The sequence below is a fragment of the Chelon labrosus genome (genome assembly GCF_963514085.1).
Source record: "Chelon labrosus genome assembly, chromosome: 10".
Taxonomy (NCBI): Eukaryota; Metazoa; Chordata; class Actinopteri; order Mugiliformes; family Mugilidae; genus Chelon; species Chelon labrosus.
In genome coordinates, this window is record NC_140360.1 from 13,696,532 (window position 1) to 13,840,710 (window position 144,179).

The following is a 144,179-nucleotide window of genomic DNA, read 5'->3' on the forward strand; positions in this document are numbered from 1 at the left end:
CGACTGATGCTATCACGCAGACTTGGGTGCGACTACAAAGAAGGGCTCAAAAACATTCATCATTCGCATGCAAAAAATGCACACACGTCGACATGATCAGGCAGCGCTTGCCGCAGCAATCACTGCTTAGTTTCAAGGTCAATCAACTGTTTCACAGACAGAATTTACCGGTATAACAGACAAACACACAGACACCTACGAACTCCCTCACAAACACAAGGCCCTCAGTGCAGCGCCAGTGGCGTCGCTCAGAATAGCATCAAACAGAGTGGAGCGTCTCTTTCTTTGGCAGCGTGCATGTGTGGACCTGCCTGCTTTAGTCAGCTTATTTCACCATATTAACCCTCGTATATCACACTGTCACTGCAGAGAAAACAAGCGAAGTGGAGATGGAAACACAAGGAAGCTTTGTCTCAGATACGGCAGGCCGCGCTGCATCGCAGATATAGTTACAATGTTAAGGGAATTAAGCTCAAGAGTATTTTTTTTGATTATTTTAATTAGACAATTAGGTCATGTTTACATAAAAACAGAATGGAACCTATTATTTAACTTAACACATGTGAATAAAAGTGTCATAGTGTGATAATCTTAACCAATGTTATTAAGGTGCCCAATATTAATATTGTTAATAATTATGAAACAAATTAACATATTTTTATAAATGTTTTCGCTTTATAGGTGCTATGTTGCTGCGTTTCAGCTTTCAAAGCAGTAGTTTTTCATAAGCAGCTTGACCCCATATCAATTAAATCATCTGTGAATTGAGAAATAAGTTATCTTTTTAACCTTTTTCGGTCACATGTCATAGCTCTTTGCTTTCCTTACGGTTTACAGTGCACAGTTTGGAGCGTGGGAAGGGCTCCCTCCTATGTATGTTGTTAGTAATTGCACTAAAAAGGAACACAACTTTTAAATCCTCAGTTTAAGCTACTAATGCAGCTATTATTTTACACCATTGTAATATGAATGTGATGCAAATATTACATTAATGTGGTTATATCAAATAGATTTATTATAATAAACATAATTACGTCTTGGTCTTAGAGGATATTTTGATACTTTCATTTAAACAAACACTGTCAAATCCTCATAAATACCTGTTATATTTATCTTTTGCTTTACCCCTTTTGTTGCAATACATCTCAGCAGTCTGGCGTAGTATATGTCACAATGAAAAGTGTCCCAAGAGCTTCTTAACTTCTGCAACTACTGGCTGTTTCTGTTAGCCACGCTAGCGGGGCAACATCTGTCAGCCCGCCACTTTGGCCCAGACTGAAATATCTATTTTGTGGATTGCCCTGGAGCAGACACTCCCGTCCTCCAGATGATGAATCCTTGTGACTTTTGTTGATCCCCTGACTATTTCCCCAGAAAGAACAGGAGGTTCGAATTTGTGATGTTGAGAAAAATGTTTCCAAAACTAATGGATGCATACGCGTCGCCCTCAGGGCAAACTGTAATGACTTGCCATCAGTCTCAGCTGTGGGTTGGTGAGCAAAATATAAATTGTTAGCATGATGAGATGTTAAACTGAGATAGTAAACATGATTACAGCATCAACACTGTCATTCTGAGCGGTGAGCATTTGACATTACATGTGCAGTTGTGTCCGGGCTCTTGACTGCAGTTGAACATTAGCAAGTGTTCATCTAGATTTATGTAACAGAACTGATGCATACAAAGCCTTAAAGAAGTACAGCAAAGTTGTACATTATCTAAACCTTTAAATTTAAAATTAGCCATAAAAATAAAAATGCTTTATCGATACAAGTTCTGGAAGTGTGCCCCAGAAATTACACAAACCCCAGGCCCTCCAGCTAAGGTAACAAACTATTTCTCTCTGATGGAGTGCTTTGCTGATCTCCACGAAAATCCCTGGAGGCTTATGATCGTCTCTTACAAACGCACAGGAAAATACCTCCAGCGGCCTGTTTTGCCCACTCATCAGCACCCCCTCTCCTCCAGGCCCTCGCCCCACCCTTGCATCCTCGTCCCCTTACCTCATCCCCCTTCCTTTGCCGCAGCTCTTTCTTTCATTCATTCCTTCCCTTTGTACTGTGAGATGCAGAGAGGAAGAGAGGGAAGTGGGGGTTGAAGGGAAGGAGAGGGACCTTTTGTTGGCTTTCAGGTGGTTTCACATGAAAAGCCAGAGTACACACCTAGGTTGCCGCCACCGGCGACCCACGGCGTCTCACTTGCTTCCGCTGAGTATACCTGAGTTAGCCTTCAATTGTCTCCCTGCAACTCAGGCATGCTCAGATACAGACAAAGGCACAGTGAGCGCATGCATCTGTGGGAAATGTGAAGAAATACAAACATCTATCAACTTTTTTTTATCTGTGGCTTAGATTTGAGAGGGAAGGGTAGATGTTGGATTTGCAGGAGCTTGGTGGAGAAGAGGTGTTCTGAAGTGTGGGGTGGGGCAGTGGATCTGGGTGAGGAGGTGAGCTGGTATGGAGTGTGTGTGTTGGGGGGGTTGATTGCGCGGCTACTTTCTCTGTTCTCTCCTGAATGGACTCTTCTTGCTGCAAGCAGCTCAGGTAGCCTTGTGTGTGTGTGTGTGTGTGTGTGTTTTATTCCCAGGTAGCCCACGGTGAGTGCTCTCAAGTTAGTGTCAGGTGTCAGGTAGCTACTTGTCTTTGTGTCTTCAAGGCTGCCGTTGCTTGGATAGTGTTTACAGCCCAGAGAGCACGGTGGAGAGGGGGAGGGAGCCCTGGCTTTGATCTGATTCAGACTGTTTGATAGCGTGTGTGTGAGTGAGAGATTGAATGCTAGAAGAAGTGAGAGATATAGAGAGAGAATAAAAGAGCACAAAAGCTGCTTGAGTGGCAAGTAGAGTATGAATGTTTACACCCATGCTCACATCCGTGTGTGTGAGTGTTTGGGCCGATTACTCATCGCACAGCCGGGCCGAGCCTTTCTGGAGCCATCAGGAGAGTTTGATTCTACCTTCTATCTGGAATGTGTTAATTGTACATTAGTGACTCACAGAGCCCATTAATCACTGAAGTGCAACACGAACCGGCCATAGAGCAGAGACTCACGTCATGTCTTCTGACAGATTTATCACACACTGAACGTGGGAGATACAGATGGAAGCTGGACTTGCTAATGTGAATGCTTAATGATGAGTTGTCAAGATGGTACTGGCACCAAGTGGAAGCCTTGTGCTGCGCTGCGAATTTGAGTTCTAACTCAGGATACTTCTCAACTAGTTATTAACTCTACACATGCGAGAGCAAAAGGTGATGGAGATGCTACGGGAGCGGCAATGTACTGGCAGGAAGTGACTGGGAAGGAAAAAGCGTGGAAACAGACACTGGCGAGCACATAGCTCCCGTGTGAAAGGTGCGACTCTACAAAATAATAGGCTGTTTTCATGTGTGCGGTTAAACTGCAGTGTGTTTTGGCCCAAATGTCTGGAAACCTTCCAGAAAGGAACTAAATGTCTCTTGGGGCTTTTGTTACCTGCATTTACACTGTGGTTTCAAGCCCTGTGAAGTTTAATGTCATTTTGCATGCCCCAATGTAAAACAACGACAACCTTAACAAAACTGTCTCTGCAGCTACATGTCGTTGCACAGTGAAGAAAAATACAAGCTTCAATTGCAGGTTTAAAAAAAAAAAAAAAACAGGATATAAAGGATATAAAGGATATTGGAGGATATTGTAGGATATAAAGGATATTACAGGATATTTCCCTTCAGCTTGTCTCCGTTCATAAGTCATCACATAAATAATGTGTTAACTTAGTGTCATCACACATTATCGGCCTAGTCACATAATACAACTGAGCATCACCAGACAACACCATTAGCACCAGCTCTCTGACTCAACCTTAATACATTCTGACCCTGTTCACAGATTGCATTAACATACTGTACATCTTGGGTGATCCAATCACAAATGGACAGTTGAGCGGCAGCTGAGTGCATGCAGGAATGCACTAAAACCTGATTGTCCTGACCGCATTCTAAGGTGGTCTGGGTAAGCGGAAGAACGTATTTGCAAAAAGCCCACACATAAATAAATTGTGTGAGCGATTCGGTCTGCGTCTAACACGTCAAATAATCAACTTCGTCCGTATTATTTATCTTTCTTCCTCTTCTTGTTTTAGTTTCCAGCGCACTAGGAGTCGGGAAGGGCCATCCTGCCTCTTGCCAGTTGAAAAAACAAGGTTGCAAACAGGAACGATGTAAATATTTATTTGCACACAGAGCGGAGAAGGTGAGATCCGGTCATAAGTGATCACTCAAGACACGTGAATGCGTGTTGTGAAAAGAGGATGTGAAAAAAATGACATTACTAGCCTGGAAGTCAGTCCAGTTTTTCCTGCCCAGAAAGATTTATGGTCTGGAAACACACTGTTGGGAACTGATTATGCTCTGGCAAAGATCTGCTGGGCCAATCAAATCATTTAAATGGGCTTAATGCAGGGATGGACAGAAGAGTGACAGCCATGTAGTCACCCACGTCATCTGAGCGCCATGGAGTTGGCTCTGATTGGTGGTTGTGAGCTTAGTAAGGTTAAAAAAAATGGTAAAATCTAATGATGACCTTCAAGTAGAGCTTCCAACAGAGTATAACTGTGCTTACACTGCACATATACTTAGGGTGACCAGATGTCCCGCTTTGTGCGGGACAGTCACGCATTTTCATTACTTTTCACACATCCCGCAAATTGAGACGTTGTCCCGCATTGTTATTGACAGTCAGACTCCATGCGTGTTTTATAATCTGGCATTTATCAAATAGCTGTTTGGAGAAAGCAGTGAGGGCTGTCATCAGGGGTCGGGGCGGGCTGTTTGATCATGTCAATCAAACTGAGACGCGGACGCAGGTTAAGGGCGCGCCCACCAACAACAAACAATACAAATCAGATCAGAACGGCATGCAGTGCGAGACATGGAGGGAAGCACAACCCGTACGACTGAGAAGAGGAAATGCAGCTATAATAAAGACTGTTAAACTATCTATCCCTGGGTGAAACCAGTGCAAGGCGAGTCTGGTAAAGTTTGCTGTGAAGTTTGCTTGAGTCATTTTTCCGTTTCACACGGAGGTGAATACGACGTGAAACGACACAGACAATGCGAGACAAAACGTGTTGCTCAACTTGGGAACTTGGGAAAGTTGCATTTAAATAAGTTTTTATATATATATATTATAAAATATATTTGTTAAGTTTTTATTTGCAGGCTGTTATGTGCTACTGAATCAATCAGATGGCAAAGCATAGTAATGCTATAAGCAAAGGGGCAGAATAGAAATGTTAATTTTTTCTGTTAGTTCTTTTAGGGTACCATGATGCACTGGTATCTCACATTGTCCCACACTGTCCCACACAAACGTAGCCTTTGTCCCACATCTGGTGAATTGGGATCTGGTCACCCTACATATACTGTATGTGCATCTTAAATTAAATTAAAACAAAGACAACTGGAATTGTTGAGTTTCCTTAAAGATGTTTCACCACTCAGGCTACTTTAGTTTTTTTTTTTTTAAATTTGTTTAAGATGCACCGCAGCTTGTAGATCTAAATATGTTCACAGACAATGACCTTGGCAGCTGATTTTAAAGAATCCCCTCTCCCACTAGGGTGAACAATTCAGTATCAACTGAAATCTGAATTACACTGCCTCACATTGAACTTGGCACAAATCCATCAGCGCTGTCAGAACAGGTGCAATTTGAACAAATACGTAGCCTATTTTTGTAACAGTAAGGAGCACCGTGCGTGCTTGTCTGCACATTTGCGATTCAAGGGAAGGATAAAAATGAGATAAAAGATAAGAAAGGGCCGTAAAAGACAGTCAGAAAGAGAGACAGATGCAGGCAGGAGACCAGACATGCAGGTTTTTACAGTGTGTGTGTTTTAGGGCTCCCCCGGGGCCAGACAATTAAAGAGCATTTAAAAAGATGACAGAGCTCAGTGCACAGGAAGGGGAGAGGTGGGGTGCCCAGGGAGTGGAGAAGTTTGCAGGTGTATGAATAGCATGTGCGTGATTTTTTGTTTTGTTTTTTGTGTATGTACAGTACGTACAAATGAGCGTGCCCATGGGAATTTGCGTGCTCTACGTGGGTGCACTGTGTGAATGTGGAAGGTGTGCCTGTGAATAGTCTGTATAAATGCCTATGCGCAGTTGAGGTATTGAAGAAAAGATCACATAAAACATCACATGGTGGCAGATCACGCAACATTTTTAAACCGACAAAAGACGGACGGAGCCACAACAGACACTGCACTACAAAGAAGAAGAAAAGAGAGAAGAGAGAGAGGGAGCATGGGAGTGAGAGAGAGAAAGAGTGAGAGCATGCAAGAGAGAGAGAGAGAGACATTGTGAAGAACAGCTCTGAAAGAGGTTTTGTGGGGCCGTAACAAAGGCCCCTCAGAAAACACAGTGGCATAGGAATGTTAATTAATTAATGAGAAACTATTCAGCCTACAGAGGATGGTGGAGAAAGAAAGACAGAGTAGAAAGACGAAGAGACAGACAGGCTGGAGGGGTAGATAAACTCCAGCCCGCGTGCAAATACTTTTATCTGTGTGGTTTTAGATTTTAAACAGAAAGTCGTGCTCTCACTCCAGCATAATGAACGGCCTCTCTGGGGAGTTTGCGTGTCATAAATTGACATGTTGCACCCTCGCGCTTGTGCCTTGTGAGCATGTGTGCATTTGAATGCGCATAACATACTGCCGCTGTCAAAGCCTCACTTCCTCGAGCCTCAGCTTTCCAAGAACTAAGAAAACAGCCGCGTTTTCCACGCTGACTACCATGCATTTTTGAGTTAATCCACCAACATTTGAAAAGAATTCGTAAGTCTGAGAGTCCGATGTTTTTATCAGCTCATGGAGGAACGTATAAACCGACTAGTAAAACACAAAAATCACCAATAACTGGAAAGATTATGAATAATTGACTTGAAAACTGTTTTATTGGAGCATTAATACTTTGTGGAATAATTAATGGCTTCTCTTCCCTCTTAACGTTTTTTTTCCAGCTGCTCAGAGATACGCCTGAATTTTAACAAAAGGACAGACCTAAGAAAGAGCTGCTGTGAATAGTAAGCCAGTTATCCTTTCTTTGATTTGTCATAATTACAGAACGCCTCATTCGGCCGTTACGCAACATCCTGTACTTACAGGTGCACAGTGTGTAAAACCTTGTTGTGCAACATCTCAAACGGACTTGTCTATATGCTGTTCTTATTTTCTAACTTTCCAGCCCCTTGTCTGCACTAACTTGCGCTCAGTGGAAAAGGGTTTGATCTTAAGATACAAGAAGAATTATGCGTTGTAATAAAAAGAAAGCGAGATTATTGCCGAGATTCTGTGGAAAAACTGTGAGCGAGCACGGACAGACTGTGAAATAAAGATAGGCTTTAGCCCGGGGCAGCTGACACTTCTTCACAAATCCACACTCTTCTCTCTATAGACTGGAGTGTGTGTATGTGAAATGGATACGCGAGTTCCTTTGCACCGGTCACTCATAATCTGTTATTTATCTATTGGCATCCGTGTGCGTGTGTGCCTGCATGCGTGCGCTGCAGCGCGTGTGATAGCGACATTCCAGGAGCAGAAACCTGAGAAGGTGTGACTTACGAGACACTGGATTCAGCTCTTTCTGGGGACTGAGGGGTGCTGAAGTGTCAGAATTCCAATTTCCTCCAAACAGTCACTCCCAGTCACACACTCTGACCCTCTGCGTCTCTCTCACACAGCCAAGCACACTCTGCCGCCTTCATTCTTATCCTCCAGAGCTTGCTTTTTTCCTCCTCTCTCATTCAGCTGTAAACACTGTCTCTCATTTTCACTCACTTCCATTCATAAAGCCCAACAAGGAGATGTCTTGTCTCACAACACTGTACTGCACTGCCACCACCTTAACCTTCCCCCCTTTTTTTTTTGCTTTCTCCGAGCTAAACACTTTCTCTTCAGATTGAGCTCCTGGGCTCAGTCAAACAAGGGGGAAAGGAAGAGAGGGAGAAAGAGAGGGAAGAGTTTGAGAATTGCGGGCCCCTCCCACTTTCCGGAGATGCTCCAGCCCATCCCTAAATTGTGGGCCAATGAGGGTGGCTCATTCACAACTCATGCGCTCCTTCTACAATAGGTAAGGAGAGAGAGACAGAGAGAGCAAGAGATATATACAAGGAGAGAAAGGGAGAGAGGGGGAGTAAAAGTGAGTGTGTTTGGGGGAGAAAGACGGTGAAAAGGAAAGGCCAGAGTGTGAGGGAGGACAGGAAAGAGGGGAAAGAAGCTACAGGAACCTCGAGCCCCTGGGAATGAAGTAGTGTATAGATAGGCAGATATAGTGAGATGAGGAGGTAGAGCTTGTGACAGGACAGATTTAGAGAGTGGACAACCTGCACGGGAGAAAAAGGCAGTAAGAGCTTTTGAAGAGAGACAAGAGTGTTTGGTGAAGAAGAAACACCTCATTTCTAACAGCAGCCTCTTGAGACATCACAGAGAGACAAGACAGAAAAGCCCACAGGTCTAGATGCAGGCAGGTGGACAGTCAGACATGCTGCTTGTGCTTCTGGTTCTCTGCGTGGCTGGAGGAGTTTGGGGGTATGGACGGATCCAGGACAGACAGGGGCCAGCAACACCCCTGTGCCCATCTCCGTGCCAGTGTGAAGAAGATGGGATCTTTATCATGGTGGACTGCTCAGAGATGGGACTATCGACTGTACCAACGAGCCTCAGCCCTCTCACCACGTACCTGTGAGTAATTATGTTACTGTGAGGGCAGTTAAGGACTTTCTGGCTGTGCTATCATGTCCTGTTTCACTTAACCTTTCCAACCCCTCCACATACGGGCCTCTCGCTGTGTCCTGAGCGTTTCCTTGACCCCAATAATCCTTTTCTTGTGTTTCCACTTTGTATCTCACCCTGAGTCCTCCCCTACATCTCCAAGACCTCCTCACGTCTCCTCTCAGTCATCGCGGTTGCGTGCCGACCCGTTTCAAAATGTTTGAAAAATGAATTAATGCCTCGAAATTGTAGCTGGTATTTCAGAGATTTGTAAAAATAGAGCAACAGTTGGTTGGATGTGTGACCAGGAAACACTGGCATGGTCCACATGTAGATAAAAATGGACAGGGCCAAGTGGGAACATGTGTACGCAAGAGAGGGAGAGGGAGCGTGTGTGTGTGCTGGCCACTATGGCAAAATAACTGGACCACTTTCAGTGTCAGGTTTCTGAGCACCAACTGGAGACGCGCCACGAGAGTGTGTGTGCACACATGCGTAGGCAATGCTTTTGTGTATGTATGTACGTAAGTGTGCTTGCGTTTGTGTACATGTGAGTGCGTATATGTGTGTGTGTGCGTGTGTGCTAGCTGCAGGCACTTGACCCAACCGTGTATATGTGTGTGTGTGTGTGTGTGTGAATGAGGAAATGTTTGAACACATATCCAAATGTAAGAAATATTTTGCCGCTGCTCTGTATCACACTGTTCTATGATAAAAACATGATGGCTATGATATGGAAAAAGTCATTTGATTCTCTTTTTATTTTTTTTGATTGACTGCTTTGAAGGACTTTGAAGGTTTATATCACTTTTGTGATTTGTGAGTATGCGTCTGAACGGCTGGCTTCAGGCTGCAAATACAATTAAAAACTTAATAACCAGGCATTTTAAGGAGACGCTTAAGAATTATTACATTAAATACTTGATCTGGGCCAGATTTTTCCAACTGCTTCCCTGCGTAGGCCCTCAGAGGACAGATTATGGACACTCTGTGATAACTGATATTGAAGTGATAGAAGTCGAATCCAGGAAACAGGGTGTGATGGAACAGATCTCACTAGGGGCTCTGCAAGTATTACAGTGGAGGGGCAGAATTCAGAGGGAGTGAGGAAAGATCAACAGTTTATGTAGCAAACGACTTTAAAAGAGACACATAAAACAACTCTACTTGAATGATGCCCGACTCTTCGGCTGTCGTGGGAGCCTGTGGAGGCCAGATTTCACTGTGTTCATTTGAAAGTTAAAACACATGTAGAGTTTATGGTGGTGAAATATGGGCTCCAGCTCCATCCAGGAATCTACCTATGAGAACATCAGGCGTTTGGCCCGAACAATGGATATACGTACACAACCCAAGGCGGCCTGAATCTTGAGCGTTGAGCCTCTCAGTCCTCCTCTAAAATAAAAACTGCGATGACCTGAGACTCCCTCTGTGGAAATCTACGCTGCACCAGACTGCTCCACTGTAGCCACACGCAAACACACAGATATACACACAAATACACATCATTCCTTACAAACACAAGCTTAATTGTTCATTTCCCCTCGTTACCTAACGGTGGAACTGGACCAATTAGTGAGTTTGAGGGCTGATTTAGAATAAGATAAATAAACTCAGCGACCAACCGCACACGCCCACACACACAGTCACACGCATTACTTGCAGAAGGGAGAAGAGGGGAATGTGGGACAGCAGGAGAGATGCCGCAACAAATTAAGATACTACACGCAGGAATCACAGGTTTCTCTTCGGCCTTGCTGATAAAAATCTCCAAATGCAAACAAAACAGACTCCATAACTCACATGCCCACGTACATACATACACAACCAAAAACACAAACGCGGCTAACACAGCGGGCTACAGTTTCTCATTTCGTGCCGGAGTATAAAAGGTTACAACAGCGGCGTGCCGGTCCAATCCCCACCAGGATCTGTCGAACTGTCCAGCACGCCCCGCTGTGCAGTGCAGGCAGGATTAGCCTCCAAGCACATACTGTTAGGCTGCCGAGGTCACAGGGATTTGCTTGGGAACGGTCCACATTACAAACCACATCCACACAACGCTGTGAAAGTATATGACATCATTCACCCGTGTCATCGGAGAGCTCTTCAAAGTGAGCCGAAGTGTACATGCTACGGCGACTGAGAGGGCAATCCAGGCAAAGCATGATTCACTCTCTTTCCTCGTGTTTATTTGCACACTTGGACGGCACGGCTGCATATAGGTATAAACACTGTTAAACCGTAATGAGCAAAAACAAGTGTATCATAACAGTGAGGCGAACACGGGCTGACTCTGCAAAGGTATTTAACTACCGGGAGGCAAAGGTGCACGAGAAACGGCGCTCCGAGCAGAGTGCGTTGAGATTTATGACAATAATCGTTTCCGTGGGCAATGCACAAAATGAGCTGTCATGTGAGATGCTTTGAAAGACCTTCTCTTTGATATCAGATTAGGAAGGAAAGACACTGCCCAAGGGCGTGTGTCTGTGTGCGTGGAAGCGTGTTGAGTATGGAGGGAAGAACGTGGCGTACCGTACAGTAGTTCAGGGATGTGTGATGTTTTATGTGTAGCTGCAAGCGAGGTGAGATGGCTTCCCTGTGACACAGTGAGTAGCTTGTCCGTCACAAATGTTAGTTGGGAGCAGATGAATTAGTCAGCTGTCTCCCTGATAGAATTATACCAATATAAATCAAACATTGACACTGAATAATATCCTCACACTATCTGGCTGGTCGATAGCCTGCAAATAGACCGTCGGATTTGTACGGTTGTCAAGTGTTCACACATTTCACACTTATTCGAGAGGTGTGTGCAAGAGGAAAGGAGTGTATGTGGGTCTGGGACTGCAGCGTTTAGGTGAGGCTTTGCGGTAGCGGTTGAGTGCGGTGAACTTCTAACGGTGTTTTGGCCGAGGCCAGGAAACCACAGCGAGCGCATTACCAGACAGAGGCAAACCAAGGAGTGTGTGAGCATGTGTGCATGTGTGTGTATGTGTAGACCACCCAGACTGCGATGGGGATTTTTTTTTTTCTAGCCAGTGGAGCTGAAGCAGGAGTGAAGGAATAATGAAGAGATGGATTATAAAGAAAAAGGAGGAAAATACACAAGGTGAGGATTAGAAATTGATGGCACGAGAATGTGTATTTGGAAGGTTTTGGAGATTCAGTTCAGGTTGAGCACATACTGTATACACAGATACACAAGCAGGGGACAACATCCTGCCTCTGTGTGGTGGCCGTGACAGTAACAGTCGTGTGCGTGTCATTTAGCCATTATGTTGATGGAACGATTCCTATCAAGAGTGACCGGGGGTCACACTGTAAACATCATGTCTGAGAAAGAGAGAGAATAGAGATAGAAACTGTATGTGATAAAGGAGAAAGAAAGAGGGGGGAAATAAGCAAAAATAAGAGAACCTAAACTGAAAAGAGAAAAGTCTTTGAGTGTGTGTCTGAGTGTGTGTGCACTGACAGTGGAGGGTCCTCTATACAGCAGCTATCAGCTCCAGCATCAGTGTCCTGGCTCCAGACGTCTATGGTAGCCCCTCGCCTCAACTACACTCCCCTCCCTTCGCTCACTCTGTTTACCCCCCACCGCCGCGGCCACCACCTATTCTCCTTTCCTCACCTGTTTCCTCTGGCCTCCGTCAGATTGAACAAAAATCCATACATTTAGTGCTCGTGCGCCTTCAGAGCAGGTGCTGAAGCCGCTCAGGTGGCATTAAGTGTAAATGCATGATCGCCGGTGTGCAATGTGATTCTTTGAAAATCAAAAATGAGTGCATACAGCTCAGGGCAGCGGAATGAGAAAAGCGAAGGGTGTGTACCCAAGTCAAACGGTGCAAATGTTTTCAATGTGTGTGTATGTTGGCTGGGGGAGGGGGTGCTTTGGCTAAGAGCCAAACAACTGTCAGCTGAGATCAGAGAGCCGCGCACCTCTGATTGTACAAAGGCAGAAATTGGTGGCATTCAGCAGCATGCCTGAAAAGTTGTAATACGTTTTTTCATTCATTCATTCCTTCGTGCTGTTTTGGCCTTCCTTTACTCTTTCCCTTCTCCCTTCCTTCTCTCCTTAACACAATCTTTACCTCAGTGTCGATTCCTCAGCTCTCTCCTAGATTCCCTGGAGGCCCTGCAGTGAAAACCAGCAGAAGAAGCCACTTCCACTAGCTACAAAGGTGATATTTGTGCCAGAAGGGTGTTGGAGGGAAGGGATAGGCAGTTAGCATTGGATAGTGCACTGGTTTGTGGTTTCCTGAGAGAGCAACCTGGGAGGCTTTTAAATGTCGTTCAGGGACAGACGGCAGGTAGGCAGGTACAGGACAACAATGGAAACAATGACCATTCCCTCAGGAGCAGGCAGGCAGGGAAGACACAGAGGCCATAGTGTGCTCTACCGCTCCATATCCTGTCCTTTAGAAAAAAGTAGAAAGCAATCACGACACAAGATCTTGAAGTGAACCAGGGTGGAGGCTGTAGAGATCAGGGAAGTAAGAATGCGTTGTATATGCACATAAGTCTACGTATAGTGAGCTGATCCAGACTAAAAACGGAGTTTGGTATTTGTTGGTGTCAGATCATTGCCCGCTGATTGACTATGTGAAACTGTATGTTTCGTGTGATAGCAGTGTGACGCAAGTATGACACGGGGGCAAGGAATGTGCTCCCCGTGATGTGTGGTGGTTGTGGGGTGAAGGGCTGCTACTGACTGAGAGAATTCAGGATGCCTGCATGGCCCAGATTCCTTTTCAAACCCCTTTACAACCCTGGGAATCCATGGGAATGTTTGTTTGTGTGTGTATGTGCATAAAAATGTGCACTAGCACTCACTTTTCCACTACAGAGAAGGCATTGTCCTGGCCAGGGACAGGCCACAATTAACTGTCCCTAACTGTCATAGTGTGTGTATACATGCATATGAGGAGGTAGATGTCTGAGCGTAACACACGTGCATCCATGACTTTGCAAGTTTTGGGACACACATTTATGTCCTGTCTGTCACGGATCCATTTCTGTAAGTACATGAATTTCTGTACATGGAAGTTTCTATAAGAAAATTCTCACATCTAAAGTTGTTTGGTTTACAAATATACGCAGTCCAAAAGCCTGAAAGCCAGACCAACTTCCAAACTTGGTCTGAAACTGCTCCATTTCGATCTGATTTTGCTCTGTAAAGATCTGCCGGGCCAATCAAATCGGTTGGGTATGCTTTATGTGGTGACGGACAAAAGAGTAACAGCAACGTAGTCATTCACGTCATCTGAGTGCCATTGAGTTGAACGTGTTTACAGCACAATGGCTCTGATTGGTTGCAGGACTGTGAAATTGCACGCAGAGGTATATTTTACTCGGTATCGGTTGAAGCATTATGAAGCAAGCTCCATAATGAAATCCAAATGGCGTGTTGCCAGAATCATATTCTGATAAGAACTGAGTCCAGCAGTTCAAACTAAATACTCAAATTATAGATGAGGCTTTAAGAAACTAGTTTCATACTTTGTAATATCTGTTTTGAAATAGTTTAGAAAAAGATAAAAGTTTGTAGAATAAAAAAATGTTTCACTGTTTTTTTTTTTCACCATTTCCAGTTTCTTTTTCAATACAGAACAAAAATAAGGAGTCCTCTAACAAGGAGAGTGTTTACATGAGTGTTGACAGCAGTGTGTGTACGACATAGTTTTCTAAGTCCCACCTATACCTCAGCATGTATCTGTCTGTCTCTGTCTGCCTATCTGTGTGATCGCTGGCCAGGCCTGCTGAGCAAAGTGGCTCATGTGGGGCTGGCAGTGTGCAGGTGATGACTAGTAAGAGCTAATGATACTTAATGCCCTTTCTCTAACAGCGTACGCGCACATGCACATACACATACACACAAAGACCCTAAAAGTTTGCAATCCACATAAGAAAGCACATTGCACAAGAATGGATTATGTACACACACACACATTTGGAGACGGCTAATATATCAAAGCATCCCACAGAGTAGTGATGTTGCTGGTTGGGATCTGGTCAGGAGAATGGACCACTGGGATGGGAGTTAGCTAAAGGGACACACACATAAATGTGCACACACATACGCACATAGCATAGCATAGCCAAATGGGAATACTGCACAGGAATGTCCAAGAAATTAAAAGGGGAATGTAGAAAACAGAAGGTAGAGAGAAGAAGGAGGTATTGAATGAGTAAATCTTTTTAAGGACTTTTAGTGGGTTAGTTAAACTATCTGAATGCAGAAACAGCACTCTGGTATGACTTAATTATGGCTAAGACTGCTGCATTACTCTTCCTATGACTGAACTTCACAGGTGACTTTTCCATCTGCTGCAAAGGGAGGCTGGAGGGAATTGTGCCGCTGCAGAGCCTCTCCAACTGCAGCCAGAATTACTCAAGTCTCTATTACATGTCTGAGAAGGAACAAAAGAGGAAATCTGGACTTTTTACATGCATGGCAAGAGGCCAAACTAAATCTCTTTAAACCGACAGCAGCCACATGTCTTCATTGGTATGGGGTAAGATTTCATCAAGTGCTGATCTAAGTTCAGTTCTAGATGTTATCCACGGGTACTGTTAAATACACGGAGCAGATGAACTGATCATAGATCTGTGGGTGCAACAGTAAAGGAGGAATGAGCCGGCAGTGGATTTGAGCGGTCGCCTAACTAGATCCAGTGTCCTCCTGTTTCTGCCATTCAACCAAATGAAGTCATAATAGAGCCTGACACTAATACTCATCGGGTTTCATTTACTGTTGTATCCACTGCTGAGAATCTGCCTCAAATCAGCGTGCAGGAAAAAACACCTCTGTAAGAGATACCCTTTCAGGATGTGTGGAAAAGTGGGGAAATTTGTAACCCTTCACCACACGTCTGTGCCATTATGTCAATGGATCTCATTGGCATGTGTTTGTCATTTAATGGAAAAAAACTATGGCTTTGGTTTAGAAAGTAACAAAAATGATCTCTAGCACATGTCACGTAACAAACAAATATGAAAACCAGACAAAATAAACAGGCAAAACAACGGATTAGTGGAGTATAGGCAGAGCGATGAATGCCTTTCTGCCTTCCACAGCTATGGCCTACCCACAACAGCTGCCTGTCAGTCCTGTCCACATGTTGGAGGCAGTTGTATGTTGTGTAGCGCCGACTGTTCCAACACTTCCTGTTCCATTACTGAAGTGCTTGACCTTTCACCCCCCCCTCCCCTCCGTCTCATGACAGGGTGTGTGTGGGAGGACAAGGAGCGGACATGAAGTGTGTGCGTGCACGTGCATATGTGCGTGTGCAGTATACGGGGGTATGAATAAGTCCCAGAGGGCATGAGCATGTTTCCCATGACATGGCCTCAGACTAAACAGCCGCTCTCTCCACCCAGACATCCGCCTGTCATTCTCCCCTAAACCGCAGCAAGCAGAAAAGAGCACACAACATGGAAGCATCTCCCCTTTTTGTCTCATTATCTCCTCTTTTCTCTTCATCCCTCCCTCTCCGTGTCTCTGCACTTTTGTGGCCAAGTCCTCCCCGTGGCCTTCCTTGTCCAGGTGAAAGACTTCTCCTCGCCCTCTCCCTCGCTCTTTGTGCCCCATGAATGAGAGAAAGAGAGAATAAGAGAGGGAAAGATAAAGAGAGAGTGCCTTCGGACACAAAGGGCAGTGTACCCCTCCCAGGAAGTCTGGGAGAGAGGGAGAAAAAAAACACACATCTTTAGAGGAAGGAGGAGGCATTGTGCCCTCCTTCCTGACTCTTTGTGCGTGTGTGTGTGAGTGCAAGCTCATGTGTGACCGAGAGAGAAACTGAATGCCAAAGCAGTCCGTCTATTCAGATAGAAAAAAGCAAACACACTTAGACCTCACCCTTGCATACAATTCACACACACTGTGCTCTCTCTCTCTGTCTCTCTGTCTCTCTCTGTCTCTGACACACACACACACACAAAATGCACACAACCATTTAGACCCTCTTTAAGGCGGCGCCCAAGCACTGACTACCAGTTGCATTGTGTGGAATAAAAGATCCTCTTTCATCATGCCTTAACTGTTTCAAAGAACTAAGCGGAGAGGATCAGACTAGCTGAATCCAACTGAAGACATTACTGTCATAGCTACAGTCAAAGACAGCCAAGGTGTGGCTCAAGCACCCCTAATGCGGAACTCCTGCCCTCTGGGCAAGGCTCTGGTTGTTGATTTCCACTAAAGATCTATTACTCTAATGTTCCTCAGGGATAAGCCAACTTCAAAGGCATGGAGCTTACTGGCATTATTGGCTGTTTGTTTGCTAAGAGTCTCCACCTGAGCATGGGAGAAAGGGATTGGCATGGAGGAAAGAAGAAAGAGAAAAAGAGAGAGAGGGCGCAGAGGAGGAAGTGAGAAGGAAGACCTAAGGGCACGGTGAATTGAGAGAGTCAAGAAAAACATCCTTCTCAAGGGCAGCGGTGTCAGCGTGTTTACGTGCTTTCCGCCAACATTTTTATGTGCTGTACCTGCACGCCGCTTCTGTGCTTTAGCGACGCGCCAGCTGAAGCCTTTCTTTACAAGGTTCTTTGTTACTCTGGGACAATGCACTTACCTGAAATGAAATGTATCAAATCATCTCTCCTCTGCTCAGCTTTGTGTGACTGACACACTTCTGCACTGACACTACAAACAGACACCTGACAAACGATCGCATCTGTCCGGGTCTAAGGGCACATTCACTCACCAGGGTGGTCCATCAAAAACACCCGGAGTGTGTGTACGAGCGCCTGTTGATGTTGAGTCAGTGTGTGTTTGTGCATAACTCTCAGCATAAACAGGGGAGGTTTTCATATGATGTGGCTAGTTGTTTTGCTGCGCTAAATCACCAGCTCTTGTCGGAAACGCTTCCAGTTTGATATTGGCTACAATGGAGCTAGGGGCACATTCACACCCCCTCACACGCTGCCTTTGATCACAGAGCCGATAACATACTTCAGTAGTTCTGTTGACGGCGAGGAGGAAATATGATAAATCACATTATTGTAAGTACAGGACTGTGTAAGCCTACGCTCCAATTGAAATTTGAAACAGAGATGGGGAGAGAAAGAGCGATAGAGTGGCATAAGAGAGAGGGAGTGAAAGGGCCAAGGCTGATGAATGGAAATGTACCTCTGCTTCTTCATGCTTCCGTTCCTCCCTTAAGACATGCTCCTTGCCATGGTTACTCTATCAATCACAGCATAAAGCAGTCAAATACCCAGCGCTTTACCTTTCTTCCCATGCCAAACCTTCCTCTCTTACATTCACATGCACACAGGGATACAAACACACACTCACTCTGGAGAGGAACAACTGAGCGATCTATCAGAGCACATTGTGTATCAGCAAATCACGGAACCATAGAGGAATGGAAAAATGTCAATTTCTTTTTTTTTTTTCTTCCCTCAAATTGCTGCAATACTGGCTGCAATTTTACACACGCTACTGTGCTGAAGACACAAAACTGCACGCACGCACATGAAAAATTTAATTCCTCCTCAGGGAAACAGACAGGGATCACTGGGGGCTTTGTCCGTCATTCTGCGGATCCAGAGAAACCGGAGGATAAAAGGAACTGTTAAGAGGCACATTTGTGAGCGTGTTTGTTGATAAGCTCTGTGTCGGCTCTCCCTGCTCCAAATGCTGCTGATGACTCTTTAATATATCATTCAGCACCAGAAGGAGATCTAAGGGGAGGCGACGGCCTGCGCGCCTCACTCGGCTGAGATGTGTTGTCCTGCGAGTAATGTCGGGCTGCTTTCTTGACGCCACGAAGGCCAAGATAGGGCAGCTCCCCGTTGATCACTCGTATGAAAAATAAAGAAAAGAAACCACACAAACTTCTGTTCCTCGCCCACACACACACACACACACACGGAGCCACGCAGCAGTTCGCCTCTATGCCCCAACGGCGTCCATGTATGATGTGGTGAAAAGCGCGACCAGGGCCCGTACCCACCACATCTGCAGGCTCACTGGAAAACAATAGGGGTGTGAAAATGAGCGACAGACATCTCGCCACACACACACCGCAGCCACCTATAAATGGCAAAAATATAGCACTGCGCACACAGATACTGACACACTTGCACTCCGTCTCCCCCTTTCTCTCGCTCCAAACACACACACACACACACACATTAGAGATGCCCATAAAACAGGGGGCACAGAAAGCCCAGCTCTAATTGTGAAACTCCCATTCAATGCGGAGCCTGCAAAACCTTTAAGTACTCCCTTTCTCATTTCTTTTGCGGCCGTTTATTTGCGCTGAAAATATCTGCACGTCACAGCGCCAGCCGACACAATGCACATGTGGTAGTCATCAATCATAATTATCATGGTTTAAAAAAGCCACAGCTGTTATTTGATTTTAAAAACAAGCCATAGCACAGTGCCTTCCAACGATACGTCAAGTTGTCAGCGGAGGCCTTGGCCTGCACAGCAGAAATGTCTCTCTCTCTTTCTTTCTCTCTCTCTCTCTCTCTCTCACCGGCTTCCCAATGAGCTTGTTGGAGAGCACAGCCGAGTTGAGCTGCATTCAACCTTTCCCCATGACTCACCAGTGTGTGTCTTTATTTTTAAACATTTTCTCTCTCCATTGCTGTGTGTTTATTCTGTCTGAGTGAGCCCGCTGTTATGGACTTCACACAACGTTTGTTTATGGCTTCTTTAATCAGGACCAGATAATGGAGAGCTGTCTCCATCTGTGGGCGCATCCCCAGAAGCTCGGGGTGTACGTCTGTACACTGTGTGTGTGACGCTATGCTTTAATGATCCCTCCTGAATGTTCCAATAAACATTTTTCCCAGTATAATACTGGTACACTGACGATGAGTAGGATTAAGGTGTGTATGTCTATTGTTTCTCGAGGCCCCCACGTCGCTCCCTGCGTCGTGACATGATGTCAACCAGTCTTGATTATGTCAACCGGTTTGCTGTTACTGCTTGCTGTGTCATCTCCACGGCAACCTTGATGTCACTTATATATATACCTCTGTCTTTAATCTAGCGCTAATGCATTACACTTGTTTGTTCATTTTAAAATTACAGTTTGGATCCTGAGCACAATACGCCAAAAAAAATATGACGATCATGAAGCATACAGGGAAGTGAGAAAGTACATCTCATGGAAATAGTTGGCTTTTTTTTTTTGTAACATACTTGGATAACCATAACATCTGTTCCTTTGGATACTATGCCCACACATAAAGGCAGATTTTCCAGTCGTTTAGCAAGAATGTAAATAGATGTAATATTGCAGAAATAACTTCTTGTATCCATTTTACATAATTGTCCACCAGGCCTTGACGTCTGCTTGCTGACATTTTTGACCGCTCTTCCATGCAAAATGCATTCGGTTGCAAGATGTTTGAGGGTTTGCTTGCATGCACTGTCCGTTTCAAATCCCCCAACAAGATTTTGATGAGATTCAAATCTACCCACCATTTATTCTATGTGAGCCAGTCCTTTGTGGATTTGCTTGTGTGTTTAGGATCATTGTCCCACTGAAAGGTCCAATTTCTGTTCAGCTTCAACTTTCAGACAGATGGCCTCACACTATCTTCAAACATTCTTTGATACGATACAGAATTAAATCAGTGACTGCAGTCTGCCCAGTGCCAGAGGCAGTGAAGCGACCCCAAACCATAACATTTCCACCACCACGTTTCACAGTTGGTATACGGGTTATTCACCGTAAAAGCCGTCTTTGGTCCGTGCCAAACATGCCTTCTGTTACTGAGGCTCGACAGCTACCTTTGATCCGTCTGCCCAGAGCACATTATTACAACAGACTTGTTTATATGTTTGCTGGCAAACTGGAGTTGTGCTTTTTTTAGAACTGTAAAGGGCACGCCTACCGTGAAAAGTCAAATTCGTCTAATCTCTTTTCGATAGAAGACACATAAAATACACTTTGGCCTTAACAGCTGAAAGAGTTACGAACTTGCAGAGCCTGTGCAGAACACTTGTAGATGATTTTCCATGCAGTGGAATGATTTATATTAAATCAGTGGAGATCTTTTTAAATCCCTTCCCAGACAACCTTTTTTTATCTCGAGATTTTAGGGAGCTTTTTTTTTTGTCTTGGCATGGTGACAGCTCATACTTCAATAGCAAAGAGCACACAAGATAATAGAAGCTGTAGTTCAAATAAGACAGGTTCAGCTTCATCTAATCATTGCCGATCAGACATTTTCCATACGAAAAGTAAGAAAAATCTGAAGTTGCTTAGATTAGTTCTGGCATTTTACATACTGGGGATGTAAAATGTTTAAAATGTTGGATGTACTATATCTACTCATTTATTTGTAACTGTGTGTATTTTGAATATAAATCTGATATATAACTGTATCCAATGATAAGAGCTTGTAATGAAGCTGTAATATTTAGTGTTTGGCTTGCACTGCAAGCGCAGAACGGTGTGGTTTATACTCACACAAAATAAATGTCCTTAAACATTTAGAGAAAACTTTATTGAATGTTTTGATACCTGTAACATCTACCCTGCTCCTTCTTAACATGTTATTTGCTACCATATAATATATTAGTGTGGATGTATTATTCTTTATGTTTTTTTTTTACTTATCCCTATCATAATTAACATGTTTTGCCACAAGCCAAAACACAAGCCAATGCCACAAGCCAAAACACGTACGTCTAAGAATACATTTGCTTTATGTATTACAAGTGTTTTGACCTTCATATCTTATGGGACATCATCACCAGCTGTTAATATGCATTAACACTCTTTGCAGCTTAAATGTGTATAATGTCCACTCCTGTGTTAATCAAATACAAGAGTAAAACACAAATGTAATGTAAAAGATCAAAAGTCCACTTAGGTACAGGATGTCAGTAAAGAATCAGCCATTTTTCATCTAAATCACCGATCGAAAGCATCCGCCCTACATGTGTCCTTGGGTAACAGTTTGAACCCCTCTCTCTGCACTCAGACCTCCCAAGAGGGGGGCAATTGTAACAGCAAATTGCCGTGCAAGGAAACTAACTTACCATTATTATGCTCTCATAACAAAATATTCAGTGTCAGCACATGCTGTAAAAGGGATACATAATTATCTGACCTACAAAATTTCTTGGCGAAAGGCAACGGCTTCATTTGCAAGCTCACCACATGGTGAGAACACACCTCCCCTCTCCAAGTGACAGTTGGAGACCACATCCCGTCGCCCGATGCTAAATGTTATCCTTGACATGGTACCAAACTCCTGGCATCCTGAATTTGTCTCGTCTGCTGATTATGACAGCCTACCCATTTTTCTTTTTTTTGAACCAGATTATTGCCATGCAGAGTTTTTTCCACATCTCCCTGAAGCTGGATATGGATCGTGCCTGAGGACAGATCAGTCCAGCCCCCCTGTCAGCTTGGCTGACTTGACAAACAAACAACCCGTGTGTCAAAACTCCCAACTGCGAAGGGCTTCTGAGAGCACAGTTTACACTTGCTAGCCCGGTGGTCTGGCTTTATGAGCAATGGTTACTGTCATACACACACACAGACACACATGCAGATGCAAGCCTCGCTCTTGAAGAGTCATGCAAGACCCCAAGGGCCGTGAAAGCAAAGCAGGGGTGACGCAACACCTCCTTGCTTTCATTGTGTTTATCAAAGAGATGACCTTACATGACTGAGGCCACAAGGTTATATATGTTTTCTACCAGAGACTGACACATAAGTTGTTCCTAAGTGTTACAAAAAGTTTCGTGTGCGTGTGTTGAACATGTGCGTGTGTGCGTGCATGCATGTGTCCCAGTATCCTGCACCTCTCCCCGTTTCACCGCATCGCAGCTGCGTCAACACTCACCCCCCAACACACCCTCTCACGTCAGAGTGTGTGTCAGAGAGGCAGTGAAATGGACTGTGTCTATGCTGGAGCGATGAACAAAAGAGGGAAGGAGGAGGTCTCCTGAGAAACCTGAGTAAGAAAAAGAGAAGACAAGAGACCGAGGGGGGAAGAAGAAGGAGAGAGAGGGGAGAGATATGAAGGGGTCAGATCTGAGAGAAAATTTAGTGAGACATCTGGAAAAGAGAAAGAGTCACTGGGACGAGGAGGAAATTACAGCTGCCCAACAATGATTCATTGGGGAAAATTCTCTACATCTCCCTCTCCTCCCTTTCGTCCTCCAACCTCTCTACCTAACCCTCTAACCTCTCTCTCCGCCGTACTCCCTATACTCTTGATGATAGATTGCCACGTGAAAAATGCATTCTAAACATTTGTAATTTTACGTGTACTGAGTACCTTCGAAGAGCATTAACAAGGTATACATTGATTTATACTTTAATACTGATGTTCTCCATTTTCTCTCTCAAGGGATCTGAGTATGAACAACATCAGTGAGATCCAGCCCAGAGCCTTCCACCGTCTGCACCTGTTATCGGAACTGTGAGTACAAAAATCATTCAGCTCACACTCAGCAAACGAACCTCCATTGTCACAACTCACACACGAAAAGAAACGGCAATTCCCCGAGAGGGTGATATGCACAGACCTCAGCGGTGGGGTTGATGTTTCTGGCCTGCCTCTGATCTCTCCTACCAAGAAACTGCCTGCAGCAATATGCTAGCAGATCCTGGGATGGCTGCACAAAAGAGGGAACCGAAGGCAACTCGATATTCACTCAGAGAGCGAATATATGGTCTTTAAAGTATTTACGGAGCAGGTTCTCTGCTCTACATCCAAGCCGCTTCTTTCTTGCCCTCCTTGACTTTGCTTCAGCTGGACAGCTCAGCAGGAGCAGCGCACACGTAGACACGAACCATTGCCAAAACAAACAGTGGCTATAGGAGAACTTCAGGACAGCCCCACTGGGAAAAATGCAATTTTTCTTATAAAATTAAGGAGTCCTGTCAACGAAAACATTTGAATGTTGGTGCCACAATACATCTCATGGCTGGTAAAAAAAAAAAAAAAAAGATAATTTTACCTGTCAAAATACAAATGAGCAAATATATGAAATATCTCTCTGGAAATAAAAACAGATACAGTTTGCTCAGCAATGAGGAAAGTACTGGTTTCATTCTACAAGTGCTGATGAAATAAGACACGGCATAGCACATTTGTAAAACATTTTGAAAACATTCTGACTCAACCTCACCGATATCCGATCTGACCACTCAGCAGAATTCGGCTAAGTCTCGGTTTGACAAAAGCCGCCCACAAATTTGCCCTCAGGGTTCGAATGCGCGTGTAAGTGTGCAGCGATTCACGGGGGCTTCTGCGTGCGTATGTCAGTCATCACATGATTATTTTACTTCTGGATCCTGAAATGCGTGTGTCTGCTCGGAGTGTTTTTGAACAGGCCGCTGTTTTCTTTGCTAATTCTCGCAGCTGCAGCCTGTGAGGCATGAGCTAATGATGATGAAAGCAAAAGGTTAGCTGGATAACGGCTCGGTTCACTCTGAGTCACAGTCCAACTGATTCTGAATAGCAGAACGAAGCCGAGCAATGAAATTTTGTGACACCTTAAAGTCTGAATATTGAATTCCAGTCTTTGATTTACCGTAGTTTATTGAACTGCTGATCTCAACCTTTGCTGTCATAAAAAAACAACAACTATAAAAGGTCAGATATTGCTGTTGGCCTAATAATGAGAACCATACAGTGCAGAGTGATGCTGAACATTGAGGCTGACATTTGCCTACACTGGGGAAATGGGAGGTGGGGGTCTTGGATGCAGCTCCACCTTCAGTGTTTGTCAGGAGACAGTCCTCCCAGTGTTTTACAGCCCCGTTGATCTTGCTTCGCCTGTATCGCTCTCAAGTTCAGACACTTTATGGAGACATTCTGTTGCTTTGTAACTCTTCCAAGGAGGATGTTCTTGCCTTAAAGCCAATTTTCGTAGCCTGCTGACCATTTCTGGAGCTATGCAGAGATGGGGATGGCGTTCCAAGGCTGGGAAAAGCACATTTTATCATCCATTTCTGTCTAGAAGGTTTAGCGAGATGGAGACTAGCAGGTTATGGCGAACAGATGATAATTACAACAACTTATAGCGCTTAGAAAAACAAACCTAGGCTCTAAACACAAACAGTGTTGGTTCGAGAGAGACAGCTTTTGATGTGGGTCTACAGCGCTGGTTGGTAGCACAGGGAGAGGCAGGAGACAGGCATGTTGTGACTGGTAGAGTGATAAATTGTTTGATGTTGGGCTCTACTTCACTGCCTTCTTCCCCCCCCCGTCTCCCTCCCTTCCAATTCATTTCTACAGCCCCCCATCTCCATATTTCTCCAGGCTATTGCAAGCTGCAGTCGCTACCTTTGATAGTTTTCTGACTTTTTCCCCCTTTTGGAGCACTCCGCGTTCTTATGAACCAAAACAAATCTGCTTGTAGCAAGGAGTCCAACTTTCATCTTGGTTTACACTACAGGGAGGAGAAGGAATAAAATCTTATGAGCTACAGAGTATCCCTGAGAAGCTCTTAAAATGTATCATTCTGCGCCTCATCTCGCACCTTTATGGTTTCAAGAGGTGATTAAAACACACAAACACTCGCAAAGCAGGTAGCAAATCTCGTCTGGCGGAACTTCGCTTTGATTCACCGCAGCATTGAGTTAAGTTGTAAGTGTAATTGTCCCTCCCTCCAGCCATTTCTTTAACTTTATTTCCAAATTGTATTCTATTGATCTAAGGTCCCTCTTATTAAGCTTTCATTTAACACTTTGATCAGTGAATTGCCTCTTAATTCCAACACGTAAACCTGCAAGCCACTGTCTGCCAGACGCAGCGCGAAGAGAGGCGACTGAGAGGCAGACAGCGCGTCTACGGATTAATGAGAGGGCAGCGGCGGCCACACTCTGGTACACGGTCCAAGACTGGTTACTCATCTACCTGGCATATCAAAGACATACCCTGTTTTCAGATGTTCCACTCTGATATCAAAGATGCGCTATCTATTTGTGGTCAAATTGCAGACTTGGAACTAGCACAGGATGGTATCAGGTGAAACTACCCCCTGAGAAGTTCTTCCCGAAAAGCACTTTAGAAGGCGACAGTGCTTCCAGCCTATCATCATTATCAAAGTCCGTGCTGCTTGTATCTCCAGAGATCACATTTCACTCTACCTTGTGCCTTTGATTCATAATCAGCCGTTTGGGTTGAGTCTCTCATACTCATCTTATCATTATCTGTAGCCGTCAATCACCACCAAATTATAGAGCGGAAATGAGACCTTTCTAAGTGGCCTGACAGGCAGAACAATCTGACTCCTTATCATGGCTGGCTTGGCCTCTTTTGAGGTACAGAACCGACATCTTAAGCGAATGAGAATATGGTGCTAGCTCCTGCTATCAGCTAAAAAGTGAAATTCCGATACTCTAAATCCGACCCTGTCTTTGGTAATTTCCCCCAGCTCTGGAATATCCATCCACCCAAGCTTCTCCAGCGCTCTTTGACTATCACACAAATGAAATCCAAATGTAAGAGGAGAGAAGTGGTGAGTGGAAGCCAGTGCTGCCCTGCTTGTCTTCGTCCTGGTGATAAGATTGTCTGCTGATAGGCCAGGAGTATGACGTAGGTGAGGGTTAAGAGGTTAGAATATTGGCTGTCTTGATGCTCCAGGTGCACCACACAGCTGGGACTATCTAGGTCAATTAAGACTTTTCTTTCTAGCGCTGCCAAAATTGTTTTTGTGTGCATGTCTATTTCACTCCCCCAAACACGTAGCCACACACACAAAAACTCCACATGTCTATATTTTACTCCTTCATTTCCAGAGGTTAATGGCAGGTTAAGTGGTCGGCCCACAGATCCAACCAGAGTGTCAATCACTTAGCCCACCACATTTCTATTGACGGGCCGAGGGTGTAAAAGGTCATACATGCACATGTACTTGCTGAAAACACCCCCGCACAAATCGCTTTCTCTCCGATAAGACCTGTTTATCCACTCCTTCTCCTTTCATCACTGACGCCTATCAGGCACCCCGGCCCTGCTGCCACTATGGCTATCACTACCTGAGATAGTATCCCAAAAATATGATGCTGTCTTTGTTCTCTAGGTCTTTAATCTGTCGTTTTGTTTATTACTTTGCAGCAACAGAACATAGTGATACATAGGATAATCAGCAGTTGGTATGCTTCAGTGAAACCCTCACTGATCAGCACCGATAACAGGGTGGTCTCACCTTTGTTACCAGCGGCACCCCTTCCATTTCTCATCTCCATACGTTGGAACCACACGGGCCTCTGTTGTTTTACCTATAAATCATTTCAATAGAGCGGAATTATGTCGAGGTGGAATTTTTATCTGTGCAGCACGGGGGCCAAGAACAATTCTGACAATCCCCAAATCAAATTAAAAGAAAAAACTGTTGGAGCCACGGCTTGACAAGAGCAAGGCGCCTTTCATTAGAATGAGATTGATGTGGAACGAATAGGAGACTAAGTGTGGAACATGCACTCATACGTACAATCATTTACACACAAACACACACACTGATATCATGGAAACAGTTGGTCAATGGCAACTGCCGGGGTTCTGTTGATGTCTATCAAGAACTTTTTTCCCCTTTTCAATATCCATCTTCACTTTCAGCATAATTATCCATCTGACAAATGAAGACTACAAAAAAAAAAACAAAAAAAAAAAAAATACAAGATTCCCCTCTAATGGTGCTTTGGCTCCATTGGTGCGGCTAATAGAGAAAGGCTGGGCTGGCAGTAGGACATGCACATCATACCAATGCCTTAACTACAATGTTTATTTTCTAAAACTCTGAATTACTGGCGCTGCTAATCCCCTCATAAAAAAGACATTTATTTTTCTTTGGTGCTACCTATATCTTTTTTTCCACAGCGTCTGTAACTAATCATAGCGCCTGAAAAGAAATCAAAAGAAGGCACTTAGGGGTGTTTGCAGAAATTGACTTAGATGTATTGTGCTGGTGTCACTACCTCAGCAAAGCCTACTGAAACAGTTACATCTGGAAAAGTAGCTATTGAAACGGTCCCAAGTGAGCAGCTTGTGCAATAGCGGAAACCGGAGCAGTATTGAAGTATCAGACCCATTGTCGCGGAGGGAAAGAGCAAGTGGGCACAAGCTTCTACGTGAGTGAAAATCAGATCGAAGGGCAAGCCTCGTATACCTTGAAGCAGGAAATGATTTGCAGGGTCAGCTTCAGTCACTACAGAACAGCTGTCCGTCACATGTCTTTCATTTTGTGAAATCGATATTGAGTGTGTGTGTTTGAATGAGTTTTGACTGTGGTTTGAGAGACACGACTAAATGGCCCCGCAATAGCTTGGATAACGATCAGTCCGTTTAAAGTCTAGTATGCTGATGTGGGCGGTCTTCTGTGTGTGTGTGTGTGTGTGTGTTTGTGTTGATAAATACGAGCTCCATAAGATTTCTAAATGGAATTGAGTGTGAGATTTGGCAGGCGTTCGGCAGGGTAGTGTGGTTTGCCGCTGCACAGTAATATGACTGAGACATGATGAGTATCGGATGTCAGAGGGAGTTTGCAGGGAGCACTCATCCATTACCATCTGGATGATCGTAGCTTGGAAAGGCTGACGGCGCTCTATATTAATATTTCAGTATGCTGGCACTGGTAGCACAACTTTGCCAGAGGCAGACTGATTAGCATAAAGCCAAAATGTCAGGAGAATGTCACCTAGAGAGCAACAGTGTGAGGTGGAGGAGGGTGCCAATGACTAACTTTTAACTTGTGTGTGTGTGTTTAATAAAAGTGGGTGGTCTTGAGCAGTGAAGAGCAAATCTGTGTTTAAATTGTGCTTCCAGCTTGTGACCTTGAGAGTTAGGCTGTTGGACAGAATGTTATTTATTTGGACATCTTATACACACTCACAAATGACCATTAGGTGCTGTGTTTGATAAACAAACTGATTGGATTGCCTGTGTGAATGTGTGTGGTTTCTCTCCATTGCTGTCCTCAAGGCCCCTCAGAATGGGTCCAATTTACCTCAAGGACATGGAAATTAGCGCACGCATTCACGCTGCACACATGTGTTTGTGTGCACGTATATAGTATACACCTTACCGTATGCATATAAACACACTCACATGTGCACATATGCTAACGCGCTGCACTTGCTGACCCAATCTCAGTCTCATTCAATTCAGTCTTTACTCACTCATCAGGGCTCCCAGGACTGGTTAAGGTTTCAGGGTGTGCTTTGGGCCAATAGCAACCACACTGAAGGGAATAGAATATTGTTATTTGCATACTGCCCCAAAAGTAACCCCAAAGCAGTGACTCCAGGATGAAGTCATACCTCAGCTTAATCCAAAAACTTTGAATAAAGTAAAAGGCAATGCTTATCCTACGAGACTTGTACATTTTTTATGTGTGTGACCATATTTAATTTTTTTTTTTTTAAATATATTTTCTTGCTTTTACATTCTGCTCTGCCCTTTTTTGAAGTCTTTGTGTCTCTTTCAGGCGTATCTCGGGGAATCAGCTGAGGTATATCTCAGGCCACGCTCTCCAAGGTCTCCACAACCTCAAAGTTCTGTGAGTAACCTCCTCTTCCCTCTCACCTGTCCCACTCTGATGGTTTAGTCCTCACCCCAGCTCCACAATCGTGGGGTGTTCCACTCCAACCTTTCGGCAGGGGAAGGAGTTGTTCTCTTGTCTTGAATAAAACACACACGCTATGCATCATTAACTGCAGTTAAAATTTATGGGGCTGGGGGAGACGTGCCCTGCTTGCAGCTCCCTCATTCCTAAACATGCCCCGTTTCGGTTGCAAGACTCACACACATATGCACACACTCACAGGTGTAATATGCCGGGACCTCCCAGCCACACCACCCACCGAGATTACAGCAAGTGACAAAAAGTCACTTAAGAACTGCATGCAAAGCTGTTCTCTTAACACCCCATTCCTCGAACGGTGTTCATGGCCTTATGATCCACGGCCACCAACTGTCAGAGCTGCCGCGAAGTATTACCTTACAAAAAAAGTGCAAAGCAACCGTAAAAAAATCTATGGTACCTTCTGATTGTGAGCGCGGCATCATATTTCAAGTGGGAGCAAGACGAGGGTTTTAAGGAGTTTTTTTGTGACCACTGGCAACTGACTCAAATCTTTTTGGACTCTGGCTGAGAAACACTTGGGTAGCAATGCCACAGAACATAAACTCAGCTAACAAACTGTGGTTTATAATTTGAGGGAATCTGGGGAATTACCAAGAACACAAGCTGATCTTCACCTCGTGTTGTGAAACTCACAGAGAGCCCTGGGATATTGTGTCATTACTGCAGAAGGACGCACAAATCCACAAGTAATGCACGTCTGAATGTATTCATACCTCACACTATTGCGCCACAGCAAACTCTCTTTGACCTCAGAGCAGCTGAGCTGTTGGTTATCACTGAGAGCCAGGTCCTGTCAATCAGAAAATATACCGCTGATCTCGTGTAGGCTAACCGTAAGGTCCCTGCTGAGTCTCATACACACAGTCACACATGAGCACATAGAAGGTTATGAACCCAGAGTGTAGCACAGCGAAGCTCCCCAGCGGGAATTTCTTTAAAACAGGAAAAGACTCAGTTCAGTGTATTTATCATGGCATCTCCACCACAGTGGAAACTTCCCTCTGTTCCTTTCAAAACAGAGAAGCACGTTTTTGCATTAAAACAATCAATCATACGGAGGTCCATTATGAAATGCACTGCACTATGGAAGCATTTGATACGCTGAGCTACGTAAATAAACATAGGAAATAAAGTTTCCATCTTGAAACTTGGCAATAGAGTTATAGAGCATTTTATACTTGCAAAGAAGAGACCAAAGCTTATTACATGATATAGGTATTACTGTAAGAGCAGATATTTAACCGCTGTTGTGACACGAGGCCTTATGTTCACAGACTCACAATGTGATAATAAAGGCATCATGGCGCTGCTGAGCGACACACTGGGAACTAAGTGCCCAGTGAGTTGATTTCAGTCAACTGGTCTCGATAAAATCTTTAAAGAAAGAGAGGAAGATAGAGAGATGCAAGGGAGTGCGAAGAAAGAGAGGACTATTGTTTGTTCCGCACTTCCTCTTTTGCTCCATTCTTCTGAAAATGACATCAGCAGCCCACCCAAGGAGGTTCTCTTTCTCTTTTCCTCTGCCCTTCGTTCTCTGCTTCTCTTCAAGCTTTCACTGGCCCTTTCCTTCCTTGTGTCAGATTTCCCTCACTGTGGAATTATTTGTTCTGCCTGATGTGCACTCACACACACCGCATGCACTAAATCAACTATAGGCCTGATACCTATAATCGACCGGTTCTATGTGTGTCTTTTAGGATGCTGCAAAACAACCAGCTCGAGAGACTTCCTGATGATGCTCCATGGGACCTACCCAACCTCCTGTCCTTGTGAGTCCTTTACACACATGCTGTACACACACTAATCATGCTACTCTACCTCATCCAGCGGGGAATGAAACATCCTCTGGCCACCCACACATCTCGGCTCTGACCGCAATGCAGGTATAGCGTACCACTGACAAATTACAGACCAGACCCCAACTCTGGCTGCAATAGCTCTGCATTCAGCGCTGCACTGCCTGATGGTAAGAGTCACAGCCTGATTGTGTCAGTGAAGTTCATGGTAGCATCTGGAAGCCATGAGGGAAACAGCAGACACTGCAGGCCAGGGAGAGCATCTCCAATGAGCTGTGAAACAACCCCATTTTCCATCAATTCCCCCTCTCTTCCTCCTCCATTCCTACTCCTCCACTCTTCTCCCACCACCCACACTGATATCCCTCTGGCTAATGAGAGTGTTTGGTGGCTTAATTGTCTAATCTGTGGGGTCAGTGTATGTATGTATGTGTGTGTGCGTCAGTGTGCATGCTCGTGCGGGTGCATGTGGACCACCTCATCTTTAAGTCCTCGCCCCTTCACTTCTCTCCCAACCTTCTACCACACATGTACTCCACATCTCCGCTTTCTGAATTAATAATTCTTTGTAAATATCCATAAAGCCGTTTCCTTCGTTGACACAGACACACACGCTCTCCAATTGCTGGAGTTGCTGCGTAGCAGGGCCGCGCACATGTAGCTCCTCTACCACCTACAGCGTTGGTCTGGTATAAAGCAGGCCCTGCTCTCACACATCTGTACACATGTAATGTACGGGCAGGCGCTCGGGCTCAGGCTGTCCTCATGTCTGAATTAACAACTTGCTGTCATGATGACGGCTGCCTTCAGTCTGTGTGTGTGATCAGCGAGCACATATGTGTGGTCCGCGCAAACTTTTTTCCAGATAGAGATCCTCTCGAGTAATGAAAAACACGCGCACATATCCACACAGAGCTGGTGCATAGGAACGCACCTTGTCATTATAGTAATGATAAGCTCGGTGGAGAGAGATTACTGGCAAGGCTTTGGAGAGTGAAGCTTGTCGGCGCCTCTCACTGACATAAAACACACCAGGTAAAAAGAAGGAGACACAGCAACTGAGTCAGCACATGGATTTTAAATTGGCATAAATGAATAAAGGAAGCGTTTATCCTAAATAAGTCATAAATAAATCCCAGACAACAATCATTTTTTGTCAGCGGAGAAACTGATTAAAGAAATTAGTTTCACCATTTGGAAGAGTATGATTACAACACACAGTGCGAGTGCTGTTTTTGAGTTTGGTGCCATCCTAAACAGACAACAGTGTTATGGGTACCCAACCCACAGGTAAGGATGAATAATCACCTCGGATGAGTTTCACAAACAGCTTTAAATCCGCGTAAACCTGTTTTTAAGAGATTTAACTCATTGGCAGTGAAACGTGGTACTCCAAGTTCCCCGTTATTTCAGATTTCTGCCATCTGGAGAATTGAACCAGCAGAGGCAGGCCCCAAGATCTCCTGGATCATTTAAGAGTCTTCCACTTTCTGTCTACTTCTCACTCCAGTAATCGTACGTCGGACTTTGATGTGACGGACAGGAAATAGTCTGCTTTATTGGCTTCTGTGGAACATTCCTAGTCCTGTCTGGACCTTCTAGAGATCTGGCAGGTCCACCCAAAGGAGCAATTATTATTCTGCCCTGGAGAAGAACCCAGAAAGCTGAAGGGCCTTCCGTAGCTTTCATCCTGTGATTCGGGTCAGGGACAAACAATGTCCACAGTTGGAAAACAGGATGCCCAAGGACGATGTTTAGCACTGTAAAAAGAGAATGCTTAGGACGGATAAAAAAATTCTTGAAGCCGTGCATGTGTGTGCGCATACACGCATTCACAAGTATTTACGTACATGTGCGCTGGAGGGTGTCTCTCTGTGTGCGAGCATCTGCCAGTGTATACAGTTGTTTTTCCTGATGGAAATTTTCCCTGAGGAGAGAAGTCCAGAGTTCAAGTTCAGATTTTACTTTGATGATGCTCTTTGTTTGGTGAAGCCTCTGAGGGGTGAGGAGGGTGAGGAGGGTGAGGAGGAGCCGTAGCGCTAGAATCAAAGCACCTCAGCGGAAGATTGATACGGGAGGATGTTTGAAAGACGAACAAGAGTTAAGGACTGAGATGCAAAGGTCCTCGCAGCGGCTGGGAGTGCATCAGTGAAGATGTAAGAAACAAAATGTGAGTGTGAGAGGGGCCAGAGGGAGGAAAAGGAGATTAATGAATGAGTGTGAAGGGCCAAAGAAAGAAGAATAGCAGGAGGAAGTGGTCTCAGCTTGTCAGCTTTGCCCTGAGGGGATCATTCATCACTATCGACAGTGTGTGTGCATGTGTGTATTTACGTGGGGTGTGTGTCCACACTCATCGCCTGTGGGTTTTGGGAACTGGGGGAAAGAGGGGACAAAGGTTTGTTAGGTTTTGTATGGTTGAAGAGCTGAAAGTACATGTGTGAGAGCGCAGATGCGTCTGTCCACTGTCATAACTTCATTAGGTAAAGAAGTTGTGTTTGTGTCTGAATGCAGAAAAGTTTCAGGGGCTCCAAAGGAAAGAATGAAGGGGGGAGGGGGGGCAGCTGAAGATGCACCTTTGCCTCTTCCTCCTAGTTCAGTTTTTTCCTGACTGAAGAAGGAAAGCTTTACAACATAAATGAAGAAGACCAATAAAGCAGACTTGCCTCAGTCGTTCCTGCATGTTTGTGTCGGTAATTTTCTCATCCTACATTTTATACATGTCTGTGCTGGTGAAGCTTGACATGGCTTATTTAGCATGGGAATAAATCATAATGAGGAGCTTCTAAGAAGCAGCAGCAAAGATGAAAGAAGGAGTATAAAGCACTTGTAATTCTCATAATAACCTTCCTGTAAGCCCAAGTGTTTCAGCGTCATGACACTCAACCACTAATGCACACATAAGCACAGACACACAGGCACAGGAGCAATCAAACCGTACTCGGTGATTATCTCGCTAAGCTCAGTTCCTCTCACCCTGCAGGCGTCTCGATGCTAACCTGCTGTCTGAGATTCCGGCTGAGGCCTTCAGAGGCGTACGCTCTCTAAGACACCTGTGGTTGGACGACAACTCGCTAACGGAGATCCCAGTGATGGCCCTGGACTCTCTGCCCTCCTTGCAGGCCATGACGCTGGCCCTCAACCAGATCACACACATCCCAGACTACGCATTTACCAACCTCTCGGCCCTTGTTGTACTGTAAGTGGCATCTTGGTGTGTTTGCAGAACTTCTTAATTCATCAGAGACCTGATACGTTCCGTTGATGTAAAACAAAGCGGTTGCAGTAATTTCAGATGTGTGGCCTTTTTTTCAGGCATCTCCACAACAATCACATCCAGAGCATGGGCTCGAGATGTTTCGAGGGTTTACACAGTCTGGAGACACTGTGAGTATCTCTCACACACATACGCACACACGCCATTGGAAATTATACATCGGACATTCTTCGCAACCTTTCACATACTCACGTGCACGCACCCTGAAGTGATTTCATATCATCAGCCTAAATGAATACCTCCTTGTTTCCCCAAACAACGATGCAGGCTTTGTGATGACAAAGTATCAGCAAGTATCAACATTCATTTGGTATGGTAGTGTTTACAGCAATCACATTGCCTTAGAATAACCCTGAGATACATGAAGAACTCCCTGAAATATAAAAAAATAAAGAGGTAACACAAGTAAGACTTACTCACACTGTGTGTCTGACCACAGCCTTGTTTTCTATGTGTGTGTAAGGTAGTGTTTCTTGGAACACTTTAAATTCGTGTTTTTATAAATCATAAGTAACACGTTTGCCAAAGAATAATGAAGTGTTGCACTAAATTGTAAAGTCATAATGATTAATGTCTTGGTAATTTCAGCAGGTGCTTGAACGTTTCTCAAAACCACAACCAACAAATGAACGTCAGGAATGTGAAGATGAAAAGATTCTCTTTGATTACTTTGAAGTATCGTCAATACAATCCTCTGTGTATTGTATAAGTAATTGCTAAGCAGTGCTAGGGTCAAGCATAGCACAATGCAGCTATGGGAACGCTTTTTTGGGAGTACGTGCCGTAGCTTCAATAACCAGACCCTAACCACACACCGATATAGAAACCGCAGAAAATTGACACAGTCTAATAAAAGAGGTGGAGAAAGAGAGCAAGAGAAATGGAGACAGTTGCAACTGTGTCTCCTGAAAGATTCATGGTGGTCTGATGAAAACACGGTCTCTGGCATGCCGCTTAACAACCTGTTGAAGTGTAAAAAATTATGCGTTTCTTTTTATGAGCATGTGTGTGGGCACATGCGAGCGTGTGCAGAAGCAAGTACTTCAGCCTGTTCAATCGCATACGTATGGCCAGCTTTACACTCGACTTAAAAGCCATTATGCATGCAAGGAAATGTGAGGAAACTGGGTGTAAGTCAGGGGAGACATGGTTAAGGGGATGAAGGGAAACTAGAGAATGTGAAAAAGAGAGATGGCGCTCTCTGGACCAGAATAGTGTGTGTTAAAGTGTTGGGGCCGTCAGTGGTGGAGAGAGACGGATAATTCAGCGGGATAAGATGGCAGGTGTCATTGACGTGGGGATTGTGCTGGTATGAGGGGTTAATCTCTCACAGCGGCCTTGCTTATGAGAAATACGAGAGACCATCTGCATCACCATCACCCTCCCCAACCCCTAGTGTGTATTATAAAATCATTACTACGAGGAGCCGTCCAGGGGCCTGCTGGAAAACGCTATAGCATATGCAAACAAGGCAGAACGGAACACAGACAGCCAAACATTTCACAACAGCCGCTGAAAAGCATGCATATGTATCTCAAAGTGCTTCATCAAAATCATTTGGGTATTCGAATAGGAATTTCAGTTACCCTCTGATCTGGATGGTCGAGAAATTTCAAAGACAGCACATACGTGCACACGGTGCAATCAGGAGAAGTGTATATATACTTGCAGAAAGATGCACTCAAAACTTTTCCCATGCACACACCCTTGGGAAAAATACATACTTCTATACAGTCAAGCCCTTTTCCTGCCACCTGCAAATGAACTGTGTCGACTGTAGCAAGGGTTGTTTTGATATAGTGTTTCCTGGGTAACTAATGAGAAAAAATCCTAAATAATCAGGTCAGACCAGCAAAGGTTAAAGGTCATATCCAAACTTCACACTCTCCAGCTGTCAGCCTCTATGGCTGGAGAGGAAATGGCTATGCATACATGTGTAATCAGACACTTTCTCACACACAGAAACATAGAATATCGTATATGGATGAATTATGATTTCCTTTGGAGAGATATAAAACCTCCGTCGTGACTTTGACAAATTATTTCATCATCATTATGGTTTCTCTTGCAGGGATTTAAACTACAATGATCTGCAGGAGTTCCCTGTGGCCATCAGGACCCTCAGCAAACTTCAGGAACTGTGAGTACGCACACGAACGCACATACACAAAAACACACCTGCCTGACATGACTATCATGGTTGCGTTATCCCAAGTAATCCCGTTAAGTGAATTTAATGTGGCACTCGGATACAATCTCTCTCGCCCCAAGCAGGTGCTGGCTACACACCCACGCAGCCGCTTTCCCGCACGTACACACATGCGAGCGCGCGCGCATACACACAAGCCGTGTTTTCCCTCTGCTTCAGCAGATGTTCCGCGGCCGTGCATATGCGTCTCAGATACAGCGTATGCGTGCGTGTTTACATCTCATGTATCCAAAAATGTTTTTCAGCTGTGCAGCGGCAGGTGCAGCATGAGGACACATGACTTGCCTCTCTCTCTCTAACACACTCTGTCGCTCTTCCAAACACAAAATCAGAAACACATTGATTAACTAACGGTATTTTTTTTTAATCTATATCTGCAGGGGCTTCCATAACAACAATATCAAAGCCATCCCTGAGAGGGCCTTTGTGGGAAACCCTCAGCTCCAAACCATGTGAGCTTGATGCTTTTTCTTAAGCATATTAGATAAACACACGAATTTCATGTCAATATCATGCACATCACAACTCATTTCCAAAAACAAACTAATACGCGTATGTCTAAATCACTTTTTCTTGCAGTCATTTCTATGAGAACCCCATCCAGTTTGTAGGGAAATCCGCCTTCCAGTTCTTGCCTAAGTTGCACACACTGTAAGTATGCGGTCAGTAGAAACCATTCCAGTGAGTTAGCCCAAACACCACTTAAATCATCCTCTGTCCCTCTCAATGAGAGTTGAGTGGACATGTGTAATGGCCTACTGAATGATGTTGTGTTAGCGTATTGCTGCGCTGCGTGCTGATGTGGTAAGAGAGAGTGAGTTGTAAGAACATGTTGAATGGTGTGACTTATGATGTCTGGTGAGACAGCCAAAACAGCTTGTGTTGATGTTGGAGGAAAAGTCTGATGGCTGAAATGAGCTGTTAGACAAGGTCTGTGTACACGCGTATGTGTGTGACTCAAAGAGAGAAAGAGAGAGAAATAAAAAGACGGTTGCCTGACGCATTTTTCTTTTTCTTGTTTGACTGCAGTTCTCTTAACGGGGCGACACAGATTCAAGAGTTTCCCGATCTGAAAGGAACCACCAGCCTGGAAATTTTGTGAGTGTCCACTTTAAAACGCTGCACATAATCACGCACGTTAATTCACGAAGGCCTCACATTCGAGAGGACACTAGGGTTGAAGATACAATCCACATGCATGGGAGGAAAAGAGTGGAGAGACAGATAAGACTCAGCAGGAGAGACACGCGTAGCTAGCTGAAAGAACAAAAACAGAGAACATGTGTGTTTTGGGATTGTAGGAGAGAACAGGAGACCCACTAGAGAAGGACAGGGAGGGGTAGGCTAGTTATGCCAGCCAGCGACAGGTTTGGTGAACCTACTCAACTGCCTGTCTGACCAAGTTAGACTCACGGGACTGGGAGATCCTTTCGCTTGCTTGCACTTCGACAATGATCAGAGGATCCTCGCTTTCTCTCTAGGACGCTGACGCGCGCTGGTCTCTCAGCCCTCCCTCTGGATCTATGCGAGCAGCTGCCTCACCTCAGAGTCCTGTAAGTGCACAAACACACATGAACGGGAGAGTGAGGGGACAAAAACTGATTCACAAACCCCCACCTCAGAGCAATCACTCATACAATCACTTTGCAATGAAATCCAATCACCCCTCCTCACCCCCACAGAAATTAAATAAATAAATATTGTCTTGCTGTATGGCCTTGCTCACAGAGCCGAGACACAAAAATAATCCCGTCACCCCCATAATTTCCCACACTATAAATCCGCAGCTGGTGTTTATGTGCGCTTTGCGTGACTATGTTTTGCTTTGTGTACTGTTGTAGGGAGCTGTCTTACAACCAGATTGAGGATCTGCCCAGCTTTTACCACTGCTCTGCACTGCAGGAGATGTGAGTGCTTTGGCATCCAAGACAAACACATGCGTCGGAATCAACTCGCTCTTTCACCTCTGCACATTTTGCATCTCGTATAAGTAAGCATATATGTTTTTCCCCCGACAGAGGCCTGCAGCATAATCAGATCAAGAGGATAGATTCAAGCACCTTCAAGCAGCTCCACTCTCTAAGAGCACTGTGAGTGTCGTTCATTTTATTTATTTTTTTTCCCCACATGCCTCTCATTATTTTCTTTAAAATTCATTTTCTAAATTAACCACAGTCAAGTCAGGACTCCACCAAGGAGTCAGAAGATATATATGTATGTCTGAGGTTTAATTAACTTAAGAGCAAGAAAGAAAAACAAAACATAATTTTGCTTTACTGCTGAACTTTTGACTTGAGAAATTCGGCGTGGTTTAGCTCTAAAAGCATTTAAATGAAACAATCTGTGGAGGGAAAATCACTCATAGTATGATGAGGTGTCCCAAGTAGACACTGCTTCATTTCAAGGAGCCATAAGCCAAGAAGTTTGGGAAGCATCCCTCTGGATGAAACCAAGCATGCATGTGACGTATTACTGACATCTAGTGGTGACACACAACGAGGCGAGACAGAGAAGATGCCGTGCGTAATTGTGAATCGTTTTAGCCCATTTCACTTTGTTTCTTTTCTTTCTGTCAGTGATCTGAGCTGGAATATGATCGAGTGGATCCACCCGGATGCGTTTGCCTCGCTTCACTCTTTGATTAAATTGTGAGTAAACAGAGATACATAACTGTTACTAAGACTCTTCTGCCTTTTCTCTGGTCGCTCAACTGTGTCACTCCTCTCCCCTAAAAGAAATGAGTCTATATTTAATTACAGTACTCTTGCAGCCCGGGGCCTTGGGCTTTCACAAACATTCTTGAATATCGAAATGCATGTATTGTTAAATATAAAACCTTTTTGTGTGAGGCTTGGACCTTCATCTCAGGTCATGCTAGTACAAAATTGCTTCATTGTGTGACTGGTTGACGTTTGCCCAGCTAAACAAGCATACACTCTACTCCTGACAGGAACTATTATCTGGATGGAACCTGATAGACAGCCTTGTTTAAAATCGAATATAATGTTTTCATTGTCAATCACAATCCTTGAGAATGTCTGAAATAAAAACACATTTTGCAAACATCGTTGTTGCCTTCATCTTCCTTAGGGACCTAACTGAGAACCATCTCAGCTCGGTACCGGTTACAGGATTGGGCGGTCTGACCCATCTCAAGCTGAGGGGGAACACAGAATTATACGAGGCCTTCAGTCCCGACCACTTCCCCCATATGAGGTAACACAAAAATACACCCTTCAGTATCTTCAGTGCTTTCTTAATTAACTTGGTCTCCAACATGAACTTTTGTATTTTGTTTTCCCAACAAAAACTAATTTGAGATGAAAAGATCCAGGTGTGTGTCCCGTGGCTGTGAGGAACAATGCAGCCCTTAAATGAGCCATCCTCTCACAATTTTCTAATAATATATCGTCAATTTACCGAAAGCAGTCAAGTCTGGCAATTGACTAATTACAGTGTACCCCTGCAAGCCATTCCTGAGCTGAATTTCGACAATGAGGAAGCATTTGTTAGCAGCAAGTTAATTCTTGTTACAAAGATCCCAGAGGGCCTGGAGAGGTGCGGTGAAGTACAAATGAAGAGTGAGTTTCAAAGACGCCGGGGATGGCATGTGATCAAGGTGCAATGTCAGCATTACTGTAGAACATCGTCCAAAACAGAACTCCTGGCAGAAAACCATTTCAGAAGTACTATCTGGGTACAGGAACCGCTTCCACATAAAAGTCAGCTAATCCAGAAAAATAAATACACTTCTCCTACATTTTCTAATAATTGGAATGATTTATGAAGTAATCATTCCTTCTGTTTACATGTGCTATTTTCAAAATATCTTTTTCCAACATGCTTTCCAATGTAAGAACCCGCAGTCTTTATTCTGTGCAGTATAGTAGAGAACAAAGTTGGTCTTTTTGCACAAAACTCGCTTTTACAGGACCTAAGGATTTTGTCCTCATCACTTGAAAATACATTAAGAAGAAAATTATGTACCTATCTTTTTACTGCTACAGAAACAAACTCATAACCACGTGGCTTTGCAACAGTTGCAACGATCAATCAGGTCTTAGTTGTGTTACCATTTTCATATACACTTGGTTTATACAACCTGCTGTGTCTTTGCTTTCATATTCCACTGTCAAAACTGTTCCCATCTCGTTGCTACAGGGTGATAGAGATGCCATATGCCTACCAGTGCTGTGTATATGGTTCCTGTGACAGTTACAAGCCAGTCAGTCAGTGGGACACAGAGCAAAGCAGCACAAACGAAGACCTACACAAGAGGACCGTGGCCATGTACCCCATGCACACGGACACACACTGTAAGTCAGCACACACTTACTGTGAGAGCATTCAGCACGGCGTATAACACACATGGTACACATCTGAGAGGTAACCGATGGAAATGCCAGACCCACATGTCTACGCTCAGTGTTTCAAATCTACCTAAAACATGTCACAGCTTAGCTGAAACCACAGTCGGCTGGCACCTAACACACACACACACACACACACACACACACTTGCACTTCCATGTTGACCTTTCCATGCATTCCTGCGGCTGGCATAGAATAGAAACGCAAATAAACCAAAATTAAGTTGAAATTAAAACCATTAAATCTGTGCCATTAAAACTGAAAATAAACAACGGCTAGTTCTACCAAGAGGTAACAATAACAAAAGATGATTACACTGTGACATATCACTGATTAAAATTTATTCACATTTAATTGTTAGAACAACACATCATGATAATCATATTTCATGCAAGTGCCAATTAACATCTAGAAGTTATATTTCTGTGACTGCAAAAGAATGTTAGCTCACCTCATGTTACTGTTACAACAGCCTCCTACGCATATAATCTACCACACATACACCGGTCATGCATAACATTATGACCCCTGACAGGAGAAGTAAATAACATTGACCATCTTGTGACTATACAATGTTCTGCTGGGAAACTTCTGGACCTGGCATTCGTGTGGATGTTACTTAGACATGTACCAACCTCCTAGACCAGACCAGGCACACCCATCCCATAGCAATGACACTCCCAAACACTAACGGTTTAGGAGCAACTCAAAATACATGAAAAACAGCACAAGGTGTTGACCTGGCCTCCAAATTCACTAGATCAAAAACTGATTAAGTATCTGTGGGATGCACTGGAACAAGCCTGATCCACAGAGGCCCCTCCCCTCAACCCATAGGACCCAAGGGCCCCCACTAACAACATTCTGTTGCCAGACACCACAGGACACCCTCAGAAGGCCCATGTCCATTCTCTGATGAGTCAAAAATGTTTTGGAGGCACAAGGGAGAACTACACAATATTAGGAAGGTGGTCATAATGTTATGCATGATCACTGTATGTCTGTACACAAGCACAATAAACTGTCAAGGCACCTCAGACAAGATAATTAAAGCTTATACAACAGATCTGAATTGCAACCATACGGTGGTTTCTTCCAGATGACCCAGACCTGGAGGAGTTCCAGCTAGAAATAGAAGAATCCAAACTGCAGACCAGTGTCCAGTGCACGCCCACTCCTGGTAAATACACTTTTAATGATGTGATGAAGCTGTAGTAACTAATATGAGAAAACCGAACCATGAAAACACATATGCACTTAGTTTTCAGCTAATGAGTCTTGTGTCCGTGGTGTTCCAGGTCCTTTCCGTCCATGTGAATCCCTGCTGGGCAGCTGGCTGGTTCGTGTTGGCCTGTGGTCCATCTCCCTGGTGTCTCTGCTGGGGAACTCCATCCTTCTTCTGTCCCTCTTTGGCTCACCTGGCTCCCTGTCGCCGCTTCGCTTCACTGTGGCATGCATGGGCGGTTCCAACCTGCTGACGGGTGTGTGCACATGCACCCTGGCCCTCGTGGACGCTCTTACACTGGGGGAATTCGGTCACCACGGAGCCCGCTGGGAGGGGGGCCCTGGTTGTCAGGCTACAGGATGGGTCTGGGTGTTTGCATCCGAAGCGAGTGTGTTGCTGCTGACACTTGCAGCAGTGCAGTGCGGCGTGAGCGTGACATGTGCCCGCGCCTATGGGAAATCCCCATCACTTGGGAGTGTACGGACATGTGCGCTTTTCTGCCTCACCCTTTCCCTCATACTTGCTTCCCTCCCACTGGTAGGAGTCGGGGAGTACGGGTCCTCACCTTTCTGCCTTCCCTCACCCCTGCCACCCCCATCTTCTCGACTCCCATCCTCCCTGGGCTTTCCCTTGGCACTCATCATGATGAACACGCTGTGCTTGCTTATAGTGACAGGTTCATACATCCGCCTTTACTGGGAGTTACTTAGAGGAGAATGTGAGGGCCTGTGGGACTGCGCTATGATCAAACATGTCGCCTGGCTAATATTCACCAATGGCCTCCTCTATGTACCAGTAGCTTTCCTCTCACTTTGCTCCCTCCTGGGTCTCCTCTCTCTGGGTGACGAGGTGCTAAAATCAGTCCTTCTGCTTCTGCAGCCCTTGCCTGCCTGCCTCAATCCTCTCCTCTTCCTCCTTTTCACAAGAGACCACTCTCAGTTTTTCTTCTGGCCCCGCCCCAAAGCACGACCACAGCTACGCCGGGATCGCACCCTGGACTCGTTGGTGTCTGTGGAGACAGAGAAGAGCTCCTGCTCTGATTCGTCAACACAGGTGTCACTCACTGAAGCTGATGCCATGTGCAGTGGGGGGTCTTCTCTCCAGCCCCGACTGGATCCAGTCAGATTTTCCCACTGCTCCTCCACCTCCTCTGTTCCACTCATCCCTTGCCAAATACCCACTTCCACAGCCAGAGAGAGAGAGGGTGACAGAATGAGGGAGGCCGAGGGACGATGAATTTCTGGAGTCGGGATTAAGACGTGATTCACTACACTTGCCCTCTGTCACTCCACCATGACTCCCTCTGTCACCTCTCACCCATGAGCCTCCAAGCTAGCTGTCTAAAAAGCAAGGACACTACGGACATCCAAGGACCATCACCGTACTGCAGCAGCAAGACCACCTCTGGGTTATCAGCCTTTAAGCTCCTCAGAATGAGTAAACACAGAAACTGTTGAGGACCATGGAGAAGTTGATGAGAAAACAACAAAGTGCCTCTGGAGTAGGAACATAAAGTTCCTTTCACAGAAAAGACTATTCAAGGACACGCCAATACTGTTGAAATAAGGACAATTTCAGATCCAGCGGACATTGTCAATCATGGACTTGACAATGACAAAGAGAAAATGCAAATAAAAGCTGTCAACTACACAGGAGATATAAGCATCAGACAAATCAGCGGTTTTGCCGCGGGGGAATTTAGGTAGCAAAGTTAGAAGTGTAAATGTTTATACTGAAATGTGATCATGAGCAATGGAACTTAGAAGTTGTTTGGTCATTTGTTTAAAAAAAAAAAAAATCAATTCTATAAAAAAGGGACTCATCTTCAGACACATCTCAGACATGTTATTGTGAGATATAGTACTTTTCAAATGTGTAATACAACAGCTATTATAAAAACGCTTTACGTGGCAGCAAACAGGAAAAGGGGTCGCACTTACAACTTCATACGGTTTACATGGTTTGGTCTCAAATATGCAACTTTGCCCAACAGGTGGCAAGCAGTCATACAGACTGCATGGGATGTAGCTATCTTTCTACAGACTTTAAATTAGGCTAGCGATATGTACATACAATGTAACTACCTCTGAACTAGCATGGTATTGACTCACTACAGCCTTATGATGTTTGTCTCCCTTTTTATAAACAGCAAATATATAATTTTATATATTATGAAATAAATCCTTAGTTTGTAAAAACAAAACAAAACTTGTACTATTTAGGATGTACATACTTTGTATACAACTGATAAGCATATGTTTGAATAAAATTATAAACTTCATATTGTAAATACATCAAATACTCTGATTTTTTTGAAATATACACTACACAAGAAGGTACATAATACATTCACAAAATTAAACTTTAATATCACAGCACATACATACATATTATACAATATGGATAAGCAATATGAAAGATGGTATTAGCAGTTTCTCTAGGCATTCTGAGGCATCGTGGTTTGTAAGAACAGATACCTGCGGCTCTAAAGAGTTTGGTGGAAACTATACACAGGGTCTTTTTGCTGGCTCCTCCGCCTCCTTCCCCGCACTCAGCACCTCTCTTTTTCGGGATAATGCTTTCTTATCTGATGCATTTTCTTTGTCATCTTCCACATCTCCCTGAACAAAGACAGAGAGAAACTATTTTAGATAATCACAGTGCTACTACCTACCGGCAAAACTCCTCACACGAAAGTATGAAATGGGGAGGTAACAATCTATCAAGGGAGCACAGCACAACCTTGTGGTTTCAATAAGGCACTACACTAAACAAACAAGTATAGTGCTGTGGAGAAAGTGACAATCACCATTTAACCGACGAAAAAAATAATGGAGAAGTCAGAGTAAATTTAATGAGAATATTTTGTATCATAGACAAACCAGAGAGACTTACAGTGATCTTCTGCACAGCGTGTTCCTTTGTCCACTTCTTGGCCTTCTCCACGAACAGCTGCTTGTTGTATTTGAACTCTGATGACTACGTTTCAGTAAGAAAAAGTAAGTATCTTCTGTCACAGGCATATTGGGTTGGCTTGCACAATCATTCCTTGCATTACAGTCAAAACGCAAGGAGTCACTATCTTGGTGTTTAGGAAGTGAAATAAAAAGGCATACTGGGAAGTATTTTTCCAGTAATAATACAATAATACAATTTCATGCTGTAAAATTGTATTATTTAGTTCTCAGTCATTCTGATGACCCAAAACTATGTTAATAAAGCTTCTCACACATCCATTCTTATATCAAATAACTTATTAAAAACTAATTAAAGCTACATTTCTCTAACGCAGAGGTCTTCAACAGGGGGTCCGCGACCCCTAGGGGGTCCTCGGAGGTACTGCAGGGGGGTCGCGAAAGCTTTGGTGGATTAGACTTTTTTTTTTTAAATTCCCCCTGCAGTTTTTTCCACAAATTTAAATGTCTTTAAATACACATATACATAACTAGGGGGTCCCCGCTCCATGTCTCTATCAGTTTGGGGGTCCTTGGCCTGGAAAACGTTGAAGACCCCTGCTCTAACGCATAGTGTGTGATGTGTGGTGGATTAAATACAAGGTGTGACTCACTATGTCAGCCATAAGTGGGTCATCTGGATTGGGCTCAGCCATGAGGAGCTGAATGGAAGTGAGGACTGTGGAGATGTTTAGAGATGGCCTCCAGGCACCCTGAACAAAAAAAAAACAAAAAAAAAACACTTGAACCATTATGTCTGAGAAATGTAAGCTGGTATAGTGTATACACTGATTTCTTTGACAGAACAGAAGAAAAAAAAAAAAAGTTTGTTTGTGCTTGAAACCTCTTGCTACCTTTGGTGGGAGTTTCAGAGCATCGTGGCAGATACGTCCTGAATTGTCAATGTTTGGGTGGTAGATGGGGGTCAGGAATCGTATTTTGGGAGGCTCAAATGGGTACCTGCAAGAGAAAAAAGCAGGTCAGACCTGCTAGAGTGCAGTAGGAACTTATCGCTGGTAACTAGTAGAGAAAAATGGTACCTCTCAGGGATCTTGACCTCCAAGGAGAAGAGTCCACCTTCGTAAGGAGTACCTGTTCCGCCCACAATCTCTGCAATCAGGGAAAAAGGGGAAATATCCTTGTCATGTATCACTGCGGGATATGACAACAATGCCAACCAGAGAGTCAGAGCCACAAAGAGTTATCTTCAGTGACAAGAAGAACAAGAAGTCCTATTGTCAGTGCTAGTGAATGTGGCAACCACATTGTTATACTGATTAAATTAAAATGTTCTGTTTTGTTAATAATCCCAACTTTAAATAGAATGACCTATGGTCCATACAGTGATATAAGATGCTGTTACCTTACACCTTTACTCTCCCAAAATTCTAAATCCTTCAAAATGTGGTAGAAAGCAGTGTCTAACTTTCTTATTATTGTTATTTAGTCTAACCTCGCTGTAATAAATGCGAGGGACAAAACAACCATAAAGTTAAACAGGTTCATAAGGTTAGGATGTGCTGTAGATATCCTGTATGAAACAGCATAGCCCAGTGTACTCAGTAAGACAGTAACTGGGTGCGTGATCCATATTTTATATATTGCATAAATGCCATAGGAACAATTTTAATGATCTTTGTCAGGCCACACAAATTAAATGAAAGCGAAAAATTGAATATCCTGTGATGGTAACAGGAGAGAGATTGTTGTTTTACATTTACTACTTACGTGCCCGAAGGTCATCTATCTGTTCCTCGCTCTGCCAGCATGTTATGCCGGGAGGCGGTTCGGTGCTCAGCATCTGAAGTTCACGCTTCAAACGGGAAGCCTTCTGCATCCTGCGACGTGGAGAAAGGGGCAAACGGGCAGGATCTGTGCAGGATAAATGTAATGTTAGACCCAGGCTAGTGATTATTTACTTTAAACCAATAAATAAATATTATTATAAATATTATTTGAAAATCACTGTTAACTCGCATAATCCAACAAACAAGCTAAAACACAGGCAATTAGACTTTTTAGGGCTTCTTCATTATTAAGAATATGACATCTATCTAAACATAGATGGTTTGAAATAGGAGTAAAGGAAGCTATTTATAAAAACCTGGAAAACCCCTCTCTGAACAAGGAAGGTGGACTGAGGCATCAATTATCGGCCACTTACAACAGTCTTAACAAATGTCCCCAAGAAGGTTGACCCCCATTCACATCTAGAGTCTGGAGTGTTTAATTATTATTAGAAAAACACTCATTAGGGGGAGGGACAAAAACAGGTCACAAGCGGTCACAACCCTGGATAATCTGAACAACATGCTCTTTTTGCAGGTGAGTATTGTGTTGTTACCCTGGTTACCACCCACAGATATACCTAATAAAAATGTAAACTTCCGTTTAGTCATTTATACTTGAAAAAGCCACTTGAAACGTCTACAAGAAAACTTAAAAAGTGCAATTGTCTTTTATGGAAACACCTGGGATAACCGGGAGTTATTAAACGCTATGTTTTGATCTCTGTTATTGTTGTTAATCTACAGCATCAAGCTAACATCTTTCCCTGCTAACGTTGAGGCTGAAAGGGATGCTAGAGCAGCTTCTAAATACCCGACCAACAGCCGTAATAACACATTAAAGTGTTGCTTCGCTTACTTTGTACCCGGTTTGACAGCTGTTGCCCACTTGATAGTTGATATCTGGCTTTACTCTAACTGAAAACTTCGCAACGTCCCTCAGATAAGACACGTCGCCGGCTCTGTTTTGGATTTCCCTCTCTCTACGTAATCAGCGCCTCCCGCGTTCACCTTCTTCTTCTTCGTGTGTTTTAAAGGCGACAGTGACGCACCCAACCGCAGCGCGATCGCCACCTATCGAGATAGTTTTAGTATATATTTTTTTAACTATAATACTACATCGCCTGGGCTGTACATAGTTTTGTGAATGAATAAATGAATGAATAAATAAATAAATAAATAAACGTTGTACTGAAAGAGTCAAATCAACGTGCTCCATTCAACATAGTGCCAGATTAAAATTAAAGGTGTTACTGGGTCAGTGCAGGGTCACCGCACATTACTTAATATGGGACTAAGAAATAAACAAACTCAATTACAGTTGACAAACCCACATTAAAGAGCAGCAGGCACTTGCTTGTGCAGTTTGTCTTATTTTGGTGGTACCCCCTGCCCTTACAGTGGAGAGGAAAGCCACCGGAAGCAACCAGACTCCTGTACTGTTGTGGATGCATGTAAAAAATATCTTTCATTCATTTGGGATATCTTTTATAACACTTTTTATAACACTAACGCAGCTCCACAATTAGGCTACATAGTATTTTAAACGTACAATGCTTGAGATTTAGAATATTGTGTGTGGTAATCCCACATTCAAAAGAACACACAGCTCATTCATTTAAAGTTTTATTGTATAATTTTTTTAACTGACCATTTTACTGCGCATCAATATATATTTCTACCGTGTATGTGAAGAATGTTGTCACAAAATGCCCATTAAGATGAATTAAAAGTTCTAATAGATCTTCTAGTATTTAATATTATATACTATATACTAATATTTCAAAGCATACTCCAATTAAAATGAACACATTTTTGTTTGTTTTTCTACATAAGAAGAATTTATATCAGAAAACATTCTTATCAAAGTTGTGATATCTCAGCCATATGACAACATAATACATGATACATGATATAGTGTGTGGTGCAGCTGAGGGAGACTCAAATGGCTGGAAAACAGAATGTATTTGTATACCATTATGATAAATTAGTTGATCCACCTTCAAAGTGACAGTGAATACTCATCTCAGTTTAAGGCAGTTGCATAGATAGCCTGAAAGGTAATGTTTTTGTCATGTTTGTCTTCCATTCGGACATCAGTGAAGCCAGAGTCTCTCAGAGCTGCCATATAGGCCTCTGGACGCCAGTTGTCCCCTGGCATCACTCGCTTTGCTGCCAAAGTAGCCAAATGATTGTGCCTCAGTGTGGTCACCATTAGAGCTCCTGAGTGGGTTCCAAGGAAAGAAAATTAAATTTGGGTAGAGCAAGAAAGTCACAAGTTTTGAAGTGGATGACAAAAACATCTTGAGAGTATAGTCTCTCTTACACTGCTACAACATTACCTGGTTTCATTACACGCTGTATCTCTCTGGCTCCCTTCCTGAGGTCAGGCCAGAAGTAGTAGCAATTGCAATGAAAGACTTTATCCACGGTGCTGTCTGCCAGAGGCATAGCGGCTACATCACAGTGGTGTAAGGTCACTTTTCCACTGGCTATAAGTTCCTTCATTCTTTCCCTTGCCATCTGCCAGACAAGAAAATAATAATCCACTGTTCCAGATGTTCCCTTTTCAAGTGCAACTTTGTACCAGAGTTTTCTCAGCTTCTGTCCGCTCTTTTGACAATGTTTCTATTCTATCGGGTCTTGATCAGTGCTACAGTCTAACAGAATGTGGCCTGTTACCTCAACAAAAATGTGCTCTGTCTATTCTAAGATACTTTATGTAGCACTTTGTAACAAAACTCCAAAACCTGCATGTACTGAACAAACTTCTCATTCCACTCTTTCAAGTATTCACCTGATGCATGTACTGAGAGTAATCCACCCCTACGAGGCGGCCCGTGGGCCCTGTGAGGAGTCTGGCCGCCGACTGCAGACCCAGGCCGGGGCCGTGACCCAGCTCCAGCACCGTGTCCCCTGGCTGGATCCCACACAGCTGCACAGCGTTCTCCTCAAGGACCTGGTTGCGAGCTGTGAGAAACTTGCTGACCAGCCACCCTGCCACTGATCGGGTTGGGCGGCCCAGCTGTTTCCCCAATTTTTCAGCCCAGGCCACTGGAGGAACATGACAGAAAAGGCAGACGTGGTTGTATAGGCTGTAAACTATCAGACTAAATGTGTCAAAAAATGTGAAAAGAAAAGCTTGGCTGAAACTTTCTGTAGAAAGACTTTGTTTTCTTAATCACTGAGTTAATGTTTAATCTGCTGTATAAACAAAAAGCCATGTAGAAGGAGCCAGTGTGGAAGCTGGGCATTTATTTCATTATGCTGCATTGTTTCTAAGTATATAACAAAATAAGGCAAACAAATATTATCACTGTGTTTATCAGTATTTGGAGGGATTTTATTCTGGGAACGGTATCTTTTAATATTCGTGCAGGTTTTCCGGCTGTGTTTGACAGGTTTGGGCGTCATATTGCAGTAAAAGTCAAATTCAAACCAGTGTGGCGCACGATTGAATATGTTTCTATTCGGTGCCACTTCTTTTGGTACCTACTTTCTCTCGTTGAAAGACGCTCGGCTGCTCCACGGCTGGGCTGTTTGGTCTTCCTGTAAGCAGCAGCAGCAGGAGGAGGAGGAGCTCTGAGGACTGTTTGTGCGTTAAAGGCACAAGCGCTTGTTGGCCTGTAGTGTCATTCACCAGTTTTCTTTTTTTCCCTCTCCAACATGTTTCAAGTCACTCACTTCCTGCATTTTTTTTTTTTTATTTATATTCACACCACAAAAAAATCTTCATTCATATATCTAAAGCGCAAAAGCGCAAAAGTCGCTATTTCTCCTCATACTAAACTTTTACGAATTTTACGCAAAGGCTCAAAGGTTGGATCGCATCTAATCAGTCAAATATATTTATATTTCTTTTGGGAAATGTCCTCTGCCGTCTCTTCCTCCAATCAGCCTATTTGCGCACACCCCTTCTAAGGATTATGTTCCTTTCGTTTTCATTTCCCGGAAGGGTCGAATGTGAAAATAGTAGAGTTTTTATTTCTTCGCGAATTTTATTTGAATCTTCATTTCAAACTGAGTTTCTGGAGTTTTGACCCGAAGTTTACTGCAGTTTATGCACACGTTATGCGTCTGCTTATGGGGAGATCATCCTTATTTTTGTGTGCAGTCGAATAGGTACAAGACATGGAGGACATTTCCTCGTCACCTTTGATCAAGGTAAGTTATGATCAGAGGAGCAAAGCGTTTAACAAAGACTGGTTTTCAAATCCAAACAGAGAGGCTAATTGCGTTTTTTTGAGTTAAAGAGGCTCACTTTTTGGGCCATGGCCTGTTGCTGTTTACTGAAAACTCACCTTTGTTCTGCACTGCTGTTCTTTAAAACTGAAGTGTGTGTGCTCATGGACATGAGTGTGACAATGTTCTGTAGCAAGAAAACAGAGAAAGCAGTCCTTCATCCACGATGCCAGGAAGACAGGTCACTGATCCTCCCATCGTGCATCAGTCCCCACCTAGCCAGGCTCCTTTGGTCAGTCCGCTCACTCAGGAAGACTTGTGGCATCTACCTGGACGTCTGCGTGAGTCAAATCCCCCTCTCTGTTTGAATTCACTGAAATATTTCTGTCTGGAAATGAAGGATCAACTAACAGGCCAACTTCTAGTGTGGCCCAAAAAATAAAAATAAATGTAGGAATTGCACTTTTGTTTGCATTTGATCATTACATCCAGTTAATTTATTTTCTTCACCAGTAGTAATAAAATCCAAGCAAATTCCACATTAATAAACAATAAATTCATGTGTTCATATGCTCTCAGTGAGTTGAATAATGTGTTTTCTAGGAATAAACCCATCTCTGTGGGATAAGGAGGACGTCGCCCACTGGCTTCACTGGGCCCAGAAGGAGTACTCACTGCGAAGGCCAGAGAAGGGACGGTTTGAGATGAACGGCAGAGCCTTGTGCCTGCTCACCAAGGAAGACTTCAGACGCCGCTGCCCCAGCTCAGGTAGGGATGAGTGTGTGTGTGTGTGTGTGTGAGGAAAGACAGCATCCGTTTTCTGTGTCTGTGTTTACACACACTCCACTTTCTTTTTCTTTTTTTATAGGCGATGTTCTGTATGAGATCCTTCAGTGTGTAAAACAGCAAAGGAGGATCGTCGTTTGTGACCCCCCTGTTACCTCTCCCTCTGTGACAACCGGACACATTCAGGGTCCTGTCATCTGCCAGATGTCCACTTTCACCGTCCAGCAGCCGCAGTCTCACAAAGGCAATGACACCACAGGTCAGGGGACATTTTTGAATATATACTGCTTTATTGGTGTGCTGACATGTGCAGGCAGATAGATTGCAAGACCACTTCATGCAAACATGCAGCTAACTCAAACTGCTTTACATAAGAAATATACTAAAACATCTTTTAAATATAGAATGGTGGGAAATGAAATCAAGTGCACTATAAAGAGGCACCAAATAAAACCCAGGAGAACAATAGAGTTTGTGGTTTAGAATCATCTGACAGTTCAATAAGGAACGACCGTTTGAAAGTGAATAGGAAGACTTAAGGAAGTAACAAGAGCTTGTGAGACAAATTGTTTTGCCAGTTAGATTTCAATGAGAAGCGACATCATAGAGCAGAGTCCTAGATGGAGGTAGAAGGCAGGGACAGGACCCCTAGAGTCTCGTCGCTCGTGGTGGTGGTGGAGCAGTTAGGCTGATGGAGACTTCAGAGGTGGAGGTAGGGTGGGCTGCGTGACGGAGACAAACAGATTACTGGACAAGCGTAGTGGTGATGAAACTCAGAATTAAGTGATTCTGACAGTGTGAGAAAGCAGAAGTGATGTGAATGAAGCAGCAGAAACTGCCCATGTTGACTGTGGTGGGATAGACAAAGAATGCGTGAGCAGATCTTCCTTATCTCACTTTTGGTCTGTATGCTAATAAAGAGACACAGCATTCTTCAAGCACATTGGACATGTATTTTGACCCTATCTTGTTAAGTGATACGCATTTGCATCAACATAACTGGAAGCCACTGTAAACATTTAAGCACACAAGTAATATGCTCTCTGTGTTATGTTGTTAGAACAAGCTCTGAATGTGGTGAATTTCTCCTTTGGGAGGCCCGGATACGTGACTGTTAGCATAGTCCACCCTGCTGGAGATGAAGTCATGCATGAATGGCTCTTCAAATGATTAAACATAATACAAAGCACACATTTAGAATAATACAGATAAAGACCAGCACAGAGGTACCAAGCTAGCAAGATCTAGACAGCAAACGCTTACAGCAACGCACAGTTATGTACTGTACACACACACTGTACATGTACTGACCACACAGCCAATCGTTTGTGCTTGTTGCATTTCAAACCAAACTTGTTTATCCTGGTTAGATTATAGGCGCGAACACTTCCTGATCAGCCACACATGCATACAGATCATATGCAGGAATTCATGCCCTCTCCTAGTTTCATTTCACTTTCTCAACCATTGGGGAGAAAAAAAGTCCCATTACACGCCTGTCTGTTCATTTTTGTTTAATTTTCGTAGTTCTTCTTTGTTTTCTGTCTGTCTGTCTGTTTTTGTTTTTGTTTAACTTGCAAGGACTTGTGAAATTTCACTGCGTAGCATGTTGGGTAAATTCAAAGGATTTGAAGTGCGTCGTCTTAACGTGAGATGTTTTGTAAGACGTTCATTACGACTCCATAGATCAAGGAGCAAGGACCATTTTCTCCAGTAATCTGCAGTAAATGGACACGAATTCCAAACTTTTCTCTGCCATAAACAGAGGTGCTTTCCAAAATAGGAAGTAGGGTGTGTGCCAGTGGCTCGTGGTTACCTGGATACCACTGATCTTACAACTCCAGAGTCCATAACAATGACTTGCCCTCTGTTCAAGTTGTAAATTGTTGTCTTTGTGTTAAACATTAGACTCTGCCAAGACCTGTTAATGTTAAATGCTAAGCAGCTGTAAAATCACTTTTGCTTTTGGTTTAGCATTTCACATTTCCTCATATTTCTCTCTCACAGTTTCCCCCGCTTTCACCACTCCAGCGGTGTCGGCAGCTGTCGTAGCCACTGTGACCAGCCAGCCGAAACTCAGTTCACCTCTCACAGATCAGCCCATCTTTTACACTTACGTTGCTCCAGTCACACATAATAGTGGGTGTAACAAACTTGGTATACTATAAATGCAGTGCCCTGCAGCTTAATTTCATTGAAATATTTCCCCATTTCCTCGCTCTGTTCGCTGTTTGACGTATCTCTCGGTTTCTTTTAGACGGATCAGCAGCAGTTTCCACATTGCCCCAGAACAGAGATCAAGTTTCTCCCCAAACAGAGAGCATCCTCAGTGAGCCTCTCAACCTGTCCAGTCGAGGGAAGCCAAGGAGTCCACTGCAAAAAGCCAATGGTCGCATCCCAGGTATCTTTACATTAATTTGTTGACAGTTGTGCAGTTAACTTAAAGACTATACGCTTATGTGTAAGACCCAACAGACTCAGCCATAACATTTTCATGAGTAAAGCTCACTTCCTTGCAAGGCAAACCCTCAAATGTCCACTCTTAATGTAGCCCTCATTTGGCTACATTAATAAGAAGAATTGCAACCAGCTATACAGACTAGAAATCCTGAATCAAGGCCTTTTTAACAAGCGCCCTGGGTGATATAATCACAAGTGTGCAGATTTAAGTACAGGTGTGAGCACACCCTAGATGCTTTGGGGATCAATTTCAAGTCTGATCGCTGAGACGGAGGTGGCGGCATGTGGCCACATTCTTTCAGTAGTGAGAACACACTGACATCCTCTTTATAAGCGTTTGTCCTCATTCAGTTTGTGCTTCAGTTTCACATCTTGCTTTCGAAATACTGGAATACCTCAGCTTATTATGAAATACATTTTGCTCTTGTAGCTAAGCGAGAATAAATTAAATGAACTTCCAGAATTACATATACTCATGTTCAGTATCAGCATCTAGCTGGTTAGCCATGTGTTCATGTTGATTCAGTTCACATGCTATACAGTAGTAGCACAGAATTGCAGGACAGGAGCTTGGTGCCAGAGAAAAGAAAGGAGAGGATAGGAGCTTGATGTATGCAAAGTAGCCATGTGGACCTAAATTACTGTTGTACCTGAATATGGATTATTTCTGTGAGCGAGAAAGAGACTTAATTATTTATTATATTCTGCATTTTTTAAAACTGTGCTGTACATGGTTGTGAAACAGCAGTAGCAACAACTGTGCTGAGATGTGATCACAAGTGGGCACATTTTTCTTGTCAGGTGTGAACACAAGAACTTGGAACTGTAGAGTCAGACCTAGGGTGTGAACAGGGCCTAAAAGTGCCTCTAAACTCCAAGTAGTGTCACGGTTACATAGCAGTAGGACCCAAATGCAGGACACGGGGATGAGGCAGGAGTAGGAAACAAAACAAATTTAATCAGAACTTAAGATAACAAAAGACACTGCATGGATGGCAGGGTAATCTAAAACCAAGACAAAAACACTGGAGCACGAGGAAGCACAATTGTAGGACAAACAGGGCTAGCATCACAGAAGAACAGCTAAATGGGTCTAGCATCACAGAAGGACAGCTAAATGGGGCTGGCTAGCTAACACAACTGGGCAGAGAACAAAGTGAAAGGCAGGGCTATATATACAGTACACATGGGCTTATGAGGGCTGAGCGACCAAATCAAACAATCAAAGGGGCACAACACAGACAAGACAACAAACACTAAGGAAGAACTTTACAAGAACTTCACAAAATAACAGGAAACACGGGGAAAACCAAATAGGGTCACAGGAATTACTTAAAAAAATCAGAACCATGACAAATAGTCAATTGGCAGGAGTCAGTCATTTAATTTTCTTATTATATCAAACAGTTTGCTTAAAGGAACCTGAATATTGACAAGTTTACATATACAGATGCGTAAATGCTTAGAGAAGGACATGTTAATTTATAACTGCTCCTTTAATCCCTGTCAGAATGCAGACTGCTTTGGGACTATGTGTATCAATTGCTGTGTGATGACCGTTACCAAGAATACATTCGATGGGAAGACCCGGAGAGCCTGGTGTTCAGGGTGGTGGACCCAAACGGACTGGCACGCCTCTGGGGAAACCACAAGGTGAGCTACTAGGCCTGTGTGTTTAATTGGACAGGGAAGATGAACACACTGGTGGAGAGAGGAAACAACATGAACAGTAAGCATAGGAGCGGGGTAAATGCTGTAGTGCAGGCTCTTAACGATGTGTGTCTCTTTTTACAGAACAGGGAAAACATGACCTATGAGAAAATGTCCCGTGCTTTACGGCACTACTACAAGCTCAACATCATCAAAAAAGAGCGGGGACAAAAACTCCTCTTCAGGTCTATGCCTCTTTCTCGTTGCCCCTCACGTTCTGTCTTTTCCCCCCAAGCAGCATGCAAATTTGTCCTCACTGCCTCTTCTCTGGCTCCCTTCAGGTTTCTGAAACTCCCACAGGACATGAAGAAACAGCAGGTCGATGCTGCCGTGTCCCCAGAGCACACTCCACCTCAGGATGGAGACTTTCCAGACAGCCCAGTGCTTGAGATCAGTGAGGACCATTTTGAGGTGTCTCCTGATCGGGCTTCTCCACAGTCTCCTCTTGCTGGTGCTCCAGTGAGATAGGAAAACTGTGGCTGGAACGTCCAAAAGTACAACAACACAGATTATAACAGAATAAATAGGAGATTGTAGGCATTTATCTTGTGGTTTCAGCTTCCAGAAATAATCCATGCATGTACAGGGTCAAAAGAAATGCACTATTATAATATGTATTGTTAAAGTTTTGCACTATGAGATCGCTTTTCATTTTGTTGTGAATCGATGTGTGTTTAGGTGTGATCTGTAGGAACACTAGCATTAAGAGACGTGGAAAACTGTGAAAGGAAACGCACCAATATTCGCCCAGCCATCGTCAGAACTCGAGAGTCTCAGGCTTGCTCAGCGTAACTGCAGCTCACAAGTCTCGCAGGTTTCATTTGTTCCAGTTGTATCACTAATTGTGTTTTTTGTGTTATTTCACAAGTAATTAGAGGTGTAAGACGGTGCATTTGACGAGGTATCTGCCTTTTTTGTGTGAATTGTTTTTTCTCCTTTGTAAAATAAATATTTGATGTGTTATAGGAAGTGGTTGCATCCAGCTGTGCTTTTTTTTGTAACATTCTTATAAGTAATCATCAAGACTCTTTACTATGCAAATCTGGCTCCTAACTTGAGTCTAGTGTATATTTCTAAAATAAGAAATATTCAGATGACGTCTTAGAATATGTTCGGAAATATTTGCTGCTGATGTGAAACATACCAATGAATTTTGGCACGGTCACTGCAGAGACATGTCAAAAGCTGTAACCTGATGAAGTGTCACACATGTACCTGCAGGGGGTGCTAGAGCATTTTGGTAACAAATGATAAATAAAATTGTCTCTTTGCCTTTTATGCCCTAGTAAATCAGACTGTTTGTTTTTTGCTTCATAAGACATCTCTTTAGGATAATACTCTCAGAGAGATGTCTTCAGATAATCCTCTGGTTGTATCGGTGCATTAATATAGGCAATCTTATATTTGTTTCAATAAAAAAAAAAGACCTCATGAAGTTGCTGACTTGCTGACTTTTTTTTGTTTGTTCAGTAATATTCAAATCCAAATGATTAATTTGTCACATACTCATATTTTCCCTGCAACCAACTTAAATTACTTACAGTGCTCTGATTGGCCTTACACATGATAAGAAAAAGCTACTGGAAGGCATTATCACATGGCCATGACCAATACGGTATGTCTAATTGTGATGTAGACCATTTAAAAACACTGATTGTGAAACCCTCATTTAGTTTTCATGGGGTAGTTCCTCTCACAGTGTCTTAACTTGGTCTGCTTTTGACTATTTTTTTTTTGTTAGAGCTCTTAACTTATTATAAAATGGCCCCTGGCGTTTCCAGTTGTCATCGTGAAGTTCCTCGGTCCATCTCCTTCTCTGGATCTGGATTCTTGGCCACCTACCAGTTAGGGGTCGCCCAGTGTTTCCTAAATAATGCCCCCTCGTTACTGCACATGGCGCCTTTGGTCCTCGGCGCATCTGCTGGATCCCTGGTAGCGGCTGCCGTGGTCTGTGAGATTAACCTGAGTAAGTGACTCTACAAATGTATCTCTGATGAATGTAATTCTTATTTCTGACTGGAACTTTTTCGGTTTTGCAGTTTCTATTCGGGACGAGATGATTCATTTTGCCAAACAGATGAGGGCTTTTGCACTCGGACCGTTTAACCCTTCAGTCAATGTTTTCCACTGGCTAGAGTATATTTTACACAAACACCTTCCTTCTGATGCGCACCAACTGGCAAGTGGTCGTCTGGCTGTTTCTATGACCCGCCTGACTGATGGAAAGCACATAGTCGTGTCTGAATTTCACTCCAAAGAAGATGTAGTACAGGTATGTTTCAACTAATGCTTCCACTACCCATAAAGAAATCTACATTTAAGTATGGTAATCATATTCTGTCCCTAGGCTCTGCTCTGTAGCTGCTTTGTCCCTGGTTACTGCGGGTTTCTGCCTCCATCCTTCAAAGGAATTGTGAGTATTTCCTCCCATTCTCACAACCTCACTTCATAAGGCACCTTATAAGACTGACTTCATAATGTTTGTCATTTTGTCTGACAGTACTATATGGATGGCGGTTTTAGCAGCATGCAGCCCGTACTTCCATTTTCCTCCAGCCCCGTACTGACCGTATGTCCATTCTCTGGAGACACTGACATCTGCCCTGCAGACGGTCCTTCCATGTTAGACATGGTGGTGAGTGGGACCACTCTCAAGGGCAACATGGCGAACAGCTTCAGGATTGTCAATGCCCTTTACCCCATGGCTTTGGAGGTCAGTTCCCTGTTGTATCTCACTGATAAATATTCCTTTAACAATATTTTGTTCACTGTCTTTTATAGTACAATAGTTGTGGCCTTAGGGTTAGGTTAGAGCACAGCAGCGTGGTGGTTAGCACTGATGCCTCACAACAAGAAGGTTCTGGGACCTTTCTGTGTGGAGTTTGCATGTTCTCTCTGTGTCTGTGTGGGTTCTATCCGGGTACTCCGGCTTCCTCCCTGTCTAAAGACATTCTGGCTGTGTTCATTGGTGATTCTAAATTGGCCGTAGGTGTGGATGTGAGTGTGAATGGTTGTCTGTCTCTCTGTGTTAGCCTTGCGATAGACTGGCGACCTGTCCAGGGTGTACACCGCCTCTCGCCCGATGATAGCTGGGATAGGCTCCAGCACCCCTGCGACCCTTCACAGGACAAGCGGTTACAGAAGATGAATAAATGAATGAGTTGTGGCCTTAACATTTACTTTACTTTATTTTTTGCAAATGCAACACAGATTTTTGTATCTACTGATATCTTACAATAACCAATAACATGTCTGCCAAGCTACATGTTCATGGTAATTCTTCCTCTGCAAATAACAATTTCAAGTCTAGATAGGAGGATTTGTGCTTATACACCGGATGATAAAACAGTTTGAATAAAGGGCAATGTTTAATTCGGTCTCTGTGTTGTTGATTCTCTCTGCAGACTCTGGAACAGGCCTTCCACAGTGGCTACGAAGATGCCATTCATTTTCTCATGAGCAACGGTGGGTCAACTGCACAGTTCGAGATACAGTTCAATTGTTGTTATACTCCGCACTTGACCTGATCTAAATCTCTGAACTTAGCAAATTCACACGGTTTTTCCTCGTGCAGGTCTCTCCCCATATTTGCTGATGCCCAAAATGTACCAAGGGCAGTTTAGCAATGACCAAACTAACAAATGGATGCATTTGGAGACCACCAAAGAAGACGAGGAGGAGGATGAGATGAAGGTGGAAAATCAGACCACCGCTCCGACATCGTTTATAGGCAACAGATCCGTGCTGATGGGGAACTCTGTTGAGCAGGAACCCACTAGATTTGGAGTTAAAGAACCTCTTCTTCATTTTGACGTAGTAAAGAATGGTAATGCACTGACATAAATATTAAACAAAACAAACATTACAGCGTGTTCTAATTTCTTCAGATTTAGAAATTCTTTTTGTACAATTTAGTTCGCTTTACTGTCACTTAAATTTGTACATGAGCATGTCTTCATCCATTCAGATCATTCAGATCCTGACATGACTCTTATAACATTTGTATTTCAGTTCTGCTCAGCAATGTGGTCACTTACCTGAGCATGTTTGGACTCCCGGCGAGGATCTTGTCTTTCCTGCTCCTTCCTCTCATGCTGTTGTATTATTCCCTGCACCAGAGTCGGCACAGGTAATACACACACTGAACACGGCACAGATACAGTGAGCCAGCAGAAAGGACACAGCGCAAAAGAAAGATGCAAGGAGTGAGAGTAAACTTTGTATTTTCACTCATTAGCAGCAAAAATGCAGAGATGTTTCTGTTATCTAGACGTTGCTCTTTACTGTGCATTGTCAGTAAATAGACTGGAACATACACAGACAAATCCACAATCTCTTGTTTTTATACTCTAGAAAACAAGACATGACGTGTCAATTTAACTTACAATAGAAAAACTTTCATAATAAAGGAACTCTGGCTGTAGCTTCTCATTTAGCTTCTTACTTTTTCCTTTTCTAGATATTTTATCTCATCTAATGTTCTGCAAGCTGAAGTTTAGCTTATTTCCCAAAATGTATTGCGTTAAATACAACGCATACTGCTGACCAGCATGATCCACATTACACTTTACTCTGGCAAGTCTCTTGACTTATGTGGTTATAGCGATCGATGGTTTAGTAATGCCATTATACAGTTAGCAATAACTAATGAATGGCAGTTTGAACATGGTGTGTTCAAATGCGTCTCCTGTGTCTCCTTCAGACTGGGGGAGGTGTTAAGGCAGGCGCCTGAGCTGATTGTCTGGACGTGGTATTGCACGAAACATTTTACCATCTTCTTCTTCAGCGTGTTTGTCTATAGTCTCCAGAAGAACCTAAATGATCGGTAAGATGACTCCCATCACTGGAGAATCACTCTGGAAATGGTGTTTTCATGAACCTTCTTATTTTGTGACACATTTTATCCTAACTCGACCATTTCATACTTATGCCCTTTCAATAGACTTGATTCTGGGGTTGAATCATCTCTGTATTTTAGGGTTATGCCCTTCATCCTGGTGCTCAAGTGGCTGAAGGTGCAAGCACTCGACGAGCCTTCACGAAGACAGAAGGACTGATCACCGTGCGACAAGCATTCGAAAGATGTCAGATGTGGGAGGCTGAAAAAATAATGTGATAACCTCTCAAGGTAAGGATTAGGAGAAAGCAAGCGGCGGTGTGTGGCAAGAGTCAGCGTTGTATTTTTGGTACAAATGGCTACGTTTTTGGAAGAACATATATAATCACTCAAAAAGTCTAAAAAAAATCTTCAGTTTATTCAAATATGGTTTTTAAAATGTTTCTATATTTTCATAATTTTAAGCTTTATCACGGTTTCTGTCTGTCTGTCTTCGAGTGCAGACATTCACTGAGACCTAGTTCTGTAGTATGGGTGTTATGATTGCACTGGATGAATGTTAGAATAGTTAAAGAGTTACAGTTGTGAAGGTAACCAAACAGACAGAAGACTCAGTTTATGATATAAAAGGATAACTTCAATAACACTGTGAGAAGGTAGAAAGTCATTGATGGTATACTGTAACTGTTGAATATGATATACTGAAGAAAAACATAACTGCAATCTTTAAAATCCTTTAGATGTTTAATCAGCAAAACTACCAAATATCGAATGCTTTGGGAAGTCTGCAGTTATTTCTGTTACCCAAACCACAAAAATAGTCAGTGGTTCATCAGCTGACTTGTGTGTAATACAGCCATCATGCATCCTTCCATTTTGAGGAGTCGAGCTCCAGGGAGTGTTCCTAATTTAATTTTCACACAAAAGGTGACAACTTGTCCTGTGATGTGCCGTTTTAACACTGCACTCTTTTATTTCTCATCCCTTTCTGTGTAAGTATTTGATACCACACTGTGACTGTAAATCAGTGCGGTGGTAAGCGTCACGGCCCTCTGGCATGTCCTCATTTTCTTTTCACAATTGCCATCAGGGCAGTATAGGGCGTACAATATGTGTGAACCATGACGCTTTTGATGTTGCCTGAGTAGAAACTTTGACATCCTTTGTCTCCATTGTAACATATTGTAACCGAGATAAAAGTGCATGTAGATTCTTGATTAATAAATATTGCTGCTTTTACTGTACATGCCTTGTATACTGCATTTAATTGTTTTACAGTGTTTTTGATTTTGTCAGCATGTGCTTGCTGCTACTGTTTCAATGAAATATTGCAATTAAAAATACCAACAATACAACATCTTATTTGTGATTTTGTCTCATTTGTGGTTCAAAAGCCTTTTTTGGATAACTATCTGGTTTGAGTTAAACTTTAATATACCGTATATACCTTCCACATTCACTTCATCAGCTGTTTGGAAAGGTAATAGTTCATCTGTTGACCACAGTCCCACTACACACAGTCCCCAAGTAATTTTCCTGCTGAAGAGAAAAATAAAACAAAGGTGCCTAGACCCCGGGGATGTGTTAACTAAACTACACCACACACTCACTTGAGCTAATCCACCATTTACACTGCCTGAACGGTAACATGTGCTGGCAACAGACGATTTTGCGCCCTGCGCTCCATGCCCTTTTTTTCTGCACATTTCCTGTTACCTGTGGAGGCATCCTCTTATATAACAGAGTGTGGATGGATCATACGGATAACACACACATCTGCTGCTGTTCTACATCTGCCGCTGATCCTGCCAGTCAGCTGGCAACCAGCTGGCTTTGTAAAGACGGAGTGGAGACACGCGTTGGTATCTGAGACCTTTCCTCTCCTCTAAAATGACACGACCTTTGCATTAATCCGCCCGGCAACATAGTGAACACAGAGTATTTGTAGTATTTTTATTTTTTTATTTTTTTGTCATTTTTTTGATATACTGATTGAAACGTGTGGCTTGCAATGTGTGAAAGAGGGCAGAGAAGAGAAAAACAAGGAGGCTTGGTGATTTTATATTGTCAGAGTGTCACGGCCTTACTGCACCTTGAGGTGATGAATATGAACTGGGACACTTACTGCCTGACAACCAAAGACCGTCTCCATCTGACTCTCTCGTGCTCTTCTTGAAAGAGCAACACCAAGAAAGCCACAAAATTGTACAGTGGGAAGCCTGAAGACTAATTGCTGCATGGATGTGTGTGAAGGGGTGACACCCAAAGCTCCTTGAATGAAAGATCTATGTCAGTACAGTCCATTTACTGCACTTGCATAAGCTAAAAGAGAGGGGACCAAAGAAAAAACTGAAAGTGGAAAAATGTAAAGAATGCACAAGATTCATAAGAGCTGTAAAGAGTTTGTTGTAAAGTTTCCCATCATTTTTTAAAAATCTTTTTTAAACTGCAGTCTTATTTGTTATTATTATTATTATTTTACTGAGCCTGATTCACAGTAATTGTTGTGACGTCATTGTAGAAATAAGCAATTGCTGGTTTTCTTATCAGTTTTCTTGCTTAAGTTCCATCGGCTTATCAAAATTTGATTTAGTCTTTTTTGAAGAAATATCTGCAAAACTAATTCCCATCTGTCTCAGATGTCCTTTCTCATTAGTGTTCATTTATACACCAATCAGGCATAACATTATGACCACCTTCCTTATATTGTGTAGGTCTCCCTTGTGCCTCCAAAACAGTTCTGACTCATCAGAGAATGGACATGGGTCCACTCTCTGGACATGGGTCCATTCTCTGATGAGGGTGTCCTGTGGTGTCTGGCAACAGAATATTGTTAGGGGGGCCTTTGGGTCCTATGGGTTGAGGGGAGAGGCCTCTGTGGATCATCCCACAGATACTTGATCAGTTTGGGATCTAGTGAATTTGGAGGTCAACACCTTGTGCTGTTTTTGGAGTGTCATTGCTATGGGGTGGGGGTGCCTGGTCTGGTCTAGGTGGGTGGTACATGTCTAAGTAACATTCACATGAATGCCAGGTCCAAACGTTTCCCAGAACATTGTATTGTCACAAGATGGTCAGTGTTATTCACTTCTCCTGTCAGTGGTTTTAATGTTGTGGCTGATTGGAGTGTAATATGAAGTTGGTGAGCATGGGAAACTTCACAATGAGTAAGCCATCGTGAGCGTGTTAGCAATTTGCTCAAAGAATTGTCGAAGTACAGCTTCACATATCTGTTCCACTGGCATAACTGCAGTCTCTTACTGTGCTTGTTTACCTTTCTTGCCATCCTAACGAATACGGAACAGATATAGAACTTCAAGAAAATTCTGCACCTTTAAGACGCACAGGCCCCAAGTGAGTTTCATTCACTATCTGTCCTGAAGATGGGTAATCTGGGGCATCTGGATGGGACCATTTAAATTAATTCAGTTCACTCAATCAGCAGACCCAAACAGACGTTGTCAGGCTTCACTGAGGGAGAACTCTGCATGTTTTAATGAATGAGAATGCTTGTGTTTGTGTGAACTCTCAGTCTGTCTGCAGGACTCTGTGACCTGACCTGTGAGTATTAAACAGGAACAGATTGACCGTTTATTTTTTTGTGTGTGTGTCTAATCTTTTCTTCCTCAGTCGATTAGATTGAGAAGAGCGTGTCTTATGCTGACATGGCCCAGCAGTAAGGGACGTCTGTTTCTTGTAACAAGGATGACTTTTAACTTCATCCAGTCATTCTTTTAATTTACAGGGGTTTTCCTTGTGAGTGATGTGTGGATTTTATTTCTCTACGCACTGGACGACCTCACAATAATCGCATTGATTGCATCAAAACTAATCAAGTTATTTAACCATTTTAATTCGTTTACAAGTTGTGTCTAATCTCTGAGTCTTTCGAGAAATAAAAAAATCAAACCCATTCCTTGTTTTGGCTGCTTGTCAATGAAAATGCTTAAGAATTGTTGTATAAGGTTGTGAAAATAATGACTAATCTGCATTTTTCATAACCCTGGAGCAGAAAGGTCGACCTGCCAAAGAAAGATTAGTCATCTACAGCCTGCTTTGCCTTTCTGAATGAAACATGAGAAAGGCAAGAGGTAACCGCTCTAACGTATCTCATGACTGACTGCAATGAAACACAGTTTTGTTCTGAATTGGTCGCACAAGAAGATGGTTTAACCGCCACTGTTGGCTTATCCTCTCATGACTGGTAGATAAGTACATAAGCAGACGAGAAGAGACGATTGTACCCATACTTGTTTTTAACCTGAAAATGAAATTTTAACACCCGGCTTCCGTCTCTTCACCTTTGCAAAGTTTAAACACATTAAATAACAGCTTGTTGTGTTGGCCTCAGATGATCCTTGTGTAGCTTTCCAGAGCGGAGACATCTATCTCATTTGTCCACTCGCTTGATGTAATCTTCCGGTCCTGAACCGGCCTTGAAGTGGCCAAAAGGTTTTAGCGTACGGAACAACTTAATTTGCCTACCATGCTTCAACATTACACACCGTTTAAAATGTTGTTTGCAGCTTGTTATGTAATTCTTCTTTTACTGATGCACAAACCTCGGAAAGAATAAGTTCTCTTCCTCCACAGTGGCACTTGCTAAGCCAGGCAGTCATAGTGACCAAAGTTGACAAAATAAATACAATAGCATAAATTAAGCCAAACTTATTGTCATGGCAACACAGGCAAAATTGCAGTTTGAGTGCAGTATTAAATGTGTTTTTTTGCCATTTCTTTTCCCATTTAAAAAAAAGAAAGAAAATCCAATTAAAGCACTTCAGAAGAAAATATATATTTTGGTGAAATCCGAGTGTTTTGCTCACCAAAATCTGTCTGGGTCTCTGTGTACACGCTGTGACATCAGGTCATTATCGCCAGACGTATTTAATTATAGATGAACACACACACAAATACACACACAGTCAGAGGAGGAGGAAGGCCCCGGCTTGAACAGAAATAAACTGCTGGCCAGTTCTTCCCCGTGTGTCACACAAACTCTCGCTCCATCCCACGCTCGCTCTGCTCTGCTCTGCTCTGCCCTCCCCTGCCTCCCGTCCCGTCAGCCGCTCCCGATGTCTCTCACTCAGTTGTGGAACTTTCCATCAAAGCAGCTCGTTAATGATGGAGCACTCTCATGCATCTTTAAGCGCTTGACAGGGATCTTCCACGGTGCGGCTTCAGCCCGTTGATCACACAATCACCTCACACACACACATACACTTTAGTTTATTTATTTATTTTTTCCAAAGGTCAAGCATGTGGCGAGTTAATTGAAATTTAACGATCAGACGAGTACTAAATACATGTAGCCTGGCTTAGCTGGATCCTGCAAGCAAGCCGTTATAAGGAGCAGCAGAAAAAAATAATCTTGTTTTCGCTTTAATTTGCATCCACGCAAGGTGGAAATGTGCGAAAGTCTATATATTTTTGTGCTTGTGTGTGTCAGTTTGTACGCAGCATGTGTGGGTCCTTGGAAGGCCGAGCAGTTCAAGCTTATGTCTCCCAGCAGATTTACTTCACATGCTGCACGCAGAAGATAACACTCCTACAGTCACCTCGGCACAAACACGGTCATGTGTTCAGGAAAAACAAAAACCCGTGCATGACCTCCACTCACTAAAACTGTTGCCCTCAATCCCATTATGTGTTTATATTTCAATGTGTTCCTATTTAACCTGTTTGTGTGGGAGTGCTGCGCACATATATGGCACATTAATGTGGAGTATTAATGTTTATTAATGTCTCGTCACATTGAAGTTGAGTGACAGACAAACCTCCAGTCCAGGAAAATTGAATACGATTCAGTTCATCAAAATAAATGAGGGGAACAGTCCTGAACCTCAGGAATAAAAATAAGGGAGACTCTTACATCTTTATAAACCTCCAAAACACACAATATACAATCATTACCAGATAAAAAAGTTGCTGCATGCCTTTGTAATTTTAGATATAAATCACTATATCATACTTTATTTGGCTATGCAAAACGTAATATGGAAGTATCTATTACTGAGTTTGAGTAACCCCTTGGATTACATTACCAATTACAATTTTGATGAGGTATCTAGTGACTTGTAATGGAATACAATTTTAGTGACCTACTCACGCATGGACGCAGTCGGATTGGCTGGATGCTAAAACCACACACATGCCAATATCAGATACACACAAATACTGCCCGCATGTGCACACACACACACACTGGATAAATAAAGAGTAGGATTAATATCAAAAGCCGTTTTACTCCTGGCTGATTAGATGGGATGGATATGTCCTTTTCAAATGTGACCGAATGTGACGGAGTCCGTGTAAATGACTTTTTTTTTTTGTCAAAATATAACTCTTATTGCAAGCTTAGGACCATCATCCTGGACACAGATCCTGAATCTCGGACGGAAGGCCTTCTCTTAATCTGTTGAATTACAGCAGCGAATTGGTTTAACAGGAACAGTAAGACCTGATTAAATCCTTGAACACTTGTCTGCTGTTTTTCATTGCACAGCATCGAAGATCAACTGGCTCTCAATTAGACGACAGTCATAAAAACTTTGCTTAATGGAGATAAAGGATTAAATAGTGTGTATGGATGTAGATGTGTATTGTAAGCGACAGAGAGAAAAGGGAGGTGGTATAATACATTCCAGCAGCGTGACTGTGAGCCTCTCTTACGGTATGTGCAAAATGTGGCATGTTGTGTAAAGTAAAAATACAGCTTTTTGTATACGCTGGATGTTGACGTGAGAGAACGTCACCATAGTTTCTCGTCTGCCCTGTCGATCATCTATTTTAAATGATTAAGTGAGATCCAGCAGATATTTTTGGCTCGTCTTCGCAGGAAAGGCACAGGTGGAACTAACAGTTACAACAGTGACGTCAGTCGTTGCAATGCAGCAATCTACATGCAGTCACTTATGAGACTTTCACAAATTTACCAACAAAGTAGTAGTTTTTATTTCCACTTTTAGTGTGTGTGTGCATGAGCATGCGAGTGTGAACTTACAGATTTATGTGCGAGCCAGAGATCTGTTTCCCTTACAACCTATTTCCGTACCTGCTTGTAACCTATCTATGTGTAGGACGGCCCATTATCACTGGCCAGGTAGCGTGTGAACTCTCAGGTCCCGTCTCCTCCCAAGTGTTATGCATCCCTCCTTTCTCCCTTATCATCCGCAGCTCTGTTTTCCCTCACTGACCTTGAACGTCCCTCGTTTTTATGACGGTTATCTCGAAGCCGCATCCATTCAGTTTGGTTTTCAGATTCCCAAATACAATCCTGCCTTTCCCGTAGCAGCTAGAAAATAATTTGAGGAGCAGTCTTTATCTGCTCTTTTTCAGCAGTGTTCTGTCTGATACGTTGGAAACACTATTTGTGTTATTGGCCCCTGCATAATGGCATAACAGTTGGGATGTTACACAGAATAAAATTCAGCTCTAAAGCTGCCTGTGAGAATGTTTTCATTTACATTGCTAATTAGACTTTTCAGAAGTTGGGATCATAGTTTTCTATCATGTCACCCAGTATTTGTGGCTCAGCTTCAGCATGAACAAAGAAAAGTACATGATCTCTTCTGATATGTCAGAAATATTGTCATATTTACCATATTTTCTATCTTTAAGTTCGGAATGACAAACTGGTTGGTTGAGCAATTGCTTCTACTGACATTCAATGTAACGACTCACTGTAAAAAGAGCATTACACATGATTTCCTGTGTTTTAAAACAAGACAGATTTAACCTCAAAATCATACCAATTCATTTAAATTGCTTTCTGTAATGTCCCGTCACATAATTATAATCGCTTTTCATGAGAACTAGATCGACAAGTAAAGATGCACCACATTTACAATCTATTTGGGTGACATGAGCTTTATTCTGTCTCGGATGAGGTGTTGAGTTGAGTTCACGGACTAGGGGTATCAAGTGAAGCCAGCGAGCATTGTCAGAAACATGCCTCTCCATGTCAACCAGAACCTGGCATCCTGTTGATGTCTGAGAGACTTCCAGTGATACGGCGCCTTGCGTGCTCCGTCCACGTGACCTCTACCTTTGCGAGAGCACCTATGGCACTAACATTACAGTGAAAGCAGAGACAGGTTAATGAAAGTAATGACGGAATCTTATATAACACGGGGGATTTTCTTACCTGATGGGGAACACCGATGGAATCCAAGAATGCTAACACCTCGTTTATCTCTCTCTCTCGGTCACAGACACGTACACTCACACACTCACAGACACACACTTTCCTACAGATACATTAGAGCGCATAAAACATGAGAAGACACTGATTTAAAATCCCAGAATGTATTGCATCTTCATCACAGTAAATCATATACTGAAATATTATCATACATACAAATACAGTGTAGTGGTCTTCTTGGTATAATAAACTCTGGTCTGCTGTAGCCATGGCGATGCCATTAATCATTTCTGAACAGATGAGGGGCTGACCATGTTGAAAAGACATCATTCTGTTATCGCCATGATTGTCAAACACACAGGAAACAAGCAGGACAAAAAGCAGGGGAACACTATGGAACTATTTGAATTTATGTAGTAATCTGTAGTAATTTTTATGTCTCTATCAGCTGGTGGCACACAAATAATTGTATTGTTCTTGTTGATATTGAATACATCTTTCACAGTGTAGGCTAAAACTAAAATTACCACTGTCTGGTTGTACGCCTTCACAAACTAGCTACAGGAACAACCATGACCTGTCCACACTCATAAAATACACTATATGCAGTGAAGATCTTGACGAGGATGTAACAAAAGAATTTTTGCACAACATTATGACGTCACAGTGAAGTTGACCTTTGACCTTTAGGATACAAAACGTCTTCTTGTCTCTTGCCATCAAAGCAAACCACCCCCCACCTAATTCCAACAAGTTGTTGCCACTCTCAAAGCGTTAATCTGATCATGTGTTCACCTGGGAATGCAGATATTATTATATTAGTCTTAAGCCATTTTGAGATAACATCGTCTTCCAGGAGCCAGATGATTGTTGGACACTTACATTCCAACATGTCTTTTATGACTTAGAAAGCAACCTATAAAAGAAACACTCATAAAACATACCAGAAGTACGTTACATTGACGCCGCATCATTTACACGTATTCTTACAAAACAACATGGATCATGGGACATTTTTGGCCTAATGTCACACGATCCTTTCTTCAGTTCCCTTTATTCTCCTCATCAAGCAATCGTGTTGGCTTCTTCCTCAAGCAGTATTTCATAACTAGAAGATCAACTTCCATGTTGTCCACCAGATTGATGATGCTTTCCAATTTTGGAAAGATAACACCATCCACATAAATAGATGGGATTCACTATCCATTAGAAATATTCACTTGTATTTCCAGTTAGAATGAACTGTTTTGATGGACAGCACTTCGGAAAATACTTCTTCCAAAACAAATACCAGACGAAGACAGAATGCTAACAACTTCTGCACTGTCAAACACGCTGAAATCAAAAATATTGCGGATATATTGAAGTGTTACAGTAAGATTATATATGGCAAATTCAACAGTATCCCAACATTACATTATTTAAGGCACTCCATTATAATACATTATGTGGAGTCAGACTGTCAGTAGTGGAGAATTCTCTCCTGTCCAACTTGTCAGTCAAAACGAATAAATACATTATTAACATGATACACTTTAAAATAAATAAATAAATAAATGCAGCAGAGGTATGGTCTAGACCAGAGGTCTTCAACAGGGGGTCCGCGACCCCTAGGGGGTCCGCGGAGGTACTGCAGGGGGGTCGCGAAAATGTTTTGATTGATTAGACATTTTTTTATATTCACCTCCACAATTTTTTTTAAACACACATGAAGTTCTTTTTAAATGTTATACAGCTTGGGGATTATGGGGAAAAGAATCAAGGCTCTAACTATTATATAACATATATTTATGGGCGATTTCCTGATAGTAGTGATCATAAACGGCAACAGAGTCAACCATCTTGATGTAAATAAACGATCTATGCTGCTGTGCCATACTATAGGACCGGTTTAATATAAAACACAATTTTATACAATATATATATATAAGTAGGGGGTCCCCGCTCCATCTCTCCATCAGATTGGGGGTCCTTGGCCTGGAAAACGTTGAAGACCCCTGGTCTAGACACTATGCACAAGTTGTTCCTACAAGAAACGTCAAATTGTGATTGTTTCTCTTTTTTTTTTTCTTTTTTTACGGTCTTATTTGTTAGGAACTGGCCATCGTTCCCTTCAGTTTTGCATATCTGCAACATCTGTTTTTGAATGAAATTCATTAAAATGTTATCATTTTCAGCTTTGGTCAGCTGAGTTAGATGTGCTGCAGTTGAAGCGTTGCGTGATAAAAGTCCTTGAGGCCGAAATTACAACAATGAAACTGTTGTGATATATGAATAGGAATAACGGCCAAGACAATACAAGTAAGACCAAAGTTATGCTACAATAACATCTGTTATATGACAATAAAGGATTTTATTCTGTATCTATGCAACTAAATCTCCTATTATGAAGTAGGTGTGAAATGTGCTGATATAAATTCCTGAACATGATGTGCCATCTTCATATTAGACACAAAAGAGGTAAATGTGGTACATGTTTATCATTATAAAACATATCTTTACAAGGTGAGGTGAACGTCTAATTGATCCCATTAAAAGCAACCTTGGACTCTCAACAGTAACATTTTCTTTATAATTAACTTTGAGTAAAAGTTCTTCGTTTACATGCGTACAGTGTTCTTCTATCATTGATTCCCTTTGTCACTCTGCCAGATGCCATTGGCTTTATTGAGAGACATGGTGCTACCCTGTCTGGTATCTGTATCAGTCTTCATAGTTTGCTCAGCAGCGTTTGTCAAGGGCAACTTCTCCTCTGCTTCTGTCTCTCTGTGGTAGAAGTAGTTGAAGTTGGAAACGATGACAGGAACAGGCAAAGCAATGGTCAGCACACCTGCAATGGCACACAAGGTGCCCACCATCTTACCCCCCATAGTAATGGGACACATGTCCCCGTAGCCTACGGTGGTCATGGTAACCACAGCCCACCAGAATCCATCCGGTATGCTTACAAACTGTGTGTTAGGCTCATCTACCTCAGCAAAGTAGATAGCACTGGAGAAAAGGATGACTCCAATGAAGAGGAAGAAGATGAGCAAACCAAGCTCACGCATGCTGGCCTTCAGAGTCTGTCCCAGGATCTGCAGCCCCTTGGAGTGGCGTGAGAGTTTGAATATACGAAACACCCTGACCAGACGGATGATACGCAGAATGGCCAAGGACATGTTCTGTCCTGAGTTCTCTTGTGGCGTTGTGGACAGTTCTGTAATCAGAGTGAAAAAATAGGGCATGATGGATATGATGTCAATGATGTTCATGATGTTGTGGAAAAAGTCGCTTTTGCTTGGACAGGCAACAAATCGCACACAAAGCTCAAAGAAGAACCAAGCAATACAGGCAGTCTCAATGATGAAGAAAGGATCGGTGAGAGTTGTGGGCTTTACGCCAGGTGGAGCCCCAGAAGCAAAGCCTCCGGACTGGTTGAAAGGTTGTGCGGCTGTGGGCACAATTGGGTCAGTCTCATCTCTGAATTCTGGCAGGGTTTCCATGCAGAAAATAATGATGGATATGACAATAACAAAGACAGATACCAGTGCTACAGCTCTTGCTGCATTGGAGCTCTCTGGGTACTCAAACAACAGCCAGAATTGCCTGTAAATGTCATTGTCAGGGAGAGGAACCTCAACATCTTTTATGAATCCTTCATCTTCTCTGAACTGTTCCATGGCCTCACTTCCAAGCTCGTAGAACACGATTTCATCAGCAAAGACATCAAGGGGAACGTTAGCGGGTCGTCTTACCTTACCCCCTGACTGGTAGTAATACAAGATCCCATCAAAGCTTGGCCTGTTGCGATCAAAGAAGTACTCATTCCTCATTGGATCGAAGTAGTCCATCCTCTTCAGTGGGTCTCCAAGAAGTGTCTCGGGAAACTGGTCCAATGTTTTGAGTTGTGTCTCAAAACGTAGACCGGCAATGTTGATGATGACTTTCTGGTCTCCATCGTCAAGCCCTCGTTTGTCTACAAACAGATCTTCACAGCATTCCTTTGCGAGACGGTTGAAGATCGTCTCACTCTCCTTTGTGGCCTCACTGCTTAGCAGCAGTTTCCAGTTAGAGATTATGCTGGCACAGCTGCTGCGCCCCTGCCTACGTGGAGTTGGCATTGTCGGGGACTGGGGTACTGCCAGTGTCTGTGTCTGTGCAATCGCCAAAGATGAGGTGGATTCCCACATGCAGGAGGGCACAGGGCTGTAGTGGGAGGGTGTAGAGGACAGCTGAGGGGCTCGCAGGTGATAATTGCTGTCTGGGCTGTTGTGCTCTGGGGGCATGTCCACTGTGAGAGCTGTGGTCTCGTCAGCGTAGGTGTCCGCCTCATCCTCGAGGCTGCCATCAAGCCCATCCAAGCTCTCAAAGTCTACCAGCGCCACCTCCATGGCTTTAGTTCAGCCAGTGCAAAGCCAGACAGTCACACACACACAGAGACTGACAGATGGTTGGCTCAGTCACCAGAATCAGACGCAGCGTAACAGGGCATCCAGTCTGCAGGAGAACTCACAGTAACAGGACAGACTCTTTTTTCCCCTCCAATCCCTGTAGAATTAGAGACAGAGAGAAACAGAGTCAGTGTGTTTTTGTCAGTTCTGCTTGTTGCGTGTTAATTGTCATCCGGTGGCAAGGACATGTGTTTAAGCACATATTCTATCATGACACCTTGTTTCTCATGTACCCATCTCTTTAGAAACAGCAATAAAATAAATGTAGAATAGAGGCGAGGAAAGAAGCGGATGAAGGAGCAAGACACTGGAAAGAAAAAAGAAGAGACTGCAACAGTAGTAGGAGAAGATTTGATTCTTTCTGACAGAAAAGAGTAACTCTTTGCTACTTGTTTTCACAGCCTGAGATTGTGGAGGCACTGTGATGAGTCATGTAACTGTGAAAACAGCAGACAATTAAACAAAACAGCAAGTAAGTATTTTGACGTGAGTGCCGATTGGTCTCATTTCTTAAAATACCTCTGATCAAACCACATTGCCTTTGTGCATTGGAAGTGATAGTTTCTTTTTTCTTTTTTTTTTTCATGCACATAAACACAACCCCAGCTTAACACCTGGTCAAGGGAAAGGCACTCATGGTGGACACCCGGTAATTACCCTAATGCAGGGTAACTGGGGCTGTGCATACATTAGTGCATAATTAACTGGTTGTGCAGTGATAGCATGTGGCTGGCTTCACCCAGACACTGAGGCTCACATTCACACTGCACTGTGCCACATTAGCACATGACACTGAGCACCTTCTCTATTCAGTTTTTTTTTTTTTTTTTTTTGGTGTGTTTGCATTTATGCTACTAAACATTTGCATTTATTTAGTTTATGTGGATAAAGATCACATGAAATAGTACACTGATCTGTGAGGAGTGCAAGTAATTAACATGTGTGCATGTGTGTGTGTGTGTGTGTGTGCGCGCTGAAGCCTGCAGATGTTTAATTAAAGACTCCAGAGATGAGTCACCGTCTAAAACCAGTGCCAGTGATACCAATCCTGCTGGGGGGGAAACAGAAAGGGACAGGAGGGAGAGAGAGAGAGAGAACGAGATAGCGAGCGAGCGAGAGAGAGAGAGAGACAGAAGTAGGATGACATGAAAATTGTTGGGAAGACGGATGTGGGTGGAAGGAGTGGGTGGGGTGAGGACAGAGTTGCAAAAAAGGAAAGTGACAATGAGACAGAATGGGAGTTGATAGGTGGGTGGATGGATAGACAGGATGATGAGAGAGGACCCCTGACAGGGGAAAAAGGGTGATTTATCAAGAGCAGAAGAAACACACGACAATGAGGGGATAAAGGGAGTAAAGATTGTGACAGGAGGAGAGCTTATTCCCGACTGATAAATATATTTAATGAGAACAAGTTAAATCAGAATCAACACAGCTTAAACGGTGACGTTAAAAATCAAATCAAAGTCTCGCCTTAGACCACCATTACTGAAATAAGGTAATTTGACACAACCAGAACTTTTATCCTACAGCTGGAATTCACTGTGAAGACACTTACTCTCGGTATCAGGAAATCAATGATATTGCCCTGCTTGATGGATTCTTAATGTTTTTTCCAGTAACTCAATGTGCCACCAATGCCTAATTTCAATTAAAACAGATGGAACCCTTATCGTTTTGTCTCTAGTCAGTAATGGAAACACAAAGGACAGCTCTGACTATCCAAAAAGACAGATGCTCCAGCTATTTATCTTTAATTACAGTACTGCCCAGGATTTGTTGAGAGTCATATGCTTAGATTAACATTTAGATGACTCTCAAAAGAGGCTCAAGACACATGAAATCAGCGTCTTAAGTGTTTTAATTTAAAAGGTTCAGTGTCAAATTTGCTTCATTGACCCTTAAAGGAAGAAACAAAATAACAGGAAACTACAAACAGACTCATGGACAGAATAGCGAACAAGAAACTCACACCTTACATCACATCTTACCTTGCAAGAGGCTTTCACACCGTCTATATACAAGGTGCCCTTAATAAGCGAGATAAAGAGGAGGAAGTTCTGCCTCTGCTGCAGCTTTCTGGTACCTTCTCATCTGGGATCAGAATGACTGATCTGTCGTGGACTACACTGGGTAACCTTATGCTGGAGTAGAAACTAGAGCTGTTGCAAAGGCCACATGCACACACCTGCAAACAAGCATGTGAACAGGCATTTTACAGACGTAATACTGTGTAAACCAGCCTGAAGGTTGACCATTTAGGGTACAGGTGCGCGCGTGCAATGGTGAGCATGCGCTTGTGTGTGTAGGCACGTGTGTCATAAGCTCTCTTTAAGGGATCTAAGTGGGGTACTCAATGGCTTCTCGCCTGGAACGGAGTGATTAGATCCTCGGATGTCAGCACGATTGACTCGCTTACCCTACACACTCAGGGTAGACAGACACACACACACACACACACACACACACACACACACACAGGTCGTATCCATATCTAAGTTATTTACAGTATCACGCTAAATAATTGATATTTAACAACTCCATTAACATGTTCAACGCAGTGGGGTAGAAAACATGATGAGAGAGTGACATGGGAAGAGGAACCAGAACTCCTTTCCTTCCTCAGCCCATGCAGCTTCCCACCTTTCACTTTCAACTCAGCCGAGCTCTTTTAGTGTCTCTTTTAACCGGTTAGGTGCAAGCTTTGCCTACGCTGCACACCGTAGAAACATGAAGCTTGAATGACTTTCAACATATGTTCCATTAGAGCTGAAATAATCAGACATTTAAGACCTTAAGGGTTCCTCAGGCATTTCTTAGGCAACAACAGAGGTCATACATAATCTTAGGTCACATGCCACACAGTCTCCATACCACCCTGTCCTCACGCCGTAAAATATATTTCTGCCCATAGGCATGTAAGGGAGCTACGACTCTACTTTCACAATTCCAAGAGTACGTGTGAACAACTACTGTGGAGAGTCTTGTCAACGCTGTTCGATCAGCATGTCTTGTTCTCTTTTATGTCCTTCAGTTTGACTTGTCACACTTGTCACTGAATTAAAATTACCCATGCAACCATATCAAATAGGGCTTTAGTGCTTTTTAATGTCATTCTGTGAGGCTGTCAAGGATGCTTTTCAAATTGTGCTCTTAATAATTATCAAGGTCCAAAATTAATAACACAGCAAAGCTTGCAGAAAGAATGCATTGTCACACGGCTTATAAAGCAATTCGTCATGTTCATGTTCTGTAAACGTTCTGATTACAGACTGTTCACTGTGTACACATAGACACTGAGGCTGGATTACTCCTGCACACCTGCAGATGTTAACTCAAACCAACGGAAGATACTACGTGATCACTTCAGGGTTGACACCGATTGGAAATAAATGTGTTTGTGTTACAGGACAGAAACAACCTAAATACGAGCAGTAAAGTAGTAAAGTGAACAGATGCAAAAACCTACTGTTATGCTATTAAAACCAACATACATTTAACAAGGAGAATAGTAAAGTTTATGTGACTCAACATGTATGTGTAAATGCTTAAAATTGCTACAGAGCATGTGAGGACGAAACGCAGAGTGACCTTCACTTGTGGCAGGACGGTGTAAAACAGTTGCGTCGTATGGGGCCCACCCATGGTGGTAGAACTAATCTTGCCCCGCTATTAATACACAGGGAGTTATGGTGAGAGAAACCCATGAGATAGCGTCCCTTCTACATGTGGTGCACCGATGAAGGCAGCAGGGAGGGGAAAAAAAAATAAATAAATAAGTGGATCTGCATCAAAAATATGGCAGCCTAATGCACGCCGTGCTGAGCTGTACGTTTTAGTAAGCTATCCCCTTTGACTTGATTGCATGTGTGCAAACAGATGTTCGGGATGATCTAGCTTAGCTACACCCGCTCCTTCTCTGGCGGTTTGGCAAGAAATGCATTAATATGTCCAATATTTAACTTATAATGTTTTCCTGGAGCCTATCCCAGCTGTCATTGGGTGAGAGACAGGGCACATCCTGGACAGGTCACCAGTCTATCACCGGGCTAACACAGAGAGACAAACAATCATTCACGCTCACATGCACATCTACGGCCAGTTTAGAATCACCAATGAACCGAACGAGCAAGTCTTTGGATGGTGGGAGGAAGCGGGAGTACCTGGGGAGAACCCAGACAGAAAGGCCCCAGCTGGTCGGTGGGTTCAAACCCTCTTGCTGTGAGGCGTCGGTGCTAACCACTACACCACTGTGCTGCCCAATGAGAAACATTAAAAACATTATGAAAGACTTGTGCATTGAAAACGAAAAACTCGGAAAGAATCCTGCTGCATGCAAACAGGACTATTAGTGGATTATTGTTTGGCGATGTTAACAGCCTTGTTGAATATATATCTTTTTGGAATAAGGGTGAAAATTTGAACATTTTCTGCAAAGTCACCTAAAAGATTCCTAAAAGATATAATTTATTTCACGTTTCATTAGAGCAGTGTGGTGCGAACTAGCCTGGAGGCCGGCCCGAACTTCCAAAAGTTGTTTGTGTGGGAAAGTTGATCTGGAGTCGCTCTATGGGGAACTGATCATGTCACGGTAAAGATCTGCAAGGTCAATAAAATTGTGCAGTGTGGGCCTTACGCAGGTTGATATCAGAAGAATATCAGCGACCTGGTCACATACGTCATCTGAGCACTATAAAAATGTGCTCAAAAACACACACACAGGCGCAGTGACTGTTCAGCTGGACTAAAGTCAGAATTATGCCTCTTTTTTTTTAAGTTACAGCTGACTTTTCATTTTGTGTAGAGGATTTCTATTAAGGGCAGTCTCCCCTTAAGGCACAGTGAGTACTGTATGGTTAATCTACGTAAGAGATGGGTGGGTGGGTGAGTGGGGGGTGGAGGTGGCATGTGGCTGTGTGAGGGCATTGGTTGGTAGAACTGATATTTTTGGATCAGAGTTTTGACCCTATTAAGAAGATTAATGCAGGCCGGGCAGCTCAGTGCCATAAGCCGGAGGATCTCTTCCGTCAGATCAACACAGATACTAGTGAGTCATAACAGATCGGCACACCAACACGAAAAACACACATGCGCACAGATATTTATATATAGCTATTGGACGAAGAGAATTGAGATATTGTTTCAAGACTTCGCACATAAATTGCCCACAATGCAGATTTACCAGCTGAAGATTGAAGTTTGTCAGGAACCTCAACTACAGAGGAAACGCAGAGGTGTGTCCATCTAACTTCCTGCCATCCATTGATGTTTATTCACTTTCAAACTTGTTACATTCCCAAATTTTTAGGTTTTTGACAAACTTTCTCTGGACCCACGGAAACTAGTAGTAAGCTCAACCTCTTTAAGGCTGAGCTTACTACTTAACTGGAAATACACTGTGTAACCAAAAAAAAGATTAAGGTTGCAATACTTGAGTGATTAATTGATTTTTTTTGGTCAGCTTTAATCCTTTTGTTACGTGCCATGAGTGTTCTGCTGGTTTCTCGAGTGTTTGCTTTGTCTCGTGTTCCCACATTCTGCACATTCTGTTTCCACTCATCCAGAGAAGAGTGCACAAAGGCCGCAGACAGTGGCAGGGAAGGCCATTTTGGCAGCATCCACGTTATGTTTTTCCTACTCCTTTCCTGGGAGGAAGGTGTAACTGCAGCTGCTGCTTATTCCTTTTTATTTAGGAATTAAGAGTGCTGCCATTTAATAAACTCCTGAGTTGTTCTTATAGTCCAGCCTTCCCCAAATCAATTTCATTATTCATTATTACTCCTCTCATTACCTGGACTTTCTTGGAAATGACAATATTGTCTTAATTTTAATAAAAAAAAAATCAAAAAAAAAATCCAGCTGGTTCCATCTTGTCAAACCTAGGAGGATTGACATTTTGTAAACAAAACAATCACTTCTTTAAGTGCATTATTGACATACGCATAATGAGAATATTTGTTAACTGCAACTCTACTATGAATTGTCATGAATAATAAATGCAGAGGTTGTCTGTGATTATAATCCAGGGTGAATCTGTCCTTAATTTGTAAAGTGAAAGTTATATTACAGACTGTATTTCTCAAAAAGATAGTCATAGGACAACACGGTAACGAGAAAAAATACCTCTGCATGCAACTGTATAGTCCTACAACCAATTTTTTGTTATTGACAAATTCAAATCACTGCCGACGTTCATGACAGCATCATTGTTACTTTCCTGTCCATCACCACATAAAGTCTGACAAAATAAACTGATCTCCTGGGGCATAATCGGTTCCAAATGGAGCAACTCCAAAACAACTTTCCTCCACAAAAATGTTCTGATCTTTGGGCTGGCTTCCAGGCTGGCAAGTAGTTGCGCCTTCTGCCTAGTGTAATTTGGTAACACCTACTATGAAAGATGAAGGAATTTTATCCACCACCTTCATTCATTTCAATTTTTTTTAAAGGGAAAAATATAACATTTACGAGCTCACACATACAGTTCAGATGTGTACTTGGCACACGAACCATTGCACATACTGTACACGTTGAGTATTATTTATTTTCCGATAGTGACCCAGATGGTGAATATATTTCATCCTGTTCATTATTACATCTGTTATCCAAATAACACATTTTTTTAATTAACCGTCTCTCTCTCTCGAGCCTTTAAACCACTTACTAAATATTGAATCACACAGGTGCATTTGGAAATGCAGTTCTCATGACCGGAGCCAAACGATGCCTCTCATTAACAGAGCTAAAAATGGATTCAAAATGACCCTCAGTGAATTTGGGCTGCACCATATCTACTGAATGAGCACTAGCATACTGAAAATGGGTGCTCTCTTCCTTGTCTCCTCTGTTGGATTTCTGATGCCCAAGCTGCAAAGACAATCTTTCACCTGTGGGTCATCTGAATAGAAGAACGAGCAAAGATGAAACACACACACACAGATGTATAAAAATACAAAAATCTGAACCACGTCCAGCACGGACGAAGAGGTTCACATGTCATACTATTAAAATGTGAAGGTGTAAATACTGTACGTGCATACTAGTACTAGTAGCCAAACAAAACAAGCAGTTGTAATATTGTGTATTGTGTTAGCTGTGAGCAGTGATGAAAAGAAGGACGTTATCTTGTGTTGTGTGTCTTGACTGATTTAAGAAGATTACGTCAAGAGAAGCAGCTTGGTTTTTACCCACATCTCAGTCCTGCCTCTAGTGACCAGTGCGTGTTAAACATCAGGATGTGAACCTGTTTCGGCTGATGACATGAGGTACCCTGACAAACTGCTTATCTTCATCCTTGTTTTTACTACTCCATATGTCTGTCTGGAGCAGATTTGTGGTTTTACGTGCAGACTCCATGAGGCATTCATAAGATGTAAGCTGCTGATGCTGACATGGGTGTGTCTGCAGGCTTCAGGCCAAGTCTCAGTGCAGAGCAGCTGGGACCAAAATCCTCCCCTGGCCTTTTGACGAGACACACACACACACACACACACAATAACACTAACTATAACCCAGTATCAAAACAGAACAAATCACTCCCTAATAAATTAAAAACTTCCTGTGGAGCATCTAAAAACGGCACATAGTCAGGGCTCTCTGGAGGAGAGGACTCGCCAGCAGGCATACTGCAGACTACTATCATTCACTCTAATAGATTAAAACAGATTAAAGAGACATAGGGGAGTTTTCCATGTGTCACTCACTTGCTATGTGAAAAAAATAATAAAAAACACCAGCCCACCTGCCGCGAAGGTTGGAGGAGTCCCCAAAATACCGTATTTCCCACATTTCGGCACACCTGTCTGTCAGACACTCAGCAGAACTGAACAAACCCCAACTTTGCTGTTTGATGGATCATAGCCTACTGCCTATCTGCAGCTAAATGTAGACACACTTTTGCATATTTCTAGCAAACATGGACAATTAATGCTTCCAGCTGGTCTGTCCGCACAGAAAAAAAAAAAAAAACATTGAGATTTGACAGAAAAGTTGCAGAGGGTGTCCTTCACACATGTGCAGAAACACAGCCAGGGGCCAGCCATCATCAGAAAAAAAGCCATGTACGCCACAAGTCTATTTGCATGAAAGAACCAGGATACAATTCAGAGCACAGCAAGTCATTTACTGAGAAAAGAAACAAAAACTCTTGGTAAGATTTTGTTGCAGTTCCACTTAAGTTTGAGTATTAAAATCTCCATTTCCAGATCATTTTTCTGTGATGAAGCTACACTGACAGACAATTTTGTGCTATTCTGCAGCATTCACTTGATTTTGACATAAAAACAACGGTCAACTCTAAACCATGCGAATTCTCCTCTGTGTGACCTCTGACCTACGAGCAACATCGCGCCACACCTCATATTACCTGACATATGTGCTGACAAACGTTCAGTGTGTCACTCTTATGTCGTCCACTGAAGTCTTCATGCTTACCGTCCAGCAGCAACAGGTCACTTGTTCACAAATCACAGCAAAATATAATATTATCATTAAACATTTTTTTTCACCAAAAAAGAAATGAAATCACTCTCATCCCTCCCACCACCCAGCCAGGGTCACCCACCACCTCCTCCTCCTCCTCTTCCCGCTGGCATTCTTCCTCCACAGTGGGGATTAAGCCCGTCTCATTTACAGAAATATTGCATTATTTTTTAGAAGCCTTTTATTTGTGCCAGACCCAGACGGGGAAAATATGACCATCTGGTCTGACTCTCTATTACATCTCACTAATCTCCGATGGCGTACAAACAAGCAACAGACATGCACGCGCAGGCACGCAGATGCCAAAATACGCCATGCATGCTGAGCGAACCTCCACATCTGCTTATGAAATTACCAAATGACACATGCTTTTGATCCATAAGGACTTGAGGTTGGACTCATTACATGTCCACTAATATATATGAAAATATAACATGTGAAGTTAACTAAGATAATCACATAAATTGTAGCTTTTGGGGGAAATAGTTAGTCGTAAATGACACTTTGTTTTCAGTGTTGGAAGTAGCTGAAACTTCTCTGACAGAAAAAAAAAACTACAGTAGATGTGAGGGCATGTATACACAACTTTGTATGAGACAGCTGTAAATGCAAAGTGAAAACAAAGCAGTGCAACAAATGTTGGTGGAATCATTTTTGACAATCATGTCATTAAGCAGCAGTGCTTCACTCTGCAAAACTCGTCTGTTTTTGTATAAATTTCAAAGTTAAACATTCAGATTTTTATTTTTTTGCGTGTGAAAGATTATTTTTCATCAAGTTTTGAAGAGGCACTAATTTGGTTTCTTAGGTATAGCTGTTAAAACTCATAATGCCAGGCCTGTTTCCCTTTTTTAAAAAACTCAACATCTTGGAGATTAGAGGCAATGGGGAGGAGGACCTAATGCAACATCAAGGGGCACGATGCTCTCAAACAGTTCTCATGTAATGTGAGTTAGGGTTAGGTACTTACTGTGTCGTGTGCTGTCATGGAAGAGGAAACCCTACTGCAACTTTTTTTGGTTTCTCTCATTTTTCTTTTCCTCAAATCGAGGGACTAATGATAGAAAGTGTCATGTAGATCTTTTAAAGGATATTGGCCTATTTAAATAAAGCACAGCTCATGTATACGGGAACTGGTACCATAAAAACAAAATTAAAAAAGAAACCTTAAAATTAACGACCATACAAAGATCCAAAACTTACTGGGACAGGTTGCTTACCCGTGGTGCCGTGAAGATCCTGCAAACTTCCGGGCGTAGTTGGTGAAAGTTTGGTGCTCCGGGCCGTGCCGGAGGCATGGTCAGTGCGCACTGGATCGACAGACCACAGTGCGCCTCCTGTCCCCCCCGGCCTGACCGCACCGACAGCAAGCACGACCGAGGTGTCCCGGCCAATCACCCGGGGGCCAGATGTGAGAGTGATATAACAACAGCATGGTTACGTTTAATTTGGCCAATTCCCTAACTCGTGCAAAATCCCTGTTTTTCTTCGTCCTCCAACCAAAGCTGTCTCTACATCTCGAGGGGAGGAGAGAGAAAGAGCGAGTGCGTGTGCGAGAGACACGGAGAGGGAGAGAGCTAGAGAGAGATTAAAAAAGGCTTGTGTCCTAACCTCTGCCAGCTTGCTTTATGCTCTCTTGACTGCAACTTTCTCTTCTGATTTCTCATCAGACTGCTGAAGGAAGGGGCATTCTTTGTTTTTTGTTACACCTGATTGTCGTTTTGTGTTCTGTTTGCCCATATGTAGACTGAAGGGGTTATGGTTTCTGCAGCTGTTCTTTCTGTCCCTCTTAACCACAAGAGGATGCTTAAATGAATGTGTAGCTTCAATCGGATTTGGACAAATCAAGTAGGCAGTCTTCCAAAATGACAGTTAACAACTCCCCTTTTCTGTTTCCATGGACAGGGCTTCCTGGCCGAGCTGAGAAATGTATTACATCTTATGTACATGAAAAGAAAAAAAAAAGAAAAAAGAAAAAAATAACGATATCTACATCTATCTATCTATCTATCTATCTATCTATCTATCTATCTAATATTTCATTGGACTTCCTTTAGCTTTGATTACAGTATGCATTTGCATACGTATTCATCTTGGAATATGCCCATGCCATCAGGGAAGAAAAAATCCATTGATGGAATAACCTGGTCATTCAGTATATTCGGGTAGTCAGCTGACCTCATTCTTTGGACACATAATGTTGCTGAACCTAGACCTGAGCAACTGCAGCAACCCCAGATCATAGCACTGCCCCCACAGGCTTGTACAGTAGCCACTAGGCATGATGGGTGCATCACTTCATCTGCCTCTCTTCTTACCCTGATGCCCCCATCACTCTGGAACAGGGTAAATCTGGACTCATCAGACCACATGACCTTCTTCCATTGCTCCACAGTCCAATCTTTATGCTCCCTAGCAAAATCAAGCCTTTTTTCCGGGTAGCCTTGGCTAGGTTGTGTTAACAACCACGCATGCACCTGTAGCTACTTGAATGAGTGACTAAACACCCTCAAGAAACTCTACAAGTCCAGTTGCCCTTATTTCTGCTCCTTTTTTGGCGTCTTCCTGATGTTACCATCTTTTTTCCCGTTGGCCCCTGAACCAGGAAGCCAAACAAAACATGCAAGCAGCAAACAGAGAGGGAGGAACGCTACACTACAGACACCTGCTTGTTTGTTGGTTGCTGCACCAGATTAGCTCAGAGTTGTCCATGGCAAAATAGTACTATCTGCATATACTTATATAAGACAGACACTAATACACTCACACATTTTGAGTGTGAACTGATTTAAAGTGGACTTGAAAAATATGAACGTCTCCTTTAATCATTTCTAGTCCTGCATTTCTTTTGTTTTGCCTTTTTGTGTTTGGCTATCCCACCCCCCACACCACATATCATCTTTTGTGTGTTTATTCTAGCAGTAATGAATGTTATATGGATTATATGAGCCATGGAGGTCAAAAGGATGCTCCCTGTGGCCGAACAAGATTGATTCGCTCAATTGCCTACTGTAAACTAGACGTCCCATCATAATTGTTTAAATGGATGTGCCCTGCAGTGACCCCTGGACCTGCACGCTGCCTCAGTCTGGGGAGGAGAAGCCATTGTCTGGCTCCTGGGTGACTCAGCAGCGATCAGTGTGCAGTCACATGATAGGAACTGCACAGTATGGATAGGCTTCCCTCTGCAGTCTGCTAGCGGGACTGCTGTTTAACGCCTGACAGAAACACTTTAAGACTGACTTCAGACACACTCTGTTGTTGTGATGTTTTCCTTCTAATTTTGTCCAGAAGAATTTCTCCTCATGATGCTCAGAAAGATGAACCCCATCTGTTACCCCATGCATGTATATTTGCAGACTGCGGGGCACAGATCGGCCATGAAACAAATGATCATTCATTCAGCATTTTCTAAATTCAGACTTTATGACAAGAGACCATTTGCTTTATTGTTTCCATCCATTTTGAGTGCTTTTACTCGAGTACAATTAATATCTAAATAAATAAATATTTAGGCCATACCCTCAAATGCACTCAGTCTTAAATATGGCTCTATTTTTTCTATATCTCATTCATAGATCAGACATACTCCACAACATGTATATTCTTGTTTCCTCACTGCCAATCTGGCCTGCACAGCCCATCGGTCCATACTCCTGAGCAGTGTTTTCTTCTTCTTCCAGGGAAAGAAGACTGCATGTTTCAACAGGCCCGGTCTCCTGCTTTCCTCTCACTTATGCACGTGTCTCTGTTTTTCTTATTCCACAGCTGTTAATGCTACCAACACTCTGTTTCTGCTCTGTTTTCCCCATAGAATCACAGAAATAGGTCAAAGAGAGCAGTGGTAGCCAACTACAGAGTAAGCTGGAGACATGAGGGGAAAGAAAGAGGAAATCTGAAAGTATGTTGTATGAAGCTGTCAGCTTGGATGGCTTATACAGTTTTTCCTTGTCAGGAAAACATAAGCTTACCTATTATCACATCATATTTATTTCACAAGCCAGAACCGAGTGCTGTCTTTAAATTCTATCCTTGAGCGCTGGGGTTTTAAGACTTTTCTTTCTTGCTCAGAGCCATCTGCGTCATTCTGATCAGTGGAGGCTGATGAGACTTAAAATATTTGGGGCTGACTGATCAGTTGATGGAGGCTATTAACCACATGACGACCATTATTTTCACTCTGCTCGGAGAAAGAAGGCATTTATAGCCTGAAGTGAACTGCAAAATCCAAAGGTGGGGGAAAGTTAAGTGTTACACAAGGTTGAAGGACGTGCGCTGCAAGAATGCACTGTTTTTCTATTCATTACAGCAGACTACTTGGAAACCGGAAGGGATTTTGTTAAATTAAACTTATTTGGGCTTGGACAAAGTCAGTATTTGTATAGTGCACATTTTCCTGGGATGTTCCCAGTCAAAAATAAATGAATAAAAAAAGATACTGCAAGATCTAAGTTTTTCTTTTTTTCCTTTTTTTGGCCACAATATAAACCACTGTCTAGCTTTGATAACAGTTTTATATTTCTGTACAAAGGGATCGCGTTACAATCTGGCTCGAGGGCCGCAAAATAAATTGGAAATGAGGCATGAGAGTTTACCAAAACAAATGATTTATTTTAATATTAGTTATTTAAAACTGGAATAATAGTTGCCTTCTGCAGTTTAATAGTGGCGTCCTCTCAGGTCTTTGTCTAGACACTTGCACTGCCACTGCACGGCCAGAGGGGGCGCAGAGGAACGTGACAGGTTTGCTGTAAATAATTTTGTCCTGCAGGGGACAGTAACACGCCCAGAAGCTTCAACGCTTTCGAAAATCCGAAAAGCAGCATAAGAAGAAGCAGAAATAGGCGCGCTCCAAGCTTCTTCCAAGCAACACGATCTGTTTTTAAAATCCAGCCCTGCCTTCTTGGCTACTTCAAGAAAATAACTCAAGGTAAATCACGGAATGAGCGCGGGCATTACATTAAAATGTGTTACTATGTTGGTCCTCCCCAAAATGTTTGTTGATGTGACCAAATAGCAACCCATGGTAGACAGCACTTACATTGCAAACAGACTAAACATGTATTAAATAAATAAATAACAGTTCCCACTTTTGTCATGCATGTATTTCAGTAGCTGCAGAAATGAGTTAGCCAGTGCAGGCAGGTGAACTGCTTCAGCCAACTGGTCCGGAGGAGAAAATGGTGTTTGTTGGCGATCATCTGCATCAAGCAAGATTCTTTTATTCTCACTTTGCAGGTTAGAAAACAAACACAGGTTTTAGTAAAACAGGTAACATGATCATTAGAAGTTAATGAAGACTTAAACAAGTTAGCCTTCATGTACTGTATATACACTGACTACCTTAGGACAACAAAGAAGGTCCTTTAAGCAACAATGTCCTTCTAATACATATTCACAATTAACTGCTGCTTTTCCTTACTATTGATTTTGTGCACTACTCACATTTTTGCAAATAATGCAGTTCACCTGGGTCCCTGGGTGAGGGATGTCTTCTAACAGTCTAAAAGCAAAACAAAACATAGATTATTTGCATTTGAATTATTAGAAGGATATTGTTGCTTAAAGGACCTTCTTTGTTGTCCTAAGGAATACCGTATTCGTTGTCCTAAGGTGTAGTCAGTGTAAATACACTGACTACACCTTAGGACAACAAAGAGGGTCCTTTAAGCAACAATGTCATTCTAATAGTTCAAATACATACAAATTATCTATGTTTTGTTTTGGTTTTGCTTTTAAGACTGTTAGAAGACATCCCTCACCCAGGGACAAAGGTGAAATGCATTAATTGAAAAAATGTGAGCAGTGCACAAAATCAATAGTAAGGATAAGCAGCAGTTAATTGTGAATATGTAATAATATTCATTATAAGTGCATAACCTCCCCAACCCGATATAGAGTGGGGCTTTGTATGCAGGAGAGCAGACAGAGGGAGGGAGCAAATTAACCCTTCGAGATGCTAAAGCAAAGTAACCATCAACTGCTAATGCTTTCCAATCAGCGCCCCATTACACAGTCCACTTCTAATGCATGTTTGATCAATACACTAAGAGGCATGAAGAATTAAAACACTACAGACAAAAAACTAGAGTGTTTGTGAACTGTGAGACCACATTTGCAAATAATAACACTTGAAAGTAATCCCTAAATAAAGCACACTTGAACATGTGAGACAGATGAGTAAAAAACGCACCTGCAGGAAGACAAAGAAAACCAAGAGGGACCAAAGAACAAGGTAGAAACAGAAGACCGGAGGGAGATGGCAGAGCATGGTTTTTGAGCTTATGAATTATTTATGTGGGTGGGATATTTTAATCCCCCCGTATCATGTCTGTGAGCAATGAGTGGGTGGAGGAACTGAGATGAGGAGAGGAAGTGGATATGATGTGCCTACTTCTACTCTGGTGACTGTTATTGTACTTTGCAACGCACACGCACACACACTCACCTAAACCTAATCTTACTTCTCCACCTGGAAATGAAAAGAAATACATCTTTGATGTTCATCAATGCAATTTAACATCAGAGAAGAATAACTCTGTCCTCTTGTCAGTGGGTTTGATGCAGCATATTGAAACAGGTCCTTTGGCAGCGTTGTACATAAAATCTGCCAATAGTCTTTGACAGTCTTATTTTCTCTTACAGTACTTCAGGCTAATTTGCACCATAAAAAAAGCATGGAAAGTATTACAGAAACTAAATAAATAAGAAATGTGTGTAATTTGTGTTGTTTAGTTTTACCTTTTACAGTCTACATTCTGGTGGAGTCAATTATGTTTGGAGGAAGATGCTTTGAGGGCTATATTGTTGTGTTTTTTTTAATGTGTTTAGTACCATCTGACACATTTAAAATGTGCCGTGCTTTTTATAGTAGTTGTGACAGAAAATAATAATAAAAAAAATATTTAAATGATTGCCAATGTGCCAGACTTTCTGTAGAAACTGATGTCCATTGTAGAATAAACAGTCTCCGTTTAGTGTGTGGAAATTGTCATGTCTCCTTATGAACACTAGGGGGCAGACAGGGTAGTAATGATCTGAGGAGTGAGGCTAAGCAGGGAACTCTATTGTCTGGCCACCCAGCCTAAAGAAATCCACATTCAGCCGGTCATCAAGGGGTCCCGCAGTCACGTGTGCCTCTGTTCAAATGTCTCAAAACTAATGGTGACCTGATGTGTGTGTGTGTCCGTACTCTGATGCAATTTCACTACCTTTTCAGGTCATTCTTGCACGCAGCAGGGTTTCCAGATGCCACGCTGTTTGTCAGTTCTAATATACACAGCGGGAGGATTTCTTTCTGCAGTCTTCAGAGGCTGTCTCAGGTATCACTGACAGTGTTTGTCGCTTGTTATTATACAGCAATAGTTGTGCTAAAATGGAGCACGAGGCACGAGGTGTCTTGCTTTACTGATTTATTTTGTCACGCATAATTCTTGGGAGATTTAGTATTTCCCCCCCTCAAGGTCACTGCACTGCTAGATTATGCTGTTTACTTTTTCCTTTGTGCACTGTGTTTGCTTTGCTTCCACATACTGGTGGCTGGCGTAAAGACAGATGGAGTACAGCAAGGAAGAGCACGGATGGAAATATTAAAAGCAGCAGGTTTGATTTCTGCTGATTGGGAATGCCTTCTCCAAATATGTTGTAATCTATCAGCTGCAGAAATTAGATCAAATGTAAGAATTTATCAGTGGCCATCGTCAGGAAGGTGGATATCATCATGTCCAGCACAGCTATTTTGATCCAGTGATAAACAACCTTTTCCTTTTAGTAGAAATGCATCTTATAAGACAACCAAAGATCAGCACAGAGCTGTGTTCCACTGTAAGAAAAGGTATAAGATGTAGAGCAGCTCACAGGATGTAGGCCAAACCCCTAAATCAATTCAGCTCATTACACACATTGACAGACTGAAGCTCCCCAGTGGCATCCTTTTTTTTTTTTTTCCTTTCTCATATGTCCACCTTCTCCTCTCTCAAAATCTAACCCCTCTATCACTCCACCCCCTCGTTTATTCGCTCCCTGTTTCAAACACACACCATCCATGCATCCAATAGGATTTTATCAACATTTTTGATCGGTCTAAATATTAATTCCTTTACGTTCAGTTGTGTAAATGGAACAAAAATCTGGCACTCCATATTTGTTCCAGATATAAAGTGTACAATATGCACCGCCCTCTCTCTGTTTTTTTAACCATAAACAAATGAACAAAGGGGAAGCCTGCTGCTATTAATAGCAGTGGTAAATATAGGGGGCTTCCTCTGCAGAAACAGGAGTGATGAAATAGGGGCTTCCCCTCCTCCACACATATACACATGGATGCACAGATGTACGTACTACACAGGCTTCCCCTATGGAACCCAGTGTGCTATAAAGAAAGTTCAGGTTGACAGGCTATTAAGTGGGCGGTGTATTAGGTTATAAATCAGCTCTGCAGCAGTGGGTAAATGTTCCCAGCATGTGAGGCATTCACTTGGCTTATTGGTTATTGCCTCATACAGCAGACGAACACGCGCATGCTTGCGGCGATCAGAATGACAGGCTATAGGGAAGGAATTGGGCGGTGAAGAGAATTTGTAATATTGTAGATGCATTTTATTATTTTCTTTAAGACACTAAATCAAATGACGCTTGAGCCAAGGGCAGAATAAACAACCTCACGCGGATTTTAAAAAGGGATTAACAGGAATGTTGGATATGTTGCTGGCTTAAATTAAACCTGAGAAAAGCTCACTTTCAATAGCATCAGATTTAAGCATTTATGTGACCTCTAAACCCGTAAGAGCTCTTTCTGTGGTTGCAGACATTCTGCAAATCTATTTAAAAAGTCTATACATTTTAAGCTTTTAGAGTTATTACCACTGAAGACTTTTCTCCCATAAATCTTAAAATGTTTTGACATTAACTTGTGACAAAATGCAAACCCACTAAAACCCATTTTATCTATTCCTAAAACATGGAAAACAAGCCGTCACATGCTATCTTAGAATAGATGAATGGGGATGTTTGTTGTCTGGGTGGCTCAAATTAAACTAAAAGCTAATTTCTGATATATTTAGCTAATCAAACAGAAATCAATGGAACAAAACCTGCCATCAGTTGTCTGGGAGGCTGACTGGATGGATGATGTCCTCAGCTGACATACGGGAACCTAGTCAACTGAGATGTGCAGAGGGACCATTATACTCCTAATGTGAGGTCTGAGAGGAGAATCAGATCACCAGTTGTACATTACACTGTGCTGCTGGAGCTGCTGGAGACGGAGAGAGAGAGAGAGAGAGAGAGAGAGAGAGAGAGAGAGAGAGAGAGAGAGAGAGAGAGAGAGAGAGAGAGAGAGAGAGAGAGAGAGAGAGGGAGAATGTGTGGGAAATGAAATCTGAGAGGAGCAAATAATAAAGCTCAAGGAAAAGCTCAAGCGGCGGTGATGAGAGCAGAGGGGTAAGACAATGCGAAGAGAGACAAACTCTGGGGGAACTGTTAGACTCCACTGAATGTCAGAAATGTTTGTGCTTGTCCTCCTCCATGATGAACCACGAGTCAAGAGCCGCTTGCTCGCCTCTCCCCTCCGTACTTCCCTCCTTGCTGGTTTTATAAATAGACCACTTTACTTTCTCCGTAATCCACAGAGGGCATACAATTCACTTAAGGAGAAAAGCGGGACACAAAACTATTGAGGGGGTGAAGGTTTATAGTCGATTCAAGCACGCCTTGTGTAATGGACATCAGAGGAGTCCTTTCTCCAGCTCATACTGTGTATTCAACTTGTTTTCTTTGTCATAGCTGTAAGAGCACCAAGGAGGAGTGCATACTCTATGCTTGGTTGACATTGTTGTGTTTTGAACCAGTCATAGGTATTTCGGACTCGCATCCAGATGTAGCCATCATTGAGACACACGCTATGATCTAAACTCACATGAAAACAGCACAACAGAAGCTTGAGGTTATCATAAAGATGTTATTATTCTCATCATCATTTTTCATAATATCATTTACAGCTGTTATAATTAATGAAGGTATCCCTCAATAAATATTCTCTATAACTGATCAGTTTATATTCACTGGATGTCCTTGTGAAGGGCATAGCAAGCATTAAGATCCATGTTTCCTTTGTGCGATATACAGTTTGCATCTCGGTTCAGTCTTTTCTGTACAATAACAGATAAGAACAATCAGAATACAGATAGCTGAGCACAGACGACCATAGAAAGAGACAGTGATGCAGTCAAGAAGCTGTTTGAGCTATTTAAACATCCTTAGCACGTATTTGTGACTGCTGAAGAAGGCAAAGAATGCAAAGTGGCTGTGTTTTTGTCTGGGGGTAAATATGGATTAAGACATTAATGACAGAATCTATCTGACCAAGGCCTGCGTGTGTGTGTTTTCATCAAACCTCAGTCCCTGCACTGTATGAGGCTCAAGGTAACCAATGATGACATTCAAATATAAAAAAAAACAGTGAAAAACAACATACAACAGATCAGTTTTACAGTGTCCAATGACACAAATAAGCTAAGGTTCTCATAGAAATTATATGTACTTTTTGAAGTCTTAATATACATCCTTCATTTGTCCCTGTAGCATACTATAACCTAAGAGATAGTTCATCTACTACACAACTTTAGTTTCATTGATTAATTGAGCAAGCATACACCTTGATCCCCTGCTACACAGGAATCTATACATGGCAGAAGCTTGTTTTTAAAGCTGAAGCTATAGGCATTTTAAGACATCATTGAAAGCAGCTGTATACATTTACATGGCTACATGGTGTGTAAACCCAACAGCAGCAGGTTGAAGTCCTTTGTGGCCTTGGCGTTTGATAAAGCCACAGGTAGGTGTCTGTCCTGACGTGTCCGTAAAGGTCACTGTTCATAGGCAGTGTGTGTGTGTGTGTGTGTGTGTGTGTGTGTACACCGGCAGTATGTGTTCAAAAACCCAGCGCGCGTACATGTGTGTAAATGTCCACTTGTTTGTATTGTGGAGTCCAGCAAAGATTTTCAGTGTTTTCCATGGTTTAGATCCTGATGTGCTGTCCTGTTGGTTTGTCCAAGAGAGTCTTTGTCCTGACGGAGTGTCACTTCAATTGTGCGCTAGGTAACATGAGCGGACAAGACAGCGGTCCGGGGACAGGCATTAAGCGACATAGGTGTTCCACTGCACAAAAGCAGTTTAGGGAAATACATGTACACATCGGAGTAAAACGCCTAGGAGGGTGTGGGCAGTGCTTATCTTTCATTATCACATTTTCCTTTCCAGCATTTCTCCTCCTTCCTTCTATTTCCTCTCTTCAGTTCACAGTAAGTGGCCGATGCTGGAGTTTATTTATTTCACAACACATGCTTGCAGATCTCATCTCTCGTGAGTGTAGCAGGACATTATTTTCATTTTTATTTTACGTTAGCTATCTGCATGTGTTGAATGAATGCAGTGCACAGGCTGTAAATGGCAGAGAAGACACAGAACACTACTGTCATTCAGGCCTGGATTCATGAAGAAGAGCCGTGTTTTAGAAAACTACTACCGCATTGTCGCTAAAAACTACTCACTCAGCGTGTGTGTATCTAAAAGCCTTCCATTTCTCTCCCAATCTCGTTGTCTCGGTGTGTCTCCGTCTTGCACACATGCACAGACTACACAGAGGCTGATGGCCCTATATATCAGAGATAAGGGCACTCAGACAGTTCCTTGGAGCATTATGATACACTTGGCTGAGCAAAATCTCTCACTGACCAACTATGAATCTCTGTGCATCCACTGGGCTGGCAGCAGATTGTAGCTGTTGTTGTTGTCGTTGTGCTTTCATTATGAGATGCAGTCACTGGGCTGTGACTTTAACAGACTATAAAACTGAAGGTAGCAGGGTGTTAGCTAACATCCAAACGTGTCTAGCTCAACATGATGTGTTTTCTAAACTTCCCAAACCTCCCATTTCTTCTCATGTTTGACCTGCGGTCCCATCTACAGTCCTCCTTACACTAGAGATAGCTACACAAGTCATGTCAAGCACACACAACCCTCTCTGGCTAAGTCCACACTGATGGTGACACGAGCGCCGGTTCCTCTAGAGACTTACGAATATGATCAAGTCGGTTTGCTTTTTTAAATATTATTCATACTAATGCATGCTACAGTGACTACTGTAAAGGACATGCAGCTCTGCAAAAGCAGAATAGAATATGTTTGTTGAACAGAAAAACAAACAGACCGATGGAATTGCACTACACATTATGATAGGTATGTCAGCAAAATAACTGGAATATATGTCTGTACTTTTAACTTGAACCAGAGGCAGGCAAAGTTCACTGATGGCGTTAAATATTTTTGATTAGGTCTGTTGTGTCATTTTTAGCAGTAATGGCAGGTAGCTTACGGCACATTTAAACATTCACATTGCTTTTTAACCAGTAGGTTAACTTAAAAATCACATAATTTTTATTTTTGTTAACCATTAAACTCATTCTTTGGTTGTGGGCATTTTGAAAATGAACAGTTTTAGGCTTAACACCATTAAAGACTTAATTACACATCAGACCAGTTAACTTTGCTGCCGTCCTAAACCGCGTTGACATAAATACAAACTCACTAAAACCCATTTTAATCTCATTTTGGTCTATTACTAAAAAACATGGAATGCTATGAAGTCAAAAACAGCAACGCTGATGCTGGGTAGTGGTGTCAAACCAGACCCTCGTCATTGCATGTGTCGGACCCGAGCGGCTACTAAAGAGACACTTAAAGGTACAGTAACAGTTTAGAGGATGGAGAATTAGGCACTCACTCAGAACACTACAAAGAAAATATTCCCTCTCTTTGATATTATATTAACCATAAAAATATAGAGGAGAAATACACACTTGTCATATATTACTTAAAAAAAAACATCCATCACGATGAATCAAATGAATGGACATCAGTAAACAAACAGGACATTAGCTCTGTTTCGAGAGACGTTTCTTTTGTTCACCTGCGGGTCTGCACTGGTCTGTAGAGACTAAAAGGCTCCGCAGTTATTTCTATATTATATATTATATACACATACAGTAAATTCATTTGAGCTTCATCAAGAAGAAATGGCAGGAAAAGAAGAACGTGCGGTGCTGTTGTGTTCCAGGATTACAGCACAGCACATTCATTTAGGTGTTGGTCTCCACAGAGTCCGCTGTCTTGTACTAGACAAGATCTAGTCAGGGCCAAGAGGCAACTGCTAAAGCACTTCTCTGACAGAGAATGCAACAAATGGCCATTTGGCTAAAAGCTTATTAATATTACTCGTTCTCTGACTGTGTTGTTCCCCTGACCGATCAGCTGTGGTCTTTTTTTTTTTTTTTTTTCCTTTCTCTGAGTCAGGACCTTGGCAGTTAGAGCAGCAGGCTAAAGCTGCTCACTAATGCTGCAAGTATGGCCAGTTTTTATCACAAGTAAATAAGTTACAGTTTCAAAAGTGTTGATGGTTTAATTAGTTATTGTTCATCTTGTCTGCTGCCAGTTTGAGCAGGAAGTTTGAAACTAGTGGTCCCTCTATGTTGTTAATATTGATAATTACTGGTTAGGCTACTGTTTGGCTACTGATGCAAGCAGGACGACTACTGTCACATAGGTTAACTCCATGCAGACACTAACAATGTCCTAAATAAGATGGTTGGCAGTTCTATGATATGCACTGGTAAGTCTATATGATGTGGGAGAACATAAGGTCCTCTTTATTGACTCTTTCTCCAAGTTAATCTCACCCTTCTGCGCTGTACTCCCACACTGGGCGCCACATACTTGTTAGTACAGGGAGTCACAGCTTATTCCTCCCACTACAGTCTCTGTAGATCTCAGCAGATGTTCGCCACGTAGCTCATATTATACATCTGTACGCATCTTAGTGATGTTTACATAGTTGGTGTTAGCCAGGGTACAGTTTCCTGTTTTCATGCTCTCTGGCCTGAAGTCCTCAGTGCTGTGGTTCACGGCCTCCTGAATCTCCACATAGTCAGACTTACTGAGAGTAGATCCGCTGCCACTTCGACCGCTTTTCTTGAGATCCTCAGCTGAGCTGGCTTTAGGCACACTGGGGATATTCAGATACTGTGCCTGTTCCTCACCCTCTGTCTCTCTGTGGTAGAAGTAGTTGAAGTTTGACACAATGACAGGTACGGGGAGGGCAATAGTTAGCACGCCAGCAATTGCACAGAGAGACCCCACAATCTTTCCTCCAATAGTTGTTGGGACCATGTCTCCGTAGCCTACGGTGGTCATAGAAACCACTGCCCACCAAAAGGCCTCGGGAATGCTGCTGAACTGTGAGTGTGGCTCGTCTGCTTCTGCAAAGTAGACGGCGCTAGAGAAGAGGATAACACCAATAAACAGGAAGAAGATGAGGAGGCCCAGCTCCCGCATACTGGCCTTTAGAGTCTGTCCTAAGATCTGAAGCCCCTTAGAGTGACGGGAGAGTTTGAAGATACGAAACACCCTCACCAGGCGAATGACACGGAGAATAGCCAAAGACATCGCCTGCTGACCCGCCTGGCTGTCCTCTGGCCTCTCTGCCAGCTCCGTGCCCAGGGTGATGAAGTAAGGGATGATTGCCACAATGTCAATGATGTTCATGATGTTGCCAAAAAATCCAGCTTTGCTCGGGCAGGCAAAGAACCTAACTAGGAATTCAAAAGAGAACCAGATGATGCAGAGAGTCTCCACAATGAAGAAAGGATCTGTGAAATATGGTGAGCTGTCAAAGTTAGACGTGGTGTTGGACGTAGACTGGTATGGATAATTGTAGTTCTCCTCATCTTCATTTCGAAAAACTGGCAGTGTCTCCAGACAGAAGCTGACAATAGAGATAAGAATCACCATGACAGAGATGATGGCAATGATGCGAGCTGGACCTGAGCTCTCTGGGTATTCAAACAGAAGCCACACTTGTCTCTGAAATTCATTCTCTGGCAGAGGCCGCTCCTCTTCCTTTATGAAACCTTCATCCTCTCGGAAGATTTCCATAGCCTCCTCACCCAGTTCATAAAACCGTATCTCCTCTGAAAAAATGTCCAAGGTCACGTTAACGGGCCGGCGCAGTCTCCCTCCGGACTGGTAATAATACAGAATGGCATCAAAACTTGGTCGATTCCTGTCAAAAAAGTACTCATTCCGGAGAGGATCAAAGTACCTCATTCTTTTTTTAGGATCACCCAGTAGCGTCTCTGGGAACTGAGAGAGCGTCTTCAGCTGCGTCTCAAAGCGCAAGCCTGAGATGTTAATGACGACCCTCTCGCAGCACTCGTGATCCGGCTCTGGGTCATAATGGTCATGAGGCTGACCTGGATGTGCTGCCGCTTCGTCCGCAGGGTCGCTGGTAGCAACCGTCATTGCGGAAGTAGACGGGACCTGCAGCTTTCAGACAGGGTGGGGCCACGTAGGGCCACAAGGAGATAAAGCCCCCACACTCTTGTGGGTTCCGGTACAGGCAGCTCCACCTGCAAGGAAGAACAGAACGGGACAGATGTCAGAGGAAGTGATGATGAAGAAACTTAATAAATTAGAATTTTAGCATGCACATTCAACAAGTATTCACTGACATACATTTCTGATCCATTCATTTCATTAAACCTAACATTCGTCACTGAATAAAAATTGCCAGCATTTCCCAGAAACGCTGCCTTATATCATGGCCTTCCTGAAAACAGACAAGAGCAGAGCAGTTGAAAATAACAAGCGAGGAGGGGCAGAACCATTTGAGCGTACTGGCTCCATTGTGTCTATGTGTATTAGGTTATGAGTTCTCTCTCATATGAGCACACTGCAGGATCAATATGCCAGCCAGTAATACTGTATCCACTCTCACAGGGCGCAATTACAACCAACAAATCAGATTATATGCTGAGTGCTCCATACAATCTCTGAGATGAATTTCCTCCCTCTGTGTTTGTGATGTGACAAACATTCTCCCCGAAAGCTCAGAAAAAAACTTCATCAAGCTACTGATCAAATTAATAGTGTATCAGTAGATGATATTTATAGAATTATTGGTCATGTGCTTGACATGGCCCATTTGATGGCTGCAGAGCTGTTTCAGGATTCAAGTACGCCAGGTCAGACATAGGCAGTAAAAGCAGCCATATCTAAATAAAAATCATAAGTCCTACCTATTTGCACTGGCACTTGTGTGGCTTGTTTACGGCTTGTCTTCTAGTGGCAGTGCGTAAAGGGCCCAGCAGAAGCGTCCGGTCCGAAAGCAGTCCCCCGCAGCCAAAGCAGCTCCTGTCTGTCGGTCATATATCACCCAAAGCTCCAGCTCTGCAGCAAGGCGGCAGCGGGAGCGTGAGAGGGGACAAGGTGTGAGGATTGTCGTGGCAACTGAAAATCAATCGCTTGTCTAGTGCAGATGAGAGTTGGTCAAAATACCAAGTTATGACACAATATTTATTTTCTAGAAAACCTTTATTGCTTGCAAGCAAGAGCCACTCATCAGCAACAGATGATGACTGAAGAGAGGCAGTCTCTCCTCAGCTTTTATACTAGCCTAAACAATGCTCATATCTGTAGTCACATCATAAGATCACATATGACTTGACACAACTCATTGTACTAACAAGTCAACATGCATCTCATGACACACATAACACTTCTCCTTCACTTTGACCATTATTGTGTGATATACAGTGACCTATTTCCAGAACACATATACACAGAAGAGGTACTTCAAATACCCCCTCAGGATGAACTCCTTAAAGTGAGTTCCTTATGTTAATTCCCACAACATATTATACAATGGAGCATAACACAACATATCCATTCATACCTTGCAACCACATGATTATCATAAGGCAGAGCTTCTGACCATACCACAAGCTTCCACCCTACATACAATCTAATGTTGCATCCACATATGTTAGGTTTCATATATGATATTAAAATAATAAGGGACATTTAAGAATTTCCCTCACAGGATGCAGGAGTTACCTCCCTCGTCTCAGTGACCAGCAGATACATGTTGTGATGCAGCTACTCTACAGGTTGAACAGGTTGAAGCTGGCTGGGGGGCATCGGTGGGAAAAGTGTTTTTTTTTTTTTTTTGTGAAAGCAAATCTTAAAAATGCTGACACCTGCAAAATTTGACAATTTGAGAATATGCCGCTGCCAGCAACAACAAGCAAAGGTGGTCCTCTAGCCTGGCATCTGCAGAGACTTACTGAGGAAGGGAGGCTGCCGGAGGCGCTGCTAACGGTGTTTCTACTCGTGAGCACCCATGCTTCAGCAGATTTTAAATGAGGCGAAATCACCTGTTTGATCCGCAAACAGGTTCCCATCGCCTGATGTGTTTTGCACCTTGAAGTTTGAAATAGTTAATTGTCTAATCCACCTTCGCGTAAATTCCTACATATTTTTGCTGATGGGCAATATCCATAGGTAAACACCAGTGATGCACATTAGTAACAAACGGAGGCTTATGTTCACAACCCATTCCATGAAATAACGCGCTCCTCTGATGGCGTCTTTGACAGGAGGAAAACTGGTTCATCTGTTTAAGACAAAGCAGCCAAGTTCATGCACGGGGATGCTCAAACGCTAAATGGAAATGTTGTTGATCGGCAAGCGCGAGTTAGTTTGGAGGGGCAGGTGTCAGACATGCTCAAGCCATTTGCAGCCCTATCCTGTGTGGATCGTGGACAGCCACAACGGACTCCATGCACTAAACAAAGCAGCATAGCATTATCTGTCGGACTACAGCATTATTTCAGATAGGCTAGTGGCATGCAGGAATTCACCGCGGTTCTCTGTTGGTGCGCAGACGCGCGTATTTTTATCCAGTTTGTCTCTTCTTAAAAGGCGCCTTGAGGTTGTTCGTCTATTCCTTCATACATGTCCTTCTTCCCTTGTTCGACTAATCTGTCCGGCGGCTGTGTCATCTCATCACGACTAACTGTTTTTGCGCTACCGGCTCTACCCGTGTCTCTCATATTTCACCATAATTCACCATAGTTGGGATGCGTGGGCTGCAGTTGGGTATTGCAGCGCATACTAAAAGCTTCTTGCGCGCCGCGCCCCATCCCTCTGCGCTCCCCCTTCCTCGACACTCCCGTGCCCACAGTTGCACATTAAAGAGGAAGCATCACCCACCAATAAGTGGAAACGTTTTCAGCAAAACGTGCGCGTCTCAGGGGAGACTGAAGAATAAAACAACATTTAGCGGTAGAGACTGACGCAAATGTAAAGATTTTCCTAAAATGTTGCAAGCGACTTGTGCTGTGCATCAGATGCAACTTGACAGCACATGTACACATAGCAAAAAATACATTTAATAATGCTGTTTTCTTTAGTGTTACTAAAATAAATGTACTGAATGGAGAGAATGAGGGTTTATGAGGTAGCAGCTCCAGGCATCAGTCCCCACTGGGTGCAGAGAACAACCATATCACAGGTCACTCTTTCTGAAATTTGTATCATAATTTTCCTTCTCCTTACAGTTTGAGCACTTGATTGGGTGTGTACAGTGTTGATGAATTGCTGTCAGACCTGCCCTGTGTATGTGTTGGCATAAATTATGTTGTTTTTCTGCACAAATATGTGCGTGTCACCTATGAGGTCATACAAAGGCAGGCACCAGTTTGTTGAGTAGTCGATTATGTCCTGATCATTTACAGATCTGCATACTACATCACCATCCACCAATTACTGTCAAGACATGTTAAGTATGTGCACACTCGCACACAAAGGGCTGGTACTAAAAGCTCCTAATGCACTCGCAAACAAGATGAAATCATCCAACGATAACGACATATAGTCATATTAACTGGTGCACTGAAGTTTTCCTCCAGACAGACTTCCCCGGCCTTCTTCCTCCAGTACTTGAAAATAGGCCAGGTGAAAACCCAGATCTGTCTGCTCCAGGCAGAGAGCAACATTTGTATCCTGAAAGAAAAGGAGACTCCGCAGCTACCTGGTGAATTCATAAGGAATAGCACATGTCCTCCCGCGTGTGTTCTCCTTGATCTGCCATTCTCCGCAGTGCCCAAGGACAGGTTCAGCATGATATGCAATCCTTCTCCAATCAAAGTGTCAAACTACTGATTAAGATGATGACATGGGGCCACAGAGACTGCAGCCGTGGGTCATTCTGCACAGAGCTGATAACCAGTTTGCCGCTCCGCCTGAAGGTCTCAACGAGGGGCTATTGACACTTTTACATAAGCAGGCTAATTGATGGCCGGGAACTCTTAAATCCTCGCCGTATGTGTGTGTTAATGAAGAGGGGCCCGTTTCTAAATGCAGGCCAGCTGAGAGCCCAGCCAACAATATCCAGCGCTAAGTGTCAGTGGCGCAGTGATTCATCTTCCACCACCACCACATTCACAGCAATTATCTATAACACAGTTTTACTCGAGGGATGGGAAAGAGGGCACTTAGAGAAAGCTGTGGGATATGAGATTGAGTTTGCTGGGATTGAGAAAGGGGCGGGTCACGTCCCCTATTGATTGTAATATTTTATTTAACATTTGCAGTATGGCCAGGCGTCATATTAGAATTCAGTGTTCTAAAGCATGAACACATTTTTATTTGACTAACCGACATCCTAACCAGCAGAGAAAGCAGCTAATAACATTATCACACCTATAAGCTCAGTCGCTGCTGTCAAATATAATAATTTAGAAATCAGGCCTCATGCACAACAGTAAGGAACAATTCAGAGAACAAAATACTGTCTTATGTTACTGTGTAAATATCGGGGATGGTCTAAACTACTACTACTACTACAAAAAAATAAAATAACAACAAACGAGATAGATGCAATATTTATATAAAAGAACTGTAGAAAATTACTCTCCTTCAAAGGTCGAGCTCCATCCTTTCGTAGAACTCACGTTACTTCATGTTTACTTGTGGTGGCAAACACTCTCTCTACTTTAAAGCTCAGGTTTAAAGCTTTCCTTTTAGTAAATCTTATAGTTATGACTGGCTCCGTTGACGCTGGACCATCTCATAGTTTTGCTGCTATCGACCTAGGCTGCTGGGGGAACTCCTATGATGCACTGAGCACCTCTCCTCTACTCTCCTCTCTTTCATTGTCCATGCTTTTGTACACCACTTCTGTGTGTCATTAACTCTGTTTCTCTCTCTTGTTTATCCTCATAAGAGCAACTTAATGAGCGTGCCCTATATGCACTAAGCTGTTTTATAATTTATACTTTGATTGCTGCCACTATCCATCCTTTTTATCCATCACGAATAGTGCATCTGTCTATCATGCATTGCCAGTTCACATCATGTTTTTATCATGTGGCATGAATCCAGGTGGATGTATGAATTATTCTGCTTGTGATTCTGATTTTGTTTCCCCCTCCTCTCGTCACCTTTGTCACCCCTTCCTCTGTTTATTTCTTGGTCTTGTACCTGGTCGGCCTTAAGCAGATGAGTCCCTCCTCCACTGAAGCTGCATTCTGCTCAAGGTTTCTTCCTGTTAAGTTTTCTTGCCACTATCGCCTCAGGCTCTGTTGACTGTAAAGCATCTTGAAACATTTTAAAAACGTTAGTGTGGGGAGTGTGAGCCCAAAACGTTTTTTTTTTTATTTTTTTTATTTTTTATTCTTTATTGATCCCTTATGAGGAAATCTGTTCTCTGCATTTAACCTTAACCCATCTATTGATAAATATAGTATTGAGTGCACTCGTAGCAGAGGGCAGCCACACATGGGGCCAGGAGAAGTTTGAGGGGCTTAGGTGTTCGCTCAGGGTATTCACAGATCCAAATCTCCTTTTGCAACATCTTATAACGACCATGAGAGTGTTCTAGCCTGTGGTGGACTTTTATTACATCCAACTGGCCACGATGCAAACTAATATAAAGTGAAACAACAAATGATGGGTTGAGGGAAGGGGCCTCTGTGGATCAGTCTGTGGATCAGTCTGTGGATCAGTCTGTGGATCAGTCTGTGGATCAGTCTTGTTCCAGTGCATTCCACAGATACTTGATTAGTTTGGGGTATAGGGAGTTTGGAAGCCGAGTCAACAGCTTGGACTATTTTTCATGTTTTGGGAGCTGTTCTTATGCAGTTTTTGTGGTGCGGAAAGCCTGCTAGGGACATGTGGTGGGGGTGCCTGGTCGCGGGACGTGTCTAAATAACATCTACATGAATACAAGGACCTGATTCCTCATCAGAACATTGCAATGCAACAAGAATATTAATGTTATTCCCTTCACCTGTCATTGGTTTTAATGTTGTGGCTGATTGATGTATACACACAGCACAACAGACAGCCTTTTGTTTATTTTGGCCTAGAATCCCAACTTGCTGATCCTGTTTGGTTTGAGTGTTATAAAAGAGATTATTTTGAAGTGCAGCTGTGTTGCATCTTGTATGTTCTGGGTCTTCTTTTGTCACGGGTTTATTTGGGGTCTGTGACAATCACCGTAAATTGTTTAATATTGCTGCCACACAGTTTACCCAGAGTTTTGACCGCCCCAAACCTCTCACCGCTTAGTCCTTTGTATCAGTTCCCTCTCACCTTCAGGTTGTGCCAATTGTGAACAGAGTAGGACCATTGATTCTGTTTTGTGTTCAGCCGAGCAGACCACATGGAACCTTATAGAGAAACTTTAGAAAGGTTTCCAACCATTGATCCCAAATAGCTGCAGTCATTTTCCTGATTGGCACGACTTGTTAGCCAGTACAGATGTTCCAGCTTAGCCTGTTCTCAAAAATGTCTGGGTTTCCTGACAATATACAATTATTATACTCAAAGAATAAATAAATATTTCACTGCAATGTCACAAAACGGGTTCAGCTGCAACAGATTGTGGGATGATCGGGATGTTTGTGCCTCAGCGTGTGACTCAGCACCTGCACAACCTAAAATCTTTGCCCTTTCCTTCATGCAGCAAAACATGTGGACGCGAGAGAGGGAGGCGGAGCGTGAGAAAGAGACAACCTGAAGGAGAGAGGAGGACGGTGTTGAGCCAACTTACGACAGCGGACTGCAGGGGAGGAGCTTTGTCCCAAATGACCTCTGCTGGTGCTGCAGCAGGTAATCACTCACCTAAAAAGCTGGAACATGTTTGGTCATAAGCTACTGTGTCGGTATGCGTCTGATCACACAACCAGAACAGATGGAAATAATTAAATACATGTTTAGAAATAGTTATGCTGACTCCATGTGTCTTTGTAGCTTCAAGACAACAAGACACAATCACTTACTTTATATTTATGTATAAAATCTATATTTAAATAGGCATTTACATATGTATATCCAAATTTGGACAATGTTAAACCAGCTGCAAGTGCTTCCTAATTTAGCCTCTAATCAAAATGCACACAGAAAGGAGAAACTAAACCATACTTTACATACACGAATGCACACACGTGCTGTGTCATAATAACCTTTGAACATATGAAAACCTTTTTATTCCATCATTGTGACATGCGGGTTTTAAAACAGCACTCAACAAAGGACAATGTCCTCTATGTCGAAACCGAGGTACTTACTGGAATTGCCTCATCATTTTGACCCCTCATCACTCTTTTTTTTTTTCCTTCCTCGTTTCCTCCCCCTCCTCCACCCCTCACCCTCGCCGCACACCTCTCTCTGGGGTCCCTTTATATTTAGACACTGACCTTGGAAGTTCTCTACCTGGCTGTCGAAAGCAGCCAGGCTGATCATGATCACTGCTTTCATGACGGGCCACGTCCTTACCTACAGAGTAGAGTACTCCACTATTGATTCTGGATGTGGTTTCAGTTTCTGTTGTTTTCTCAGCCAAAGACAACAAGGAAAAATCAATGACCGGGCTGATCGGGAGGCGTGGCTTAGCTAAGAGACTGTATAGACATGACATACTATTTTGCATGACTATATAAATGAAGGCCTGAATATATGAGATAAATGCAAACATCACCTTTCCATTGAGTTGCCCGAGTTTAAAATGTCAGCTGAATGTGTAGAAGATCTCACACTGCAGGCAGCTATTTAGTGCCGTTTGTCTGGACCGTTCAGTCAAGCGAACAGTTAATGTATACGAGTTACAGCCTGGCAGCCACAAGCGTCTGCAACCATTCTGTCTGGTGTGTGTGTGTGTGTGCGTGTCTTATGGGACTGCGACTTGTGGAAACACTGTTTCAGAGACAGCTTACACCCAGTGGGAAAGATAGCTCTCCTCAGAAGTATGGCAGTGAAGGGACCAGAGGAGGCACGACAGGAAAGAAAAGGAAAGACAAGGGTAAAATTATGTCAGGAAGATGTGAGAGGGTGGGTAGGAGAGGTAGCGAAGAGAGTTACATAGTCAGCAGGAAATGCAGTTAGGGGCGTGCAGAAAATGAAAATGAAGGAGAGGGATGGAACAATAGAGGTGGAGAGGGTAGCAGATAAAGGTCACAGTGACAAAGTGATGAGTCATCCCTTGGAAACCAGCAGCAGCATCTCTCCCTTTCTCTGTTACACTATCACCCTCTCTGCCATCTGTCTGTTTGTTTTGACAGCAAAAGCTGAGATGACTGGCAGCCCTTCCAACAGCTAGGGGGAAAAAAAATAAAATCAATTTAAAAATCAATATTGTATCTTAACATCTGGTTCTGAATATGCTGCGGATATTATTCTGAACGCGTTTGTTAGCGTGTGTCTTAGCCGGTTCGGTGTCATTTGCATATAGAACATATGTCTGGACAGGGAGTCCTGCCTTGTCTGCTGCGCCTGTGGCTGAACGGTGCGCAGCCAATCAGCATCCAGAAATAATCAGATTTTTGCGGAGACACTAGCAACAGCATCATCACCCTTAGCAACCGTGCTTCCAGTGCTCCGCGCTGCCAGGGATGTGGCTCTGCTGGTGAACACAGGAATATCACACAAGTTACAAATGGGGGGGGGGAAAAAAAGCAGGTGACACATGTGACAGTGACAATAAATGGTCTTTGGAGGTTTGAAGATTTAAAAATAATCATTTTAAAGGAATACATTTTTTATGAAACTTAAATTGATTCTAGTAATAGTCTTACCCTGACACCCTCTGTCATTACACCTCTGGACAATAATGAACTGGCCTTTAAAGTGGTCATCACTTATATTAAATTGCACCTCTAACTGCACTCTAGAGGCAGTTTGAAGATGAAAACCTCTTTTAAAAAATGATGCCTTTGTGATCTCATTGTGCAAAATGGGATAAATAACCTTTATGAGGTGCTGAGCAGAACATTGGTTAAGAGGGACATATTAAGCACAATTGAAGAGGCTGATCTAGTCAGTGATCTATTTTTATATTATGGAGAAACCCACTAATGAATAAAGTGTATGTTTTTTTGAAAAAAATTGGTCGCCGCCATATTGGAGGAGGCAGCTCTGTCCTGCGAACCAATACGAATTAATGGAATGAACTTTATTAAGCATCTTCTACGAAGCACTATAAGCATACACATTCACACATGGACGTATATATCCAGGGAACCGATAGGAACCAAAAACAACGTCTGTAACATTCTGAGTAGTTAATGTCACGGACGTTGTTTTTTGTTCCTATCGGTTCCCTGGATATATACGTTCGTGTGTGAATGTGTAAATGATAGGCATGAACTTACAGCACTTTGTAGAAGACGCTTAATAAAGTTTACTCCATTGACTCGTATTTGTTCGCGGGACAGAGCTGCCTACTCCAATATGGCGGCGGCGTTGACGTATCGCAACAACGGGCCAACCCGCTCAATGAGGCGTCTGTGTATATATGTCTATGGTCTTCCCCATCTTGATTGGTTTCACCTGTTTCTCGTCACCTTCCTGTCCTGTGATTTCCTGCCTTTGTGATTGTCCGCCCCGCCCTGATTGTTTTCACCTGTGTCTCCTCTGTCCTTGTGTGTGTATATATAGTCCTGCTTTTCCCTTTGTCCTCTGTCGTGTCATACTGTTTTCTACTGTTTCTCTGTGTTCTCAGTGTTTTCGATTTCTAGTCTTGTGATATTACGTTTTTGTCTTTCTGAAAGTTTTGATTTTTGCCTGTCTGCCATCTCAGTACCGCTTTGTGTTTCCTTTTGTTTAATTAAATTTCATTTTTGCCTACCTCACCTTGAAAACGCATGACACATTATTCTGTAGAGAATCAGAAAACGGCTTTATGGAGCTTCTTAATGTGTTTCAGCTGTAGTGGTCCAGGACACAACTTTCCTGTTCTTTTCACTCAAAGCACCGTTTTCAGTGGAAAGCATAAGAAACCCATTGTGCTCAACCTGCTCAACACCAAATGGTAGACAGGCATAGTTAGAGACAAACTAGTGGCCCATTTTGCAGCATAAGGCACAAATATGTTATTCAGGAGTTGGTAGAGACCATAAAGCTAAAAGAGAGTGAATATGAGATTTTATATAATAGTCAGAAACAAAACACAAGCCCAAAAAAAAAAGAAAAAATAGAAAACAAATATGCAATGTTAAAGCTTTATATTAATTTTAAGCAATTCTGTCTTCCTTTAGATTTGGTTCATCAGTGGTTGGCATTTAGCGATGTTAGTTTAATGCTCTCTGTGTGCGCAGGCAATCTGAAGTTGGCTCACAGCGTTGGCATTCCCTCCACTCAGCTTAGGCTAGCCGTCCAAACGGAGTCCCTGCATGGTGAGACCCATGCTGCCTGTGGGATAAATTCACTGATCTTCTGCCAGAGACACACAAACACACAGTGTGCAAAGCTCACCAACACAAAGACTCACAAATTGACACACTGCAGACACGCCCTAGCTTTCACTCATCTCTGAAGCCATCTACACATTAATCGCTGACATTAATGCAAAGAGCCTAAGTGGGAGGTTTCTTCAGTACACCTGCAGAATCTGTCATCGTCTTTTTTTTTTTCTTTACCAACCTTCCCTTGTTGCTATGGAGATTTCCTTTTGTGGCGCCACAGCTGGCGGTGAGCTTTGATGGCGTCGAGGTGATCTCAGATGCAGTGCTATACCTCTCACTGACATGTGTAATAGGAAAGCAAGTGTGAAGAAATTAAACAGGCACAGAGAAATCAGAAGGAGGGGTTGTTATTAACTGTGCTGATAAACAAGGGGAGTACCACAGAAAAAAAAAATATTTGATACTCGTGTCCAGAACATAGCCAGGGGAGTAGTCAGAGTCATTGGTGAAGCAGCAGGCTTACCAAAGCAATAAAGCACACTTGCTCATACACACCGTGACAGTATGATTGCTGTAAACGTCTGTTAGAATGTTAATATTTACCTCCTCTTGGGCACAGAGATTAAATTAAGTTTTCCACTGTGCTCACACACAGTTCAGTTCCTCTTTAAAGGTGTAACTCCCGTTCAGGAAGCAGGGGTTCAATTTGGGAATCACCATCTCCTGTTTTTTTTTTTTTTTTTTTGTTGTTGTTTTTTCCTGAGCTAAATATACATGCCTGGTGCTTGTGATGCCGTGGTTCTTAGATCTGTTGGAAAGAACGGTGCCTTCAGTTTTGAATGTTTTCCTTCTGTTTCATTGATGTTTACAGCTGTTGTATTCTCCCTTGTGTAAATGGCCGCGGAGGGGATGCCTCCTTCTGTCTTCTGTCACGTTGTCGTGCTTTTCCGTGACCAAAGACTGTTAGGCGGGTTCATTACTGAAAGACTGTCACTGTGCGAGACGCTGTAAGGGAAACACTTATTAAGCAGCGGCATTTCCTGTGTGTCAGCGGCATAATTATGGATACCTAGTTCCCGAAATGACTCAGGAAATTAGAGCAACGCTGAATGATTGAACCCTTCAAATCGTGTCACTATTTTTTATGCTGCACGAAACCACATTTCATCTAGTCGGGTACATGAGGGATTTACATAGGTTTCTTAACCTGAATATATTGCTGTGCATGGAAGAAAGTCACACAAATATCCCTCAACAAGTTTTCATTTGTGTGGTTTCCTTTCTACATAAACACTTGATTAAATGTGACAAAAATGTGAAACTGGACCTAGACATTCTCCCAGACATGCATAAATCAGTATGATGGTAATCAAGTGAAAACGGACTATAAATAAAGACAGTACGATTCATAATCTCTTTATATGTCATGTTTAAGACGTCACAGAATAACACAGAACAAATACTGGCATACACAGCCTTCCCCTGACAATGTTCTGCCCCATCCCAAAAATCAAGAGTGCACTCTGGGATACAATCTACAGTCGTGTGTAAACAGGTGTCTGGGTGTGTGTGTGTGTGTGTGTGTGTTTTTGTGTGTCTGTTTCTGTTTGTCTGTTTCTGTTTCTGCTCGAATGCCTTCGCGTCGTTCTCCGTGCGTACGTCAAGGGGTTGGGGGGTAGCAGCAACAAGCACACGTACCTGCGTGTTTCGCACGTTAGCTACACAGAGCACACAGAGCTACAAAGGCATATGGCTAACAGTCTTTGATTGGTATCACAGTTTCATAGCAGTAAATCACAGACGGCCTCAGTTTTGTTTTTGTTTTTTTTGCCAGTTTTGACTTATAGATTTTTGCCGCTTATTGCCCACAATGAATATCACTTCCCAGGAATGTGAACACAGAATGTAGAAATCCTTGTAAATTCCAGGAGCGTGAAATGTGCTTTTGCAAAAATGCTGGCTGCTTCCTGAATCTGTCCATCTGAATTTTCATATAGAAAGCAGAGCGAGAGAAATGTCCACAACACAGCTCCAGTTGAATCCTGTCACCGTCTAATTGACTTCTGATCCTGTGATGGTTCCATTCACAGTGTGTTAACTCCAGAATAAAAGCAGTGGAAAAACTGCAGCTACAAAATTTCATGTGGATCATTTTATACGTCCGTTGCAATTATACTTCGTTGCATTTCGGTTTGAGCCGTGGTCCCGCTGGGATGGGAGAACGACTAGGCAACACTTGTGAGTTCGAGGGCACCAGTTGATAGCAAGGGGGCAGGGGAAGAAGAAGAATTGACCCAGATGGTTCTCTCTCAATTCTTTACTTTGGCATATCTGGCTCAACATGAAGACCAGAGTCACTGCAGCCCTAAAAAGAAGAATAGAGGGGTCACTGCAGGTTAATCTATACGCCAGGGAAAAATAGCCTGAGTAATTTCAATTCAGTGTTATTTGTAGGTCATGCGTGTTTTCTCTCCTAATCAAACACAGTGTATTTACTTAAGTGGGATGCAGTCTGTTTGGGGTTGTCGGGAGTTCAGGGAGGTCTGAGCAGAAAACAACTTTTATCTGAAAGAGAGAAGAGGAGAAGGAGGAGGAAGAGGAGGGAATGGAAAAACATAATTGTTAGAAGCACACAGCATGGCCATCATGCAGTTCAGTGATCTTGTTAACAAAGTAAGGCCGCTCCTCTTCTCCCTGCTGTCTCATTACCGCTCATGCAAAAATCTAACTGTAAATACTGTCGGTTCAGGAACAGAGGGGAGGAGCAGGCAGCTTTGTGACAAGAGAGACTATCCTATAACAAGAGGGTCAACATCTTCTTATGAGTCGCCGCTGATGGCTACATTTCCAATTAAGCTTTCTTTTTTTTTATGAAGCCGGCGTGCATGTTAACTGCGACCTGTACAAAATAAATCATCTACACTGTGACACATTTAAAGACCAGAGAAAAGGGAAAGGCAGTTAAAGGCCGACGGAAACAAATGTAAGTCTCCAGTCATCTGCAGGGATTCACGTGAACAGAGATGGACGGAATGAGAATTGAGTGCATGGTAATCTATGATGTCTGGGTTTTTTCTCCAACAATCCATCATGCCTGAGCCCAGGAGAATAGCTTCCAGACTGACCAATCTAGTTAGACGATAAACAAGTAGCTCCCATCGCGATAATATATCTCACGTACTGATCAATAGACCAGTGTTTCTCCTCAGTGGAGATTTTACGAGCCCTGAGAAATGAGCAGGCCTTTTAGCCGATGCCTAATATGGAGGACTCAACAGCAGACAATATGAAGCCAATGTCAAGGGTCAAATTGGATCGGAATAATCAATGAGGGGGTCTTTCAGTGGCACCTCCCACTTTGCCTTTAGGGCACGCCACCTAATGAGACTGCCCTGATCATTACCCAACCCTGACGAGAGATGTATACATAGTATTGTGGTTTACAACTCAACATACGTTTCAAGTTCATACAGGGACACACTGTAATCAGAACATTGATAGATTTCACATCACGTCTTTTGATTTCTTTTTATTCCCTTCCCACTCTCCTTTGTGTTTAAGCTAGAGTAACCACAGTCAGGGAAATCTGCAAGAATCGCAGTGCCCCAGTTTTTAAAGGCAACAATATGGTGCAGAAGACAAGCAAATTATTATCAATAGTCTTTTAAACACACCGCACATACTAATATTCATGAATAGTATGAGCAAATGATAATCCACTGCAAAACACGTATGTTACGGACTAAACAGTTGCATAAGAGAGCTGCATTTATTCTGTCATGCCGGTGTCAAAAGATCAGCTCTGTTTTTGGTTTAGCTCTTATTGGCAAACTAGACAGGGGTCAGGCATGAGCCACCTGTTCAGCTGGCAGCAGATGGTGGCCACCAGAGGGCAGCACTCAGACCAGCCGGGTGGGCATGCTGGTGGCCCTCTCATAGACAAAGTCAGCTGAAGGTGAAAGTCAACCTGGGTACACTGCATGGGAATCGTGTCCATTACAAAAAAAAAAAAGAGGAAGCCCTGCACATTCAGACTAGTCAAGGTGAACATGTAAAGCACAGATATGCATGCTATTCACCATACTGTTGAAAGGAAGACAAACACCACCCTCATCCTGACATTGTGTTGTGAGATTTACTGTGAAACTAATTGTAAGGAACTCTTGTCTCGTGAGTGGAGCTCATGTAATGTCAGTGAGATGTCCCTCCACATGATTCTGTTTTTGAATATTTCACTGACTCGTCTGTAAAAGTTTGTAAAAACTTGGTTAAATCTACAAACACCGTGACCCCTGGTTCAATGACTGGACACAAAAGAGAGAGAGGACCACGGAGGTGCTCAGAACTTACCAATTTTGTCGGTGGGAGAACAGCAGCCTCTGCTGAGCGCCCACAGTAGTGCACCCACGACAGCCAGACAATGTACTCCCAGTCCATTCATAATTCCTCACACGCTGCTTCTCCTTAAGCTTCTCCCGGCTTAGCACCTTTCTGAGTTGAGCCCGTGTTTAATGTGGGCCAGTTCATCGTGGCGAATGATAAACAGGCCTCCTTACTCCAGTTTGTTTTTGCGTCGGGTGTTAAAGCCAGTTGGTGAGCTCGCTGAATAGCTGTAGTGGCGCTGGGCATGTGTTGGGTTTGCATTTTACGCACGCAACGCGTGGCGACAAAGACAGCCTGAATCGAGACTGGAGACAGGCTATTTAGATGAAAATCTTCAATATAGCTTCCATGCCATCTGGGAGGTTACTGTGGAAACAAGGGTTCCATGGCAACGGTGACTGGGGTTACCGAGGAAACGACCGTCGCCATGGAGACTGCATCACAGCGGGCTATATTTGAGGCATCCGAAGAGAAACACGCTCCATCTTTGATCGCTGTGTGTGTGTGCACGACAGAGCTCTGTGTTTCTCCTCCCTCACGTGTGTCTTGCAACGATAATGAGACGCTGACAGTCGCCAGGCCTCTGTGTTTACATGGCGCCGTTTACGCATTAAGTAGACTACCGGGACAGTCCATATCCAGGAACCGTAGGGAATAGATTTTTTTTTAAACACAGTAGCATTTGGACTAGACTTTAACGCACAATAAAGGCATAGCACAAAACGGTCTAATTTTGCTAATATACGCTGAACTGCGTTTTTCAGAACACACACACATATTTAAATGATTCTGAATATTATACATAGGCTGTGACTGACGGATCACGACTCATAACGCATGTTAATACAACGTGAGTGTCCTTCGAGTAGCATACATCTCTACTCATCTGTCACAGTTATAAAGCTTCTATTTCTACCTGTTGTGATAGTATACTGGCTGTTGCACAACGCACAACAGGTCAATCTCCTCGCTCGGAGAAGAATAGCAGGCCTAATACTTTAAGGAGCTCGTTCTTTCTATGCAAGCGCGAATGGAACCATACAGATTTTATGAATTCATATCACTGAAATGAGAAAATCCCGATTCTTTGAATGGAGCGGCATCTCTGAACAGACAGGGTTTGCCCTTCCGCTTTCTTCAGTCCTTTTCTCTACTCGTCCGATCTACCGCTGCTTCCACACGCTGGTGCGCAACGACAGAGCCAGCTGTGTGTTGACACATCACCACGTCCTGTGTTCAGGGTCATGACTTTAAAGTTGGCTACACGTCGGTGAAAATCTTTTTGTTTATGTTCACGCAGTTCTGTGAGTTGTTCTGGGTCGTGGTGGGGAAGTTGGGCTGCTGTTTGAACGCACTGTTGATCCCGTGCTCCTCTATCACCATATACTCGCTCTTGCTGAGTGAGGAAGAGGAGCGAGTCTTCCTCAGCTCCTCGGTGTCTGCCAGTGGCTGACAGCTGCCCACGTGCAGGTATTGTGCCTGCTCCTCGCCGTCCGTTTCTCTGTGGTAGAAGTAGTTGAAATTGGAGACGATGACGGGTACAGGCAGGGCAATCGTCAGCACACCGGCGATTGCGCACAGAGACCCAACGATCTTTCCACCAATTGTCACGGGGTGCATGTCCCCATAGCCCACGGTAGTCATTGTGACAACTGCCCACCAGAATGCGTCCGGGATGCTGTTGAAACTCGATTCTGGGTCATCTGCCTCAGCAAAGTAAACAGCACTGGAGAAGAGAATGACACCTATAAACAAGAAGAATATGAGCAGGCCCAGCTCACGCATGCTGGCTTTTAGAGTTTGTCCTAAAATCTGAAGCCCCTTAGAATGACGGGAGAGTTTGAAGATGCGAAACACCCGAACAAGCCTAATTACGCGCAGAATGGCTAACGACATAGCCTGCTGTCCGTTCCCTTGCCTCTCCGCCAGCTCCGTGCCCAGGGTGATGAAATAGGGGATGATGGCCACAATGTCAATGATGTTCATAATATTTTTGGAGAACGTGGCTTTACTCGGGCATGCAAAGAAGCGCACCAGCAGCTCGAAGGAGAACCAGATGATGCACAACGTCTCCACCACAAAGAACGGGTCTGAGAAAGGGCTGATGAAATACGGGACTGTGCCGTTTATCACAGGTGCAATTGTGATCGGATCTCTGTTCTCGTCCCTGAACTCCGGCAATGTCTCTAAGCAGAAGATGACAATGGAGATGAGAATGACAAGGACGGACACTATTGCTATTCCCCGGGCTGGACCGGAGCTCTCTGGGTATTCAAAAAGCAGCCACACCTGTCTCTGAAATTCATTCTCTGGCAACGGCCGCTCCTCTTCCTTTATGAAGCCCTCATCCTCCCTGAACTTCTCCATAGCCTCCTCACCCAGCTCATAGAAGCGTATCTCCTCAGAAAAAATGTCAATGGGCACATTAACGGGTCTTCTGATGCGCCCTCCAGACTGGTAATAATACAGAATGGCATCAAAGCTGGGTCGGTTCCGATCGAAAAAGTATTCGTTCCTAAGAGGATCGAAGTACCTCATCCTCTTCTTAGGGTCACCCAGCAGCGTCTCTGGAAACTGTGAGAGAGTCTTGAGCTGCGTCTCGAAGCGTAACCCTGAGATGTTGATGACCACCCGCTCGCAGCATTCGTGATCTGGTTCGTATCGGTCCAGAGAGTGGTGCCCCGGGAGAGCCGCCGACTCCTCCAGCATGTTGTCACACGCCACAACCGTCATCACGTCGGCCTCAGTCTCTGTGTATCCGTGGTTCACCAGGTTATCGCCCCGGGTTTTGGTTACGCTCGGTGGGGGTGATTGCAGGAGGCTGAGGTGGTCGTCCATGCGCGGCTGAAGACGCATACAGGGGCGGCCGCCTCGCCCCCTCCGCGAACCCTGGTCAACCACAGCCGCCGCCACAGCCTCGTCTCTCCTCCACGTCTCTCTCTCCCTCTCCCTCTCTCTCTCTCTCTCACTCGCTTTCTTCGCTTCACTTTCACTCCCTACTGTTGCTGTTCCCGCCCACGGGGAGAGATCTGGGTTTATAAACAGGCCTTTCACCCGCCCACGGCGAGCCAGGGCTGGGTACCTTTCACTGTCCTCCACCAATCGCAGGACGCACCGAACTACAGAAGAAGCAACAGACGGGTGTCATTCAACACCATCGTTTGGGCGTGCCCGCCTACCCCAGCCCCTTTCCACGTCTTGTAGACACGCGCTGAAGCACACAAACACACACACACACGCTTTGAGTCCAAACAGTCTCCTTTTTAAACAAGGTCATTGCCCACAGAGGGGACATTTTCAAATGGGCTTCTCATAAATATAAGTGAGAAGATCTTTTTCTGGGACAATCTAACACACTCACCAACACTGCCTATGGAGACGTCTTTTGTTCATCCAATGTCGATGAACTTGGGTGTGCTATGCTGAATATTAACCCATTTGGAATCGGGAGATTGCACCCTCTTCGGACATAGTTTTACTAATTGGCACAATAAGAGATATGATTGAGATTCCGTCTGAAAGCTGATGCATAACCGGTATGTGTGTTGAAGTGAAGAGGAGCAAAGAGAGAGGGGATGGGATAAAGAGGAGGGAGATCGGACTGGTGGATGTGAGAGAAAGACACGAGTTGTTCAAGCGTGAAAATGAATATCTAATGTGTAGAAGGTAGTGATAAAAACATTTAATAATAAGCACCAGATGATAAAGGAGCACACCAGCAGATTAGAAACAGTGATGATAACAACATCAAGGGACACACTCTAACCTCATGTAATATTTAAAGGTTGATGTGGTGAATGTCAAAAGGGCAACCACAGTGCAAAGCAGTCGGCTTTATGACACATTTGAGTTGATATAATCACACAATCATCTGAAACGTGACCAGTTTTTAAGATCACGGCAGCACTGTGCTCACCAGTGATGTCATGCCTGCTGATTTGTTGAATTTTATGATATTCAGCCAGAAAACCAACCGCCTTCAGAGCTCTGGCAGATTGACAACTGATCTCAAACTATTCATTGTCAGATTAAAGGGAGCATATGGTACGAAGGCTGTTGTTTTGTAGTTTTGCTCCAGCGTCACGTTACAAATATCAGTTAATACATTAACCAGAAAATATTCCCTGTTATTCCTCCAGTTGTCTCCCCTGATTGTTCCACAAGTCTGGTTATTAAATTTTCTTAATTCATGCCTCTCGGAGGGTTGCTGTCCGAGGTGCTGAAATGGATAAAAACTGACCAGAGACCAAGAAACTTTTATAGATATGGTTCTGAGGCAGAACACACTCGTTAGTAAAGTGAATTATGAACGAGACCATAACACTATCACTGGCAGTGATAGTGTTACGGTCTCATTCAGCATTCTTTAGTATAGTAACTGCAGTGATTCACTGCAGTTACTATACTAAAGAATGCTGACGAGGAAAAAAAGAAATATGTCTGACCTATGCAACTCCCTTTGGAATGTGTTGCTACATTTCTAGTCTGATAATAATCTAAATTGTCAGTGTAGTCTCTGTTTTCAATTCTCACTACAGTCTTGGTGCTTTTATGCTATTCTAACTAAACAGAGTTTAGTGTTTGATTTGCTTAAATTTGCTTAGATGTCTCAGATGCACTAGTGGGTTCATGTGCCAACCCGGAATCACAAAACCCCATAACACGTCCACCTCTGTTGCACGTCCTTCTCTATCACCGCCTTCCCTTGTTTTCTGTCATGATGTTTTCGGTCTGAAAGGACTGTGTTGCTGCGATTAAACAGTGCATGTATGAGGACACAGAACAACTACCAGGACTTTATAATCCATCAAGTGTTTTGTAAATTTAAAGGAGCTCCATAGATGACAATGTTTTAAAATCATTGTCTGACTGTGGTTGTTAAAGTGGAACTACTGTTTTTTACAACCTAGACCTGATTTCTGGCATAAAATACAGTCGTTTACTCACCCATATAACTTATGTGTAATTCGTATTCCTTCGGGAGATAATTAGATCAGCGTATATCCATATAGTGGGAGTGACTGGGGCACCGAAACGCAGCCTCTAAATAACGCATTATCTGCCACAAAACTCGTTCATTTCACCAATATTTTGTTATCCTATGCTACTGCTATGGTTCGTCCACAACCTCAGAGTCGGAAAAATATTTAGCCACATTGCAAAAAAACTAGCAGTAGCAAATTACAGGTAAACAAGCCGACCGTCGCGGGTGCATGCAGCGCTCAGAGATGACATTATCCAGGTCAGAAGACATCATCCGGGGTCTGTAGGTCAATCTACAGACCCCGGATGATGATAACAGCTAACTCCGGACTCAATGGGGAATAGCAGCGTACAATAACAAAATATTGGTGAAATGAACGAGTTTCACGCCAGATAATGCGTTATTTAGAGGCTGCGTTTTGGTGCCCCAGTCACTCCCACTACATGGCTATATACACCGATCTAAATATCTCCCGAAGGAATATGAATTACACAAAAGTTATATGGGTGAGTAAACGACCGTATTTTATGCCAGAAATAAGGTCTAGGTTGTAAAAAAAACAGTAGTTCCCCTTTAAAAGTCTTGAGACAAGACTATGAGATCCATGAAGATAATTCACAGATACATAATAAGCTGTTGATTTACAATGTTGCATTGTTACCAAATATCTACTCTACCATCTTCACACAGGGCTAAGGTTAGGATGAAGATTGGAGAGAAGATCTTACAATCGTCCTTACAATCGCAAACCACAATCACAAACAGTCACAAAGTTAGAAGAAATTCGGTCAATGATCGCCAAAAGTTGAGGAGGCTGTGTTGGTGCTCACTTCTACAAAGAATCTCTTATGATTTGGGGATAAATAGAAGTTCCTCGGGCCTATTACTGCCAATGCCAAACACTTCTCTATGTATCCCAGTGTGTGTGTGTGTGTGTGTAGGTGGGTGGCGTCATGTGACATGTGAGTTAAGAATAAAATAAATGAGATGAAAGCATGAAGTCATGAAAGCTAACTGGTCACTATGCTGAAACTGTGCAGCAAATGAGTGCCGTGAAACATTTCAGCAGATCACGTTCAGCCTGCACATACTCTAAGACAACAAATCAACAAGTGGAAGGAAAAAAAATCATGGAATGAGACCTCATGATCTAATTGTGAGAATTGACTCTGTTTGCTGCTCACGAACATGTGCTTCCTCCAGATTAAATTAAATGAGCGGTGCAGGAATGGACTAATCTGAAAATCTGACAGGTTTCCCGTCAACATGGGCAGTCTGTGGCGAGACCGGGACCTGACACGTTCGGACCCACCCACACTTGCTCAAAGACACACACACTCACACACTAGTGCTGCACTTTTGAGGAAACATTTTCTTTACATACATTTATGTTAAATCAGTTCTTGCAATTTTAGTAGCAACAAGACTCGTCCTAAAGCGAAATACTGATCGTGCCCACAGTTTAATTAATTAATTTAATTTATTATCACTAATGGGTACTAATTGTTATTTCAAACAGACAAACAAATGCCTTGTAGGGACCAGACTTAATGAAGAGTGGAAATGAGACTCCGGAGACATAAAAAAAGAGATGAAGATACTTCAATATATTTAGGGTAGCTGACTGTAAAAACATTCTAGCAGTCATACCTGTTGCTAATAATCCCCTCCTGATTTAGACCTATACTACATAGGTCAGATTATTGTAAACCGTTATTTACCATTAGTTCCTTAATGGAAATATTCAAGTTATATTGGTATAATTACTTTTATTTACACCCTACTCTTAAGATTAGGTTTTTTGAACAGTTCATAGCTCCTATGCGTACATGTTTATACATCAGTAATATTAATATATCATAACTCTTACAGGGGCCATTCACTGTCTAATAATTGCTTCTAATTGTACTTCTAATAACTACTTTCTTTTCCTTTTTTGGATGCACAAAAGGTTTGTATTTTTACACAGTGTCGTAAACTGCTTTTACGTAAGCAAAGAGTTTGACGGGTCTGACTGTTGTGCTCAAATCTTTCAACTGTGTACTGGAAGGTTAATAATAATAATAATAATAAATTTTATTTATAAAGCACTTTACATCAAATATCTCAAAGTGCTACAGGTTAAAAAGAAGAAGAAAAGGTTTTAAAAAAGAAAAAACATCTAAAGGGGACCAAAAGCTTTGCTAAAAAGAAATGTCTTAAGACCTTTTTTAAAACAGTCAGTGGTTCATCTGTAGTTGATATAAAAGCCAAATGATTTAATAGACCAATACACGAAGTGAACTGAAAAGGTTGCGGTAAATATCAGATTCCTGCTCTGATGCCTGGTGAATGTTATAAGTTGAGACAGTTCTCTGACAATGTTTGGAAGTACTGCGTCTCAGATACATTCAGCGCAGACCCTGTTTCCTTATTGAGGCCACATTGAAGTTGTCTTGTATTAAAAGGGCCAGTCAGTCCACAGGGAAGAAGCTCAGGGACAGCCCAAAGGCCGTTCTAATGTGGTTTCCACTCTGCGTGTTAAATATAGGAACACCCCAACTCCCTTATTAACCTACGAAATTAGGCTACCTTGCTCATTGCACTTGAATGCTTCAAACTGGAATGCAGCTGACTGAAAGACACTGAAACAAGCCTGAAGAGCATGCGAAGGGGGAAGTGGGTCATTTTATAGTAGGAACAACTCTGCTGGCTCAAGTTGTGGACATCTGGTTGCACTTGAGAAAATTTAGCTGGATTGGATGTTCTGCTAGGGATGCACAGCAGCCGTCTTTCACACAGCTCCTGGAGAAACGGCGTTGCTGTTATCTTCAAAAGAGGATCAATCCAGTCGCAAGTCAACTTTTATGTGACCTCACAAGTAAACTATAGGTGCATTAGTTACTCTCCAAAAGTGTTAAAATCATTACTACCCAGCTATAAAGCTGTGCTGCTGCTCTTTTAGCTGTTGTGCCCCGGCGTCAGTCTAATTTCAAACGTCCTGAACGGAGATCTTTGAACCATGACAGCTTATGTTCCTTCACTTTTCTTCTTATTTGATAATCCAAAAGAAGGGCTTTGCATTATATTACACTGCATGATTCTATTCTAATGTCTGATCAGAAACTTCAGTGGCGGTGGCGATGTTGTGACGGGGAGACGTCCCATTAGATTTGCTGCCTGATCACGTCTCCCTTGAACTGTGAAGAAACTTTAAGTGTTTTTTCTGGTCACAGTCTCCAGAACAGACCTCGGGGAGTGTCAAATAAAGACTCACACTGAGCTTAATTTATATGGAAAATGCAGATTTTTCAAGTAGTCATTGTCAAATTTCCTGTTGCACCCTTTTCTTTTCCATTTACAAAAACATTACTTGCATAGCGTTATTGTTATTGCTAATTAAATGGCAGAGCTGGTTATTATCTCCAGATAACTCGATAAATCCACTAGTGATTTATACGATGAATGAGAACCAGACTCTCAACACTTTTACAAGCAGCCCTTCCTGTTACTCAGCCTATGACATGTCCTTTCTAATCCCACATCCTTTTCCTTATATGCACACACATAAACAGTAAAAGCCCACAGGGGTGCTGTAAACTCGCTATTAACAAACGAAGAGAAGGTTCATATGGACTTAAGCATCTGTGTGTGTCTGTGTGCGTGGACTAATTAATCAACTGCTTATATTAGCATAACTATGGATATTGGGGCTGGAGTGCAGCTGCACATGACACAGGCTCAGAGGAGGTAGAGAGGAGGGGAGGCAGAGAGGGAGACAGGACGGGGCCATCTGTAGAACAAAGCCTGACTGGCCAGAGGCTGCATCTGGTCCTGCTGTAACCCCAGCAACGGCGAAAGGGATGCCGGAGAAAGGGTTAGGGTAGAGAGAGGGACACACGACGGAAGCTCGGCTGGCTGTGGCACTCTGTTATTGTTTGAGCCTGGTGATCATCTCTGCACGCTGGGTGCGGACAAAGAGATAAACAAACAGCGGGCATTCGGGTGAAGCGTGGACGAGCACCAACACACACGGCTGCACAAACATTCAGGGATCAGTTTGTGCTTCGCACTTTCACTGTTCGAGCTTGACTTTGCCACTTAAAGGCAAGTCTGCTTTTCGGGGCTGAATTAGGGAGGGTTTCTGGAGAGTTCCTCTGTGACTGAAGTGTCGTAAATATGAAGATGTAGTGGCAGGCAATATGTATGCATAATAGATACAGTCCCACCAGAGCTTATCGGCTGCAGCAGCAGGAGACAGGGGCGTCCCCGCTTCACACACCAGCCATCAGTTCCATTTGGACACAGAGTGAAGACAGCAAGAGCGGGAAAAAAAACTCATTTACAGGAAAGCTCAAGTTGATTGCACTGAGGAATCTAATGTGTTATCCATATTGAAGCTCTGGAGACCACACAGGACTTTGATGAATTATAAAGCCTTGTAATTATCTATTAATTAGGCTGTTTGTCTTTGTGTTCTGGCCTACTTCGAAACCAGATCTTGCTTAGACAACAGCACCATAATGAACAAAAGGAACAACGGCTGGAATAACTGCATTACACAGGGATTAGTTCTTTCCCGTGGCGCCAGGGGTGGTAAAGATTCTGCTTAAAAAGAAAAGAGAAGAAATGTGCGAGCCTTGTCACATTCCCATCCTTGACATGACCCCACCCACCCCCTCCTTCCGTCCCTCCTTCATCACCACCCTGACATTGCTCACACTTTAATTTCTCACATCATCTTCTCCTCTTCCCTGTCTGTCACCCTCACTCAGCCCTTTCCACACCTTCTAATCTTTTTGTCATCTTCTCAACTTTGAGTCTTATAGACCTATATTTGGAGGAAAAACATCCCTTTTCTCCCTGCTTTCTGTCCAAACATGAATTCATTTTCCACTTTTTGTTTGTATAATTGTAAAAACCACGCCATGTCTCCTTTAAACTTAATATTTTAATCTAATTTAAGTGAAGCATTCGTTTTTTTTCAGTGCACTTGGGAGGACATATTGTATTTGTATAATTGGATAGCGTTTGTACTAATCTGCGTTTACAGTTCAACTCTGTTTGACATATTCCTCTCTGCCCTGTTGTCTGACTGACTTTCCACCAAGGCAATGCGCAGGAAATCCACAGTGCCCCCAGTTGGTTCAGATGTTCTTTTTTGGTACATGCAGCGAAATACACAGAAGTCTGCTGTCCACTACATTACAGAGTCAAATTTGTTCTCTCTCAGCAACCACATCAACTCATCTCCTTCATACATGAATAAACAAAACCTTAGTAACTCATTAATTGTACAGCTGATGTAAATTTGCAGTTTTTCCCAGGTCACGTGATAAAATAGCTTGTGCACAATTTTGCACCGTATTCCTACTCATGGAGACATGTGTGCATATTACAATACTTAGATAGCTAATTTTATTCTATATTCTATATTCTATATTTATACCTTTTTTTTTTTTTTCTTTTTTTTACTTATGGCTTGAATCGGTACCAGAGAAACCAATTTTGTTCCTTCCCATGTACCAACATGTGTTTTAATGACAATAAAGAATCCTTGAATCCTTGAATATTCTCAGGCTGGACCACAAAACCCTTTTGTCATCAAGTCTGGGCAACACTGAGAGAAGTCAATGCATACCACTGCAAACAGCGACTGAGATATATTACACAAATTTCACATTTTTATTATGCAACATGATCTTCAGACCATCACATCATTTAATTTAAAGTTTAAAGATTAGGTTTTTGCACCATTAGACAGAGCTTAGATAACAAACATTAGTGGGCCATACATATCCACATGGTGCCTGTTGAATATGTTTTGTGGCAAAACTAAATAGGGGCAAACTAATCTGTTTGTGGCATATTATGTATGTTTTAGTGAACTATTTTCAGCAGCAGGCAGGAAAAAGTAAGTCCTACTAACTTTGTGATAAGCTCATTGGTAAATGATGGAAGAAACAGAGCTAGGAGGTTGCAGTCATGCTCGTAGCTTCGTTAAGCTGTATCGTAGACTGAAGCATTGAGGTTGATTTTGGCATAGTCAAACCCTCAAAGTGCAAGTGCTAACATTATGATGTCCCAGATGATGGGATTGAATGAAAAAAGAGCGAATCATCAAACTTATTACAGTTAATTTGTTTCTGTTGATGCTCATCCTGGATCCAAGTGGTGGGTAAAACAAATTGACCTTGCATCCAGGGAACCATGTTATTACCTTGGCTACAAAACCCCATATTCTGATACTTCCAGGCAGACACACCTTCTTTTTTTTTTTTTTTGTCATTCCAGTCTTACCTTTTTATATATATACAGTAATGGCATCAGTGAAAAGGTTATCCACTACTAAGGGAGCTGCAATACAAATGCTTGATGGAGAACTTTAAGAATGGTGGGTTCCACTGCAGGCTACCCATCAGCCCTATTTCCATATTTCTCTTCCAGGCTTTATCCCATGGTGTGTTTTACAGAGAGATGAAAAGGGAATAGGAAGACGTTGGAACCCCACGATCTGTGTGTGTGTGTGTGTGTGTGTGTGCGCCATGGGAGGTCCAGTACCTTTTCAAAGCCTGAACTCCACAGAGGCAAAAGCAATAAGTCATTAACGAACCTGACACACACACACACTGTGTGGCTGGAGTTCCTTGGTGGCCTCCCTGGCCTCCATGTACATTCACTCTCTCCAGCAGCACATCCTTGGTAAGTGGGTCAGCCTGTCTTTGCCAATAGCAACAGTACCAGCAAGCACTTTTTCCTTTGATTTCCATTTTTTTTTCTTTTAAATTCTTGCATCTTTCCCTCCCCAAACATATTCTTCACTCTCTTACATAGCAGCATATTAATCTTGTGTTGTCTACTTCAGTGTCAACATGAACACTTGAGATATCGGACAAATCAAGTCTGCATGTATGTGGGTGTGTGCAGAGGACATTTAAGTAATTCATGAAGTAAATGTTAATCCACTTGAGTATAAGGTCACACCGCCAGCATTGCTAGCATGCAAATTCAGCGCTCTTCTTTGGCGACACTTTCATTAACATATCGTTGACATGGCGAGTTAGTTCTTCGCCCGTCAAGGGTTACTGTTTCAAAAGCGATTCGGTGAAATCCACTGTTGAAAAACGTGTCTGACAATTGACTTTTTCTTTGCTGCCTTCAACATCTAATACGCTCAAGGTTAGGTTTGCATAATGAGAATTTTGAAGAGTGTCTATTCTGTCACATTTCCATGTACTTTAGCTTACAGAGTAAAAAGGCCTGATTAGCTGATTAATATTCATTAAATCTTCTTCATTATTCACAGTAACTTGTTCTCCCCCGCACCGTGGCACCGTGTTGAATTTTCGAGAGCGATTAAAGCTCCACAGAATAAAAGAAGTTTTCAAAAAGACTTTTCAATTTTGTTTTGAAATTATATTTTTTCTAATTATTCTACACTCTTCTAAGCTATGCCACACACTGCGTTTGTCTTTCTGGCTCATTTGGATCATTAAAATGTTGAGACACAAAAGTTGCTGAAGTAAGTTATTTAGTTGCGTCAACAAGCGATTATATCATAAAGCTAAAATTATACTGTATGTCTGGTTGTCAAATAGGCACACTTACATACCAGCTCCTCCCTCATATTCATACTTCACATGTGTGTTTATTGCAGAAAGGAGTTTTAAACCTTAGAAACTGCAACAGAAAGCAGCACATACTGTATTCCCTCCTTCTGACAGGTGCTTGCATGGAGGAAATGTTATTTTTCTTCCTGAAATAAGATAAAAAAAACTCTATAATATTCAGTGACTAGTCTCCTGCTTCGTTGCAGGAAGAGCTACCTGCAGTCACTCTGTGTTGCACAGCTGAACTGGACATTAAAGCTTGAAGAGTAATAATGTTGTGTAAATATTTTAGAGTACAGGGACAGGTTCAAACTTACTTTGATGAATACATTTTAAATTAGTCGTTTTCTTTTTTTCTTTGCTACCTTTTCCCAGCGAAAACACCATGATGTCAGAAAGGAAGGTCTTGGTCGATGAAGACGCCTTTCAGCTGCTGCTGATTACCATGCATGTCAGGACTGACTCAAGAAGCAGTCCCCACTCCAAATACCAGCCCCACCCCTCCTCAGCTGTCGATACATGTGCACATAATGTGTGTGCGGTCACATACACTTGTCGAACACGAGCACACATGTCGACATGCAATGGCAGTTCCTGTTTGTGTGTGTGTGTGTGCAGCCTGTCCACTCTTGTTTTCTAGTCTGTCATTCTTTCTCCCCTCTCATCCCCCACTCACTCATTCATGAGACTCATCTTCTTTCCATCTGTCTTCATGCCCCCATCACCGGCCTCTCTGAAAGGTGTTGCCTTGATAAATTATTCAGTTTTTGGCATTTGGAAATCTCTGCCCTTGTGAATTGAGACCGAACACATTGAAACATGTGTGTCACAGAAACTCTGCCCTCGGCGTGTGGCGCCGTCCCGCTGCCACGTGCCACATACCACATTTTTTTGTTTTTGTTTTTCCAAATAAGTTTGCAGTCGCCCCCCGACTGACAGCGCACTCTTCACTTTTTTAAATGGGAGGTGTTGAAACACACAACTGAAAAACTTAAGAGACAATTCCGGCTGAACTGTAACGGAGGATTTCCTTTTAGATTTTAGCAGCGCATGGTGGATGCATTCAGGAAACATTTGTATGCAATACATTAGTGTTCACAAAAGCAAAACGTTGCAGTCATGACTAAAATTAGGCTACATAAAAAGGGCTGAAATACCTGATGTTCTTAATAATCTGCATATTATCTATATTATCTCTATTATTAACCATAAATGAATACTAATTCTGATCTTATTTATAGGTTTAGATGCAGGCATGTGAACATTTTGACTAAGCATTACGATCCCCGACCAATATCATGGCACCAAAACAAACACAAAACAAGGATAGACCTTTGAGAGAAATCATATTTAAACAAGGAAAATAATTTACCAGCTTTCCAGACAGTCCAGTCTATAATCTCGGGAGTCGTTATTTTTATTTCCAAAGAGATATATATATATATATATATATACATATACATATATATATAAAACGATTGTTCTATCAACAAATTAATTGCCAGGAAGGAACAGAAAGATAATTAAATTTATTTCTGGAAATTAACTGAAACACATTCATTCTGTGCGCAATGGAAATTAAGGCAAGAAAGAAAAAAAAAAAAAGCTTGGCACCAATTACAGTAAAACTGAATTGTTAGATCAAATTATTTTTTCCAGCTGAATGGTTTAAAGGGGTGAATACTGCCCCTTAATACCCACTTCACATACTGTTCACCCCACTTGAAGCCCATCGCTTTGCAGCAAATACATCAACAGATTGTCAACCTGTTTTTTTTTTTCTGAGATTGAATAAAAAAAAAAAAAAAGAAGACATTTTTCACATTCTCCTCACCGTTCTCTTAAAACGCTCCTTGTCGCTTGGTGCATTGTGTGATTGTGATTCTGTGCTCGTTAATTAGACGCACAGTCTTTCTGTTCCCTGTTGTGACAGAGGACAATGTGATGAAAGAACTAACCCAATTTCTTCCAGCTTCCCATAAAAGGCTTCTGATACGATTAGCTCTGGGAACGCATGTGCACACGGATGCACACTATGTGCAGGCACACAAACGCTTGCATGCATGCACACAGAAATTAACGCATACAAGGAGTTCAATAATTTAGAGTTTAGAATAATGAGACTCAGAAACTTGACTCAATACAGTTTAAAACAGTGTCTGCTGTGAGGTAATGAGTCCAGCGCACTATTTGACATCACATCTGTGCTTTTCACTCACCTCTGGTGGACTCAAGACTGCTGGGACTCAGTGCTATTTTTAGGAGAAGAGGTTAGAAGTAAGTTATGGGAAGTACATACGGTGTCTTGTTCTGTCTTTCCCTTCAGAACAGGGCAAAGGGCTAATAGCACTGAGACTGTGGAAGGCCAGAGTGACTAGAGGAATCAGAGCAAATAAAAACTGCCCCACAAAGACTCACATAGACACACATGATGCGCAGACACACCCTCTCTCACCACAAACCTCCCCAGCTACCCACTTTGACAGATGACTTCCTCAGGCAGCAAGGGGATGTGAGACAGTGTGAATTGAATTTCAGGAGGGGGGGACACACACACACACACACACGCGCACACACATCCACGCACATGCACAAAAGTGCACACTCATCCGCACAGCCCATAAACAGAATGACATTGGCACAGTTAAATCTCAATTACATTGCAGCTATGGTGGCCTCAATCTCCAGAAGACGTAGCGTCATTTTGTCCTCCATTGTCCCGCTCCATTCTTCCTCCATTTTTCACAGATTCCAGGCACACTGCGGATGTGTCGCGTGTGCAAATCTTTGCACGCCCCTTTGTGTATCTGCGATTTTTGCGCAGCGATCAGCGCTCATATGGGTGTTTATCCTAAGGGAACACCAGTGTTGTAAATTAAAAAATAACAATCTGTGGCATGGAGTAGCTGGAGCTTCAGGAGCCATAATTGTTCTTGGGGAAGTAATTTCGAATGCCTGCGGTGGAACAGAGGCCCAGCAACTGTTGTTGCCTGACTCTGCTTACATAACTACAATGAGGCTAAAGGGCTCCAACGGTGTACATGTGCGTTATTGTTGGAGAGAGTGTACCTGGGAGACAGAAGCCCAACAGGTTGTGAAATTCACGTGTGGTACACTGGATTTACAGGAGAGGCACTGAGGGACATGCTCTTCCATGCAAGTTCACAGCTGAGAGGAATCCGGATAAGAATAGTATCTTTTGCAACTAGTCCTTTTTATTAAATTAAATCTACAGATTAGGCGAGCGACCTGTAGACTGTGCAAATACTTTTTTAATTTTTTTACATGCAGTGCTGAGAAGTTTATTTAGATCCATATTTTATTTTTTCATTGGCAGTAAATACATATATGTAATAGTTAAATAAAGAGTCTCCATCACTGACCTTTTCCAATTTGCCCAAATATGTGACCAGTGCCAAAACATGTGGATTATTTTATTTTTTGTCCAAGTAAAATAATTGTAAGGATCTTTTTTTCCAACAGTGGTGAAAAAAAAAATATTTGTTTAGTACAACTTAAAGAGACTAACATATTTCAACTTTTATACTCCTGTTTTTGGCAGAAAAATTGATCTGCAAACACATCAGTTTTCAATTATTCATAAGGACAAAGTATCAAACACATACATATTATAGCATTATTTTTGGCATCATATTTCTGCCATTGCAGCAAATTTGAAATTCACCCTTTCCTAAGCTTTTGTCAAAGCTAGTTTTTTGAACCACACTGTAAACTAAAACAGCTTTAGGATATTCGAAGTGTCTTTCAGCTCATTGTGTTCACTCTACTGGTGAAAAAGCAAGAAGCTTATTCATTCCAATATCAGAAGCTAATAAAGTGACCTATGACACCACACCACTAATCACAGTTGGGCTGGCTTGAATGAGGCTGGTGTACCCATTGGGATTTTATTAGAAGTGTGTTTCAAAGATACATAGAGAAAAAACAATTAGACAGTCGTACAACTGATCAGAGTCATTTTATTGTAAACCAATTCAAACGAATGGAGCTCAAGTGACGTGTATGACTTGCTCTTTCTCTTCATATAACCCGCCCAACAATCTGAGTGGCCCAGCAGATCTTGGCCCAACAGCTGGCTGGCTGGCTTCCTGGTTAGGTTTACATTTTTTCTTTGCTAAAATGATGTGGTGACGCGTAACACAGTGACTTGTGTTTGTTTCATCTGCATAATGTCAACCACCACTCGAGCAACACTTCAGCTGAGACTCGCCATCATATGAATGGTTGTTGATATTTAAAGATATTTAAATAGCTGCTTCAGTACCATTTTCTTTTCCCTTTCTTTAGCTCTTTAGTTTGGGTACATTGTCCTCGCTCTTGTGTTTTTCCCCAGTGTCCAGCAGGACTTTGTGTGTCTTTGTGTTTTCTGTGTTTGGGCTCAAATGTGCAATGCTGAAGATTCAGTGTGTGCTTGCATGTGTCCAGATTGACCACTCATTTGTTCAGGCGTGTGTGCCTCTATCAGGAGGTGACCTTCAAGGGGAGAAGCCAGTCCTAAGAAGGAAAGAAAGGATGACTGGAATCAGACATGGAGGGATGGAAGGAGAAAGAGATGAGGGTGTGCAGTTTGTCATTCCATTAAACTTCTGACTCTCTTTCGGCCTGTAATGGCCTTTACCATAGCAACAATGCCCAATAGAGGCTTGTTAATAATGTAATAGACGAGAAAATAAAGCTGCCAATCAAAGAGCTTCAGTCCCCACTACCCTGAGTGAATAATTCACTACAGGCACTGATTAGAAACAGGCAGAGAGAGCAAGAGAAAGAGACTGACAAAGGTGGCGGTGGCCACGACAAAGGAGAGTGATGGGACTCGGAGGGGAGGGGAGGGGAGGGGAGGGGAGGGGAGAGACGAGAGGAAGAAAGAAAGGTATTCACTTATTATGTAACTCAGAAAATGAAAGAAGAGAGCAGCGGGCTGTGGCTTCTTCCAAACAGCTCGATACAAAAAAGGTTCTACTGAAAGAGAAGGTGGCGACGTGCTTGAACATAACGCGCTTCCCTTATATGACTGTGTAAAAACATGTTGTTCAGAGCTAAAATTCTAATCATAGGTGCTATTCTTAACCTTTGCCCCAGTCGGGTTGTCAAGCGTCAGTTTTCTTTCCTCCATTTGGCCTCTCTTCGTGTTCAGAAAGCGGTGGAAACGCTCAGATACGCATAGGAAGCACATGTCATCATCCAGTCACGGACAGGAATCCAGCTTTCCAACAAGCAGCTGTAAACAACGCTGACACATAACATAGATATTCAGCTGAAAGGCACGAAGCAGCAGTCTTTGGGTGTTAAAAATAGTTGTGTGTGCCTGTGTGTTTCTTTAACAATCTCATTCACAAACAAAATATAAGATAAATATAGGTAGATAGTTTTTCCATTTTGATTCAGTCACAAATTCCATGAGATTTTCCCTTCCCTCCTGTCAACGGCTCAGTTTGTGTCCCTGCTTCAGACACAACACAGCTTCCTGCCCTTTCAATTAGCAGCGCTTGAAACACGGTGTTTCCTGGCAAACCTTTAGTTGGTAGGATGCGCACACTGAGCTCATGTATAAATTTAGCCTTTATATGATCACTTCATACAAGCCAAAGCAATGCAGGCATGGAAAGAGAGCTTGTAATTAGAGGCCTGTGGCACAGGAAATGTGCCACATAATCATTTACATGTGTAAGACAGACATGCAGGTGCACACAACACACACACAAATTTATAACATTAATCAGTTTCTACTTATGGGGCAAAAAAAGAAATTTGTACACATAAGCATGCATGTTTAAGTGCACCCATTGCCACGTTCATGTCTATCATTTAAAATAAGTTTTGTTTTGTTTCAAATTTTAATTTACCAAAGTAATTTGTGCTTTTTCAACATTATAAGTCGTCAAAACATCTGAATAGAGTTAGTCCAGATATGGTAAGGGTATGAAAAATCTAAGCAGTTGTCCTGCCCAGCTTTGTTGGCTTTTGCTTTAAAACATTTTTGGTCAGGTCCGCCCTGTCTAACACAGCATGCATGTGTGAAAAAACACATCAGCCCACATGTGCGGCTGCGGTAAACTCACTCACCAGTCTTTCCTTCATGACCCAGTTTACAGTTTTTCCAGGGTTGAGGGCGACCCTCAGTGAAGGAGGCGGAGTGGGTGATGAAACATCGTCTTACCACATGTTGGTTCTGTGTGTGTGTGTGTACTTGTGTTACTTATGTTGTGGGGACACAAATCTAAACAGTAACCTTGTGGGGTCCCATCAGGGTCCTCATAATGTAAATCATTACATTTAAGTGTGAAGGCTCGGCTTAAGATCTTGGATTTGCCACGTAGTTATGATGACGGTCAGTTTGCAGGAAGTTAATATGTTAGTCCCTGTAATGCCGTCTAAACTAATGGAAGCACAACTGTGCGTATTTGAGTGCTGAGGAGGGTAAGGCATTGCTGAGTGTTGTTTTTGTCATGATTACACATTGTGGAATAACGCTTCCGGCAACCAGCTGGAGTCTCTGTGTGAGGGCTAAATAATCAAACTCATCTTTGCAGTCCGCTGCTTATTCACTGTGTAAATTAAACGTAGAACAAGGAAACTGACAATGGGGCAGAACTTTTTAAACAAATGACTCCAACTTTAACTTTTTGAAACACTAAATAATGGAGTGCTTGATGGTGATGTTAAGAATTCTAAAAGCTTCACCCAGCCATAGACAGTATTAATTAATGCAAATTTAGGGATGCTTGACTTGTTGCCTCTTATGTTTGTCTGCCGGTGCAGCTAGCTACAAAAAGATTAAAAGAAATTGATTATTTGTAATTCTCTTTAGTGTTTGCAGTGATGCATGGTTATCAATTAACCGTGTTTCTTCGCACAAATGAATTGAAGATGAAAATGTCCTCATTGCCTTTAGGCTACCAATAAATATTCAAAAGGATGAGCCTTTGATGAGTGCCCTCTGTATCCGTTGTCATTAGATACAGAGGACCCTTGTGTGAAACGGGTTTAACCTTGTCAGGGTTTTGATTTTTTTACTGTCTTGTCTTGTCTTGTCGTGCACTGTACATCTGATACTGATAGAAATGCACTTTGCAATTATGACTTCCAGCTGGACTCCAGCGATCCCATCATGTCCAGAGCCATAACTTAAAGTCAATTACCTGTGAGGCAAGGAGCCCGAGTTTGCAGCTTTCTCATTACTCAGATAACTGGTCTGTACTGCTGAGACACAGAGAAGCACCCAGACAGTAAAGCACATACTTCTCCCCTAATACTGGATAACATTTTGTACTTGTGCGTTTGATCAGCTTGATGCAGTAAGTGTTATGTTTTACAGCCTGACATCTTCTTTCTCAAACTAGAATCGCGCCAGCCAAGTAAAAAAAGAGGCTGCATCAGTGACGTCTGTGTTATGACAACAAGACAAACAGCCTTAACGTTTAGATGTCTGGCTCAGAGCCTGATGTGTACATTAATGCGGACGAGCTGCAGTTTCACATGGAGCGGTCCGAGCGTTTCCCATGAACTTAGACACAAAGACACAGTAATGCACATGTTAGATCCACATGGACATTTTGAGAAACTGCATAAATGGATCTGTGTGGTTTCCGTGTGTATATTAAGCATCCGGCTGAGAAGTGAACCTGCTCACATCAGTGAACTATTAGGACAATAATCTGTGTGTCCCAAGATTAAGTGGCTCTGCTACTGTAGACGTAAAGAACACACAACTGGCAAGCGATACTCCACATCCTCGACAGATCATTTCAAATCCCACCAAAGCAGTAAAACCGACAGTCTATAGAGCTTAATTAAGATCCTTGTGGTTTATGAAGCTGGATCAAGGACTTATTGAGGGAGCCCAGACTCATACTCAGATGAGTTGTTGCTCAAATTATGTTCCAGCAACCCTTTTCCAGAGATCAACATAACAACCACTGCTGCACCCCAGTGGTCTATAAAGGAAACTGAACAGGTATACTTTACCAAAGTTATCAAGGGGAAAGAGTTGTGCTCACTCAGTCAGCGCCATAATAGGTCAAGGAAGAATAAGGGGCAATATGATAAAAAAAAAAAAAAAAAATACATTTTGACATTGGAATGGGAGGGATAAGATATAAGGAGAGTGAAGGCAGCGGATTTAAAGAAAAAAAAACAACAAAAGAAAAGAGATGTAGAGAGAGACAGCCCTGCCTTTGTCCTCCCCCTGTACAAAAGAGCAGACAAAGAACCATGGACACATGATCGTGAGCGACTTGGACCAGAGAGAGTGAGAGAGTCTGCAGGACTATAGAGAGAGACGGACGAGGGCATGAGGTGCATTTCGGTATACAGTACTTGTGTGAATGTGTGTGTGTTATCTGGGGAAGGGGAGAAAGCCAGGAAACAGGTTCCCATTGTGCAGCAGGGAGTAATGAGGGAGCTAATGAGGGTTTGGGTTTCCAGAGCTGCCCTTTACAAGCGCACCGTGCCTGGGCCCGCGAGAGCCAGGGGACTGAGAGAGTAGAGAGGGGGTGGTGGGTATCAATGAAGATAGGGGAGCTTGATCTAGATAGCGGTGAACAGCCGTCAGTCTCAAACTACCACACAGGGAGTAGAAGTGACACTGTGGATTTTGATAACACCTGATGCTTATGGTATTACGTTTACATGTTAAGTACCTCTGTTATGTTACTGTACAATCTACAAACAAGCGTTATCTGTGTGTGATGATCCCACTTTGGGTAGACAGTCATTTTGATTGGCATAATCTTCTGCTTGTCTCTGTGGTATTACTGTTATTAGCCACTTGGGGGCAGCAAATAACACTGATGCAAGACTGTTTCATCCCAGGCTCTAATATCATCATGTAATACCGTCATAATGAGTTCATCAGCATTATCAGATAAAACGTTACCATAACAGTTAATATGTTCATGCTTTACACACACAGATATACCTTTGTTAACATACTGTATGTGTTTTCTACACTCTAACCATCATCATTTATTAAAACACTTTATTCAGATATTTTAATGGAATTAATAATCTCATCTGAATGTTGCAGCTAATTTTGACTCACACACAGTTCTATGCAGTCTTCAAAGGTTTATCCTATAATACTGACAGTCCTGTTATCATAGTTTGCATGTGTAAATCTGCAAAGAAATAACTGAATGCAGTATAATGTTTACTTCTCAAATATAGTGCAGAAAAAGAGTAAAGTAGCAAAAATAAAATTAAACGCCTTCTGCATTTTTACACACTTAACTACGCATATTTGATCCACTTTACACCACCGCTGCAACTTATAGTGCCTGCCTAATAGATCCTCACATCCAAAATGCCCCAATTCTAAAAGTTCAAAATTAATTTCCATCCAGAGAAAGATGCATAGTAGCAGCACAGACTTTAATTCAAGTTGAATTAAACCGTCTTCATCTAATTGTGCTGCGGATGGCATCTGAAACATGCGAACGTTCCCTTATTTAAAGGATAATACTAAATCATACCTCAAAATGAAAAGCTGTGATCAATGAATAGTTAAAAAAACACATACACAAACATTTTATTGTTTGCATTTTTACCGTAAGTCATAGTTGTAACTTCCTCTTCCATTTTAATAGCCAAACAACCCCCACCCCCATAATGCAAACAGTATATTTTGTCTTATCTGACAGACTGAGAGGCAACAGCGGACAAACATTATGCATTAATAGCTAGGTGAGGAGGGATTTACTGTATAATACATGTGTACTTTCTGTAAGTATACACAGGGATTGGAGAGCTGTCCTCTTTATGAAACTGTGGGGAGTCAGCCCTGCTGGCTGGGAAATAATAAAAGATTCAACAGCAACACAGGTCATTTGCAGAGGTTAATTTGATCTTTAGTGAAATCAGTCCAGCCATGTGAATTCTCTTGTGACTCTTTAGCTTTAAAGCCTCCCTTCTCTCTGTTTCCCGCAAGGTGTATGTTTTAGAGAGCTTTACTGTCCCTGCTTTACAAGGACTTGTCCAGAGACACAAATAACACCTGATTCATCTCCGTGTGTATCCATCAGAGCTGTAAAGTCTTGGATGTCACCTTGTCACCCCCTTACTTGGCTGTCTGCTGTTTAAACTCAGGAGACTGACACTAGGACTGGGGCAGGACGAGCTAGCAAGTGGAATGTAAGCATTTGGGAAATGTGAGAACATGTCTGTGACTTGCAGTCTGTGTGCAGTCCAAAGCACCATTATGGTCTGTGCTTGTGTATGTGTGTGAGAAGCCTGAAACCTCCAAGTTTACTCGACTTGTTTTTAGAAAGATATCGGTTGCTTCTGTTGACCAAGTGAATGTAATACAGCAATCACGGAAACAGTCTGCTCAGTTTGTGCAAAAATGTAAACATGACAGTTATTTTGCAGGCTTCCATTTCAAGATGAAAACACGGCACCAGGGGTTAGAGAGGGAATATAAAAACGTGATATCACCTTTAAGGTTATCTGGCATGTTTCCATCACACTTCTTTTCAAGATTGTGCGTGAGCGTGCAAATCATTACACTGTGGACACTACATCCGCTCACATCACATGTTGAGACTCGCATACCATTTTAGTTCCCTCTGTGTTTGTGTGGACCAATTTAATGTTTAAACATTGAGAATGAGGACATTTTAGTAATTCTCCATGTACTGCAGAATTGGTTAGTCACCAATTTGGTCCCTGAGGAGCATTTTCGAAGTTCATTGTGGTAGGTCTGGACTTCACCATCTTGGCAGTGCCTGACTTCTCCTAATTCCCAGCGTATCTAAAAATGGCCAACGAGTTGGAGCGCGACCGGAGCTCAGGCAGCTCGCTAGTGATCTGTGACAGCACCCGTCTGATCTCTCGAAGTGACCACACATCCATACCTTTAAGTCTGAGTACAGTTTGAACAGATGAGTTTGATTAAAATTCTCCCCCTTGTACAGTTGTTGTTAAGAAGGACGGTATGCTGTATGTTATACCAGGCTAGAAACATGTTTTCTGCTATTAACACAGTCTTTGGAAATGGCCTTTCTTTTGATGCCAGCTTCAAGTGGCCATTCAAGGAACCTTTTGCCACTTCCACGTTGACTTCATTTTTCAGACCCAGAGATTTCCACTGCTTCCAGTTAAATGGATTGTCATAAAATTTATAAAAAGAAAAAAGAAAAAAAGGAACTATACATTACTCTGATATTTCATCTAGGGCCTTGTTGTCTTGAGTGAACAATACTGGACAGATCGCCACGACATTCATGATCCCTCATGAATCAATTGTGTTAAATTTACCATCACGTCCAATTTGTCCTACAGATTGATGTGCAACCAAATACCTGGGGGGATAATCACACTCACATCACTCTCAGCTGACAAATATATTCTTTCTTTTGACTGCTAAAATGTACACCACTAATAATAATAGTCTCCGTTCACAATCACGCAAAACATTACCTGCTGGGCCGCACCTCACTGTAATGAATAAAGCCACACTCTCTGGTGAGACTTCATTTTCTAATGTACTGTATCTATTCTGAGCCAAGGAACTCGTCAAAAACTGCATAAAATCTCCTTAAATATTCCTTAACCAATACTTCTTTTGTCTTTTTTTCTCCGAGTAACAAAGTCCTTTAAGAACCATTTACAAGTTACCAGATAATTTACCATTATGGATACACCTTTCAGGAACTGTAACCACTTGAGTATCTGACATTGGATATCAGTTCCCTGCAACCTCACAGAGGCACAGAAATGGCTGTAGACTTGTCATTTTTGCCAGTTATGAACTCTGGGTTGGGTGAGAAGGGGATTTGTGTTGAGTTAAACCTGACTTTGTGATTGTTAAGATTAGTGACTTGGTGCCAAATAGGGTCCTCACTACTTGTTACAGACATGAACAGTAATCTTCGGTAGTCTGCCATAGCACAAGTCGTCAGAGGCATACTTCCATTATTCTATGTAATATGACTCCATTGACACAGAACAACATTTTTTTGTTCCTCCACACTACATACAAACAAAATAGGATTTGTCTGTATCGCTTCATCTTACCACAGCTATAATTTACAATGTAACATGCCAATTCTAACTGACCACAAAACAATGATTAAATTACATTAGACAAGCAGAACCATTATTTCAGCAGAAATAGTTCAAAAAGGCTCAGAACACCAAAATCTGAAAACAATTACCGGGGGGCAGAGTGGAGGCTACAACAGAAACAACATGCATTTCAGTATATGCTAATTTGGCTCATTGGCCAGAGTCCATTACCACCCATAGGCCTTTGATGGCTTGCATTTATGTAACTCCAAACGAAGCTGGACTGATTTTGTCCGAGCTGTGAGACGTTAGCTGGACAAAGGCTTCTAAGGATGGAAAAAAAGTGTCTTCTTTTATTCTGATTTTGGGGAATCTAAACTGTAAGATGCATGGTTACCAAATACGCTCCAGATGTGTGTGTACAAGCTGAGCCGCAAAGTTTGCTAAAGATAAGACAGAAGCCTCCTTGTCATGCCTCTCTTCTGTCTATTTGCCCTTAAATATACTCCTGACACTAAAACCATACAGCAGAAGCCATGTTGCAAAACTCCTAGTTGTAAAATTCTCTGCAGCTCTTCCATTCTCTTGTTCTCTCCACACACACCATTTGGCCTGGGTCCCAGTCATGCTACTCCTCCATTGAGGGTCCTGGTAGCGGTGGGGCTGTCTTATCAAATGCCTGCGTCCCGTTTGATCCCATCCTCAATTTCAAAGGGGGACACCTGATCCCTGCCCTGGGTGAAGTGGGTGCGGTAGGAGGGGGTGGGCATAGGGATGGATAGTGGGCAGGTAGTACAATGTTTGCAACAGATGGGTATAGTTAGGATCCCGGTCCCCTCTTTCTGCTTCTCTGTCCCCAAAGGATACTGTTTCAAATGACAGGTAAAGATGGAAAGGCAGGTGGGTTGGGGTGGAGTCGGGGGTCCTCTCAAATGTCAAATCCTCATCAATTACCGCTTGTTCTCGGAAATGTGCGCAGATTAAGAACCACTCCTGCCCATGAATACAAACAAACACTTTGTGGCAGACAAGTGTAATCTTGTGTAAACTGATTCCCAAATCACAGACAGAAAACTGCAATCATATTATTAGACTGTCAACTCGTTCAAGATTATGGCTTGAATTTGGCCGTGTGTCAGTACAATTGCTACTGCAAACACTTGCTCTACCCTGTGTTGAGATGAGTGATGCAATCCTACCTGGACACGCACTATTCTGCCAAAGTTTCAGTCAGGTAATAGTCACTTCAAGTCACATGTAAAACCTGTGAAAAAGATAAAACATTTAGAGACAACCTCTGCCAATACTGTACAAAAACTGCAGTTCCTCAAATGACCACATGAGGCATGTTAAACAGCTTAACTGTACACCAGAAACAAACATGTTCAGAGCCTAGTACAAAAGACAGTTTTGGTCTCTACAGCTAATTTCCCCATTCATTGAAACTGTACTGACTCAACTTTGATATGAGTGCATGAGTAGAGCACATTCTGTTTGCAATCCTTCCCTCAATCTCTCTTTTTCTGTTTCTACTTCCTTCCTTTTATGTTGCGCATTGCTCTTTCTCGTTTTCCCGTCGCGTGTATAAAGTGTTTTTAATGAAATTCTTGAGTTGGAGCAAGGTCAGGTTGGACGTGTTATAAATGTGGACCCCGGGGGCCTAATGTGTGCTAGAGCAACAGCAGGAATTTTTACAGTTTAAACACAGGCGCTGATCGCCTTCCAAGCAGGTGGAATTTTTTTTTGCCGGCAGACGCGGCTGTTTTGAGCTTTATGAATGTGAAAGGACTACCTTGGCTCTGATTGTTGACGCAAGGCAGGAAGTGCTGGCTTCATCTGTTAGACATGTAAACAGATATTAAACACCTGTTGGTTCAGATGCAAGTCGTGCACAGTCGTTCAAGCAGATACAGTACGTTGTCTTTTACAAAACACAGCAAGGACGGAACATTTCTTGCATTATTTAGACACCGACACCAAGTAGTTTGAGTCACAGAACAATAGCAATAAGACCAACAAAAATGTGTGTAAAAATGTTTTGTTGGAGACAGACACGTTGTGTATCTCAAAGACTCCACCAATCTCCACCCGAACTCTGAATCATAAAGAAGACATAAACTTGTCTTGTCTCTCTCCACCTTGCATTGAGGTTTCAAAGAAAGTCATAAAATAATCCTTCAAAGATCTCCCTATTTTTGCTTGCCAGTTTCGAGCAGCCTGCAGCATAAAACACCTCCAATATTTAACTGAATAAGCAGTGGACATGATGCTAAATGAATTTTGGTCTGCGTGTGTAAAGGGATTTGTGCATCTGAGGCACCTTAAATCTTAAATCCCCCACGTACCAATAAATTTGTACACCAACCGAGTGGAGACCTCTGTTGCAAGACCCGGTGTACATGTGCGTTTGTGCGACTGCATGTGTATGTAAAAGGTGAATCACGCAGGGTCACACCCAAAGGTGTCTCTGGGGCAGGTTGCACCACTGTGTCACAGAGTCAGAGATGCCAAACATGTGCCTGTGTCTGCAACAGTGACTGTAAAGTGGACACAGCCGTCAAGTCAGAAAACAGCCTGTTTAAAGACGTCTAATGTTACAGAAATCATGGCATACATTAGTTTTTTTCAACAAGCAGCTAAAAAGTTGCACGTGAACTTAATGAGAAAGAAAGTAGCTTACTCACAAACACTCAACATGTTTGGACCCAAGGTGGTCTTTCCTTTTCTTTATGAGGTGATGTAATGAAACACACCGCAGCTCATTATGAGAATCTTTATTGGTTTTAATCAGCAGCAGCTACTGTCTACGTACAATGTGCATGCTCGTTTCCATGCGTGCTGGTGTGTGTGCGCTTGTGTATGCACGCACGCAAGCGCACACACACACGTACACACAGACACAGATTTATGGCACGTTCTGAAAGGTTACGTAATTATCTGAGATTAAGCTGTAAAAAAAAAAAAAAGTTCACACAGTGGAAATATAATGCTGCAGCAATTAACCCAGACTCCCACCGAGCAATTACAGCATTTCCATTTCAGCTAATTGCATTAGCATCAAAGTCGTTTACACTGTGTTCGGGCACTATGGTTTAAGCAGCATTGTCTGAGCCTCTGAAGAATTGCCACGTAGCGCCCACAAAGTTGTTGGAGTTTTATGCAGCTCTGAGATGTACGCATGCATGGCTTGATAATGACATTGCTGTGGCCAAACAGTCAAATGCCTTAGCTTTATGAGATTGCCCCTATGTCATTAGCATTGTAGTGTACTGCATCACCACCAGTGCCTAAAACCCTTATTGACAGAGCATGACAGCCTGCATACCCATTAAAGTAGTGTTAAATGCATTTGGGCTAAGTGAGGGTGAATAGGACAAACAGACCTGTCTCTCTGTGCTGTTTCAAGGTGCTGCATTTTGGAACCTTGTAAACAGTTTATTCATGCAATTAAGGGTAACGAGCCACGCTGAACAAAGAGCAAGGTGAGGCAGCTTTTCTAAAACGAATCCCATAATTTGTCATTATGGACCATGTTTATGTTCAGTTTTGCCTCGCGAGCCTTCGCCGTCTCCCCTCATCTCCAGCCACATTCCTCCAGATGGGACGGGGCGTGTTGAGTCTGCACTCCAAGTTCTTGTGCAACTTAAGCACATCACCTAGCATATCAAAAATCCTTGTTATTGGGCTCTTGAGTCAAGCGGATTTTCTGGTTAAATAATAATGTCGCTGGTGGAGAACTCAGCAGCGACAAAAATCCATGTGATTTAGATTAGCGGGGAAAACAGTAACCACCACTGCCCCCCACCACCACCACCACCACCAGCTCTGACCTGTGTTATGGTTTCCAAATTGAAACTCAAGCCCGCAGAATGTCATACAGCAACACAATGCAGCGTGCTGCCCATGCTGTGCTCAGCATATGTGGGCAGGATTGGTTTACTAGGTTCCAATGTTTTATTTAGTATGTGTCAAAGTGGTTGCGTGGGTGTGCTTGTGCGTATACGTGTGTGTGTGTGTGTGTGTGTCACGAGGGCATGTGCCCCGTGTTTAAAGGAACATCAAGGAATACTAATCAACGGTCTATTACAAAAGTGATTGATGAACTTTGGCAGACTACCGCAACCTTGTGTTGCTATTGTGTGTGTTTGTATCACAGTGTGCAAGCACATGTCTGTGTATCCATATGTGGATGATATTTTATTCAACAGATGTCACTGCCCCTGGTCACACTCATCTGAACAAGAAGACACACAGATGGAACCTAAAACCACGGGCTTGGATGGGTTTCTTGTAATAACCCTCACAACATTAAAAATAAAGGGGGAACATGACAATTACCACCTATTAGAGTCTGTCTTGCTCAGCCGCACACAGTCTGCTCAGAGGATGTAGCCATGGCTCATGGCTCTTCTCTATAAACAATTCTAAAATCATTATGCACACAGATAAGTTCATCAAAACAGAATGGGGAAACCTTGACAACTTATTTTATTTTTAATTTATGTACTGTATAGTGCGTCTTGTCAGGACAACTGAGTAAAATCTTTTGGCTCACCTGAAAGCTTTTAAACTTAATTCTCACTCCCCAAGAAGACATAAATAAAACTAATTCAAGACGTAACCCTGCCGTAAATGTGTTTTACGAGGCACATTCTTCACCAACATGTTAACCAGCATAATCAGAGCAGCAGTCCTCCACTGAGACGACTCACGAAGAGGGAGGAAGTCATTTGGTGCGAAAGCAGTGCTCTCTGGCCAAAACGCTACTTAGAGATGAATGTCTGGGTTACATTAGCTCTGATTTTGTTTATCTCACTGTCCACTTTAATAGTGACGCTGATGGATGTTTGATTTTGGATATATGTATATATATATATATATACATATGCACCTTTCTGGATGTGTTGGATGTCCATTTCTCTTGCTTCTACTCTCAATTAAATCACACTCCAGCTTTGCCTTCTTTGCTTTAGTTGCTTCAATGTTTTCTAGCAAGCTCAAGATTTTTACTGTCCGCCTGTGCAACTGTCACTTGAAAGCCATTAATGCAAGCTCTCTAAGAGTTCCTTTCCTACCTTTCACATGTAAACACTTTAAATGGTTCTGTGTTTATTCGTCACTCAGTGTTTAGTGTTATCTGACAGGAGTAAAGTTGACTCAGGCAGTCTTTCTAGGTACACAGTTCCAAAGAAATTCTCTGTAGATTTGGTTTGTAATCAAACAGCAGGTTAAAGGGGAACTACTGTTTTTTACAACCTGGACCTTATTTCTGGCAAAACATACAATTGTTTACATACCCATATAACTTTGGTGTTATTTGGAGTTGTTCGTTAGATATTTACATCCGCGTATATCCATATAGTGGGAGTGAATGGGGCACCGCAACGCAGCCTCTAAATGATGCCACGAAACTCGTTCATTTCACCAATATTTTGTTATGATATGCTAGTGTTATTCCCTGTTGAGTCTAGTTACCTGTTATCTATTTGCAGACGTGCAGCAGTTTGTTTTTGTTTGGACAGCTGTTCCTCTCTCTGCCTCCGCATCCTCCTTTCAACGAGCTCCTCATCCGTATACTTTGGCTCAAAACGGTAAGGACATAAACAAAGTCGTCATCCACAACCTAAAACCAGAACTAGCAGGCGCTCAGAGAGGACATCATCTAGGTCAGAGGTTAGTAGGTCAATCTACAGATCCCGGATGATGATAACAGGTAACTCCGGACTCAATGGGGAATAGCATTAGCGTATCATAACAAAATATTGGTGAAATGAACATGTTTTGCGGCAGATAATCCGTTATTTAGAGGCTGCGTTGTAGTGCCCCAGTCACTCCCACTATATGGATATACGCGGATGTAAATATCTGACAAACGACTCCAAATAACAACAAAGTTATATGGGTGAGTAAACGATCGTATTTTATGCCAGAAATAAGGCCCAGGTTGTAAAAAACAGTAGTTCCCCTTTAACTAGTAATAATGTAAGTTCACTCAAAGCATGAGTTCCACTTTTACAGTAAGGCTAGTCTTATTTAACCAGAATCGGGAGTACTGTAGGCCACGTGCTGAATTACTACAGGACTTGAGCAAACCTGTAATTCTGACACAGATACGGCCATTACATAGCTAAACTGTAACTGAGGGCTCCGGTTTCACCTTTGGTGTAGATAAAATATAAATCTGGAGAGACGATATGTGCACACGGTCCCCTCTCTTCACTTCAAGTGCACAGATAAACACTTCAGCCTCTTTTTGTACAGTCTATCGGAGAACATCCCTTCTACAGTAAATTTGCGTTGGCATTGATATATTATTTAATTGCAACTGTCTGGTCATATGGAAACAGTTCTGATTACGGTATCGTTACCCACTCAAGATGTATGACAGGGCATATTAGGCTGTGTTTAATGGATGGCCCCTGAGAACTCTGCGGCAGTGATTTTCCATGGCTGTCTACCCTGCCGCACACACCAAGAATAAGCTTCCATACTTGTGTGAGTGTGAGACAGAGCTATAAACACATGTTAATGGCCATGGACACCTGTGAATACTTCACTGTAGGGCCTCTTTTCCTCTCCCTCTCTCTCAAACATGCACAAGCAGTGATGTTTAACGCTCGCACTGGTCCTCACAAAGCTCGCTGTGAGGAGCCCTGAATCACATCTGCTTCTGTCAGAGTGGGTGTACGTAGTGAAAGTTGGTGGTTTTCCACGTTATTATGCCTCCTATTCTTTGTGAGTCATCTCTGTATGTGTGCAAACTCACGCACACACACAATGATCCCTCCTGCAGACCGGCAATTGAGACCACCTGGTCACAATCAGTCAGGGCCAGGGGTTAAAATCATTGTGTCTTTAGTGTGGTGGAAAAGACTCATGGAGGGATTCACAAAACAGGATGGGCGACTGAGTCAGATTTGAGAAAGTATGATGCAACCACTTGCCAAGCCTGAGCACCTTCAAAATCCATTCAACTGCCTGTCAAATCCACCTTCGTAGCCTGCCAGGACTTCGGCCTTGACGGATGTGGTTAATGAGTCATGCTTTCTTTAAAGCAGAGAATTTCTGCAAATACTGTAAAACCGCACTTTCAAGCCTATCAAAGTGCATGGCTCTGAAGTGTCACAAAGGAAAATTTGTGGCTCAAAATTGTCTAGACCGCACATGTCTGGGAGCTAAATAGTTCCTGTAAGAGATATTAGGCAGTGAGCAAAACCTGGGCACCATGCTGTTGGATACTCACCTTTAAAACCTCTGACATCACATTACATCAGACCTTTAACACCAGAAGTAATGCTAATGTCACAGCCTGTGTCATCTGCCTACATAAACACACAAATATATCGAAACATTTTATCCGTGGATTGTTACTCAAAAACTTTCAAGACACTCTTGGATGAATCATCTGTCTATTGTGGACAAAAAAAAAAAAAAAACTGCTTTGAAAGCCTAGCTGGCTATGGAAGACAATTCTTTGGAAAACCTACAACATAAAAGCATGGAAAATCTTCACATAAAAGACACTCTTAAGCTCCTTCCACAAATAAAGCGATTCACTTGTCAGTCATTGCTTTGTAGCTGACAGTTGTTGGCTAGTGGATGCTCCAGTCTCTGGCTGCCTGAGAAAACAACTTATACTGAATCT

At 42.7% G+C, this 144,179-nt stretch overlaps 8 protein-coding genes across 9 annotated transcripts; 3 read left to right on the plus strand and 5 right to left on the minus strand.

Moving 5' to 3' along the window:
- Nucleotides 1-8,146: 8,146 nt before the first annotated feature.
- lgr6 (leucine-rich repeat containing G protein-coupled receptor 6) lies at nucleotides 8,147-44,435 on the plus strand. Of its 2 annotated transcripts, XM_084552820.1 has the most exons (18): nucleotides 8,147-8,722; nucleotides 23,084-23,155; nucleotides 29,172-29,243; nucleotides 31,028-31,099; nucleotides 34,107-34,322; nucleotides 34,439-34,510; nucleotides 36,472-36,540; nucleotides 36,990-37,061; nucleotides 37,189-37,260; nucleotides 37,639-37,707; nucleotides 38,091-38,162; nucleotides 38,451-38,516; nucleotides 38,628-38,699; nucleotides 39,186-39,257; nucleotides 39,700-39,825; nucleotides 40,771-40,925; nucleotides 42,079-42,159; nucleotides 42,278-44,435. In XM_084552820.1, exons 1-18 carry the CDS (start codon nucleotides 8,499-8,501, stop codon nucleotides 43,438-43,440), a joined length of 2,817 nt encoding a protein of 938 aa, XP_084408946.1. In that variant the 5' UTR covers nucleotides 8,147-8,498; the 3' UTR covers nucleotides 43,441-44,435. The 2 variants fall into 2 exon arrangements, with proteins under 2 accessions (XP_084408946.1, XP_084408947.1); XM_084552821.1 differs by lacking the exon at nucleotides 38,091-38,162.
- Nucleotides 44,436-44,548: 113 nt separating this feature from the next.
- ube2t (ubiquitin-conjugating enzyme E2T (putative)) lies at nucleotides 44,549-47,948 on the minus strand. Its single transcript, XM_084552825.1, has 7 exons — nucleotides 47,805-47,948; nucleotides 46,887-47,030; nucleotides 46,199-46,268; nucleotides 46,013-46,118; nucleotides 45,773-45,871; nucleotides 45,100-45,183; nucleotides 44,549-44,825 (listed from the first exon to the last, which is right to left on the minus strand). The coding sequence occupies exons 2-7, from the start codon at nucleotides 46,993-46,995 to the stop codon at nucleotides 44,709-44,711; spliced, it is 585 nt and encodes a 194-aa protein (XP_084408951.1). The 5' UTR covers nucleotides 46,996-47,030; nucleotides 47,805-47,948; the 3' UTR covers nucleotides 44,549-44,708.
- Nucleotides 47,949-48,459: 511 nt separating this feature from the next.
- Nucleotides 48,460-51,435, minus strand: LOC311493994 (putative methyltransferase YdaC). Its single transcript, XM_084552823.1, has 5 exons — nucleotides 51,247-51,435; nucleotides 50,442-50,569; nucleotides 49,743-49,999; nucleotides 49,288-49,468; nucleotides 48,460-49,168 (listed from the first exon to the last, which is right to left on the minus strand). Exons 1-5 carry the CDS (start codon nucleotides 51,297-51,299, stop codon nucleotides 48,972-48,974), a joined length of 816 nt encoding a protein of 271 aa, XP_084408949.1. The 5' UTR covers nucleotides 51,300-51,435; the 3' UTR covers nucleotides 48,460-48,971.
- Nucleotides 50,524-57,501, plus strand: etv7 (ETS variant transcription factor 7). The gene is made up of 9 exons (XM_084552822.1): nucleotides 50,524-51,109; nucleotides 51,321-51,468; nucleotides 51,731-51,895; nucleotides 51,996-52,172; nucleotides 53,921-54,052; nucleotides 54,171-54,314; nucleotides 55,884-56,026; nucleotides 56,168-56,268; nucleotides 56,365-57,501. Exons 1-9 carry the CDS (start codon nucleotides 51,077-51,079, stop codon nucleotides 56,549-56,551), a joined length of 1,230 nt encoding a protein of 409 aa, XP_084408948.1. The 5' UTR covers nucleotides 50,524-51,076; the 3' UTR covers nucleotides 56,552-57,501.
- A 111-nt stretch (nucleotides 57,502-57,612) lies between these two features.
- Nucleotides 57,613-61,140, plus strand: pnpla1 (patatin-like phospholipase domain containing 1; the record flags this gene model as incomplete). The annotated part of the gene is made up of 9 exons (XM_084552577.1): nucleotides 57,613-58,049; nucleotides 58,123-58,355; nucleotides 58,431-58,496; nucleotides 58,584-58,796; nucleotides 59,488-59,584; nucleotides 59,658-59,909; nucleotides 60,095-60,212; nucleotides 60,786-60,908; nucleotides 61,062-61,140. Exons 1-9 carry the CDS (start codon nucleotides 57,845-57,847, stop codon nucleotides 61,138-61,140), a joined length of 1,386 nt encoding a protein of 461 aa, XP_084408703.1. The 5' UTR covers nucleotides 57,613-57,844.
- Nucleotides 61,141-71,667: 10,527 nt separating this feature from the next.
- On the minus strand, nucleotides 71,668-73,436 carry kcna10a (potassium voltage-gated channel, shaker-related subfamily, member 10a; the record flags this gene model as incomplete). The annotated part of the gene is made up of 1 exon (XM_084553731.1): nucleotides 71,668-73,436. One exon carries the CDS (start codon nucleotides 73,434-73,436, stop codon nucleotides 71,688-71,690), a length of 1,749 nt encoding a protein of 582 aa, XP_084409857.1. The 3' UTR covers nucleotides 71,668-71,687.
- A 21,702-nt stretch (nucleotides 73,437-95,138) lies between these two features.
- kcna2b (potassium voltage-gated channel, shaker-related subfamily, member 2b) lies at nucleotides 95,139-97,359 on the minus strand. The gene has a single exon (XM_084552826.1). The coding sequence runs from the start codon at nucleotides 97,329-97,331 to the stop codon at nucleotides 95,829-95,831; it is 1,503 nt and encodes a 500-aa protein (XP_084408952.1). The 5' UTR covers nucleotides 97,332-97,359; the 3' UTR covers nucleotides 95,139-95,828.
- A 15,838-nt stretch (nucleotides 97,360-113,197) lies between these two features.
- LOC311494484 (potassium voltage-gated channel subfamily A member 3) lies at nucleotides 113,198-115,085 on the minus strand (the record flags this gene model as incomplete). The annotated part of the gene is given in 2 exon segments (XM_084553552.1): nucleotides 113,198-115,027; nucleotides 115,029-115,085. Coding segments are annotated over 2 exon segments (1,887 nt in total).
- Nucleotides 115,086-144,179: the final 29,094 nt, after the last annotated feature.

Bases quoted from the DNA above. Each gene is read 5' to 3' on its own strand.
- kcna2b (XM_084552826.1), bottom strand. From the start codon at position 97,331: ATGACGGTTGCTACCAGCGACCCTGCGGACGAAGCGGCAGCACATCCA.
- ube2t (XM_084552825.1), bottom strand. From the start codon at position 46,995: ATGCAGAAGGCTTCCCGTTTGAAGCGTGAACTTCAGATGCTGAGCACC. The intron at 46,119-46,198 runs GTACCATTTTTC...TTTCTCTTGCAG, and splicing joins GAGGTCAAGATCCCTGAGAG to GTACCCATTTGAGCCTCCCA. The intron at 44,826-45,099 runs GTAAGTCTCTCT...GTCTTTGTTCAG, and splicing joins ACGCTGTGCAGAAGATCACT to GGAGATGTGGAAGATGACAA.
- LOC311493994 (XM_084552823.1), bottom strand. From the start codon at position 51,299: ATGTCCATGAGCACACACACTTCAGTTTTAAAGAACAGCAGTGCAGAA. The intron at 50,570-51,246 runs GTGAGTTTTCAG...ATGACACTACAG, and splicing joins AACAGCAGTGCAGAACAAAG to GCCAACAAGCGCTTGTGCCT. The intron at 49,469-49,742 runs GTGAATACTTGA...CTTGTCTGGCAG, and splicing joins ACTCTCAGTACATGCATCAG to ATGGCAAGGGAAAGAATGAA.
- etv7 (XM_084552822.1), top strand. From the start codon at position 51,077: ATGGAGGACATTTCCTCGTCACCTTTGATCAAG. The intron at 54,315-55,883 runs GTATCTTTACAT...AATCCCTGTCAG, and splicing joins AGCCAATGGTCGCATCCCAG to AATGCAGACTGCTTTGGGAC. The intron at 56,027-56,167 runs GTGAGCTACTAG...CTCTTTTTACAG, and splicing joins GCCTCTGGGGAAACCACAAG to AACAGGGAAAACATGACCTA.
- lgr6 (XM_084552820.1), top strand. From the start codon at position 8,499: ATGCAGGCAGGTGGACAGTCAGACATGCTGCTTGTGCTTCTGGTTCTC. The intron at 37,708-38,090 runs GTGAGTGTCCAC...CTTTCTCTCTAG, and splicing joins ACCACCAGCCTGGAAATTTT to GACGCTGACGCGCGCTGGTC. The intron at 39,258-39,699 runs GTGAGTAAACAG...CATCTTCCTTAG, and splicing joins CTTCACTCTTTGATTAAATT to GGACCTAACTGAGAACCATC.